Source organism: Cornus florida, unplaced genomic scaffold, assembly GCF_030987335.1.
Source record: "Cornus florida cultivar Cherokee Brave unplaced genomic scaffold, ASM3098733v1 CherokeeBrave_3.0.0_Hap2_Chr06, whole genome shotgun sequence".
Classification (NCBI taxonomy): Eukaryota; Viridiplantae; Streptophyta; class Magnoliopsida; order Cornales; family Cornaceae; genus Cornus; species Cornus florida.
Genome location: NW_026775576.1, coordinates 104,852,664 through 104,996,842, shown reverse-complemented (window position 1 = coordinate 104,996,842; position 144,179 = coordinate 104,852,664). Strand labels below are relative to the sequence as shown.

General features: G+C 34.1%; 12 protein-coding genes, 1 long non-coding RNA gene and 2 other non-coding genes across 30 annotated transcripts in view; 8 read left to right on the top strand and 7 right to left on the bottom strand.

The window, feature by feature from the left end:
• LOC132313615 (uncharacterized) overlaps positions 1 to 9,259 on the top strand; it is a 10,833-nt gene extending 1,574 nt beyond the window's left edge. The window contains exons 5-15 of one of the 2 annotated variants that reach the window (XR_009483447.1): positions 100 to 183; positions 649 to 813; positions 3,440 to 3,627; positions 4,346 to 4,418; positions 4,781 to 4,834; positions 6,611 to 6,868; positions 7,332 to 7,538; positions 7,687 to 7,790; positions 8,022 to 8,053; positions 8,187 to 8,331; positions 8,623 to 8,757. Coding sequence is in view for 1 of the 2 variants with exons in the window: in XM_059812465.1 (XP_059668448.1) it covers positions 100 to 183; positions 649 to 813; positions 3,440 to 3,627; positions 4,346 to 4,418; positions 4,781 to 4,834; positions 6,611 to 6,868; positions 7,332 to 7,538; positions 7,687 to 7,790; positions 8,187 to 8,331; positions 8,623 to 8,757; positions 8,883 to 9,059 (1,590 nt within the window). In the remaining variant the exon portion in view is untranslated. Of the gene's footprint in view, positions 1 to 99; positions 184 to 648; positions 814 to 3,439; positions 3,628 to 4,345; positions 4,419 to 4,780; positions 4,835 to 6,610; positions 6,869 to 7,331; positions 7,539 to 7,686; positions 7,791 to 8,021; positions 8,054 to 8,186; positions 8,332 to 8,622; positions 8,758 to 8,882 lie in introns of those variants that run through there. The other variant, XM_059812465.1, reaches the window with a different exon arrangement.
• An 803-nt stretch (positions 9,260 to 10,062) lies between these two features.
• On the bottom strand, positions 10,063 to 11,283 carry LOC132313616 (dehydration-responsive element-binding protein 2F). The gene has a single exon (XM_059812466.1). It carries the CDS (start codon positions 11,281 to 11,283, stop codon positions 10,447 to 10,449), a length of 837 nt encoding a protein of 278 aa, XP_059668449.1. The 3' UTR covers positions 10,063 to 10,446.
• Positions 11,284 to 14,016: 2,733 nt separating this feature from the next.
• On the bottom strand, positions 14,017 to 21,819 carry LOC132313614 (uncharacterized). 5 transcript variants are annotated; one of them, XM_059812462.1, is made up of 8 exons: positions 21,697 to 21,809; positions 21,248 to 21,299; positions 18,294 to 18,507; positions 17,986 to 18,182; positions 17,737 to 17,844; positions 15,868 to 17,621; positions 15,493 to 15,565; positions 14,017 to 14,825 (listed from the first exon to the last, which is right to left on the bottom strand). In XM_059812462.1, exons 3-8 carry the CDS (start codon positions 18,418 to 18,420, stop codon positions 14,676 to 14,678), a joined length of 2,409 nt encoding a protein of 802 aa, XP_059668445.1. In that variant the 5' UTR covers positions 18,421 to 18,507; positions 21,248 to 21,299; positions 21,697 to 21,809; the 3' UTR covers positions 14,017 to 14,675. The 5 variants fall into 5 exon arrangements, with proteins under 5 accessions (XP_059668445.1, XP_059668443.1, XP_059668442.1 ...); XM_059812460.1 differs by lacking the exon at positions 21,248 to 21,299 and having other exon boundaries at positions 21,697 to 21,819; XM_059812459.1 differs by having other exon boundaries at positions 18,294 to 21,299.
• A 4,532-nt stretch (positions 21,820 to 26,351) lies between these two features.
• LOC132313613 (uncharacterized) lies at positions 26,352 to 26,888 on the bottom strand. The gene has a single exon (XM_059812458.1). It carries the CDS (start codon positions 26,751 to 26,753, stop codon positions 26,553 to 26,555), a length of 201 nt encoding a protein of 66 aa, XP_059668441.1. The 5' UTR covers positions 26,754 to 26,888; the 3' UTR covers positions 26,352 to 26,552.
• Positions 26,889 to 30,975: 4,087 nt separating this feature from the next.
• Positions 30,976 to 33,265, top strand: LOC132313612 (putative pentatricopeptide repeat-containing protein At5g52630). Its single transcript, XM_059812457.1, has one exon. The coding sequence runs from the start codon at positions 31,252 to 31,254 to the stop codon at positions 33,076 to 33,078; it is 1,827 nt and encodes a 608-aa protein (XP_059668440.1). The 5' UTR covers positions 30,976 to 31,251; the 3' UTR covers positions 33,079 to 33,265.
• Positions 33,266 to 41,708: 8,443 nt separating this feature from the next.
• On the bottom strand, positions 41,709 to 45,994 carry LOC132313610 (zinc finger CCCH domain-containing protein 30-like). Its single transcript, XM_059812456.1, has 2 exons — positions 45,828 to 45,994; positions 41,709 to 44,353 (listed from the first exon to the last, which is right to left on the bottom strand). Exon 2 carries the CDS (start codon positions 44,242 to 44,244, stop codon positions 42,127 to 42,129), a length of 2,118 nt encoding a protein of 705 aa, XP_059668439.1. The 5' UTR covers positions 44,245 to 44,353; positions 45,828 to 45,994; the 3' UTR covers positions 41,709 to 42,126.
• A 19,267-nt stretch (positions 45,995 to 65,261) lies between these two features.
• Positions 65,262 to 65,615, top strand: LOC132314753 (cyclin-dependent protein kinase inhibitor SMR9-like). Its single transcript, XM_059813575.1, has one exon. The coding sequence runs from the start codon at positions 65,262 to 65,264 to the stop codon at positions 65,613 to 65,615; it is 354 nt and encodes a 117-aa protein (XP_059669558.1).
• Positions 65,616 to 69,807: 4,192 nt separating this feature from the next.
• On the top strand, positions 69,808 to 77,258 carry LOC132313609 (nuclear transcription factor Y subunit A-1-like). 3 transcript variants are annotated; one of them, XM_059812454.1, is made up of 7 exons: positions 69,808 to 70,074; positions 71,368 to 71,685; positions 72,800 to 72,906; positions 73,143 to 73,214; positions 74,794 to 74,955; positions 76,544 to 76,814; positions 76,906 to 77,258. In XM_059812454.1, exons 2-7 carry the CDS (start codon positions 71,415 to 71,417, stop codon positions 76,929 to 76,931), a joined length of 909 nt encoding a protein of 302 aa, XP_059668437.1. In that variant the 5' UTR covers positions 69,808 to 70,074; positions 71,368 to 71,414; the 3' UTR covers positions 76,932 to 77,258. The 3 variants fall into 3 exon arrangements, with proteins under 3 accessions (XP_059668437.1, XP_059668436.1, XP_059668438.1); XM_059812453.1 differs by having other exon boundaries at positions 69,809 to 70,058; XM_059812455.1 differs by having other exon boundaries at positions 69,809 to 70,058; positions 76,544 to 77,258.
• A 1,441-nt stretch (positions 77,259 to 78,699) lies between these two features.
• LOC132313608 (guanylate kinase 2-like) lies at positions 78,700 to 82,929 on the bottom strand. Of its 9 annotated transcripts, none has more exons than XM_059812444.1 (11): positions 82,437 to 82,929; positions 82,014 to 82,131; positions 81,757 to 81,864; positions 81,567 to 81,643; positions 81,351 to 81,480; positions 80,516 to 80,878; positions 79,694 to 79,815; positions 79,478 to 79,613; positions 79,308 to 79,353; positions 79,109 to 79,214; positions 78,700 to 79,036 (listed from the first exon to the last, which is right to left on the bottom strand). In XM_059812444.1, exons 2-11 carry the CDS (start codon positions 82,014 to 82,016, stop codon positions 78,901 to 78,903), a joined length of 1,227 nt encoding a protein of 408 aa, XP_059668427.1. In that variant the 5' UTR covers positions 82,017 to 82,131; positions 82,437 to 82,929; the 3' UTR covers positions 78,700 to 78,900. The 9 variants fall into 9 exon arrangements, with proteins under 9 accessions (XP_059668427.1, XP_059668426.1, XP_059668428.1 ...); XM_059812443.1 differs by having other exon boundaries at positions 82,014 to 82,125; XM_059812445.1 differs by having other exon boundaries at positions 82,014 to 82,107.
• A 6,459-nt stretch (positions 82,930 to 89,388) lies between these two features.
• LOC132313606 (remorin 4.1-like) lies at positions 89,389 to 91,368 on the bottom strand. Its single transcript, XM_059812442.1, has 2 exons — positions 90,584 to 91,368; positions 89,389 to 89,990 (listed from the first exon to the last, which is right to left on the bottom strand). The coding sequence occupies exons 1-2, from the start codon at positions 91,211 to 91,213 to the stop codon at positions 89,799 to 89,801; spliced, it is 822 nt and encodes a 273-aa protein (XP_059668425.1). The 5' UTR covers positions 91,214 to 91,368; the 3' UTR covers positions 89,389 to 89,798.
• An 8,053-nt stretch (positions 91,369 to 99,421) lies between these two features.
• On the top strand, positions 99,422 to 99,493 carry TRNAC-GCA (transfer RNA cysteine (anticodon GCA)). Its single transcript has one exon. It is a non-coding gene; the product is annotated as a tRNA-Cys (tRNA).
• Positions 99,494 to 102,868: 3,375 nt separating this feature from the next.
• On the top strand, positions 102,869 to 110,099 carry LOC132313605 (calcium-dependent protein kinase 32-like). Its single transcript, XM_059812441.1, has 8 exons — positions 102,869 to 103,946; positions 104,976 to 105,099; positions 105,203 to 105,346; positions 106,153 to 106,305; positions 108,265 to 108,380; positions 108,537 to 108,704; positions 109,048 to 109,278; positions 109,604 to 110,099. Exons 1-8 carry the CDS (start codon positions 103,434 to 103,436, stop codon positions 109,757 to 109,759), a joined length of 1,605 nt encoding a protein of 534 aa, XP_059668424.1. The 5' UTR covers positions 102,869 to 103,433; the 3' UTR covers positions 109,760 to 110,099.
• A 1,136-nt stretch (positions 110,100 to 111,235) lies between these two features.
• TRNAC-GCA (transfer RNA cysteine (anticodon GCA)) lies at positions 111,236 to 111,307 on the bottom strand. The gene has a single exon. It is a non-coding gene; the product is annotated as a tRNA-Cys (tRNA).
• Positions 111,308 to 115,856: 4,549 nt separating this feature from the next.
• LOC132313604 (uncharacterized) lies at positions 115,857 to 116,930 on the top strand. The gene is made up of 2 exons (XR_009483446.1): positions 115,857 to 116,561; positions 116,709 to 116,930. It is a non-coding gene; the product is annotated as an uncharacterized LOC132313604 (long non-coding RNA).
• A 14,159-nt stretch (positions 116,931 to 131,089) lies between these two features.
• On the top strand, positions 131,090 to 137,525 carry LOC132313603 (probable galactinol--sucrose galactosyltransferase 2). Its single transcript, XM_059812440.1, has 14 exons — positions 131,090 to 131,321; positions 132,550 to 132,772; positions 132,871 to 133,115; positions 133,304 to 133,394; positions 133,538 to 133,586; positions 133,690 to 133,781; positions 133,889 to 133,996; positions 134,351 to 134,473; positions 135,095 to 135,647; positions 135,767 to 135,834; positions 135,946 to 136,080; positions 136,183 to 136,400; positions 136,605 to 136,693; positions 136,792 to 137,525. The coding sequence occupies exons 2-14, from the start codon at positions 132,582 to 132,584 to the stop codon at positions 137,143 to 137,145; spliced, it is 2,316 nt and encodes a 771-aa protein (XP_059668423.1). The 5' UTR covers positions 131,090 to 131,321; positions 132,550 to 132,581; the 3' UTR covers positions 137,146 to 137,525.
• Positions 137,526 to 144,179: the final 6,654 nt, after the last annotated feature.

Sequence of the window (144,179 nt, the reverse complement as noted above, 5' to 3'; positions counted from 1 at the left end):
AATTGCATTTATTGATGTTGTCAGTTATTGTTATTCAACATAATCTTCTTTCTTTTGTTTGTTCTCTTGGGATTCTAAGTTGGATTTCGTTTCAAGCAGGACTCCTCAATCACTGTTGCTTTTGATGATGTGCCAGAGGAGGGTTTAAATAGTCCTCTACGCCTTGAGAAACTTGCAAATGAGGTATACCTCTTTTAACATACATATTTATAATATATACACATTTTATTTATTTTTTTTTTCCTAATGGGTCTTATTGTAATTTGGTCCTCTTTGCACATTCTAAGCATTTTTTTATATGCAAATATTTTGAATGGTTTATTTTGTTAGATTATTATACAGCATCTTAATTCCTAATGTTATTTTTCGGTGTATTTCTTCAAGAGTTCAAGGAGTTCGGAAAGATCTATAAGAATTTTCTAGTTCTTGGATTTTATTGTTTGCCCAAGTCATCTTAAACATCTTTGACATTTTCTTGTACATGTATTCTTACTTACTGAAAAGTCGATAAAAGGAATTTCTAGTAAAATCTCAGTAGTCTTCTAATCGGCATGAAAAGAATGACCTATTTAGGCGTCATTCTAAATTATTGTCAAAGAAAATTAGTAAATAACTAAAGAATGTGCACATTTTCAATTGCCTTTGTAGGTGACATACCACCGGATGAAGGATACCTTGGTACAACTGAGTAAAGGCGTGCAGAAGGGACCTGCTGCCGACTTAGTTCCTGTTTTATTTGGAGAAAGGCCACCAACTGTGTCAAAGAAGGATGTTACATTCACCCCATTTAATTCCAACCTTGATCATTCTCAGGTCCTTACACCTAACCTTTTATATTTCCTATTTACAAATGCTTGTCTCTCTCTCTCTCTCTCACACACGCGCGCTATATCTCTATCCTCCCTACCTCTCCATGTTCTTGCTTTTGAAAATGTATACAATTTATTGCCACTTGTGCTTGCTTCAATTATTGTCTGTATCAAGGACCAATCATTGCCAAGTACGCACCAAGAAAGCAGTTACTCATTAGGACTTGGCTTCACAGAAAGGGCTTCCGGAAGACATCTAAACCTTCTTCTCTAGATAATAGACATTTTAACCCTAACCTTTTCAAAGTAGACCTCTAAACTTTCATATCTAGGAGGCAGAATTCTAACCCTTTACTTCTAACTTGAAGACCTCTGCATAAGCGTGAGATCTTCTATCTCCATGATATCTATGTATGATCTCAATATCTTAAGCAGACTTATTAACTATGGCAGGCCTATGAGCTTCAATGGGTCTCGATTGCAAGCTTTTTCAGCAATGCAATCCATTTTACGCAACAGTCAGCCCCTAGTTTTCTCCATATGGGTTTTGCTGCAGATAGACCCTCATATTTTTCTCCGTGTGCACAATATCTACATGGTCCCTCTATTATATCATTTGACATGAGCAATCCTTCGCAGTGGTGAATGGACCTTGTAAATGGCTAGAATAGACGGAGTCTTTCCATATCACATTGATATAGGTGACTGTTATGACAAACGCAACGAACCCAAGATAAAATCAAGAACTGAGGGTGCTCATGGATCATCCATTTGATCCAAATCAACCCCACTGTATGATTTGGTTTGGTGCTGGAGATCAATGGCTTGGTTCCAATTCCAGAAGCAGTGGAACCTTTAGGATTGTTTTGGAGGTTAAAATAAGAAAAAGAACCCGGATGTGATCCTTTTACATATACGGGGGAAAAATCGGAAATTTTGATTTTGGGGGCCGAACTATTACTATGTAATTAAAATATTCAAAAAAATTATAAGTCAATTGTAATATGATTTTTATAGTAGTAGTCTTCGTATATATGTTGAGGATGATACAGTGTGAAAAATGAGAAAAACTCAACCTAAAGATGGAAAAACTGATATGAGAAATATAAGTCAATAGAGAAGAGGGAATGATTACAGATAAAAAAAAAATAATAATAAGTGGTAAATTTGAAGCATTGTTAAAGGGTTACTTTTCTTCAGAAATTGTTTCAAAATTTTTAAAGTTTTAATTTCCGGAAAAAAAATTTGAATTGCGGTGATTCCAAATCTGGGAAAGATTCCACATTGAATTGATAAATTACTATTAGTCTTGATGAAAGATTAACAAAAAAAATGTAGCCTTTTAACTAAATAAAATCTCATTATCAAGAAACTGGGAAGTTTAGTAACTTATACGAGTAGCTGAAATGAAACAACTAAAAATATTAGCTTATATGATATTGTTTAGTAACTTGATGCCAGTTATTAGCGGAAATTCATTATTGTCCATACATGATAACTAGCACATGATCCCTGTCCCAACAGTGTTGGGCAGATTAGGTTGGTTCTGCAATGAACCAGGTCTACTTTTATCACTACGCATACACTTTTTGTGTTGTGTTAATCTAACATGACTATTGAGAATCACCTAAGATAATTAAAACAATATTTTCTTTTATTGGAACTAATCATTGTTTAGTTGCCAATATTTTTGGTTATGATATTTCTCAACCCATTATTGATGTTATGATGCTGTGATATTGTAATTTGGTCTCATCTATTATACCATTGAACCCAGAATGAATACACGTTAGGAAAAATATCCAACACGTCAAGGGAAAGGAGGTTTAACCTTAAGATCTCACAGGCTCCTACCCATTGAGGGAGACTGAACCAACCTGGTAGTTACCTGCATGGCCAAATTGACGTCTGGGCCTGATGGTCTTTGATCTGCTCTTTGACGCATTCTTTTTCAACCTTAATTCCTTGAAGCAAGCATTTCCTCTACTGCTGGGAAATAAAGTAGTTCATTCTGATCCCTTTTGTGGGAACTAAAGTCTCCATTTTATTTCTACAAAACCAAGTTTGCTTGGGTTACACTTTGGACTAAATAATGGATGTATGCATACACTCTTATATCACTTTTTGAAAATTCTGAGGGCATCATTGTGGCTTGTTTTCGGAAATAGGTTTATTTATGTTTATATATTAACAACCAGAGAAATCTGTGATTACGTGAGATTTTGGATTGAATAAAAACTAAGTTGTATTTTCAAAGAATTTCTTTCCGGATATTTTGGGTAGGATTTGGTTTCTTTCACTGGGATATTCGGCCTCTTTTAGGTTGGTCTTAGGTTCTGATCAATGGATGTGTTGTGTCTGCTATATGTTTTAAAAAGGTTATTACCGATATTAGTCCCCATAATCGGAAGGGCTGGGAGGGATGCTTGGATACAGAATTAACCTCTCGCATTGTCTATACAGTACCTGTTATATGCTTGGGGATCATCCTTGCACTTTAATAAATAAGTATGTGCATATATGATCACCTATGCATGTTGTATCCATGTATGCTAATTTTTTTATGTATGCTAAGCTCCCAAGTCAGCTTCATCTTTTACCAACTAAAGCACATTGTTTTATTTTTTAAGAAAGCTGCCATCTCCAAGGCGCTGTCATCCAAGAATGTATTTTTGCTGCATGGGCCACCTGGAACCGGAAAGACCACAACTGTGGTGGAAATAATCTTACAAGAAGTGAAACGTGGATCAAAGATTCTTGCTTGTGCTGCTTCAAATATTGCAGTCGATAACATTGTTGAGCGACTTGTCCCTCACAGGTAAAATTGTCTGCCATTAAGGGAAAAAAACTTTAGTCGGATACCTTGCAGTCTAATATCTACTGAAGTAGTACTATTTAATCAATGGATGTGTAGCTGGAGTGCCACTTTTGTGGTTTTCTTTATTTTCAACTGAATTATACAAGACTGAGTCTGACTAGTTTAGTGTTAAGACAGACTTTTTACCTTAATAGGAAATGTGATAAGATACATGTCAAGTAAAACGTGTGATTAGTTAGACTTCCGAATGTTGCAATTCACTAACTATAGAAGTATTTTACTTATCTATTTGTAAATTTAAGCAATTACGATTCATGTAATCTGAATAGCTAAAAAGAAATTTATGTAATTGAGTGTGGGAAGGTGGGATAAAGTGGAGTTCTTCATTAGCATAATATTCTCTGCATCTGTGCATTCAAACTTATGACCACTTTCTTTGTTACAAAATCCCATGTTTACTCGTAGTTTTAGTGAATTTAGTTGTCATGTGTAATTATAAAAGTAAATCATCACTCCTTTTAACTAATGAATGCCTCTAATTCCACTTCTTCTTTTAATTGGTTGTAACTTAACCAAGTTATTGTCATATTGCAGTTATCAAATCTCATTGCGATGTTTATTAGCTACAAAATTCATTTGAATAACTAAGCATTTTCAGTTACAACCAGTTTGGGAATAAGTTAAATTTCTCACCTTCTGTATCCATGTCTTTAATTAGAGTAAAGTTGGTGAGATTGGGGCATCCGGCACGATTACTGCCTCAGGTACTGGATAGTGCTCTGGATGCACAGGTAAGAAAAACCTTCATGTCTTTAGACAATTTTGGATGATGAAGCTTTCATGTATTCCGTAGTGTTTCTTCTGTACGTCATTATCTCTTATTTGATATCTCAATGTGCATGATCATATGCTTATCGGTCTTATATCTCTAGTTATTTTTGTACAAATTTGCCATGAATGCCTGTAGGAGCTACAAAGATTCATTGTCAGTATTTTTGTCCTAGTCTTTTTAATAGGAACTTAGTTTATTTCATTTATTTATGGCAGTTAGCTTTTGGATGGATTGGATACTTTTCTTATTTGATATTACCTTTTGTATTTCTTTTATCTGAATTACAGAGTTGTTTTTATACATTGAGTTGTTTCCTTATAGGTTCTACGTGGGGATAATAGTGCTCTTGCAAAAGACATTCGCAAGGAAATGAAGGTAAGAGATAGGGAAACGCTCACACTCAAGCTATAGTTCTTTATAACAATCTGCTTCCCCACTTCCCCAGATTTAATTGTGAATTACTTTTTTATAATTGATGCTTTACATTAATGTTAGTTTTTTTTTTTTTATTTCCAGTCATTATACCCTATATGACAGTTAAATTGTTTCATTTGATGCATGAGCTTTGTGTCCTGAAAGGTGAGAACCCCAGAAGCTGAGGTTGTTTTCATTTGGTTTTTGCATGTTATGCAGTTCGCTAATCTCCCTGAGTTCAGAACTCTTAAAGGGTTGCTACCACAAGCGTTCAAACTGATTTTTGCAATTCAATAAGTGACTTTGGCTTTATTGAGGCAGAAAATTTCTGAATTCTGATTGTTTCTCCTGAGTACCACCATTTGGCCCGTGGCACCGGCATGGTGCGAAGACGTGGATGCAGACACGAGCCCAAATTGGGCGTAACGTTAAGGAATCGGTTGCTGCAGTTATATATTTTTTCAACTGTACACATAAGGCCCAAAATGTACAGATACACAACTTTTTGGTACAAAATCCAATAAATATGTATTTTTAATGATTTTTAAAAAAATTTAAAGATCATTTAATACAAGTAATGCCCTCTACGTGAAATTTAAGTTGTTGTCGGTATTAAAGATTTGGTAATTTATGTTTTTTACTAAATTAATGAGTCAAAAGAGACTTAAAACTAATGAAAATTTATGACAGAAAACACATAAATATTCAAAAATCACTTGCATGTTAGAGTTAATTTCAAAAATAAACACTTGCGGACTAATTGAAAGGTTTGACCGAAGATTAGGCTATAATATGATTTTTTTAGCATGATTCACATATTTAGGATTTAGAATGAATTTAGAGGTGAGAGAGGGCTGTTAGAAAAAGAGATAATGAGAAAAATGGACAGGATTGAGCCTGCCAGCTTAAGAGGTTCGACTTGGCCGTTACAGTGCCAACTCGTTTAAGTCCCTTCAAGTCTCGGCTGAGTCTCTCCTACTCGCTCCAAGTCCAGTTGAGTCCCTTGTGATTTTCATTCACAACGATATATGGGGATGAGGCTATAAGCCTATAACGGGATCAATTATGCTGAGGTCGTCCCATAACGGTTTTTGAACCATGGTTCAAAGTGAAATTAGTAAGTGGCATGACTTCCCAAGAGCTCTATCTCAACATCTAGAATGGTCCCTTTGAACATCATTCAGAAAGCAAGTTATCACATTTTTGAAAGACTTGTGGACATATTGCTTGGAATTTTTATAACAATACATTTATTTGGGACTGTTGGTGATTATCATTTGAGACTACAAGTTGCATTGGTATTTATTTTAACCTACCTTCCAGCCTTGACATGAAACAATTTTCTTTTTTTTTCCTAGTTGCTACTCACACACACTTGTCTCTTCTGAGACTTGAACCCCTGACCTTCCTTTGGAAAGTAAGAGGCTGATACCATTAGGCCACTGGCCTGTTGGTAACATGAAACAAATTTCTCAAGGTTGCAAGAGAGTAATTTCCAACATGCTATGATCAGAAATGTTATATTTTCATCAATACTAGTTTTATCAAAACTAGTTTTGTAAGAAGTCCTTGAGATTTTTTCAATTTTCATGACCAATATTCAATTTATTTATTTTTGGCAGTTCTAACAGTTACAAAGTAAAAGAAATATGTTTTAGAAGAAGTTACTCTGACTTCTATGCTTGTGTGATTTAACAATTTTCTCATGTTAGATTCTTTTTCCAATATTTTCTGTAGGCATTAAATGGAAAACTGTTAAAAACCAAAGACAAAGCTACGAGGAGGGACATCAGGAAGGAGCTCAAGGCTCTATCAAAAGAAGAGCGTAAAAGGCAGCAGCTCGCTGTGGCAGATGTAATAAAAAATGCAGACGTGGTGTTGACAACATTGACTGGTGCATTGACCAAAAAGTTGGAGGGTACTTCATTTGATTTGGTGATTATTGATGAAGCTGCTCAGGCACTTGAGATAGCATGTTGGATAGCGCTACTGAAGGTAAAGGTGTAAGAATAGGCTTATACATGCATGGCCTCTTTTAACTCACATGCCCACAGAAATGTGAATGTCAAATGTTTTATGTCTGTAATGACCAAGAAAATTCCTCAAATGGCTAGGTTGGTCTTCGACTTTATGTACACTTCTTTTACCTGCTATTGTTAGAAAATTTGGTCTTCAAAAAATGCATTAATATATTTTTTTCCCCCCTAGTTGGTACTCACAATTGGTGTTCTTTCTGAAGTTGTCTGATTGGAGACAAATTGAAGCCAAGCAAAAATCAATTTGGAAAAAATTCCAGGGTTTTTGTAGCAAAACACTCACCTTACATGGTTACTGTAGATTTTTCCGAAATTTTAAATGTGTTTTAGGCAGGAAAAGAACACCGTAATTAATTCTAACCACTTTTAACACATAACTGTACCTTCATGCAGCGCTGAAAGATTTGAGTTCTGTGCTTTAGGGTTCAAGATGTATGCTTGCGGGGGACCACCTCCAGCTTCCTCCAACCATCCAGAGTGTTGAAGCTGAGAAGAAGGGGTTAGGTAGAACCCTCTTTGAACGCCTTGCCAACTTGTATGGAGATGAAATCACGTCTATGCTCACTGTCCAGTACCGCATGCACGAGCTTATAATGAACTGGTCATCCAAAGAGCTTTATGACAGTAAGGTGCTCAGATATGGTCCGGATGTTTGATCACAGAGTAAAATTATTTTATTGATAAAATGATGTTATTCTGAGATAATAATAATAAATAAATAAAAAGCTTTTTTATCTTGATTTTGTGTGTGATATTATCCTGTTTTATTTTAACTAGGTCAAAGCCCATCCAAGTGTTGCTGCACATATGTTGTCTGACCTTGAGGATGTAAAGAAGTCATCTTCAACAGAACAAACCCTTCTTCTCATAGACACAGCTGGGTATGCAGTTCATTTTTTCTGTTTCAAATAGTATAGGTTTCTTAGAGTAATTGCTTAGAATTTCTCCAAAAGAGGGAGTTTAGAACCACGTTGGCATGAAATCACTAGCATGTTTTATGAAATCGAATGAACAAAATTATCATATACATGAAGTCATAATGTGTGGAATTTAAATAATTTATCATATGGCAATTGAAATTTGAATTTCTAAATTTTAAAAATATTTTTCAGAAGAACTATGAAGATAGGAAGACTTTCAAATGGTACGATATTCTTTCAAATTCCATAAGAAACAAATGGAATGATCTTGTTCCCCTATGTTTTTGAAGGGTCTTTTGTTTCTGAAAAAAATTGTTTATTATTACTGCTTTAATTGGTTTGTGGCAATCTGTTCAGGTGTGACATGGAAGAAAAAAAGGACGAAGAAGATAGCACACTGAACGAGGGCGAAGCTGAAGTTGCTATAACCCATGCAAAAAGACTTGTTTATAGTGGGGTGCGAGCTTCTGATATTGGAATCATTACCCCTTATGCAGCACAGGTATAGATTTAAATGAACACTTCACTGCCAAGAATTTAGCTCAGCATATAAATATTTTATGTCTTCATACCAGTCCTTGAACCCCGACTTTGGACTCATTCAGCATCATCGTCATTACCAGGAAAGTTTGGTTTGCTCAGCAAATACTCAATTCAACTAAACCGAGCCATTCCCAATCTCAATTATTTGGGTTAACTCATCATATATAAGATTGAAAGGCCTAACAGATAATTAAATTCCAGATCTAATTCATATAGTCTTTTCTTGTGTATATTGCAACTGCTATTGTAGGTTGTCATACTGAAAATGATGAAAAGCAATGAAGACAAGCTAAAAGATTTGGAGATTTCAACGGTTGATGGATTCCAAGGTCGAGAGAAGGAAGCCATTATTATTTCAATGGTCCGATCAAACACAAAGAAAGAGGTATTCCTAGCATTTTTGGTACTATTGTCAAGTCATATTTGTTTAAGTAGTTCAAATCTCTATTGGCATCAAGATTATAGCATAGAGAAGGATGTAAGTTAGAAAATCATTGGATTTATTTTCAGGTGGGATTTTTAAGTGATCACAGGCGAATGAATGTTGCTGTGACACGAGCAAGGAGACAGTGTTGTCTTATATGTGACACTGAGACAGTGAATAGTGATGGTTTTTTGAGGCGCTTAGTTGAGTATTTTGAGGAGCATGGAGACTATTTGAGTGCTTCAGAGTATGGCAATGAATAGCCAAAAAAAGCCAAGGAAGAAGGCTCTTTTCTGTTGTCAGGGCATCACTGACCTGTTGGCTGTATGTGATGCTGGAAATGGTTACTGAGATTTTCCATACTTGTTTGGAACAGAAGAAAATTGATATTTTGTTGAAAAAAGATTCTATCATTTGCCAAAATGGACAATGGCCTTATTAATATTTCTTTTTATCTGTGAAATTGTATCTGGAAGTAGGTCATACATATTGCTCATAATTTTTACATGTTATATGAGTATGTATTATCCAAATCGTATCATTTTTGTCATCATAATGATAAAACAGCAACGGTGCACTATTTTACCTGATAATATTACCCAGGAAAAAGGTGTGGGTTGGATTGACTTCATAAATTGAGCCTTTTTCTCATTCTAGGAAAGTACCAGGGGTTATATTATGTATAACTTATACTTGGGTGAGCCAGCTACCTTTGACTATCCAAGAGCTTTACGGTGGCTTTTTTTAATTTTATTTTTTATTTTTTATCAAGGCATGGACTATGGAGGTAAAAAAAAAATGGTCGACCAAAGCAGTCATCGATAATGTGGAAGTTCTTCATCAAAAAGTTCAACATTATCCAAATGTCAGAATATAAACCAATTATAGGTGGATGGTAAGCATTATATTGGAATGTTAAAAATGTAATTTATTCTCGCTATCTCTCCACCAGCGTAATATTGTTTTTGCTCACTGTTTAGTGCTTCTATTTTGTACTTTGCAGATTTTAGTCCTCAACATTGACTGAAAGCTGCAAGAGAAGTTCATGGCTTACTGGTAAATCTAATTATCTGCTAAATTCCCTTTTTTTTTTTTGCCTTCTTGCATTATGCTTGTGATTGTTTATGTAAATTTTTTCAACCAGACAGTTGGAATTGTCTGACCAACACAAATTATTCTTCTCATCATCTAAAAGTTGCCTCACATGGACATCCCACATTAAAAGTGAATTGCTTTTTGTTGGTTTTGTAAAATGATTTTCTGCATATACCACGAGTAAATAAATAAATAACAGGTTTGCAGAAATACAAACTGACCCTGATACTCTGAATACGAACCTAATGGACTTTCTGCTCTAGTCTCTGACTGACCTGAAACATGTTCCATATGCATTTCCGCCACTTTAGCTACAATATATTCTCTCTCTCCTCTTTACTGCCACTAAAATACACTCTCCGCTGTGGTCTGACAACTGAAAATTCTTGTATGGATCTCTACTGCCAAGGGTCCTATTGATTTAGATCTATGGAACTTGCACTAGATTGGAACCAACTTGTCTGTAACCTATTTAAGTGATGGCTAGACATTCTCATTTTTTTCTGAACTTGACTGCATGTGCATATCTTACGCTTCAAAAATTAGCTGATCCTTTCAGAAGTTCCAAATAGAAGTGGGGAAACTAAGCTCCTCATGAATATCATAAACCTGGAAACTATTGGCTTCTGCTCCTTCATTGTCCTCTATTCCTTGCATCTCAATCAGCGTGTCCCAATTGAAACTTGTCTCGGGAAAGGCCACAAGTTCATCATCACCTTTCGATGAACTTTCAGGCACTGGAAAACTTTCATTGGGGTTTCTGCCATCTGAGGAACTCTCTTCTTTTAGTATGCCCATCTGTTCAAGGAACTCGTGTAGATCAATTTGTGGCTTCTCTTCATGATCTCCTGGCATCTTCTCTGATGAAATTTCCGCTACAAAATCTTCTTCTTGGATTTTGTCAGTCATGATCTTATTTTCAGTTCCCGAATTGCAGGATGATGAACTAGAAAATGACTGATTAAAAACTCCATTTTTCTTGAGTTCTTGGAGTCTCTGATGAATGACGTGAACATTGGGTTGAGCATTCAGATTGAGCAATCCACTGGAAGGAAACATTGAAATGAAGTTTTTGGTGGGAAACCATTTGAATTTCTGAGATTTGTTTAGAGGATTGAAATTAGAGCGAAGGTGGGGTAGGTTGAGGTAAGCGTCTGGCCCATATAACCTCCTTGCAGCTTCATCGTAAGCCATAGCTGCTTCTTCGGCAGTGGCAAAAGAACCCAACCAAAGTCTGGTTCGCTTCTTGGGCTCTCTGATTTCTGCCACCCATTTGCCCCAAGTTCTTTGTCGAACTCCTCGATACTCGCATGTGGCGTTCTGAGGCCCACCTTTGCCTCGTGCGGGGCCTTTCTTCCATGGCTTTACCAGAGCTTTTCTTGAATTTTCCATGTTTGCTTTCTTGAGGAAAAAAAGGTAGTTCAGTGAGAAGGGCTAGTGATAGTTGTAGTGCAAAGAATGAGTGAAAGGCGCGGGATATATGTACACTTAAAGTGTGTAGTTTTGGTTTAATTGGTTTCACGTTTTGATGAAGTTCCCAAGCCCATGTGACCGTTGGGATGATTGTGTAGTCTCAGGTACTTTTTAAAAATACTATCCGTTTTTGAATTCTTGTTAAATGATTTTATATTTCTTTTCTGATAGGAAATAATAATAATTATAATACTTACCAGTGAATTCCATGTACATATTCAATATGGATATGATGCATGGTATGCCTGTTCGCATGCAAGTATATGGATCCATAGATACTAATGTATGGAATTGAAGATGTATGATGCATAGATGCGATTAGATTAAGGCATCTACACACTAATATTTGACAAATGCAATTTATTTATTTTTATTTTTTTTAAACAAATGATAAAAAGTGTTTCTAATGTCGATTCTCTTGTTTGGAAGTAGTTTTTTCTTTTATCGAACAGTGGAGGACAACTTCAAAAGCGAAGTGAAACTAATCATTTTTTAATAATGATGTAATACGAGAGTGCTTTTGAAAGGATAATGGTTACTGGTGTGCAATTGCAAGGAAGTGGAGTAATTTTTGAAAAAATAGTAGGAAAGTGGAGTGTGGAATTTATTTTTCATATATTAAAATGGTATATAATGGTGAATTTACTGAATTATGAGATAATGACGAGGTTGGTTCCTCTCCTCCACAATATATTCCTTGATTCATGGCTCAAAAAAGGGCACGTTCTCTTTTATGAAACAATATTATGTTATTTTGAGGAAACTGACTCAACATTTAATCAGCCATATGTTTTGAGAAATCTAATGTGATATGTGACCATGGTATTTTTTGTTAATTTAATTTTCTTTAGTTAGGGGTATAATTGTCTTTTCACACGAGCAGTTTTAAACAAAATATTTTTAAAGTAATTTTTGCGAAAAAAAAATTCCTGTGGGGCTGGTTTGTTATCAAGACTAGAAGGGAGGTTACGAAAATATATATATATATATATATGCCAGATTAGAGGTAATTGTTATTAATTAAAAAACAGAGAAAGTAAGTATAATAAACTCCAACTAATTAACAAAATGGAAAATGATAAGAAAATCAAACCAAACAACCGAATAAAAGGTCGAATTTAACGTGGTTCACCTACGTCAGATTATTTTTTAAAAACATAACTCCTACCTCTTTCATTCTCTCTCCTCTCTTCCTCTAATTCTCAATTTTTCTTTTGTATTCAATTTTATCTTTGATTTTGGTTTTGTCTCTCTTCTTGATTTCGCAAAATTGAAGATAAAAAAAAAAAAAAAAAAAAAAAAATCTTCATGTTTTGTAAATACAGAAGCACAAAACCAAAACAAAAAAGAAAAAGAAAAAGAAAATAAAAGTTGAAACTGTTGTTTCTTTCCTTCAGATTTTGTATCATAAAAATCGAACACAAACTTTGAGAAGATTCATGGTTTCTCTTCTATGTGTTAGTTTTTTTTTTATTTGGTTTTTTTTTTCGTAAGAGATTAATGTGTTTTGTAATGGCAACTCTTGTGTAGATATTTATTTAACCAAAAAAAAAAAAAAAATTCCTCTGCATATTTTTCATTTGGGATTGGAAAGATTTATTTTTGGAAGATTTATGAATAGAGAAAAGTAGGTGATCTTGAAAAAGGAGCGAGAATAAAGAATTTTGAATCTTATCTCTATAATACTTTGGATATGTGTATATCAAGAGAGGGAGGGGATATATAAGAAGCATTGGTGAAAGGAAAATGAAAAATTGGGAGAGAAAAGATCGACAAAGCCATGTAAAATTCAGTGTTTATATGAGTAGAAACCTTTGGTTTCTATATGGTCCAAATCTTACAATATAAAATTAAAATTATTTAGTTAATGAATGCAACGTGGCAAAAAAAGATTGGCTAGTCAGTTGCATTAAATTTTAGGGAGGTGACTAAGATTTGTGCTCTATGGATGGAGTAAAATGATAGTGATTGCCTTGAATGAGCTTTCACACAGTCACAGAGTGGTCAATGAAGTTGAACATTTTAACTTGGGAAGGCCATTAAAGAGACTCACCTCAACATTTTTCATTTTCACGAGCTCCATTTCACATGTTTTTCTGACATTCACCACCAGATTCTCGGGACTCCCCATCACTTTTATCCCATGTCCGCTGCTCTCTCTCTCATGGAGTAAGGATACCATCCCATATTCTAGATGCATGTACCATCTCGCATAATTTAAATGTATGCTAAAAACATAATCTTATTTATTGTACTTGCCATGAGGGTGCGGATGAAACGATATACCCATGATTGCTATGAAGACAATGATACAAATTTCTTATAATTATGAAAATGATTCCACTTATTTGATGTTTACTAATAGGGTAAATTATCCCAATATAAGGGTATAATTGAATATGAAAAATTAATAATGATGCTAATTCTGATGAGTTAACGATAATGATGTAGATCATTACGACCTCCCCATAATATTAAGCCACTGAACATTTGTAAAGTTTTGCTCGAAACATTTATAATAAGTAGTATTTGTTACAAACTTACAAGTTCAATCAAACATTACCTCGTTCCTTTTTGTAAATAAGCTATACATTAACAAAGGCAAAAGCCACAGTACATATTCAGGGGGCATACGCTAGCTAATTACATGTCAAAAAAAAAACCCCAAGACAGCCAAACAAAAGCATTAAAAAAAAAGCCAAAAGCTCTTGAAACAAATTTGACTGTACAAGAGCAACCACCAGGACATTAATAAAATGGGATTCTGATGGTTTACCAACCACCCAGGATGACGAAAATACCCAAAACAGAACATGAAATACAAGAACATTAATCGAATATGGTATCTGGAAGGCTCCGCTCTCCCTCCAACCATCGGTTAGCAATAGAAGCGTGCAAACTTGAAAGTTGGAGTAGTCAGACGATGCATCAAATGAGCACAGAGGTTGTATTCCACAATTGAATCCAAGCTTTGAATTTTGCCCGGTGTCATGCCAATCAGCCCAACCAATCATCCAGACCTCCGGATATGGCATTTGAAGTTCTTTCATCCAAGCTTCAACTACACGTGTTCTCTCCCCCCGACTCACAAATGTCTTCATCGAAAGTTTCTGAACTACCAAACATGTCATCTACCCCTTCCACTTTCTTTCTCTCTTGCTAAAATGATTTCACAACACAGCCCAAAACATCATAATAATTTAGTCCTTTCACTAAGGACATACTCAGCTACAAGCTCCCCTTTACAACCTTGGTTAACAAAAGAAAGAAGAAAAAAGAAAAAGAAAAAGAAAAAAAAGAAAAGAAAAAAATCATTTTGATTTTGGGCTTCTACAAATGTTTCTCCATTTATCCTTTAGGTCCATCGCCGTGCGACCTTTCTGAAACACATGAACTCCAAAGTCCAAAATCTTTTTCCAGGGAATATTTTTGCTATTACTTGAATATCTCCGGAATCCCTCCTGCAACATAGAAGTAATGATCCCTATAGAACATATCTAGGGAAGAAAATTTGACAGAAACAAATCAACAAGACTAATAAACGTAAAGCTAGTGCTATTGCCAAGCTAAAAGTCATATATTTGAAATCCAAATTCTTGATCTTATATCCTACAAATTCTAGGAGATCGTTGAAGGTTTTAAGATTAGTACAGATAGGGTTTGTGTCTCCCAGCTACTTGTCAATGGCATCTTTATAGTAGTCAGGGTGCTTAGATGATTCATTACCTATATTTTCTCTCAAGGTCCTAAGGTCTATTTATTGGTAATATACTAGTCTAATCATCACCAGTGAATTGGAATTCAATTTGTTTGAAATCTCAGTGACAAGGAAATCTTTGAACTCACGTCTTCCTTTTCCCAAATGATGGACGCATTTCCTCCATGGAGGCTAATGCAAGTTGATGGACTCTCCTTCAAAGTGGTGTTTACTTGCATTTTCTTTGCCATGTCCTCAAATCAAGTGAAGAATTTGACCTTTGGAAGTCCCATCCAACCAAAATCAAAGGAAAAAAAGAAAAAAGAAAAAGAGAATCCTAGTTACAGTACTACTGTACCAGAATAGATTTGTGGATTAAGAATATATATCATGTCATCACCATGAAAACAAATGCAAAATGAAACTAGTACCTTTAGTATCTCTTCCTCTATTGGTGTCCATGGAACTTTCTTTCGTCTCAATTGAGGGATTGCTTGGTAAGTGCTACAAATTGAAACAAAAGGTTATTGTCAAAAATGGTGGCTGCACTAAAACACAATATAAGAGCACTCAAACAATAAAGTGACTCATATATCAGAATGATGGGAGAAAACATTACTGTCAAACATTCTAGTAGTTGTAACCATTAATGTATACTAAATGGTCTGTTAAAATTTATAGAAAAGAAATTTCTATGAAATGCACGAGTGACTGGATGATAATTACAAGGAAAACAATATGAATTATATTCAAAATAGACATGCAGCAACAAAATATCCATAGTATCTTCAAGTACAAGAACTTACTACTGCTTAGAACCAATGGACTTATCATCATCAGCTTCAAAACTTTCCTCTGCATTAACATTGGTTGGACAAGCAGCTTCGGGAGGTGAGCCAGAAACATGTTGTTGTAAAGCATCCTGCTGCAGGCCAACTTCAGTATGTGTCACACTCACATGGACTGTCTCTGTGTGTCTGCGGGATGAATTATCACCATCATGCTTATGATCAGATTGTAGTATTATATGTTCTCCTTCTAGCACTCTCACAGGTCGGCACTCCTGCCCCATCTTTTCTCCCTCCCTGTTATCTTTTGCTATGAGAGGCGGTGTTCCACTGATAATGGTTGCTCCTCCTTGTCCACAAGGTAGGTTGTCATTAGAACATGATGTTGAACGTTCTGCATGAGGCTTATCTCCTATATTTTTCCTACATTGGGAATTATAGACTTTATTTGCATTATTCCCATTGTAGTTTGGTTCATTGTTTCCATTCACATCTTCATCTTGTCTTTGTTGGCTTTGCTCCGACCTTGATCTTATAGAAAGCTCCTTCAGTCCATGTTCATTCCTCGAGCCAGTAAAAGCAGCCAGATCTTTCCTTGACAAAGACACATTTTCCTTCACTTTAAGGTACTCCGTAATTGCACGAGAATATGCACAGAAGGGGCAGTAAAAGTTCCCCCCATCATCAAAACTGGCTGTGGAGCCCAAACAGCTCTCATGAACCACTAATGGGCAGGTACTTGCACTACAAGCCAACAACTGACCACTTTTGTTACACTTCATGCAAAAATTCAGTTCCGTGCAGTCAGCTGCAGCCAACGAATCTTGACTGAATGAGCATTGGGAGCTCAAGAAAATATGCTTCTTCTTGGAAATATCAATCTTCTCATCATGAGACTCATCACTATCACAAGACATTTCGTATTCACGATTATGCTCCATGTCATCTTTCGTTTCATCAGCAAAAAATTTCCAGTGGGATCCATCTGGAGGTGCACCATTTGATGTACTCGGTTGAGAACCACGCAGACGGTTCCCTCTGGCTTCATCAATGGAAAGTTTATGATGGGGTGAACTGTTCAATGTTCTAGTTTGAGCACAATGCTCATTGTCATCCTTGTCATCTACAGATATATCTCGAGTCATTTCATTATCACTATGAGAAGTTTGTACATGATTGTTCAGGAAATTATCACTGTGGGTTACATCGGCATCTTTGCTCCGTGAAAGTCTCTTTAATGCAGTATGCTCATCATGGCCATCCTCTGAGAAACAGCTTCTTTCCAAGCTTCCCACTTGAGATCCTTTTGCCAAGTCCCTCCCTTGTCTTCCAGTCTGTTGTCCAACTATCCCAGGCGAACCTTCTAAATCCCTTTTTTCGTGAAGAACTGAGTTATGAACAATGGCTGTACTGGTACAAAAGACATCATGTTTAAGCTTCTTGGCAACATGCAAGTGACCATTTTCCACACTGATTTGTTCTTCATGGAATTGGGCTTCAAAATTTTCCCTCTTAGAGGGTAGCGAATTTTTTTCAGTCAAATCTTCTTGCAAGAGGCCATTCTGATTTTCAAGGGTTGAAGAAATTAAGTTCCCTTGTGCTGGCAGAATTTGGCCATTGGTGCCGCTCCCCTCAAGTCTCCTTGCAACAGCATTTAGTTCGGCATCATCCACAGGCACTCTATTTTCAGATTGATTTCTAACTGCCAAACCATATCTTTCCTTCAAGAATGCAAAAATTGGATTGCTCCCCTCCATAATTGCATCCTTCAGCTGTTATCAAGAAACAACAAAGACAAAAACTACAAACAAGAAATGGGGAGGAAAAAAACAAAAACAAAAACAAAATGAAAGCAGCATTTAGGCTTCCCACTTCTCTTCCTTTTACCTGTTGTAAAGCACATTTCGGTAAGCAAACTCTTTTATGCATAATAAAGGGCTCGATATCCCATTTCAACAGCTCTGGCCCAATTATTTTCGAATTTGATGCAGATATCTGAGAGTTGTATGTGTAAACATAGTTCAGCACAAATCACACATTCACGTCTGAGATTAAATGGGATTCATGAGATATTGGGTTGATTCACATTGCATTTCTTTACAAAATTCAACCAAGTCATCAAACGAAGTATATTACCTCGCAAAGTATGTGCCGAAGGACATCTTCACAGTTGTCTGATGGATCAAACCCAATTGTGGAGTCGAAGGAAGAAGAAACATCACTTGTCACTGTATTTCTTTGAGCAACGAAACTCTCCAAAATTCTCAAAGAGACCATTTCCCTTGCATTTTTCCCTAGATCATTACAGATCTCAGGAGTACTTCTAATCAAATCTGAGACATTGAAACCGTGGACATGGAACACCAATCCTCAATAGCAGAGAAAAGATCAAAACAATAAACTGAAGTAACTGTCCTTAAGTAAAAATTTAACTTCACACATACCAATTAAAACTGATGCATCTACTTGCTTGAAGCTTGCTAGGGTTTCAATGACCCAAATCCATGGAAGGGCTGAAGCAGAAGGCTTGCTGGAGCCAGAAACCACTCTTTCAAAAGCTTCAAAATCCATAGATCTGTCAATCAATCTGTCCTGGTTTTCCAATTTTCAGGGCTTTGATTGACTATATTGATAAAGAAAAGCTCTGTCTGCCAGAAACTGCAACAAGAGTGAAAAAATACAAACTGTAACCCCTCCTACCTGGCTTCTAGTAATAAGAGCCAGCGCACTCTGGTGCTTGAGCAACTGAACTGAAAATAAACTTTATGCCGATATCCGGACATTCAACACAAACAGGATGGTTACTATAAAATCAACATAAATAACAATCAGAACACAAACTGTAATGAGTTCCCTGTGCAATTGCAGTTGGAATCTCCTGATCTTATTGAACCATATGCACAATGAGTGAAAACATACATATCACTTCCGATCTTTAAAACTTAGCTGTCAGGTTTCAATACTATCTACTATCCTTCTGTTATCTGAGTTCCAGCAAATTGCTTGATCATTTTTCCTTATCTATACATTAAAAAAACATTCTACATCACTTTGGAAGGGATTTAAAAAGGTAACAGACAAATCTCCTTATTTCAACTAGATAAAACCTTTGTCCAACTACTTGAAGTCAACTGCATTAATCCTGTTTTATCATTCCACTCCATATCGAGCCTTGCAAATAAATCAAATGCCAACATGTTTTATCTTTGTATCACCCGGATTCCTTTTTATAATTCCCCTGTTCCATGCAACAGCTTTAATTGGATCACGTCACTCCTCACTGATAGTTATCAGTGTCAACACACATGGCTACATCATTTTGATCGTTGTTCCAACAAACTGCTTAATCATTTCTCCTTGTCTGTACATTAGAAAAACATTCTACAGCACTTGAAAGGGATTATTTAAAAAAAATAAAAAAGAGAGAGAGGAGGAGGAGGAGGAGATATTTCAACTCAATAAAACCTCTGTCCAACTACTTTAAGTTAAACTACATGAATCGTGTTTTGCCATTTCACTCCATATTATAGCCTTGAAAATAAATCACATGAAAACATGTATTTTATATGTGCATAACCGAAAATCCTTTTTGTTCTTCCCCTAATCCATGCAACAGCTTCAATTGTAGTGTGTCACTCACTGATAGTCATTAGTTTCAATGCACATGGATACACCATTTTGATATATGTTCTCTAATCTTGCACTTGGTGCTAACCCCATTTTCTTACAAACATATTCATTTCTAATCCTAAAATTTCTTCTTCTTTTTTTCTAATCACTAATCCCAATATATGCATTTCAACCATTCAAGTTTCTTAGTTGACCAACATCAAACTCCCCATAAATTCCAAACATAATATTGAACCCTTGTGAGGCTTCTCAATTTCTACTTGATAAGACATTGCACCTCCCCTTTTGGAAATGGCAGAAAATACCACTCAAGCCAACAACTGCTGATGTTCAGTTTATGAAATTTCATTGTATCCAGGTTTAAGAATTGTCCTACACTCACCTCACATCTAAACCTTTTGTGCAAAACAACCATTCTTTTTTTTTTTTCTTTTTTTTTTGATAAGTGAATTTTTTTCAGTCAAATCTTTTGCAAGAGGCCATTCTGATTTTCAAGGGTTGAAGAAATTAAGTTCCCTTGTGCTGGCAGAATTTGGCCATTGGTGACAAAATAACCATTCATAATCATAAACAACAACAACAACAGTGTGCGTACATAATTAATATCAACAATTACAAAGTAATGAAATAAACTATCTAATACTAAAATTTTAAAATTTTTCTAAAAAAATTTGTTCATTGAGTGTAAACCTTACCTATGTGAACCAATGATTCTTTGGTAACATAATTGAAACACCCATCAAACTCATGGACTTGTGTTCACATAGTACACATGCGTATACTCACACGCGCGCGCGCGCGCACACGAACACATATATAATTAAAGCTCCAAATAATATATCACATTCAAAGAACAGAAAGGAAAAAAATACACAAAAATATTATACAACAATGACCACGATGACAAATTGAAAAGAAAAGAGAAGCAAAAGAGAATTTAAAAGATAAGAGTGGTATAGGTACTCAAGTAAGTCTTTTATTACCAAAACAAGAAAGTTTTAGAGGGTTTTGATGGTCATAGTGGCTATGACTAGATGAAGTGGTTCACTGGTTCTATATTCCACTGCTTTGTAGTTGAGTCCTAACTGCTGAAACTGAATTGTGCTTTTATAAAGATTCACCCAGCAATAAACCTCGACCGAACCTTTTACATTTAAACTAATATAAAAAATAATAATAAAAAAAAAAAGGATAAAAGGAATGTGTATGTGTGTGACTAGAGATATGGATCAAGTTATATACATTAAGGATGTAAGTCAAATGAATTTGGTTAAAGAGAATAACCAATTAGAAAAATGAAAAAATTACTTACAACAATTACTAATTACAGAATATCCTATAGAAAAAAATTATAAGTAGGACATAGGAGATACATGAAATAAATATTAAGGAAGTAGATGGCACACTTATGAATATGGGTAATAATATAACTGTAGTACCTGATAAAATACATACGTAGTAAAGATAGGAATTGAATGGTCAACAAAGTCACTTAACAAAATCCTACAAGAAAATTAGTGCCAATTGAATGGAGGAAAAACACCATGGCACCAATTTATAAAAATAAATAAGATATACAAAAGAAATTATAGAGGAATTAAATTAAAGAGGCATACAATGAAACTCTGAAAAAGAATAATTTTACAAAATTGAAGAAAAGAAACTTCAATATCTGACAGTCAATTCGGATTTTTGTAGTTAAATTCACTATGGTGGCAATCTACTAAATAATACAATTAATAAAAGATTATTAAACTAACGACCTAACCTAATGAAACTTCCTCAGCATCCAAGTAGAAGGTCCAGGGTTCAAGTCCTCACTGGCACAAAATAAGGGTGTGAGTTTCAACTAGGAAAAGGAAAACAAGATTATAGAAGTAAACAAAAAGACAACCATAAATTTAGAGAAATCATATGATGGTATGTCAAGAATCATAATTTCGTGAGATTTACAAAGAAAACATTTCCATATAAAAGTTACAAATGTTATTTAGGGTTTTAGACCAGGACCAAATTTATAATGTATGCAAAGAGACAAGTGGCACTCTCTATAAAGTAACGACCCATTTCTTAATTCAAACTTGGGCAAGTTGGCAATCCAAATCACATACACACACGCAGAAATTAGGGTTACAGTTATGGTTTGTACGTAAACGCAGGAGGGCTGAGATAATGTAGAGAGATGACACACACGGAGAGAGAGAGAGAGAGGGATACCTGAGAGAGTTTCTGAGATGGAGAGGAGAGCGATTATGGTGCCTTCAGTAACAAAGAGCAAGAGTGAGGAAGACGAGGAGGGGGGAGAGTGAGGTTTATTCGCAGAGGCGTTGAGGCACTTAATAATAGCCCAATGCGACGACGTTGTACAGGAAGCCAATGCGACGCATATCACTCTAAAAACCAAAAACCTTATATTAATTGAATTATTCCATGCACCCAAATAATTCTAAAACTAAATGTAAATTTAGAAAATTTATAATTTTTTAAGAATATTAATTCTTCAAATAATATATATAATAGATTAAAATTTAGAGAAAATAAGTTAAAAATAAAACGTTTATTGTGATTTTTAAAAATATTCAAAATTAAATTACAAATATATTGAAAGTAGAGGTATGATTTAGGTTTGAGTTAGGTTGATGCGCAGCTCTAATTAAGTTTGGAATAAAATTTTACTTATTGTTAAAAAAGAGTTAGTCAAACTTATGAAAAAATCAATCTTACCTTGTTTCAAGTAGAACTGCCCAAATTGCACTCCTAAGTTATAAAACATTACCAACTAAACAATGAGAAATATCAAACATAATAACATAATAAGAAGATGTTATTACGTGGACTATATTATCGATTACATGGAATTGGAGCAATAGATTTGGAATCGAAGAAAAATTTAGTTTAAAATTAAAGAAAATTAAACTAATGTTTTTTTCAATTCCATCAATACCATACTTTTAAGACTTCAATTCTATACAATCAAATATAAGTATTTGTTGTTGGTTACTTTTGTTTTATATTGGTTATTTCTAGTGTTACTAAGCAACAAACATGCACCGCGATACCTGATGTGAGCCTCAAACGACTCACTTTCCATTTGGAAATTGATTGAACTCACTTCTCAACAAATGTACCACGGTACCAAATGTGATTTGCTTATTTATGGTTGAGTGAATATATTATTTCCTTAATTTTAATTATATCATTCAATTGTATTATCTATTTTACATATTACATGGAGCATTCATAGCATGTAAGCATAATCCAAACTGACCATGGGCTTACACACTCTGGCAATTGATATAAATTGGTGTGGGCTTCTCCACTTCTGACAAGAATAAATTATTATAGGGTTTTGGAATCAAATTCGCAAAGCTATACGCAAATAAATGTGCCATATGATACTTTCAATTAGTTCTTTGTTTATGAATTTTTTTATGATTGGCTAGAACTAATAGTTCGAGATCATATAATAATTTTTCATTATTAAGGATCTTGCCTATATTTTTCCTTTATATAGCTCTTCAAATAAAGTAATGGCTTTTTAAAAATAATAAAGTATATAGCTCTTCAAATAAAGTAATAACTTTTTTAAAATAATAAAGTATATAGTGAAAGATAAGTCCCGAGAAATCTTCAAATAAAGTTATCTCACTTTTTTAAAAAGTGAATAGCGAATATGCAAAATTTGCACACCAAGTGGGTGTGCACAAATTTTCATCACACTCTCACCTAGAGTTCTGAGAAAGGACAAAAAAAGAAAAAGAAACAAATGTATCCTTCGGACGTGTTGAATCAACACTTTGATCTTAATTTTTTTCAATTTAAAATGATCTTAATTTTTTTCAATTTAAAATTTAAAGCGTTGATTTGATACTCCAATCCAAACATGGCATAAGGGTACTTTTGTTTTAAGAAATTTGGAGGAAATAAATCAAATGAAGAAATAACAGTGACTCACAAAAATAAAAGAACTTAAATAATTCTTGGTTTAAAATGAGAAGGGAAATACGGAAAAATAAGAATGACTTAGGGTCGCTTAGTTTGTAACTTTGAAAACAATTTTTAAAAATTCGAGGATTATAAAAGACAGTTCTTTGAAAACAGGAGTTTTCAAAAAACTGAACCAAATATAATTTTTTGTACAATTAAAATGTTAACTGTACAATTTTTTTTTTTATATCTTTAAAATTTTTAAAGACTATTTTCAAAATTATAAACTAAGCAAATCATTAATATCTTAACTTGTTTTTTTAGTCTTCTAGATAGGAAAAGAAGGAAAGATAACAAGAGACGTGACTGCATTTACTTCCATGGTTATCTGTAAACAAACATAATAATGTTTTGTCACAGGTAATGAGAAAGATAAAACTATTCTTTTATTTACTTTTGTTATTTTTTGTGAACTGTGTGAAGAGCTGGTTACTATTATTTCATTTCTTTTTTCTGTCATAGGTTGCCAAAATTGTGTCATGAAGTGCAAATATCATTACCTGTGGAAAAAGCTTTTATTATTCCCCTTCTTTTATTATTTAGTTTACATAAGATTATATTCCAAAAAGTAAGTAAAAATGGTACGTGGTTACACGTATTGCCTTTAAGTTTCTAATTTTTTTTTTTCCTCTCTTTTGGATTTTTATATAGATTTTATTTGTATTTGACCATATGGAATTAGAATGGATGAAATTGAAAGAAAGAAAAAATTTAGTTTATATTTATGAATTATTTTTCTCTAATTTTACCTATTTTTTTCAATTCCATGTAGCCACCTAGAGAATTTAAAGCCCGTATATCATTTTTTTTTAGCGGAAAAGTCAATGTTAGCATTCAATTTCAGGTTGAAGGTGGCAAAACATCAGCCTCTCTCCGCCTCTTAAAATGGACTCAAAATGAAATTCAACTATGAGTTTGAAAACCTTTCATCTTTCTTAACAAGCACTCTAATGATTATGAATTTATGAGATTGTCGTGTTCATAATTTCACCAATATTATGATAGAATAATTTAGCTTAAAAATAAAAAATTTCTGTATTTGGAGATTAATTTGATAGTACACTTTTAATAAGTTGGAGGTTTGATAAAATATGACACAAGGAAAAAATTATGCCTTTGAAGCCTATTTGCATGAATGTTGATCGGATTGCTTAAATTGTCATGAAAATACCACCAATAACAGGTTTTTATAAAAGTTATGACATAACACATTTTTTATCCTTAGATGTAAATTTGGTCCAAATCTGACATCTGAAAAAGAAACATTATGGTTTAATCTCTAGAAATTAATAAAGACCCACTATGAATATGGAATAAAAATAATACTCTTCTACACTGTGAACAATTATTTATCAGTTAAGAATAATGAAACTCACGTCGAATAATTGTCAAACCTAATACTTTTTAATTAATTTTTTATATCAAATACAACTAAATGAAAAAATCTACTACTTCAATCATTGCATTATTAATCAATTAAAAATAATAATTCTAATAATTCCCTAAAAGATGCAAGAATCAATTCCCATCAGTTAATTATGAGCCCGCATTATTTAGTCGGCCTAAAACTTTCACTTGGTATAACATCGCTCATCTTTATTTTGTCGCAAGCAAATTTTTTTTTGTTTTTTCAGTGATTGTGGGGGTGATCAAACAAATCTTATCACGTGAAATGTATCCGGTGTCAATGAATAATAAATGTTGGGTCATTTCTCTCCACATCAAGCCACATATTCATGTGGCAGACAAAGCACCAAAATACAATGGACCTTGTTTCAATCTTTTTCCTCTCTCCCCATACGCTCCCTTTGCCTCCTCCATCCATAAATGGAGTTTAAAGCTTTCTTACAATGATGACACGTGTCACATAATACCCAGGCCCACGTGTTGTGGATAAACTTTATGTTTCTAATATTAATATGTTTATGGTACAGACAATGGGACCTGTTTGGTGTCGGTAGACAATTTAACCACTACTCCCCATTCAACTCTTTCTTTCCTTCTCTTCCCATCCTTTTCCAAGCTCTCTCCCTCCCACCAAACAAAACATAGAGCTTATGGAGACCACAATACTTGATGCTCTTCAAGTAGCAAATGTATTCCCACCAAACAAAACATAGAGCTTATGGAGACCACAATACTTGATGCTCTTCAAGTAGCAAATGTATTCGATCATGAATAAACTTGTTAATATGACTCCCTATCCCTAACTAGTGTTGGATTAGATTTAAGATCAATCTTTTGTTCCTTGTGGATCCTCGCTCATCAAGCTCATACTTGAGTCGTAAATTGAAACTAATTGATCCAGGTCAAACAATGATATTTGAGTTTAGACTTGGAGCTTGATTGATCTGGAATGAAAGAAAAGTGTAAGTTCCAGTGGATTCAGCTTGATTGTAGCAGCACCACCAATATTAAGGGGGGTGGTTGTGACTGGACATACCCCACCAACCAATGCTTAATACAAATAACTACTACCATTCTACCACCATCTTTTCTCAACTACTCTATGAAATAGAGGGCTATGACCAAAATTTAGTTTTATATATATATATATATATATATATACACGCCATATATAATCAACAATCTATCACGAGTCCATCTACATGATCAAAATCAAAATCAAACAATGACTTCAAACTGAGGAGTTGTCACATACCCAATAACACAAATATCACGATGACACACTCAGAATAACTAATCCATGAAGAAATATAAATGGTAGATTATATATATATAAACTCAATTACCTATTAGTACCAAATAAAAACATTCATTCGATAAACACACACTTACATATATATATATATATAAATGGAAATCCCTAGAAATTGCGGAAAACCTAAATGGTATGCCATATTAATCAATTGAACAAATCAAAATCAATAAAACCTAATTCTCATGCTTAGATCATCTTGAGATTTCTTTGAAAAATACAGTCGATGTACATTTTAGTCCCACAGTCAACTACACATACAAATCATACATAACCAAAATTTTAAAAAGAAAAAAGAAAAAAGTTAATTATACCTATTATTTGAGAATTCTAGGGTGGAAGGGAAGAGATTGATGTGTTGAATCTACTACCTTGGGACGCGAATGACAGAGGCGAATAATCTGGAGAAGGCGAGTCGGAAGCGAGGGAAGGCTCTGACGGTGTACACGGTGGTCTGGCGTAGGAATTGCTCCACGGTCTCGATAAAGAGGTTCAGGCTTCGGATCGGCGGAACGTAGAGTGTGAGAGGCACCGCCGAGAAGGCTACGGCGAAGAAAAGTTGCAGCATTTGATCCACCGCGAATTCTAGAGAGAGAAAGAAGGGGGAAGAGTTCTAGAGAGAGAGAGAGAGAGAGAGAGGGGCGCCTAATTTATCTGGCAAGATGAATTTGTATTGGGTGATGTAATTTATTACAACTCCTTGTATCAGCTACAGACACATATTATGAGCGGTGATATACTCACCCGCTTAAACAGTTGACCCTTCACCGCCCTCAATTTGTCAACTGTATTAAATGAGACAGACCTACACGAGTCCCACTTTATTGAACGTGTAATGGATAGCGATTATCTTATGTATGTGTATGCATAAATGATACTCCGTCCCTAATTAAGTGTTGTTATTGAAACAGTATTAAAATTGATTTTTTTTTTTTTCCTCTGGATAAGAAAACAAAATTCACTGATAAATCTATGTTCATATTTTAATTTTAATTTGAAATAGTTCTTTACATTTCGAAGTAGATGGGGGAGAGCATTCTGAGTGCACATTCTATACTTAAAAAAACAAAGCATAGTGTCACGTCCTCAATTATGTTAATGTAACTTTACACTTATTTTGAAGACTCTAATTTATTAGCGTGAGGTGTACCTTTTATTTTATTTTTTAACTCTATTTTATTATTTTTAAAAATTTATTTATTAAAAGTTAAAATAATTTTAAAATTTTTTTTTTTTTCCCCAATGTCTTTATTCCCAAAACTATTTGAATAATGAAATCTCAAATTAAAGAAATAATATCTAATTATCATTTGACTTATAAATAATATTTAAATTATGTATTACTTTATCTGATTTAGTTGTTCATTTTTAAAACTTTGACTCATTATTTGTGAGTCAAAATTATTCAATTAACAATTATATAAATTTATGAAAAAAAAAAAAAATTGAGTAAAAATAACTTCAAATAAGTCAAAAATAAAAAATAAGTCAAAGTAATAAACAATTAATATGGGAAGAAAGTGGAACAAAATTAACCCCTTCGTCCCCAAACCGCAAAATCTAAAACCCAAACTCCGTTACCACCGCCACCATTGACACCATGCTGAGAACAAAACAACCGCTGTCGAGTCCTCCGGCTTTGCGCCATTATGCCCCACTCCAGCACCCAGCCGCTGAAACCGATCCACAGTTGTTGTAACCGCTGCCTCTGTTTGACTCCCGGCCTTGCCATTCTCATCGTCATCCACCTCGCGGCTGACCGACGTCAACACACCAGATAACGAGGTCAAAAGGGTTCTCGGCATCGCCGAGAAGCCCTTGTAAGAATAATATCTCAGGCGCCGAGGTCTCTCTCCATCTCCACTACCGTTGCCGACGCCTTGTCCGTCCTCAAAGCCTCCGAAGACCCATCATCTTCTCTAGTCGGTCACAAAAGAAATCGTTGGCCACCAAATCACAACTCCCACTTACAAACTTAAAACCGAATCAGTAGCAATCCCAAAAAAGCCATAGCTGTTACCATAGAAAAGTGTGTGATTCGGATCGTTAAGAGCAGAGTCTAATTCAAGTTTAGGCCTTTTCGATATAAGCTTAACCATAGATTTCAATTGCAATTTGGAATTTGAAATTCTGAATCGGGCAAGACTAAACAAGTGTGGGTGAGGAAGATTCAGATGGAGATAAAAGGTGTTGGGGTCTATGTTGATGTCCTTGATTGCCATATGTCGGTGAAGGAAGGGATGACGGCGGCGACTGACTCTTCTAGCCACCAAAGGAGTGCGGTGGGAACAATTGTGGTGATGGTGGAGCGCAATGATGGTGTTGGGTTTGGTTGTGGTGGGTGGTGCTTATGGTGGTGGGTGGTGGTGGTGGTTATTGTGGTGGTGGCTTTGAAGGAATGGATCAGATCAACTGTGTCCATTAAAATGATTTGAGAATGTAAAAAATAAAAATAAAAAAATAAAAAATTTATAATTTAAATAAATAAATTCATAAGTTGCAGAATAATAAATTACTTTTATCTTAATTTTGGATGATAACATTTAATCTATTAAATTTGTGAATGCCATTATTTAAAAAGTGTTTAAGTTACATGCCTCTAATCCAAACCTGAAATCAAGGGTATGAAGATAATTTATTCTTAATTAAATTATGACTCTTTTTAAATTAATTAATTGATACAATCATTGGACATAAAACCTATCAATTTTAAACAAGTACAAACAATAATTATTTTACACACCGTACATAATCAGTTTCAATCACCTTTTCTTTTAAAAGTATAATTGGACATAAAGCCTATCAATTTTAAAAGCTTCATCCACTACTTGGATCCACAAATTTGTAGATAATCTGGTGTGGGTCAATGGAATCTCCATAACCAAATCAATTGCATATCCACGGAATAGACTAGACTAGACTGAAAGTTAAAGAGGATGAGAGTGTGAGTTTACTGTTAAGAAGAAAAAACTATTCATAATAATATCAATTAAATACCTATATCCAAATCCAACTTGAATTCACTAAGGATGCAAAATTATGTCAACATAGACATTTAAATTTGGGGTTAAATGCATAACTTTCTTGTCCCTGTTTTTGAACTAAAGCTAGTATAACTTTTTTATTTTCTTAATTTTTCTCTCTCTATTTCCTAAATTGGATTTAGTCTTCAAATGTGGTAATTGCGGGGAGTATAGTGATTTAATTGCAATAAAATAATAAACAGAGCAATAGTGTTATGAACTGTCACAATCACAATAGTCCAAAGAATCCAATGTAACTGATATGGAAATTGTTATCAACTAATTTGACCATAAACTATTTTAAAAGTGTCAACCATTTGTAGGATCAAAATCAAATGCCTTTTATGAAAGTTATATAATAGTTGTTAATTCGTTGGATCGTTGACCTTCATGCTTTATAAAGTTGTACCATAAAAATCATCGAGCCTAATACAACAAATATGGGATTAAGGTAGGTGATATGAATTATGATATTGAAATTGGCACAAACAAGTATGAAAATATGAAAAGATGAGAGAGAGAGTGCTAAGAAAGTGAGTGGGAGAGATGATAATTTTACTAGTTTTCACATACCACAATTGTATACATTGCAAGCCTATTTATAAGTGTGACTGTCGGGGACAACAAGTAACTTCTTGCATAAGCTGCATTGTCGTGTGCGATTCCTTTGACAACTGGCACATATGTTTATTGTTGACAATCTTCACACACAAAATGATAACATACATACTTATTGCAAGTGGACCCCACACCAAAATATATATATATAACAGTTGGCACATATTTTAAATGGTCAAAAAAGGAACCAGGGTCTTGTAAATGTGCGATTATAAAAAATAAAAAATAAAAAATAGAAAAAAGAAAAAAAAAAATTGTGTCCAAAATCTAGAAACTTGACCAAACTACCTCAATTGTCAAAAATCTTGATCTAAAAGTTGAATCAATTTACATCAATAAGATTAGAAAATTCTGCGAATGTACAGAGAAAGTGCAAGGATAGCCACATTTATGAATGCAGTCATATGGGACCTTTATTTTTATTTCATTAGGTAGATGTAATTTAATAATACTTTCTCACTTTTAAAGGAAAAAGTCAAATACCTACAAAGGCATTGTTCTTTGAAAAAGTCTGACCTTAACATCAAAAGTGATGGATTTTAAGAACCCAACAAGTTAGACATCGAGCTAAGCCAAATTTGGGCCTCATTTTTGGGCAGAAATAAGGGTATTTTTGGGCCTTACACAATTTAAATTAATTATCAACGGATGTAGGTGCCGAAATCAAATTAAGGTGTAAATCCATTCAAAATTTAGCCCAGTTTGAGGTGTAAAACCATTCAAATTAATTGGATGTCTGGCAAAAAAAGAAAAAAATGGATTTTGATACGGAAAAAAAAAAAAAAAAAAAAAAAATCAATGTAACTGGATGTTATGTTTGGAAATACTAAAATTCTACATTGATTTTAAAATTGGAGATAATTTAATATAAAGTTTGAATTAATTTTTTTTTTTTAAATTTTAATTCTAAATACCAAATTGATACTCCCAAATGCAATATGAGTGCAATTTTTTTTTAACATAGGTAAGGTTCATGTTAAATTATTATTATTATTATTGTTATTATTATTATTTTCCTTCATGTTAAATTAATCTCATGTTACTAATATTTCAATAATAATCTACTAATGATATTTAGATTGAAGGGTATGGTTGAAACACTAATCGCTCTGTGTTTCATTCAATCACTTCAACTTATTATTTGAATAACATAGCTCCTGTTAGACTCTTTAACCTACAAAATAAAACCCTGTGAGATTTATGAAGAGCCATTTATGGAAGCAGAATCAAGCTACCATAAAAAAAACATTTGGTGCAAAGGATGCTCTCGGGAACTTGACCTAAACTCAAATTTGAATTAGTTTTGAGATTATTCATTCCAAGTCTTGTGCATACACACATATGCTTACATGCATATATATATATATATTTACCTGTATTTTGTTTCAAACACTAGAATTGCAGACCTAAGAGCTACAAGGTCTAATGCTTCACCAACTTCCCAAAGAACCACCCTCAAATCACCCTCCATCTCTCACCCCACAAAACCCTCTTAACCATCACCAGTCATTCAGCTTTGAACAAAAATACAGAAACACATGTAACCTCCTTCTCTCTCTAACCCACTCAAGGTCTCTATCCAAAGGCCTCCAACTCCATGCCCACATCATCAAATCAGGTATCCAAACAATCCCACTCATCTCCCATCACCTCATCAACTTCTATTCAAAAACCCAACGCCCACTTATTTCCCGCCAAATCTTCCTTGAAGCCCCAACCAAGTCATCCACCACTTGGAGCTCAATCATCTCTTCTTTTGCCCAGAATGAGCTCCCTTCGCTTGCTCTCGACTTCTTTCGCCAGATGCTCCATGCCGGGGTTCGACCTGATGATCACACATTCCCGAGTGCAACCAAAGCGTGTGCGATTCTTTCCAGGTGTGATGTTGGGCAATCGATGCATTGTCTTGCTGTGAAAACTGGGTTTGACGGTGATGTGTTTGTGGGGAGTTCGGTGGTTGATATGTATGCCAAATGTGGTGAGATTAAAAATGCCCGGAATGTGTTCGATGGAATGCCGGATAAAAATGTGGTTTCTTGGAGTGGAATGATATATGGGTATGCTCAAATGGGTGAGGATGAGGAGGCTTTGAGGCTGTTTAAGCAAGCTTTGCAAGAGGGTTTAGATGTTAATGATTTTACTTTTTCAAGTGTTGTTCGGGTTTGTGGCAGTTCTACGCTTCTCGAATTGGGAAAGCAAATACACGGTTTGTGTTTGAAAATGAGTTATAATTCGTCCAGCTTTGTGGGTAGTTCTTTGATTTCTTTGTATTCCAAGTGTGGAGTAATTGAAGGAGCTTGTCGGATATTTGATGAGATATCCATTAGGAATCTAGGCATGTGGAATGCAATGCTGATTGCTTGTGCTCAGCATGCGCAGACGGACAAAGCATTTAATTTGTTTAAACAGATGGAAAGCGATGGCATGAGACCAAATTTCATCACCTTTTTGTGTATGCTATATGCTTGTAGCCATGCCGGGCTTGTTGAAGAGGGTAAGCATTATTTTGAGTTGATGAAGCAGTATGGAATTGAGCCTGGGGAGCAGCATTATGCTTCAGTGGTGGACTTGCTTGGCCGTGCTGGGAAATTGCAGGATGCACTTTCGGTTGTGAAGGAAATGCCAATACAACCAACAGAATCTGTATGGGGAGCTTTATTAACCGGCTGTCGAATTCACGGGGATACGGAATTGGCGGCTTATGCAGCTGATAGGGTTTTTGAGTTGGGTCCTGTGAGCCCAGGCCTGCATGTGCTATTATCTAATGCTTATGCAGCTGCTGAAAGATATGAGGAGGCAGCCAGAGCCAGGAAAATGCTAAGGGACCAAGGAGTGAAAAAGGAAACAGGTTTGAGCTGGGTTGAGGTGGGAAATAAGGTTCATACATTTTCTGCAGGGGATAGGTCTCACTCAAAATCCATTGAGATTTACCAGAAATTAGAGGAATTAGGGGATGAAATGGAACAAGCCGGTTATGTTGCAGACACCAGTTTTGTGCTGCGAAAAGTGGATGGTGAAGAGAAGAATCAAGCAATTAGGTATCACAGTGAAAGACTAGCCATTGCATTTGGACTCATTACCTTCCCACCCGAAAGGCCAATCAGGGTTATGAAGAACTTGCGTGTTTGTGGTGATTGCCATAATGCAATTAAATTCATGTCTAAATGCTCTGGAAGAATAATCATTGTGAGGGATAACAATCGTTTTCATACATTTGAAGATGGGAAATGCTCATGCGGTGACTATTGGTGATTGAATTGTAAGAAATACATTCACCTTGATGAATTTTTGTTTAACCGGTGAATTATAAGAGGTTTTTTTCAATAATTAGTGGTGATTGAATTGTTACAGATTCATTGGTCCCGTTCCAATTTTTTTTTATGATAAATACTTAGAAGAATTCTTTGAAAAGAATATTTGTTTCAGTCCCTCTTTGCTGTCATTTTATCCATGTCATTTTATTGGTTGCTATTTTCCTATCATATGGAATGCTTTGCATTTTGTTGACTTATTCTTAGGAGACATCACCTATTCCAGTTTGAATTTGAACTTCCATATTTTTTTTAGTCTCAACAGACCTTTGGTTTTATAATCCGCATTGATTGTGTTCAAAATTGTTGGATGACATGGTGACATGGGGTTGTGAAAATATTTCCAGTGCTTGGATTAGTGTCTTCCTTTTTTATGCATTAAAAAGGTAATATCTAAAAACGTGTATGTGTGTCAGTGGGAGGAATTAGGGTGTGATTATCTCTCATAAATCATGATTCATGAATATGGCATACCAACTCTTATTCTCTAATCAAATTCGAGGATCTCTCATAAATTAAACAGGTTGCATACCCTTTCAAAAAATTTGCATTTTATGTTGTATTAGTCAAATGATCAAGCTTTTCAATTTTTAAGTTCATGTTCAATACTTCTTCTGTGCCATATTAATGACCGGTACCATCAAATTGTTCTTGTATGTGATAATGTTTCAATATTTTGTTTTTAGAAAGAGTAATATTACCAGTTTTCAGTACACCCACATGGATCGAACTTAGAACTGAGAACTATATATTTTGAATTCTGAAAGGAGAAAAGATGAATTGATTTCATTTTCACAGCATATGATATGAATATGTTATTGATGTTTGAGGTGTAATATTCATCCTATTTGCTGCATAGGATTTCTTTTCCCCAAGTTTTATGCTGATGATATACCAAGTTTTATGCTGGTGACTATTGGTGAGTGGCATCAAAATGCAATGGGAACAGATTGAATTGTTCATTTAGAAACGACCTTCCCTGGGAACAGATTGAATTGTTCATTTAGAAACGACCTTCCCTAACACACATATCCATAAAGAATAGAGCTTGATTCTTTTCTGTATTTGGCAGAGAGCATGATCCATGTCTCTCTTGAAAATGTACTTTGTTTGCCTGAAAGAAGCAAAGCAAGAATTATAATAAAGGTACATTGAAACCTAAAGAAATATATGGGAGAAAAAACTTCTCTGATATTTTTATTATTGTTATCTTTGGAATAAGTGAATTACCAGAATAAATAGGAAAGGAAACCTTCACAATTAGGTTAACCAACTCCTTGATTCTAGGAAGTAAAATAGGAAACTAACTAACAGAAATCTTGGAGATTTGGATACTAATTATCTTCATCTCTTTATTTGAAACTAACAAAATCTGCTAACTAAAGCTGCTAACTAATTATCTTGGAATTTCCACACTCCCCCTCAAGCTGGGCAACATACATCAATCATTCCCAACTTGGAAAGAAGGATTTCAAAGCGATCTCGGTTAAGAGCTTTGTGAGGATGTCTGCGGTTTGAAGACTTGAAGGAATATAGATCATCTTGATGACTCCCTGATCGATCTTTTCTTTGATGAAGTGCCGATCAATCTCAAAATGTTTAGTTCTGTCATGGTGAACTGGATTTTTAGCAATACTGATAGCAGCTTGGTTGTCACACAACATCTTTATTGGACTTTCAGTAGGCATATTCCATGTGCCATAGGCCTAAATTCAGCCTCAACACTGTTTCGAGCAACTACAGACTGCTTCTTGCTTCTCCATGTAACAAGGTTTCCCCACACATAGGAACAATAGCTTGAGGTAGATCTTCGATCAGTTTGGGATCCTGCCCAGTCGGCATCTGAGAAAATTTTCATGCTAAGGTCTGTCCCATTTTTAAAGAATAACCCTTTCCCTAGAGTCTTTTTGAGATATCTGAGAATCCTGTAAACTGCTTCAAGATGTTCATTAGTTGTATTGTTCATAAATTGACTAACCACACTGACAGGAAAACTGATATCCAGTCTTGTGTGAGACAGGTACATGAGTTTTCCCACCAGTCTTTGGTACCTCCCTTTGTCAACTGAAGTAGAACTCTCCTTTATGTCAGGTTTGTTGAAGGGTCCATAGGTGTTTCTGAGGGCTTACAACCGAGCATAGTTGTTTCTTTGAGCAAATCAAGCATATACTTCCGTTGTGAGATAGAAATAACTTTGCTGGATCGAGCCACTTCCATGCGAAGAAAATATCTCAATGTACCATGATCCTTGATTTCAAACTCTTTGGCAAGAGTACTCTTTAATAGACTTATCTCTTCTTCATTATCACCTGTCAAGATAATATCATCCACATATACAATAAGGATGGTAATTTTCCCTTCAGGAGACTTTTTGATAAATAAGGTGTGATCTGACTGGCCTTAAGTGTATCCATGCTTTTTGACCACTATGGTAAATCTCTCAAACCAGGCCCTTGGTGACTTCTTAAGGCCGTAAAGAGATTTCCTAAGTTTGCAAACACGGTTGATATTGCTTAGGTTCTCAAAACCAGGAGGGATCTCCATGTAGACTTCATCTTCCAAGTCTTCATTAAGGAATGCATTCTTGACGTCAAGTTGATGAAGTGGCCAATCCAAATTGACCGCCAAGATAGAAGAACCCGGACTGTGTTTAACTTAGCAACCGGAGCGAATGTTTCTTGATAATCAATCCCATAGATTTGAGTCAATCCCTTGGCTACAAGTCTCGCCTTATATCGGTCAACACTTCCATCTGCTTTGTACTTAACATTGAATATCCACTTGCATCCCACAGGGTGTTTGTCTTAGGGAAGTTATGTGAGTTTCCAAGTACCATTCTTCATAAGAGACATAATTTCTTCACTAACTGGTTCCTTTCATTTAGGGTGCTTTAAAGCCTCTTGTATGCAGCTTGGAATGTCTATGTTGGACAGATTCGAAGTAAAAGCGCGGTAACAGGGAGGTCGTCTCCCATATGTCACAAAGTTTGAGATCGGGTGCCGAGTGCATGACCTAACACCTTTTCTTTGAACAATAGGAATATCAAGATCATTACTAGGATAAGAATCTGTGTTACCTCGAGTAGAAGTGACTGGATTTGAAGCGGACGCTTGGTTCTGTTCAGGAAAAGTGAGTTGATCCACCTCCTTTGGAGCTGTCTACTTTCTTGAGTAAACAATCCTTTTAAATATTTTTGCTTTTTCTTGTTGAGTCAGAATTTGAGGACTGTTTGGAGAGGGATCTGAATGAACAGGACTGTTTGGAGTATGTTCGGAATGAACATGTTTAGATGTTGACTCAAGTAGGATACGCGTTGAGGTAATGGAAAGCACAGAGATATCCACATCTTGCCAAAACTGATATTCTTCTAGCAAGATAGAATTCTCCCCCTAAATGAGTTTTGGAGTAGAAAGACTGATTCTCAAAGAAAGTTACATCCATGGTGTTATAGAACTTCCGAGTAGTGGGAGAGTAGCATTTGTAACATTTTTGGTGAGAGGAATATCCGAGAAATAGGCATTTTATGGCTTTGGGATCTAGTTTGCTCCTTTGATAAGGTGGTATGTGGACAAATGCTGAGCAACCGAAGACTTTTAGTGGCAAGGATGAGATGAGTCTGGATTGTGGGTAGACTTGTGTGAGTACTTGGCATGGAGTTTGGAATTTCAAGACTCTTGAAGGCATTCGATTAATGAGATAGGCAAATAGCGGTAAGGACAACTTCCCCCCAGAAGTGTTTAGGGACATGACTTGTGAACATAATAGAACGAGCAACTTCTAAAAGGTGTCGGTTTTTCCTTTCGGCTATCTCATTTTGTTGTGGGGTGTCTATGTAAGAACTTTGATGAACTATCCCATGATCAAGAAGGTAATTCCCAATAATATAATGAAATTATTCCTTGCCATTGTCAGTTCTAAAAATCTGAACTTTGGCTTGAAATTGTGTTTGGATCATTGAGTGAAATTTTTTAAAAATTGGTCCTGCCTCAGATTTTTCTTTCATGAGAAACATCCAAGTGATTCTAGAATGATCATCAACAAAAGAGATAAACCTTCAGGTTCTTGTGATATTATTGACTCGAAAAGGTCCCCAAATATCGCTATGTATAACTGAAAAGGGATGTGATTCCTTATATGGTTGAATCGGATAAGAATTTCGAGTATGTTTGGACAATTGACAGATTTCACACTGGAAAGACTTTGAATTTTTATTAATGAATAAAGTAGGAAACAACTTTTCAAGGTATATGAAACTTGGGTGACCTAATCGAAAGTGCCACAACATAACTGCACTTTCATTATTAGAAATTGGAACCGAATTGGAATTCCTAACAGATTGACTCTCTACACAATGAACACTTTGAGATTGTTTTTCAAGTTGATTATCGCTCTTGAAGAGGTAGACCCCTTCACTTTCCTTAGCATTGCCAATTGTTCTCCCCAAATCCAAATCCTGAAATTCACAATGAGTGGGAAAGAATTTAGCAACACAATTCATATCTCTAGTAATTTTGCTAATGGATAGCAAGTTAAAGGTCGATTAGGAACCAACAAAACCGAATTTAGAACCAGGGTCTTTGAGATGATAATTGACCCAATACCAGCTATAGTGGATAGAGAACCATCTGCTATTCTCACTTTGTAATTTTCAGAACAAGGGACGTACTTGTAAAATAAGGAAGCATCCCCAGTCATGTGGTCAGATGCTCCAGAGTCAATAATCCAAGATTTTTTATTCTCAGTTTGGACTCCAAGAGCACTTAGAAATGTACCTTTTTGTGCTACTGAACCTGTGCCGATGACTGGTGTTGCAAACTTCACTGAAGTTAGCTTAACATCTTCTGCAACATCTCAATTTGTTCCTTGCTGAAGGGTGAAGTTTCGGTTGTTGGTTGCTCATCTGTGGTGGCTGCAAAGCCACGGCCTTCTCTGTCCTGAAATGGTCTGTTTGGCTTCCAATTGGCTGGCTTCCCATGAATTTTCCAACATGTTTCTTTGGTATGTCCAAGCTTATGGCAGTGGTCACACCAAGGCTTGCCTTTGCGGGTTCGATTGTCATTGGTTGGATTCATTCCACGGGTTGCAAGAGCCAAGCTTTTTGGAACAGTAGGAACGCTTAGGATGTTTTGATTTCCCATCATAATCTTCTTCTTACTTTCTTCTCGACGCACCTCAGAAAACGCTTCACGAATTGAGGGCAAGGACCTCATCCCAAACACTCTCCCCTTGACTTCATCAAGGTTTTAGTTTAGCCCAAGTAAGAGTTTCGAGACTCTCTCCTTCTCGACTATTTTCCTGTATTTGGCAGCATCTCCAGGGCAATCCCAGTTGTGTTCTTTAAAGACTTCCAATTGTTGCCAAAAACAGGTAAGGGTGTTACAGTATTGAGTGACAGTAAGATCACCTTGTCGCAAGTCATGAAGGCTACTTTTAATCTCTAATAATTCTGTTGTATTGTCGTTGTCGGAGTATGTTTCCTTTGTCGCATCCTAAATTTCTTTTGCAGTTCCATAGAACATGAAATTCTACCCAATTTCACTGTCCATGGTATTAATCAACCACGACATCACCATGTTATTCTCTGATCTCTAAGTTCGAAATTTTGAGTCTTCCTTTTGAAGAGGTATGGCAGCGCCGGTGAAATAGTCGTCTTTTCCTTTTCCTGATATGAACATCATCACCGATTGAGCCGTTGAAGGTAATTGTGTCCGTTCGACTTATGCCCAGTTATTGGCAGTGCGAGACTTTCAGATCCGGCATGGCCGCCGCGAGAGATTTGTCCTAGGCTGGAAGAGGCGTCAGATATGCTGCTTTTATCAGTGGTCATTCCGTACTTGATCATCAATAGAAATTTTTGCGGTTCAGAGGCTGCTCTGATACCATAAAGAAATATATGGGAGAAAAAACTTCTTGATATTTTTATTATTGTTATCTTTGGAATAAATAGGAGAGGAAACCTTCACAATTAGGTTAACCAATTTTTTGATTCTAGGAAGTAAAATGGGAAACTAACTAACAAAATCTTGGAGATTTGGATACTATATCTTCATCTCTTTATTTGAAACTAACAAAATCTGCTAAATAAAGTTGCTAACTAATTATCTTGAAATTTCCACAAAACCACTGTACTAGTATTTGTATAAGTTTAGAAAAAAAAAAAAAAGTATACCAAAATATAGATGTAATGCGATGATGAAGGCTGAGCACTAAAAGTTAATGACCTATGACTCATTACCATACCTTTACAACTAATATCTTACCCTTAAAAGCTCATGGCTTGGAAACCACCTGTTACATTACAGGAAGCCCCCTCTTACCAGCTTTGAATTGGCAATTTTATACAATACAAAACAAAACTTAATTTCTATTATAATTTGTGTTTACATTAAATTCTAATTTATAACCCTTCAATTTTTCCATTTCTATATATATTTTTTTAAATCTCGTTTTGAGTAGTGCTAAAGTTTGCCATTCTGAATATTTTATGAGTAACATATGGGTGGGTTAACTGGAACATTGAACCTTTGCCCCCATAAACCAACCTAATTTTCAAGTTAAAGAACAATGCAGATTTTATGTGTACTGTTTGAGTAAATTGATGATGGTGTCTTCCAGTCACAAAAATTAGTGTTTATAAGTCAGCAGACCCTTTAAAAATTAATATTTGTCAGCACTAATCTACTATATATTATCTGAACTCTGATACTATTAGATGAGTCTAACCCAATGCTTATTTAATTTGGTCATGGCAAACCACCACAACAACCTCCTACCCCACCCTTATATCATATTGTAAAAAATTCTGGTTTATTTTAATGATCATACTTTGGTATCATTTGTGAGACCTCTAAATTATTGGGGATAATTCTCAAAATAGTATGATCCAATTTGAATGATCATGGGAAGCAACATCCCTTAAAACAGCAAAAAATGACCAAAAGCAATTTGAATTATACTTCACAATGAAGCCAATTTGACAATCTTCTGATCCAGTATGTGAATTATTTAAATCTGCAGATGAGACCCAAAATTTGATCCACCAATCTAAACCAACCTAACAATTGTTACCATTTTAATTCATGAAGCATAGCCATAGACATCCTCCTCAGCATCCAAGAAACCACTAGTGACCCCAATTTATTGGGAAAAAACCCTCTAGGTGAATGAATGAAGATGTAAATGGTAAAATCCAAAGCTGTAGGATTTTCACAAATATTTTACCAAACTGTAGAAATGTTTTACCAAAATGTCTTCTTTCTTTCTTACTTTTTTATTTTTTATTTTTCCTTTTTTTAACAGAATTAAATTAAATTATACATGATTTTAAAGAAAGAATAAAATGACACCACTAAAATAAATAAATAAATAAAATCAACATCAAAACCTAAGTTTGTTGATATATACAATCCTCATAGATCTTGGTAGGTTACTTTTTACCTTTTCAAGTTAAAAGTGTTGCCATCACTCAAGTAATTAGAGTCATTCTTGCCACGGTTTTCTTCTTGCCCTCTCTGCTAACTTCTTTTCATGTGTCTGGTTAGGTGATTAAACATTAAAAAGGGACAAACAAATCCCTATCAATTAAGGCACCGAAAGGTGAGATGGAGGTGATCCTACTTTCTCCATCTTTCTATTCCTTTATTTACTTATATATATATATATATATTGAAAAGATAAAGACAAATAAACTAGTGTAAAGTAAAAAATTTCCAAAATTTCTGGCGTCTCTCTCTCTCTCTCTCTCCCTTTTTCTGATGATTAGTCATATTCATTTCCAAATTTTTCCAACAATTAAAAAAATTCCACAGCACCCAAAAGAATCGACATCCAAATTTGACTCTTGATGACTCTTGACCCTCCCTTCACTTAAGAACATTTTAAAATTGAAAATAATATAAATAAAAACACTTAAAAATTAGAAATTATGAGAAAAACTAGAGATAAGGTATTGAATTTGAAACCCACATGTAGAAATTAGAATGAATGTGACAGCATCAAATCAAGGGTAACATAATTACACTACCATTGAGCACTTAGTCTATGGTTCACAATTCCTTGGGAATAAAATTTTGAATTAGCATCAGATCTCCTCCTCCTTATTGATGGGTTAGAATTTAAATAAATAGCCTTTTTCTCACATCCACATCCACATCCACATTCCCCACAATCCCCAAATCCACCTTTGGGGATTTGGAATCCACCACAGCACAGCACAGGTTCGCATTTCTTATTGAATGGGAAGATTATGTTTGTAGAATATATAGAAAAACACAGAGAAAGGGAAGAAAGAAAAGATAGATCATGGATGGAATATATGGATAGAATGAATATGAAGATTAGTTTTGTAGAATTCACACACATACACGTGTGTGTGTATATATATAGAGGGAGAGAGAGAGAGGCAGACATCCACTAACTCAGTGTTATATCAATGATCATAACATTTCCATCTTTTTCCTTCCACTTTCTGCCACCCACTGTTATTTACCCCATATAACATGTTCCAACATCAGAAGTAACTTCTTCCTTTCTTCCCCAGGATTGGAATTACAAATGGACCAAACCAAAACATTAAGAAAAGGAAAAAATGTCAAGTCTTCAATACAAGAACTTGATGACTATTTCTTAAACATAATAATAATCAGTTTCATTTCAAAGGTACATTTAGCTCATTGCAGAAGGGAAAAGGACTAGTAAATAGACCTAAAATCTGACAAATATTGGGAGAAATTGGGCTTAATTTTTTTTTTTTGAAGAAACCCAAAGATTTTCTCACCCTTTCTTACTTGAGCTGTAATAATAATAAACAACAAAAAATGACTTTTCTTCTGAATATGTGACCTCCTTTTCTTCCTTGCTTTCCTCTCATGTTACTGTTACCTTCTTCCTCATCAACCACCAACAAACCAAAAATAAAAGAAACATCTGTTATTTACCAAAACCGCTATTTTCGCGATCACAAGGCTCCGTAAAAAAAATGATTAAGGTTCTACTGAGCCATGAGCTGGTCAAGCTGCATTTGCTCAAGCCATGCACCCAAAACTGTTTGATCAACTGGTTCAATCCCGGAATTCAAATTTGAGCCCTCGCTAGAAGAAGATGCAGCAGCAGCCGCTGCAACTGAGACAGGCATTGCCGAGTTTTCCTTTATCTCTTGTGGAGATTCCTTGACAAGTGACTGAACCCATGACAGATCAGGCTCTTCTCCATTGTTCCCAAACTCAAATGATGATGATCTACGAAGCCTACCAAATTCTTCAGTATTATTGGCCCAGTCTGGCTTCCCATTGGAGGAACCCCACTTTGACCAAGGGTCAATGGAGGAGCCAATATTGGCAGCAGAATTGGAGCCAAGATCACGCGAGCTAAGGCTGCGGAACTGTTGCTTCTCACGTTGAGCAAACATGGAAACCCGGGAGCTCATTGGCGAGATAGGTTCAACATTTCGGGGAGACATCCTCCCTGAAGATGGACCACCATAAGAGGCCTGTAGTAGAGGGTGCTCAACACTTTTTGGTGGGAAATTTGTGTTAATTGGAGATAACATTCCCTGCTGCTGCTGAAACTGATTGAGAACTGCTGATTTGGGCGTTGGGGAGAAAACAGCTGAAGCCAAGGCTTGATCAGAATACCATTGAGAAGAGCTCTCGGCAGAGAAAAGATCCTCTAGGTTTGAAGGGGTTACTGTTTTTGAAGAGACGGAGCGGTTCAAGGAATTAGTACTGCTGATGCTTGGTTGAGTAAGGCGGGATAGTTCATTCAGAAGCTGCTGCTGTTGCACATCAAAATCCGGCAACAAATTCACCTCATCTGCTGGAACATCTCTCGCATTAAGAGATGATCGCAAGCGACTGGACTGGAGATTGCTTCCTGGGAGATGCAATGTTGGGACATTTGGTTGCGGCCAACCCATGTTGGAAATGTTGTTGGCTGATGGAGACATGGGTGGAGTGAATGGTGAAGGGGACAATATAGAAACTGATGAGGGAGAGCCCGGCAACAGACTCATGGCTGCAGCAAAATCCACAGCATTCATACCAGATGAACTCGAGCGAGGGGAGGGAACAGCAGAACCAGTGGCGACATACAACGGTCGTAATTCATCAGGTGTGTGGGCAAAGAAGCATACTCTTCTATTGCAATTTGTACCATCTTTGCAAATTCTGGTTCTGTATTGAGCTGGATGGAGCCAGCACTCAAAAACCCCATGTGCATATTCGCACATATCTCCACGTCTACAAGCTCCCTTTCGGAAATCAGGGCAAGGAACACAACTGTAATGGTACTTCCTTGGATCCCTTCTTCGAGCATTTTCTCCAGGATGAACAAAAGGGCACTCGGTCCAATCATGGGAGTATGCACGAGAACAAGGCCGGACCTTGAAAGAAAACATTCGGAACTCATCTGTTGAATAGATGCTGTTCTTGATATCAGGCAATGATGGGTCAACAGGATACTCTTTCTTGTCTGAAGCAGAAGAAAATGGGAGGTCATTGACCTTCAAGCTCTTTGGTGAAGAAGTTGAATCTGTAGCAGATGGTGAGGATCTATGTTCTGGAGATGGTGAAAGTGGTGGAGAATTTGAATTCAAAGTTGCCATGGACACCCTCAGATTACACTCCGTGCTGGGACCATTTGTTTCGAGAAGTTCTTCAAGGGTGTGCTTCAGATCTTTGGACTTTGGAGAGACGACAATAACATCAACAGGCCTACAACCATTGGCATCTACCAAACTTGGATCAGCACCAACTGCTAAAAGCAGTTTCACAACATCGACGACATTCACTGAACCACCAGACGCTGCACAATGCAGGGCAGTGCTTTTATCAAGGCCACATGACCTATTCACATCAGCATCGGATAGAGAAAGAATCAGTTTCAAAACATCAATACTACCATATGTAGCCGCAACCATCAAAGGGGTTCTATGCTCAAGGACCATTTGCTTTGAGCACTTTTGGCGGCCATACCATAATCCGATCTCATGAATACCAGATGGATCACACTCAACCAATCGTTTGAAGCCTTCAATGTCATTATTAGCAGCGAGTTCAAGCAAACTCACAAAAGCATCTTCAGCCTCGATACTCAAGTGATTCATGTCCATCTTAGTAGTTCTACTCTGTCAAAGGCAAAGGAGGAAGGTGGAGTTGGAAACAATCTGGGTTTTAATTGTTCCGGTACACAGCACATGCTTTCATTTGCTAGAAATCCAACTGAAACCAAAATAAAATGAAATGAAAAAAATTAATTAATAAATAAATAAAAGAAAAAAAAAATCCATTATTAGAATCAAATTTCATACAAACCTATCATCTCATATAACAGAATAACAAATATCAATTAAGATACCAGCTGAAAGACGATATCAATCTCCATAAATGAAATCCCAGAACAACAAATTAACCAAGATCGCCAGAAGTAGAAGAACTATACAGAACTAGTCTAACAATAAAATCCTAACAATACTTATAAAATATAAAATAAATAAATAAATCTCAGCAATAAATGAAATGAAGGGAAAAAAATATATATCTTAGTTTATATGCTAGGTCTCTGTGTATTGAAATTGTTGGAAAATTTTGGGCGCAATAATAGAGAATAAAAGGGGAAAGTATAGAATTTGGAATGAATTAACTTTGTTACATATATTTGCACAATTAGCCGTATGAAGACGGTACCTAATTTGGACAACAAAAAATAACCATCTTTAAGTCGAATCTCTGGATAATCAGATATATTAAGACACATAAATAATAGGAGAAAATATAGGATAACGCTAATCATCTCAAATTTTTAATTGCAAGAAATTAAAAAAAGCAGGTGAGAATCACAAGTATATAAAGAACGAAATTTTATTTTCATTTTTTTTATTGATTTGTTTTTACCATTATTTGGAACCATATAAAACAAAGAAACAGAAATAAACTGTACCTAATGCAACTACTTTGATGAGCTTAATTTTAGACAAGTTTTTATAATTTTTGGAAACAAAAACAACAGTAAACTTAGGATTGAAAATTTTCTTTTCTAGAAAAATCAGCTCTTAAGAATGAATGAATGATCAAAGCTTTGTACATGAAAGGCCTAATTTTTATCATAAAGAAATAGCACCAAAAAAAAAATTGCACAAACAAAAAAAAAAAGAAAAAGAAAAAGAAAACAGAATATGAAAGGTTAAGAGAAAATCAAATGAACATAGTTATGAAGAGAAAATCAAATCAACACAACTGAGAAAAAAATAACTAACACTAGCAACAAAATAAAATCAAATAGTCACACAGATTAAAGTTGTCAAATGTGTGTGTGTGTGTGTATATATATAGTCACATAGATTAGAGAAATAGAAGCCCATTAATAAAAATCAGGGTACATAATCACGGGACCATGATCAGATTATAAATAAATAAGTATATGTAGGTAGAGAAAAAGAGATGATTGAAAGAAAACATTACAGATTCATAGCTAAGAACAATAAAGTAACAGGATTAAACCCCAAGAGTAATAGAGAGAGAGAGGAAAAAAAAAAATCAACTTTAAGTGTGAAAGGAAGGGAAAAATACAACAAAAACAAAGATCAGAGAGTACATAAAATTAGAAGAGAATGCTTTTAAAAGAAGAAGATTTTGAGAATAAATCAAAAAAATGGAATGGAAGTAGTAGTTTTTGCTTTAAATGGAAGAGACTTACCGGGTTTATGGGTTTCACAGATCTAGAGAGAGAAAATATACAGAGAGAGAAAGAATTATGAATGGTATGGAACAAGAAAGTTGTGAGCTGAGGAAGAGGAGAGAGCTTCTTCTTCATCCATCGCCATTTCCTATGCTCACTCTCTCACAAAAACGGAATTTGTATTAAAAAATATATTTTTTATTTTTAATGTTCTTTTGTTGGAAAAATCGCCTATCCAATAACGGATCTCGAAATTACAATTTTAAAAAAGAAAAGAAAAATAAGGCTAAAAATGTAATTTTGTTGTTTGGCTGTGAATTATGTACTGCCGTGCACTTTGCTTTCTCTACAATCGCAAATAAAGTTGTGCTGCGTGAGAGAAAAAAGGGTACTTCTGTCAGTTCAAATGTTTATAACTTAAAGGTAGTACGTACATGGTAGAGAAATTATTAGATACATTTATTTGCATTATGATCGGCCAAGATTAAATAATCTAGAACCATGTAGACTATGACTATGATTATGACTTTATTCCGACAGATTATATTTTTTTGTTTTTTTTTTTTTTTGTTGGACAAACACTGAAAATGTGAATTACCTGATTGGTCCCTGCAACTAAGAATGACAAAGTTTGACACGATTCGACAACACAATTCGAACACGACACGAGTTAAATAGGTTTTGATTATTTTAAACGGATTCGGATCTTGAACGGGTCGACGCGGTTAACCCGTTTAGTTAATCGTGCCGTGTTTAGATTGAAGGGATCAACCCGTGTAATCCATTTATACCCGTTTAAGTATACGTGTTATAAGTAAATTTATATTTAAGTTATAAAATAACTATCTAAACTTGTATCTTATAATTTATTCTTTTGTAAATTAGAGATTATTTAGTAATTTGATTGGATTGAAACTTATATTTTTTTAGTATTTAATGTTTAATTGAGTATTATTAATAATTTAAATAATAAAGTATTTCATTTTATTAAACAGGACATTAAACTGGTTACACGTGTAATCCGTTTAATAAAGGATTAGTGTTTAGAATATACAATTATTAAATGGGTCATGTTTGGATTGAGCTGTTTAGTAAAATACCTTTAGATCGACACAACACAAAAGATATTAATTCTAATTTCATTGGTTGACAGTGAGCTAAAAATATTACTTCTTCTGTCCTAAAATAAATGTCTTATCTCAAAATAAATGTCCCAATTCTTCAAGAGATATTTATTTTGAGATAGATGTAGTACAATAGTTACACTGATTGCCTACACTTTTCTACTCCACCAATAGGCTTATATTTTTTAGTGGCAAATTATGAGATATTACATTATTATTGTCAGCAAATAAATAAATAACATAATTATTCTCAAATAAAAGAGCTAGTATTCACACACTATTTTTCTTATTTGCATTTTTAAAAAGAAAATAACATCATTATCCTACATTCATATTGCATAGTTATTGCAAAATATTATCGTTAATTCTGGCATTTTATTTATAAAAAATTGAAGTACTCCGTCCAATAGAAGTGAATAAAAATCAATTATGATAATGCTCTTCAATTTGAATGGGACAAATGTAACGAATCTATAATAATCACACTCTCTTATCTTTTAGGAACTAAATTTGTCATTTTATTTATTAAAAAATTTAAGTAGATCATTAGAGTACAAAATTGTAGGCAAATGTCACATCTCTAAAAAGAATTTGACACTTATTTTATTTTCTTAAAAATAATAATAATTACCATCGTGAATGCAAATGAAGGGAGTTTTAGTATTTTTATAAAAGTACAAGGGTTATTTTGTACATTTACATATGAAGTGGCACAAGGGTTACTTTGTACATTTACATATGAAGTGGCACGAGGGTTATTTTGTACATTTACATATGAAGTTTCACAAGGGTTATTTAGTACATCACGCGCTCAAAGTGAAATTAATAAGGAAAAAAATGAAAAGTGAAATTCAATGGAAATTCGCCCACATTCACTCTAAATGATGAATGAACGTTAAATCTTGGGAAGTCAAGAATCCACTACAGTGATGCTATCAGAAATCATATACAATCTGATGACGTGGGAAAATAATTATGGGCATCGATTGGATGTGTATATTCCTCATTTGTTATATATGTAAGATCCGTTTTGAATCGAGTTACAGACATTTAAGCAAAAAAATTGATTTTTTTTTTTTGGGACTCGAAATACTCATTAAAATTTATATATGAATGATTTTCAAGTAAAAAAATTAACGTTCTTATTTTTTATTTTTTCTAAACTCACTGTTGAAAATTATAAACTCTTGACAAATTAGGAAGAGAAGAGTTTGGACGTTCTATTAACTAAGTTACAAAGTAATATTTCATTTAGGAATCTAATTTTTAAGAAATAGTACAATTAAATTAAATAAAGCAAGATGAAACACCATATTAAATTGTTAAAAATATGCCTCTAATGCGGTAACTCTTTGTGCTTGGAGAAAAGTAAGGCATGCAGCAGGTGTGACACTTCTACTGGTTTAACTACAGATATTATACTCTGTTTGTGCACGTGTATCTTAAAAATGCAACTACCATAGCTACAAAAGCACATATCTACTAATTGTTTACTAAATATGGGTAGAAGTGACAAGTAGAAATTTATTGAGATATGATTTTATTGTGACCCTCAATAAATACTCATTTTTGCCAAATAAATAAATAATAATAATAATAAATACTCATTTTTATTTCGCAATGTTTGGTCTGCTTTCTATTTCAGTTTGAGTAGGTGATTTTGTTGTGATTTACTTGATATCTAAGGCAATTTAGAATTTGAAATAAATTAAAATTTGTATGATTTTTATCCTCATATATAAAAATGTATTGATTAATATAGAAGTAAGAATTTATTTGGTCAATAGGCATAAGCCATTAAGGAGGTCATAGACAATGAAAAAACAATATATAAAAATACATAGTTGTTGTCAATGAAGCTAACAACTACTATATTATAATAGCATTAATCAAGTCTTAATTTCCTGGCTATATATATCTATATTATTATAACAATAGTGTTTTATTATAAAATATTGGAATTTCATAACCATTTTAACAGTATGCAACTGCCAAGTTGCCAATATTGTATTAATTTTGTCATTGTGGACATCGAACTTAGTTTTGCTGCTAGTGCTACATTGCATTCGGTTACTCTTTCAACTTTCTGCCATATACACAAATATCTTTCATTTTCAGGTTTTTAGATGTGGACGTACATGAAAGGAGCATAAGTTCTCTTTTTTATTTTGATATATTGAACAATACACCACTAGTATACAAACGAAGATAAGAGCTGATGTCCCCGTCACATATAATATAATACAACATTACATATATATATATAAAATTTAAAACAATGCCCCCTAAAATTTTTAATTTTTAAAACTTAATTTTATCTGAAACTCTATAAAATTCTTTAAAAAAAGGTAAAATTTTCCTTCTTGTTTTTTCCCCGACTCAAATTGAATATGCAGGGCTCTTATTGAACCCGCTCTTTTCAACCACCTCTAGATTAGTACCAAAGATATGTGTAAGATATTTTCTTATATTTGTGGCCCACATGATTTGGATACATAATTTATTTCTATTATTTTGTGATTAAATAAAATAGATATCAGATTAATATTACATTATTTGGTTAATTTATAAATTATCTTTTTGGCAATTAATTATTAGAGAAGTGTGTTCCTATTTATTTCTTACTTTGATGGAAAGGGAAATTAAAATTACTAAAAGGTAAATTGATCCTCTCTCTACCTTTATAAAAGTGCATATTCTCATCAATTATGTACGCTAATGAAAACAACACGTATAATGTTTATGTGTGTAAAAGGCCAAGAGAGAGAAATCAGTTTCCACAAGGTTTGGCTATTGTTTGTACTTACATTTATCACATTATTCGTTCCGCAAAAAGGATCTCGATGTTTGGTTTGATCTCAACAAGATTTGTAATTATAGATCGAGGTATTTTTATCTAACTATTTTATTTATGCATTATAGCAATATGAAGATAATGAAGTTCTATGATCTTAGAATTCATGTTTATTTGTAATTAATAACTTGACACGAATTATTAAAATTTACATACGGTATCAACGCATATGGTTTAGGATCTCATTATTTTCCAATAATATTGCATAAATAAAAATAAAAATAAATAATTGATTAATATTTTCTTTTGGAATTAGTATGTATAGGCACACAGTGTGCGTTTTTTCCATAGATGAATATATTGTACGATTATGAACCAAAACTACCAATTACTCTACCTTCTATTCATTAAACTGTGGGGTTAATCCGTGGCATGTAGATCAGTTTTTTTTTTTACTCATATTTTACAAACTTTCAACTGATTATACAAAAGCAAAGAAAAAACTAATTGACAATCAAGATATATGAGTTTGTTTCTTGATTTCCGTGCATAATTGGAATAACACATGAAATTGAAAGTTTTAATAGAATTATGTTTGTTATTGTTCTTTACAAACTTATTGTTATATAAGTTGTTGTCCAATAATTCAAAGATTTTATTTTAATTATTTAAAATAAATAAATAAATTATTAAATACATAAAGCATGTGTATTTATTTATTTTATTGAAAATCTGAATTTCTAGAATAATATGTGAGTCTAGAAATTTAATTTGATCTTATTAGACATACAAAGAAATGATTATTTTGTACCCAAACATATATACATGATGGAGAATCAATTTTAGATTGATTTAATTATGATTTCCAAGTCCGAAAATAAGAATAATATGTTTTATTATATATATAAACTAAAAGGATATTTTTATTGAATTTTTGGACTATTAAGTTTTTGGGATCGAACCTTCTTATACTAGGATCGATCAGTATAAGTATGTGTATATAATGTTAATGTTTAAATTAATGATTAATTAGTTACTAGTTAATTTAATATTCATATTATGTAAGGGTTAGTAACTACCCAAGTAGTCTAACCATAATGATTGATGAATGTTAATTTTAGTAGTAAACATAATTAATGATGAACTAGTCACTAGCTAATTATTCATTTATATTATGTAATATGAATATTAAATAGCTTATTGTCTATTTATATTATGTAATATGAATATTAAACTAGTAACTAGCTTATTGTCTATTTATATTATGTAAAGGTTGGTAGCTGTCAAAGTGACCTAACCATAGTGGTTGATGAATATTAATTTTAATAGTAGACATAATTGCAATATTTCATGAATTATTGATACTTATGGTTTCTTATGATATTTATGAACATTGAGTTTATTTAATTATGAGAAATAATTTCCCAAAGGGAATTGATTTTCAAGTGATTAAATAAAAATTAAGAGGTTGTATGTATTCTTAATTAGGTAGATATAAGATATATGTGATATCCCCGGATTTCCGAATGCGGGTTGGCCAGGCCCACGCCCGAATACCCGAGGATATCAAAACAAATTGATAATAAACGAACACAGAGTACAAAAGAATAAAGAAGAATAAATAAAATGCTGACAAGAAACTAAAATGATAATCTAATAATAAACCTCATAATATATTTCCATTAATTAATAAACTCTTCCGATACAACTGATCCTCCAAAATACCACTTGGGAATCCATACTGTGTGGACCCCTAGAAAAACCAAACTAAACAAATGACAGTAATCTAAAACAGGAAACTGAATCATAAAGGAACTCCTATGTAGCATCGGAAGAATGAAGTAGACTGATCCCCACTCAGCACGAACAACCTCTACTCGTGACGAACACCTGAAAAATAATGGTGGGTCAGGCCCACAAACAAGTTATACTCTACTACAGTCCAAGCAGAGATCCGATACACGTATACATCCTAGTCAATCCAACAGTAACTAGTAGTCCGTATATATATATACACACACACTAAAGGAACCTCACTAGACTATAGGGTTGTCTCAACCTGAATAGTAGGCAACATGCAAAACGCATATATAGTGGGCATGAGTACCTAGACCTACCAGCGTACACAACTACACTATATCTAGCTACACATCCCTGGCGATATACGCGCCCTAACCATTGATCCTGAGACTCAAGCTCATATCATGGCACCATACTTATATATATATAATCTAGTAACCATCCTATCCAGTATAAATTAATCCTCCATAAGTCATTCAACTTGTTCAGCTGACCTGACTTGAATATAAGTAGGACTTAACATTTTAGTTAATCCATTCCCTTATATAAAAATTAATCCTCCATAAGTTATTCAACTTGTTCAGCTGACCTGACTTAAATATAAGTAGGACTTAACATTTTTGTTAATCCATTTCCTTATATAAAATAGGTAGGACTTAACTGATAAGTTAATCAATTCCTAGAATGCCACCGTCCCATACCGGTGTATTAAACCACACAATCCAACAATTGATGTAACAATTAAGGAATTACATCAAACATTCCATAAATAACTATGATAAATATGATATCAAGTTATCACATAATAGGAATGACTTATTATTTCTTTAAACTTCCTATATCATATGTCCTACACAAACTGAATCTTATACATGATGATATTTTATTATACCGTTAAATAAGGATTCTCCATATCCAATTCATCCTACACATTTAATCTCAATTGCTAAAATATTTTAAAAGATTAAATCCATTCGTTTGTTTAAAACATTCAAATAGCAAGCATCATTATGATTGAGTCTATTTAAATTTATTAAAACCCAAACCTAATCCCTATTTAATGTTCAGGAATCTTAGGCATGTTTCTACGTTCCTTCATTCCACAGATATGAAAAATACATAATTTAAACATGTAAAAATTCACATAAGAAATCAAATCAAAATCATGCATTTTATCAATTCATAACACAAGAACAGATATGAACCAATTTCATAAAACCTATATTCTAACCCAATTAAATATGCATAATTATTTAATTTTATGTGTTTAATAAATCCTGAAATTTCCTAGGCATGTACAGAAACACGAATCAAAGGGAAAGAGATAGAAGAAGAACTAACCGTTAACAGCATGCAAAGTTGTTAAATTTTACATTGTTCATTCCATTAATATAACGAACAACTTAGGCAATTAGAGGTCTTAATAACATCTAAATTTAACCATTTAAACCCTCTATGAAGTCCCAAAACCCATCGGAACAATCCAAACGCTTAAACAGTATCAAACAGTACCGTCGAAAAAGTTCCAGAACGCACAAAAATGAGAGAGTCTGTTCCATGAACTTGGGAGCAGGCTCCCTAATGCATGGAGCCGGCTCCATGACTCTTGGAGCCGGCTTTAAGGGTGTGGGAGCCGGCTCCCACTTCCATGGAGCCAGCTCTCTCCCTCTCTGAGAGCCTCCAATCTAGTTATGCTCCGTTTCTGACCATCTGCTTCGTCTCCGGCCATTCCAACCCTTCTGTTCCTCGTTAATACTGAACCTAAGAGTTTTATTTAATCCCAGTAGCATCCCAATGGTTTGTTTATAACAATTGGAATTAATTATAGTGATTAAAACCGCTACTGATTTAACATGCATAAAGACCAAACTGAAACGCAGACTTGCAAGAACCATGACAGATAAATTCAACACATTTAGATGATCAATTTTACATATAATAAATATGTAAGATTCAATTAATGTCCAATTAAACTCCTAGAGACTATCTAGGTGCACAGAACACATGTCAACGGGAGAGAGAAAGAAAAGAACTTGCCTGTGATTTTAGTTATGAAATCTCGGCGTCGTCTTTAAGTTTTTGGCAATACTGAATACCATCAAGCCTCCTACTACTCTTGCTCTACTCCACAATCAACCTCATTGGTCCTCTCTGTTTTCCTCTCAAGCTATTCTCTGTTTCTCTCTGCCTCCAGTACATGAATAGGGTTCTTTACAAAACCCTTGGCAAACCTCTATTGTTTTATTTATAGGCTTAAGAAATATATCAACCCTATTTCTACTTTAATTGTAGAGATGGAAAACAATTAGTTCCTTATATCTCTAAGGCGGCTCTTTAAAAACGTGACCTTAAAGAGAACAAAACCCTAACAATTATTGGAACAATTAAAATGAGTTTAATTAAACAAACCAATTAATGTAAATAAACAACTAAAATAGTAAATTCCTAATTTAACCAACCAATTAATTTAAATAAAATAAATAAGACAGTTAAATACATTTTCCACATAAGCATACATTAATAAAAATACAAATACAATTAATTTAATTAAACCACCAATTAAACAAAAAATGTAATTAAATACACAATGAAGCAATCAAATAAAATAAATAACAAAACAATTAAACAATTTAACAAATAATCAATTAATCAAACAAAAATGCAATAAAACCATAGTTAAAATGCCGAGACTATCCTTTTAAAATTAGGGGTATTACACGGTGAGACCCGAAAGTGGCAAATCAACTGGAGAAAGCTTCATTGATCAACAAGATTCAAATTAATTGGATTCCTTGAGTAGGTTGGTCAAAGCCGATTTAATAAGATAACGCCGGCAAGGCTGCATCTGGTAACAATATTTCTCTTCTTCTATTGGTCTATATTATCTACTTTAATCAGTATACTTATGCATGAGATAGCCCGCCTATATTGAAATTATCCTTGTTTTCTAATAATCCTTTATTTTTTACACTTTGCACCCTCTGTGTAAATTATTGCTCAAAATTATAAATCCCAAATTAAAATACAAGATGATAAACTATAATAGGCTAGGAGCTCTAAGATCATCCCTTATTGTGGAAAACCTTAATTTATAACATAGTAAATGAGGGAAAATAAAATCTATTGATGTTTCCGCCAGGAAGTTACTATATTCTTTGGTGAAGTTCTATGTATAGCTCTTTCACCTTCTATCAAGCACTTAAGAATTACAGACGATGTTGATAATCGAGTTTCCAATGTCTTGAAGTTCCAAATGTCTCAACCACTTATATTTTGCATTTGTTAGACTCGGACCCGAAACTAATTCCTTTCCAGCCTAATCCACCATATGTAATTTTACTGTATAAACTATTCAGTGGAATTTGAAAAATAAAATTAAATATGGATCTGTGGCAGTTCATGAAAATTGGAGTTTTTAACAAGTTGTCACTATATTGATCATAACCTTTCTAGGGGTAATGAAATTATTTTTTGAATATCAACTATCAATGTGGGGCCATATCACACAGCCACCTTATTTAGGATTGAAAATAAACTTTTGGAAAAAAATTAAATTTTTATATATTTCTTTCCATATTTATTATTTCTAAGAACCAATCAGTAAATATAAGCATATTCTTGCTTATCTTTATGATCAAGTTTGTTGAACTACAATTCTTCTTTTTGGTGCATAATTAGCTGTTGGGTTAAAGTTCTATATCCAGGTTAATTTCTATTTCTTGTATGTTCAACTGTTTGAATATTGTTTATGACAAAATATATTTTTCAAGGAAAACATGAATACTTATTATAAGTTGATTCCTTTCCTAGTTGTACTTATTGCACCTTTCTAAAAGGAATTAAATAGAATTACATTTGAAAATTCCTTCGGAGTTGGAATGCATCAAAAGGGAGAACTTGACAAGTAATGTCCTTGGTGGTGGATGTTGTAGCACCTTTAACAAACACTAAACACCAAGTGAACGTTGATATCGATCGCAACACCTAAATAGTGTATAATTTCTTGTTAAATAATGTTATTATTTGTGATACCCCTCGGATCCGAGACACGGGTTGATCAGGCCTGGGCCCAAACCCGAGGGAATATCAAACAAGTAAAGTATTTTAAAACGAACACAGATGACAAAAAGAACAATAAAGATAGAATAAAACTGAAAGAAACAGTAATTATAAAATCCTCCATGGACAACTGAAAAATGAAACTCCAATCCAAGGTTACAACTTGGGAATCCACTGATGGACCCCTAACCAAAAGTTCACTGAAACTGAAAACTGAAAATAGATAATGCTAGAAACATCGAGAGAAGTTCTACGTATTCAGATGAAAGTGAGACTGTCCTCGACAAGCACGATCAAGCTCTAAGGCTGGAACCGTCCTGAACCTGAAAAGAATAATAAAGGAGTGGGTCAGACCCACGAGCAAGTTCTAATCTAACTGCAATCCATACAGTGACTCGATACGCAGATACACCGTAGACACCTCACAATATCTATCTAGTCCATACGTATAAATATATCCACACTAAGGGACATTCACTAGTCTATAATAGGGGTCTCAACCTGAATAGAAGACAACATGCGAATACGCACCCAAAGGTGGGCATGAGTACCTAGACTTAACAGGGTACACCTCAACCTATTATAACCAGCTACGCATCCACTGCATATACGCACCCTAACCAACGAGTCTGAGACTCAAGCTCAACTCGTGGTACCATAACCATATATATAAAGTTCGTCCAAATCCAGGGTATGCAGTTCAACTATTTATTAAACTGTCATACAATAAACCAACTAGTTAGTCATTCAACTTATTCAGTTGATATGACTTAACTACCATCCGTTAATCCAGGAAGTCATCCAACTTGTTTACAGCTGATCTGACTTAGTCACAATTAGGATTCGATATCTTTCAATCCATTCCATTAATCCATTAGGTTAGGTTTATGCGTTTTGAGCTAAACCGTCCCTAGTATGTCACCGTCCCATACCGGTACATACCATCCTCCATATCCATGTAAATTACAACATATATAACAGTTCAATAATTTACAGACCAAAAACTACCATCCAAACAATTGCAGAAAACTATTTAAAGCTTCAGCAATTTAAATCCAAGCATTTAACCATATAGTTGCAGGAGACGATTTTAACAAATCAACAACTAACATCCAGAGCATGCATAGACCAAATTTAATATGTCAGGGACTCCATCATGCATGTGAATAGGTTAAATAATCCTATTATTAACCAATAAATTGCTAAAACAACTCAGAAGATTGTTTAAATATTTTAGCAGATTAAATCCAAGCATTAACCATATAGTTGCAGTAAACAATTTAATAATTCAGCAACTAGCCTCCTAAGCATACATAGATCAAAATTAAATAATTAAAGGACCTTATCATGCACTTGAATGCATTCTGAAACAAGTTTTATAAACACATTATGTTCCATCAAATTGCTGAATTTTATTTCAACAATTAATTCAACTTCCATTTGTTAAGTGCCTTAATTTTTACATTGTTTGTCCCGACAACTTAGAATTAAACTTTACTCAATTTAGGGTCTTAATAACACTCAAAATTCATTCCTTGATCCCTCTGTAAAGTTCCAAATTCATTCCAACAGTCTCCATGCTCCAACAGTGAACATAGTATGTAGAAAATTAAAAAAAATCGTAAAAGAAATTAAAAATAACAAGGGAGCCTGCTCCAAAATTTGGAGCAGGCTCTTTTCCAGCCTAGAGCCGGCTCTAGGACTTCCTAGAGCCGGCTCCACTTTGTTGTGGGAGCCGGCTCCCACTTCCATGGAGCCGGCTCTCACCTCCTGTGTGAGCCTTCGTCCCCGGTGCGTGTTTCAGCTCTTGTGCTCCTTCTCCGGCTTATTCCTAACCCTCTGTTAGTTTTTAAAACCAAACTTAGGACTCGTAATTTAGTCTAGAAGCATTCCCCAAGATTGTTGACAATAGTTTTGAAAGCAATTACAGAGTTTAATCAGGCCATTTAAACTAGCGTTGTTGAAGAACGGCACTGAAACTAAATTGCAAGATCAGTTTTATCCCAACCCCTCTGTTCTTTCTCCAATTTAAATTTGAAGTCTTAACTTACGTCTAGTATCCAGTCAGACCTTGGTTGATTTCAGTAAGATTCAAAATAAAAGTTAGAACAGTGGGACGTTATGCCAAAACAGAGTCAAGAAAACATACGCGCTATAATTATTTTGTAAATAAATTTTGCACAGATAAAACGATCAAGCAAATTATATATCAAACATGCATGGTTCAGTTTAAGGCCAATTAATCTCCTAGAGACTGTCTAGGTGCACAGAACACAAGCCAAAGGGAAGGAGAAAGAGAAGAACTTGCCTGTACAGTTTTATAAACAGAACCTTGACGCCGTTGTTCTAAGCTTCCCGGCAACCACTGACTACCTTCTAGCCTCCTCTGGTTCTGATCTAATCCACCAAACACCTCCCTTGGTCCTCTGTGTTAGTCGCCTTGACAGACCGTTACGACGTTCTGTTCTCTCAACTTCTCTCTTTACGGTATACGGGAATATGGTGAATAGGGTTGTAGAAAACCCTCGGCAGACGTATACCCATATATTTATAGAGTTATACCAAAACCCTACATTAATTAGAGCCCTAACTAAATCCTAACCGGCCCATAGAACTTAATTAAATCCTGTGTCGGCTAAAGAAACTAAACTCTCAATTTTGAAAAATCGTTAATTAAAATACTTCCTAAATGACTTCCTAAATTAAAATCTTTAATAATCAATTAAATAAATAGAATGCAATTTAAACAAATAAATAGATATCAATTAAATACACGAATAATCAATTAAAAGGATAATCAATTTAAACAAAGAAATAGATACCAATTAAATACACGTCACACAGGTAAACAATTAAATAAAATATTTAAACCAAATAATCATGCAAAAATACAATAAAAATAATAAATAAACACCGAGACTATCCTTTTAAAATTAGGGGTATTACATTATTGAAGTAAAATGTAAGATGCTATGTCAATACACTTGGATAAAGGGTATATTATTCCACTTTCATTATTGTGATTCTTCATGTAAATCCTTTCTATGAGTTTTACTTTAATATTTGTTTGAATGACTTCATTTTAATTTTCGTACAAAAAATATAAGGTGAAGCAAACTATATGATTTAATATTCCTTGTTGGGACTGAAATCATGTCCATTTCTGGTTTGCATTTATGAAGTCACGATAACATGTTGATAATTTTTGTTGTTTTTTCTTGAAAGTTGTCCTATGATAACTAGTTGTAGGAACTTGCAGAAATTGTCATCTCAAGAATCTTTAAGATTAAAAGCAGATGTAAGTTCTATTGTTATTTTATTGTACCTACTGGTATAATCCTTAACATAGAACCATTCTTCCATACACTCCCTTAAGGAACACTATGTATCAAATATTTATTGTGTAAAAGGAAACAGTGGGAACAAAAAACAATATGCTGCTAAGGAGCAGCTTAAAGATGTTTAAAGATGTGTGACAGACAATTCTTGCCACAACAGATAGGTCTTTGTTAACCATCTGAATTGTTGTAAATTATTCCCTTAAAGGCAAATTTTGAAAACAACAACAAAGATGTCGTCGGTGGTCAATAGCTCAAGATAACCCCTATCAAATGGCGAGCTAAGTAAAGCTCAAAACTACTACGAACCCCTTTAGCAAAGGGGAAGGCTAAGTAAAACTCAAAATTACTCTGAACCCCTTTAATAAAGGGACGAGTTGAGTGAAACTCGTAATTGTTATTCCCATACTAAAAGGGGTAGATATCAAAATGCCCCGTACTATAAGGGCCCGGACTGAATGAATCCCGTAATTCAAATCCCCGTATTTTAAGGGATTGATATCAAAGTACCCCGTACTATAAGGGCTCGGGCTAAATGAATCCCATAATACAAATCCCGGTATTATAAGGGATTGATATCAAAGTGCCCCGTACTATAAGGGGCCGGGCTGAATGAATCCAGTAATACAAATCCCCGTATTATAAGGGATTGATATCAAAGTACCCCGTACTATAAGGGCCCGAGCTGAATGAAGTTCGTAATTATCGTCCTTCGTATTAAAAGGGGTATAAGGGTCCAAGTTGAATAAAGCTCGCAATTGTCATTCCCCGTACTAAAAGGGATCAAGTCAATGTGTCCTATATTAAAAGGCAAGAGGCCGACTATACCTCATTCCTTCATTAAAAGGCGAGAGGCCAACTACACCTCATTCCTTCATTAAAAGGACAAGAGACTGACTACATCTGCTTCCTTTATTAAAGGGACGAGAGGTCGACAACACCTTCTTCTATCATTAAAGGAACGAGAAAATGAATACTCCCTCTACATAGAAGGGTGAGATAATTAAAGCTTTCTTTATTTATTAGAGAGACGAGACGACTACCTCTCGTATTAAAAGGGTCACCTTCATTAAGACTACACCTCTTTCCCTCGTAAAAGAACGAAGGGTCAACTTCAATTTCTTCCTTCATTAAAGAGACGAGGGGTTAATTACTCCCTTATTAAAGAGTGAGCTCACAAAGCTCAAGCAAATCCACTCTCTTATTAAAAGGGGCAAGACAGCAATTATCAAACATGCTTAGCTTGGAAGGACTTGGTATTCCCGACGCTTGACAAGCAAGATTTCGGGGATGAGGGGCTACTGATACGAAATATTCGATTAGATAAGAATTCCAAGTGACATGGAGACTCAAAGGGCATGGATAAACTTAAGAAAATAAGGTGACCATCTCATAAGGTAATTAAATGATAAGATTTGATTAATTCAAATGTTGCACTAAAGATACATTAACTAATCCCTTCTCTCCCGGAAGGAAATGCGGAAACGATAACTTCAAATTTCTATAAAAGTGAGGCCAGTCAACATAAAAAGGTAGGCCATACATCCTATCCTGGAGAAAATCCTTTTTGATATGTTCAATCGTTAAGTACTAACTTGATCGTCGGAGTGCACCCAGTTGGTACCACGCCGGTCATCACTTCTCTTATCTTGCAGGAATAGCATTGGCTCCGGATTGTGCGAATTTTTGCATCAACAGCTACAAACTATAGTTGCGGAATTTATTTCAGGACTTGGAGTTATGGGTACCATTTTCAGATTACTAAAAATTTATACTGCAATTGTTGATCTTCTTGTATGAAAAACGATAAGTATTCTAAAGTTGAAATACTTTATCATTAAAGAAGATATTTAGAAACAACGAATGTCTATTGAACATATAAACACACAACTTATGATTGCAATTCATTAAAGAATAGACTACCACCTAAGACATTTATGGAACATGTTGAAAGAATGGGTCTTAAATGCAGTCAATGATGATTATTTTTTAATTGTGGATTGTTTAACAGTGCTTATATATATTTGACATTTTGCACTGATTAAATGTGTTTATAATATTTCCTATTAATTAATGTACATGTATGTATTGCTTTAATAAATGATAATAGGAATAGTTTTGGAAAAGATATTACTGTTAAATCATTATTAATATTTCTTATTTATAAACTATGTTAAGTAGGTTACTAGTGTTGTAATAAATGGAATGAACTGTGTTATTTAGGGACATATAACCGCCATGACTCACATTGGTAGTTTATTTACCATGGTATTTATAATGACCAACTTAATCAGTCAATCTGATTTATGGTGCAAACTAATGATTATTTTACTAATAACTATTTGGACAAGTGATTTACTTCTATTATTTGGTGGTTAAATAAAATAGATATTAAATTAATATTATATTATTTGGTCAACTTCTAAATTACATTTTTGGTAATTAATTATTGGAGAAGTGTTTTTCTATTTATTCCTTACTTTGATGGAAAGTAGAATTAAAGTTACTAAAAGGAAAACTGATCATCTCTCTACCTTTATAAAAGTGCATATTTCCATCAGTTATGTACGTTAATGAAAACAACACGTATAATGTTTATGTGTGCAAAAGGCCAAAAGAGGATCTTGATGTTTATGTACGCTTTAGCTATCGTTTATACTTGCAGTTTATCACGTTATTCGTTCCGCAAAAAGAATCTTGATGTATGGCTTGATCTCAATAAGATTTGCAATTATAGATCGAAATATTTATATCTAACTATTTTATTTATACATTATAGCAATGTGAAGATAATGAAGTTCTAAGATTTTCAGATTCATGTTTATTTGTGATTAATGGCTTGACACGAATTATTAAAGTTTACAATTTGTAACAAAAAATTTCAAATAAACACTTTTCAGAAACATCAAAAACTTTTATTATGAACATTATATTATCACATGTCACTAAACTCTTCTCTCTCAAAAAGAAAGTGAGGAATTCAAGCTTCACAATGATCATTTACAAGTATTTAAATATTTACGTAGTAAATAAATTACATATTTATACAACATGATTGTATTAATTGAGAATCACATTATTGCATTCGCGTCGCGTCTTAAAGTGCCTCTACAATTGATAATCAAAGACATATAAGGTTTAAAACTCACTTGACGGGACTTTATGAATTTATTTGTTTACATTTAATAGGAATTAATATAAAATCTCATAATGTTTATTTGCTTAAGGAGAATTTATCTAAATTTTTATTTGTTTTTCAAATACACTTAAATTAAATAAATATTGAATTCGCTCAAAATATTCTCTGAATTGAGCTATAAATAAATAAATAAAGCTATATTCTTTGGTGGTAAATGTGGAATTTTAACCTCATTCTTTTTGTTTTGTGAATTTGGCATTTACGTCCACTTCAATTTGCTCTCTTTCATGGGTACCAAAATGGGTCCTACCATCCCATCAAAGGACACTTGTCAAGACCTCAGTGATTGGGTGGCTTCAATCAGTTTCATGTTCTGTTGGTGGAGTCTCAAGAAAATCACTAGTACTAGATTCAGTGGTGTGTATGAAGAAAGCTCTATGTGGCATTTATATTGGGCCCCACTAGATCAGGTACATGTATTTGTCCCATACCAAGTCAGGTACGAGGTCATCACTAAACCCAGATGGAGTAATCTCAGCCGTCCATTCATCATGGTCTCTTTTCAGGATGCATGGGCATGTCATGGATGTATTGGAGGAGTCTCTTGACATCTAATTAAGTATAAATTAAATAAAAGTTTAGAAAATTACTTAATTAGTATTGTTAAGTCTTAAAATTCCAAAATTTTAATTCAGCTTTGGATATAAGTTATATAACTGTTTATATATATATATATATATATATATATATATATATATATATATTAAAAATAACAATAAAACATGCACATAACTGTTGGTCCATTTAATTTACCCGAAAAAAAGAGAGGCTGTTGGTCCATTTTAGATATTTCCAAGTAGAATTGAATATTTATACTGTACATATCTATATATATATAGTTATATACACACACACACAGAGCGATGTGGTGTAATAGATAGATTTTGAAATTATATTTTCACCTGCTGCAAGTACTTTTTCGATCTATTTCCGTACCATATGTATGGGCCTTGATAAATCATAGATACGATCTTTTCTAAAATAGTTTGTTCTGTGATTGATATTTCAGCTATTTAATTTTCGGAGTTTACAAGACAAATAAATAATGACCCCCCAATAGAAAGCAATTTTCTTGGGTCGACATATATATATATATATATATATATATATATATATATATATCAATGGGCTCAATTAGATTTGAAAATCCAGCTTGCTTATGAGACCAAAAATTAGGCTGGGCCATGGCCCATGCGTTAAGTGGTCGTTTATTTAGAATTATGATGCTATACAGATTGAAATACACGGGGACTATTTCTAAACTCACTCACTCACTCACTCAGACAAAATAATAATTCATGTTCTAAGTCATATAGAGTGGGAGCGAGAGTGTGCGTCTGAAAGTTGCAAAATTTAAATTACACAAATTGGGGAGTGAAAGCACGAACAAAGTATGAAAACGACATCCGTTTAAAAGAATTGTGTGACTTAGTTCATGCCACTCGAACATTTAACAATTTTCTTTTACCCATGTTAAACAGAAAATTATACGTTTTTAATAAAATATACAGAGGTTGCAAATTACGTGAGAATCCAAAGCCTATAGCTTGTGAGCTAATTCTACATTATATATAAAAAATAATAATAAATACGTAATACAAAATTACAACAAACTTGGGCTAGATTGTGGGCCACATACTTAATTTTATTCATTTTGGTATTGGAGACAATACACGACCAAAGTTAAACCATTCTTCCATATTACTAGATCATATAAGTAGTTAATAGTTTGACGTTAATCATTGTTTTTCAGAGTTAAATAGTTGGTAATATGATAAGATTGCATATCAAGTTAATTGTGACTAATATAAGATAATTAATTATTTATGGATATCAGCAAATTAATATGATTACAAAGTGAATCACACCTCCAGTTGGGTTAGGTATCCCAATGACATATATATATAACCCAAGCCCAATCCGAACATAGGTCGGTCTAGTTGGGACTTTAATTTCAATTTCTAAAGATTAGTGCTGATTCAGCCCAAAACTATGAATTTTTTGGATTCTCCTACTCCATATTTCATGATCCAAATTGTTTTCTTTTTGACGTGGTGTGCTGTGACTGGTTGCTCAACAAAACCAAGGTCCACACTCAATAAACTAAAGAACAATCTTGTCACAACCAATCCACATGTCATGATATAATTGTAGCATGTTCAACTGGGGTTGAGGAATTTAAGATCAGTTTGATCGAAATAAAAATGAAGGGACAATCTTAGTTCATTTTTTTGAAAATAATTTTTTATTTTTTTGTGAAATTGTTTTTTGAAAGTTCAATTAAAAAAAATAAAAAGCATATTGTAGATAATTGTATTTTATAGTATTTTGGAAATAATTTTTTTTTTTTTGAGTTTTTGAAAATAATTTTTTGAGTAGACAAACTAAACAAGTCCAAATTTTCTCTCTCCCTCTCTTATTTTTATTTTTATTTTATTTTATTTTTTTTTATTTTACAAAAGACACATGTCACATCTAGGAGACGATCCTCTCTCAATATCCTTAGAGGGAAGGGAGAATGTGCTTTACTCCTTGTTGTTGATGGACTCTATGCACGTCATTAATATCCTCCTTCATGCTTGATCCTATATAAATGAGATGGATCACATGAATTCTCTCTTCAGCTTTTTTTAATTGCGTGCGCATTTAACAAACTATAATTCACCTTTAAAAATTCTCGTCCATGTTTGTTTGTTTGTTTTGTTTTTTTTTTTCTTTGTTTGTTTTGTTTTTTTTTAACGGTTGGTTCTCAGTCTAAATTAGATACTATATGTTTTTGTAACATATAAAGGTTTCTAAGACAGGTGTGGAAAAAGGGGTATTGATCTTATCGAGATTTGGTAGTGTCTTGAAAAAGAGTTTTATCTTTTAGTGTAGTGGTTGTCACCCTCTGTGGTCTCGTTGGATCAAAGTATATAATGCAAATGGCATGGGTGGTGGGTGGTCTTAGAATCCTTTACAACTTAAAAAGTAGTAACTAGTTTTTTTTCATGTAGTGTCGGTGCTTACATAAGTACACTTTTTGGAACCTTTCAACTATTTCTTGTTTTGGCTATAAATATATAACATTACTAGCTAGGTAGTAGTAGAACAGAATTAGATTCATACCATATATCTATCTAGCTAGCTACCTCTCAAATGGCACCATATCCTACAAGAAAAACCCTAAGGAAACAGCATTGTATTGGGACTTCCAAATCCAAAGAAATTCAGGAACCTTCAATGGAGTTGTCCAGTACTGGTGTTTGCAATAGCAGTAGTACTTCAAGCGAAGAAGACGAGAATGGTGTGGATATAAGGTCTGCAGGCAGCTGTTGTACACCTAAGGGTAAAAGATACAGAATACCCAACAACTTGTCGTGTCCACCCGCCCCCAAGAAGCCAAGATACGTCATTACTTCAAACTTGTCATTGCCAACATCATCTCCTGTTGCCTTCTATGCTCCTCCGGATATAGACCTTTTCTTCTTATTTGCACTTAATAATATATGAGCTTGCTTAATTGCTTAATTATTCATCTTTCTAATTAATTTCAAGCAACCACCCACTTGGTTTCGTTTGCGCATGGTAACCTTTTTTTTTAGAATTTTATATATATGTTGATCTTGGGAAGTTCATGATTAATTCTGATGTTTGATCCTAGGTTGCCATTTCTGCCTTTTCTTTTTTCAGTTTTGGCCGGGTTATATGTCTGCAGGCCAGTATATTATTAATCTGTGTTAAAGTACAGAAATTGTACTTCTTCTTATTATGTATGGTGGATTTTTAGATGACATTATGCTAATTTTAATCATCCATGTCTCATGAGAATAGCCTAACTGATCTATAGATATATATATATATATATATATAGTTTTATTTAATATTTATTATTATTATTACCTTAACCTTAATTTCTTGATGAATTTGTAATCTGAAACCTGTGTAAATACTGTTGAACAGAATGTATCAATTATGGAATCAATCATGGTTGTAGTTATAGCTGTTTATTTAATTTGTTTGATTAATTGTTGTAATTATATATATATGTGTGTGTGTGTGAGTGTGTGTGTCTTTTAAAATAGCTCAACCCATTCAGGAGCACTAATACCGTACCGGTGGTATCTTCTTTAAAACAGGAAGGTAAAAAAATTCAAATTTCTTGGAGAATATTGTAGGTTTTTTTTTTTTTTAAAAAAAACAAATTATTGAAATATATATATATGAAGCCTCACCCAAACTAGTACATTTTTTAAATCTAAAAAAGTTCCTTTTTCTTGTGCATGCTCTTCGTTGTATCAAATAAACACTTCACAATTCTATCTTGCAAGTGTAACCTTTTCCAACTCCTGCCCTCAAAAACGTACTCACCGAAAAAGTAAAAAAAAAAAAAAGAAAAAAAAAAAAGAAAAAAAAAGAAAAAGAAAGAAACTCCTGCCCTCAATTGAATTGATTATAATTTTTTTTTGGGTAAGGACAATTTTACTGTGCCCATATAATTAACAAGAAGCTTTCTAACTCACATAATTCATTTTGTGCCAAAAAAACAAATAAATAAATAAAAACAAAGTCAAATACTGTATTATAACTATTTTCAATTATTCCTAATTTACTGTGCAGACAAGATAGTACTGTCAGTGAGTAATAAATCTTTTTTATTTTCCCTTAAAATATTGTCAAATAAGTTGGTCCAATTCTTATAGTTTCTTTAGTGCAACATGAGATTGAAACTAACTAATAATATATGTAAATGAATATAATCTCTATTTTTGTGATCAGTTTCTTGATCGCACCTCACAACCCTTCACTGTATTTTATTTATGTGTGTTTTAACTTTTATACATACACGAACAAGATAAGTGCAGTTATTTTTATTTTATTATTATTATTATTTTATGCTATGTATGTTCTATTTTAAGTACTTAGAGAATTTTTGAATAGCTACATAACCGGTCCATACACGTATGCATGAATTGAAGGAGGGAGTACTAATTAAGATTCCAGGTACCAAAGAAATTATAATATATAGTTTGAATGTTGTGGGCGAGATCATTATGGGTGTTTGGTTTGTCAGAAAAATTGCAGCAGAGAAAATTAAAGAGAATCCAATGGAAGACTCGTGCGGCTGGTGATGGTATTATACGGATCGAGTAATTAATTAATTAGGATATATAGCTGTACAATTCTCGTGAATTTTATTTTCCCAATAAAAACAATATTGATGTCGGCGGGTGAAATCACGTTGATCTCCGGTAAAAAGATTTACATGTAGTTTTATCACAAAGTATGCAAATATGACACAATACTGACAATACAACAATGAACAATCCATGCACCACATAAATGAGCATTATTAGTCCATATGAACGGGATAGTATTACGAGCATGTGTGCAAGTATTGTTTGAAGTTTCAGTTAATTTTTTTTTTTTTTTTAATTAAAAATTTGACAGTCCAACCGTTTCAAATAACCTAACTGTACCTCTTTTACAGCACAAGATCTATTTGTATAAATGTAAAGTGCTATTTGATAAAATTAAAAGTTAAGTATTGACAATTTTAAAGACTCAATTTTAAATATTGAAGTTTTTAAGTGGTAATTAAAGAATAAATATTTTTTGATATTTTTTAAAATTTTAAAGGTACATCATTCAGCGATAAGTAATGTCCCAATCACTTAAAATTTTACCTCATTTTAAATGACGTTTAAATTTCGTTATTAAATACACTTAATTGGATAAACACTTAATCCATTCAGATTTAAGCACTGAATTGAATAATCAAACTCCTAAGTGATCTTTATTCCATCTATGAGTGAATAGAAATTATAAATGACAAGTATTAGTAATTAAATAAGATGGTATGAATATATTCAACATACAACATTTATTTTAAGGAGGTATATTAATACATTATTCTTTTAAAAATTACTAACTTATCATTTTTAAGTTTAAATGTTTATATCCTGAAAGATTTTTTAAACTTAAAAGATAATGATGGAAATATAGCATTAATTTTAGTTTAACTTTTATAATTGGACAAAATAATTTGGAACATCTTTAAAAAAGAAAGATGGACTATAAATCCAAACGGGTTGCTCAAGTAGGTAGAAATTTGGCTTGAAGTCCCATGAAGCATTTGGTATAAGGTTCGATTTAGGTGTAAATCATTTCTTAAAGAGAGATATGTGAGTATAACTAGAAATATATATATATACATATACATATATATCAACTAGTAATATGTGACCAAAGGAGTTATTAAAGTTGCATGCTTGAAGCAAAGATTGCTCTACATACTTCAAGCAATAAGTGGTAAATTCTAAACATAATAATATACCTTTTATTCTTAGAATATGTTAAAACACGCCTGACAAAATACAGGAAGGGGCGCATGAAGGACTGATCCATCTTAGAAAAAAATTTAGATACGTTGAGAGTATCAATTATATTATATTTTGAATTAATAAATATTTACTATTTTTCTTAATATTATGATCCTTCTTGTCTATTTATTTTTTAGAATCTAACTTTTTAAGAATGTAATTTTTAATATTTTTTTTTTATTTATTATAATGATAAAAGAATGAATTTCTAAGCATGGATGCCTCACATGTTTTTAGAATTTCAAAATAATTAAAAAATTAATTAAAAAAAAATTAAAAAATCGTACCTGAGACAATTATTTTGAACCACTCTAAAAAGAAATATAAAAAAATGTCACTTTTTATGATGCAATCTCTCAAGTGGAAGGAGCAACACTATCCTCCTGTTGTGTTAGGTTTTTCCAGGAAGGTTATTTCGCATCCACGTGGCAACATCTAAGTGGCCCTTGTGGCGGCTCAGTTGACCAAAATAAGACACGCCTCGAGACACGTGTAATATTGAACGCGATCCGCGGGTTGTCGTGTTGTTACCGGAAGGGAGTTTCCTTTGCCACCTACCCCACGACAAGAGGACTGTTATCTCGCCGTTAAATCACCAAACTATCGTTGCCTTATGCCACGTTGCAGATGATCTAATGTGGGACCCGTAATTGTCCTTGTGGTCGTAGATTTAATTATATAAGGCACTCCATCATCATTAGTAGATTCATTTCAACCTCTTAAATAATCCTTTTGGACAAATTTACCCCTCCATTTGCTTAGATTTGACACCTACATTGGACCAAGTCAATTTTGAAAAACCTAATTAGATGAGAAATTTTATGGGACATGACTCATCACAGCTGGATAAACTCGCGTGATAACTTCGTTTGTTTATATTTTATATAAAAATTTTAGGTTTATAATAATTTGACAATAATATTTTTGAGATTATAAACACATGTAGATAGCATTTTAAAGTGATTATAAATTAAGAATTTATAGTGATTTTAAAGATTAGTTCAATTTTTTAAAAAAAAAAAAACCCTTATCTCTATTATTATTTTTTTTCACAAGAACTTCGTAATTTATAAAAATAATCTACATAATGTACTTAGATCACTTTCCGTAAAATATATTTACTAACTTATCCAAAGCATCTAATTAATACAAAAATATTACCATATATATTTAATTTATGAAATTTATTTTTTAAACTAATAATTTGATCCCTGCCCGTGCAGGGCTATTTCCGTCGTTTTGGAATTATGGGGGACAATGGCGTCATTGGATAGAGAGAGGAGAGAGAGAGAGAGACTAGGACACAAATTTGATTGAGTATTCAGAAACCAGATTTGTTTTGTTTAATTTATTAATCCTGAATTTTCCGTTTCTCTCTCTATCGTCTTCTACTCCTACTACTCTTTCTTTTTTTTTCTTTTTTCTTTTTTTTTTCCTGGCAAACAAACAACAGGTAAGAAACAACATCAAAGAGAGGATAAACTCCTATAGATATCCATATCTGCTAGAAGGAGAATATCCACTAGAGAATTTCATGGTCCTTTCACTCTCCTGATTCTCAACTGCAACTAAAGTAAGTTCTATTCACGGTAAATACCCACTTTAATTTCCGACTAAATTCCACTTATTATATTTTCCATTTTTATATTAGTGATAGTTTGTTAAATTTTTGGAATTTTCCTTCTTTTATCATTTTATGTTTGTTTTGGTTGATTGGAATACATAGTATGAAGGGAAATTTGAATTTTTGAAAAAAGTTTAAAAAAAAAATAATAATAATAATAAGACTCTGCTCTACTGACCTTAACATTACAAGTTAATATGTTACCTCAAGTTTGTTTGTAAAGAAAAACAACGCTAACTTCTTTTTTTCATTTCCTTTCTCGGCAACCAAACAGTCAGTTGAACTTTCTCTTATGCCTAAATTCTCCTGGACATCAAATTAAGACCGTTGTAGGTTGACGTTTAAGAAAATTTTCTTGTGAATAATCATGTGATCATTGGTGGTGATTATAATTATATATGTTTTGGACGATTTCTATGCATGGAAAATGGTAATTATTATTCAAAATCGATTGGATTATATTCTTGATATGTTTATGTTGATTGACAATATTTTATGATGATGTGTTTGGCAACGAGGAAACCATGCTTCGGAATTCAAACTGGTGGACAATTAACTTAAAATTTGAATTATCATGGTCCACAATTCCAAAGTATAGATTTTGTGCTGCCAAATGCAATGTGATAGTATATATAATATTATTGAGAGAGTAGGTACGAGTGTGTTTGGATTTCATTTTTAATTTGAATGGTCTGGTTGCATTTTTAATGGCATTTGAAGTAAAATTTCATCATCTAGTATGGTTCAATTTTGGAAAATAAGGATTTTCACCATAGTTTATTTCATATAATTATTTTAAATTCGTGAGAAGATGAAATTCAAATTTTCTTTTACATGATTTTGAGATGGCTGCCATTTCCTTGAATTGCTCCACTCAAGGTGACATAATTTGCACTGAAATTATATGTAGAATGTTGATAAGGCCATTCAAGATTAAAGGAATGTCCCAACAGGGAAAAGAAAAATCTAATAGATCTCTTAGATAAATTTTATTTTATTTTATTTTAAAAACAATGAATTCATCCTAGTTGGTTTCTAAAACAGATTTTTTCTTAGGAATTTGGTAAAGGGATGCCTTTTGTTTCTATTGTAAGTCTGAGTCTACCAAATATCGAAGATCTTTAAATTTCTTGACATCTCTATTATACTGTTATATTTATCCATGCATGTGCATGTTAAGCCCATTTATTTGATGATGTCATATCATGTAATTTTTGGGTATTGTACAAACTTACATGGAACATATTTGTTTGGATAGCTCGGAAGCAGACCTCGAACGTATATTTTGAAGATAGATCAGGAAGTATGCACCAAAAATCAGAAAGTACAAATCTATTAGACTCCAATACAAACAACAGTCAACAATACACAACCGGTTCTCAAGCTTGGCGGTGCAGTATTAGACGTGATGCTATCTCAGCAAATGTTTTAGGGGAAGGCACATCATATTTATCTTCTCCAAAGCACCCAAATGGTGGTCGACAGAATCCAGCTTGTGCATTACAAGATAATGGTGTAAAGGGAAAGAGATATGACACACATAGAGTGATGCAAACTACTATATTGCCGAATTCAGGTACCTCAATTATATAAAACTTGTCCTGCAGAAATGCTTTCTAGGGCTGGCCGCATCATAAGATTTTTATTAATGTCTGTATTATTGTTTCTTTCCTCATATGCATGATGGCATGGAAGGTGTATTCCTGGATCCACTTACTTTGTGCCATTCTTAATCTTATAATGCTTCTTGTAGGAAAATGAGGTTTAGAAACAACTGATATATGTTACCTTCTAATTGAGCCAATTTCTGTGATTTGACTGTGGTTATGGACTGATATTTATTTATCATAAACAAAGCCTTAGATGATGTCTCTACTCTCTTGTTATCTTGGGACCAATCTAGATTGCAAATCCTCAGAACCCATACCTCAATGACAAGGATACCAACTTCTCGATGCATATATGCCTTAATTGAACCATTCCTACTCCCATTTGGACTATATATATTGATGAAATGGCCGACAGTGAGAGCTTTTTCACTTGGCTAAAAGAAGGCAAAGCTTATCTCAAGTAATTTTTCCCAAACTGAAATTCATCTATTTGTGGTGTAATTTTTACATGATTTGAAGGTGCCAAAGAGAATTAGGTTGCCTAACAAGGCTTGGGTATATAGATATGTTTGAAACGATGTGATAATTATTGCAAAGAGCTTGAGAAGTTAAAATTTGGTCACCGTATCCCTATTTCTACATTGCATTGTAAAAGGTTGAAGTGGCAATACAACTCTATTGTATTCTTGTACACTTAAAGATTACATTACTTTGTGTGCTTCTCTTTCAATTCATGATCTATTCTCTTGTTTGCTTGAACCTGTCATGTTTTTGCTGTTAATCATGACTATTGCTACATCACGTAGACCATTCTCCGATGTCACATGATGGTAAATGCTCGAGCCACATGGTGCGATCCTAGTGGGTAATTTTCCAGCGTTAAGTACTTTGTATTATCCCAAGGACTTCATTTTTTGTTCTCTCTCCCTCCTGTTTAATGTCATGTACCTATTGTGTCACATTAATGGTATTGATGAATTTTTAGCAAAACATAAGTTGGAAATCACGTCCCGGCAAAAATCATGTAAAGATTTGTGTTGGATATACTGATACTGAGAAAGATATTCCTTTCATGGTCAGATGGAAATTGTGGGCAGGAAAGCCAGCATGCAGTAGCCATAATGCCACAGACAATAGGCGAGTATCTCACACCCCCCACACAAATGGAACTTGTTGGCCACTCCATTGTAAGTGCCCTCCCTCCCTCCCTCCCTCCCTCCCTCCCTCCCTCTCTCTCTCAATGATATACCCTCGTGCAGTCAAAACACTGTGCGCGAAGCACGGTCTCCTCCTAATCTAATAGCGGTGTTGCTGTAAATGTGAAGATCTGGTCTTTTTAAAAAATTCTGAAATTAGAGTTATTGTTTTATTTTTGGCTTTATCGAAATAAGGATTGATTTTGAGTGGTTAATTATGGTCACAGGTTTGCGGATCATATCCATCTTCAAATCCATATTGTGGGAGCGTTTTGCCTGCTTTAGGTCCTCAGGCTTTGGTATGCTATCACTATTCTCTTTTGCATATATGAATTGAATTAGTGATGCATCATATATTGTGGAAATACAAGTGCAACTTACAATGACATTACTTTTTTATGTCTGCTTACCACTAGAATAGAGCTACAAGTTAATGAGAAACATGATTGTTAAAGTAACTGATATTTTCCTTGTTCCCAATTAGGACATGGCTGATGCCACATAGGTTGTTCACTATCATGGATTGACTTAGTTAGGAAGGATACGATAGTTGTAGTTTATTTTGAGTTGCATTGAGTAGTAAAATTGTTAGAAAGGATATGATAAGTGTTAATTTTTTTTAGTTGCGTTAATTAGTAGGTTGTTCATTAGTTATTGCATGGCTATTATGGAAGTTTAGTGGCAGTGTCTCCGCCTTCATCAAGGTCTCTTGGGAGGCAGCTTTAAGCTCCTCCATCTTGGTGGATGCCTGTGTAATGTCACATGCATACTTCCACTGAACCAGCCACATCCCATTGCAATATAGGTTATCGCAATGGCTTGAAAGGTCATGGAGTTTGGCTGGAGCAGAGGCTTTCTGCAGTGAAGGTTTCGGAGAGGAATCTTTGTTTCCCATTAATACAGCTATCACCTAACATGTAAGCTGCATTGCAGATTTTTCTGAAATTTAGATCCTTACTCTTGTTGGCTTTTGGGTGGGTCACAGATCCTGCCACCAGGCCCATCAAATTATCCCAAGGATTGGCATTTTTCCTGCACTCAGTCCATGTGTTCATGCCTTTACTTGAAGATCAATGTGGCTTAATTTGGGGATTGAAAAACCCAAGTCCTTGGGTTTTTAGATTAACTCAATAATTTCATGTTGTTGCTTCCTCCTGGCCTATGTTGGTTGCTCCTCACTCCTCTCAACCTCATAGACCTTGGATCCCATCATTGTTTCTAGTACACCTCCTCCAGCTCAAGAAAACTCATATTCTCAGCAAAGGTTTTTAGCAGTTCTCACTCCAATTAATGGGTTGCTATAGAAGCTAAGATCTTGACAAATTGAGATGCTACCTCCACACCACCACCACACCCCCCCCCCCCCCCCCCCCCCCCAAGCACCCAAAACACGCACATGTGGGTTCCGGAAACTTCAGCCATCCAGTATACGAGGTAGACAAAATCCAACTATCTACAGTCCTTGGTAATGCCATTTTACCAAATAAAAGAAGAAATAAGGATATTTTTATGAGAATTTCATGGAAATTAATTTACAATCTGAAATCGATTAGAATTTAGAGTGGACTAGGGTGTAATATATCTGATTTTAGAAATAAAAATAGTATATTGCTGGTACTAGCTACTGATGAGTATTAATATTATGTGAATATTGAGTTGTAGTTTCTTTTTCTGTTTCCATTTTTAAAGTGGAAACGTGTATCACTGTAAATAAAGTTAACTATTACGTGAAAAAGATTTCATATTGTCGGTGGCTGTAAATGTGTTTCATGCAGGGTGGGCTTTAGTGAATCTTGAATTCCTCATTAGCTATATTTACTTGAAGAATGTATTCAGAAATCACTTGAGTTGTCTAACACTAGTCGAATGTTGTGTTAGGTACCTTCTCATCTATCTGGAGAGCATCATTCTAGAATGGCTTTGCCCATTGAATTGACGGAGGAACCTGTGTATGTAAATGCCAAACAGTACCATGGGATTCTGAGGCGTAGACAATCACGTGCCAAGGCTGAGTTGGAACAGAAGCAAGTTGTTCGAAAGGTTAATTGTGTGTCTGCATGCATTATGTCTGTATGACCATGCATGTGTTCGTGTGCTGGCATCTCTTGTTTATCTTTTCATGACACTCAATGACTTACTCACTTATACCTATGTGTTTATTGCGGATTTTTCTTATCAACTATTTATGCAGCATTATGTTATTTGCTGATTATATTGTTTTAGTTGATTAGACTAGAGGAGTTAATGCCAATTGGAGGTTTGGAGAGAAGCTCTAGAACTAAAAGGGCTTAAGATAAGTCGAATTAAAACTGAATATGTGGAGGGTAAATTTATTAAAACTAAAAAGACAAATGATGTAGTGAGGATTGAGAATCAAGAGGTACAAAAAAGTGAAATTTTTTGTTACTTGGGCTCAATTTATTCATAAATTGGAGATGATGTTAACCATAGAATCAAGGCAAGATGGGTTAAATGGCGGAGTACATCTAGTAATTTGTGTGATAGGCGTATCCCCTTACAATCGAAAGGGGAGATCTATTGAATAGCTATTAGACCAGCCATACTTTTATGGCACCTAATGTTGGGTGGCTAGGAAACAACATTTGTATGAAGTGTGAGTGTGGTAGAAATGCAAATGTTGAGATGGATGTGTGGTAAAAAAAAAAAAAAAAAAAAGAGATGATCACATTCGGGACATGGTTGGAGAATCACCAATTGGAGATAAAATGAGAGAAAATCGGTTAAGATGGTTTGGACATGTGCAAAGAAGACCTTTAAGTGCGCCAGTTAGGAAAAGTGACATGGTTCACATTGAGGGTAATATTAGGGAAAGAGGAATACCAAAGTTAATGTGGGTAGAGTTGGTAAAAAAAACGTGGGTAGAGTTAGTAAAGAAAGATATGATAGCATGTGGATTGGCCTTAAATAGAGCGGAATGGAAACATGGGATTCATGTAGCCGATCCCAAAGGAAAAAGGCTTGATGGTGGTGGTATTTGCAAAGCAAAAATCTTTACTGACAACGTTCACTGTGATTCAGTTTTACTCCTAAAACTGGAAATAAATTAGAAAATGTTATCAAAATGTGCATGCTTCAAAATAAAATATTTTAAAATTGAAGGGAGTGGATAATCTGTCTATAAAGTGATGCCGAAAGAAGATTGGCATGCTTCAATTTATCATTTCTATGAACATGGGGTTTTCATATAATACTAGTGCGTGTCTTTATCTGGATTCTGGAGTAAAGAATCTGGAATGTGTTGTTAGAAACTGAAAGTATTTGTTCATTAAATTTGAAAATAATGTTATATTAAATTTGCTGTCAGATGTATTTGTTCAGATAACATTCTGTAGCAATGACATAATCTTTGATTAGCCTTGTGGAAGCACTTACCTTAATTGGGAGTCGAGGTCTAAACAACCTTTGCCCCAAAAGCAACTTCGACTTATAAATGCTATCCAAAGGTCGAATAAATTTAATGTTTTGTTCGGACATATATTGGTCCTTTTTTAGATTGCTAGTTTATATATTTTCTGCAATTCTGGGCATCCTTGTGCTAGTTTGTTCTTTGTTCTTGAATGCTGATTTTATTTTCCCTGTTTGTGGTCTCTGTTGTCATGTTTAATAGCCCTATCGTCATGAATCCCGGCACCTGCATGCCCTTAGAAGAGCCAGAGGTACTGGGGGCCGTTTCCTCAAAACAAATAAGGTTGACAGTGCTTCTGGTATTGCCTCGCGTTCCAGCAGCTCATTCTATTTTGAATCAGCGCCGTCTGCAAATGCTGATTCTTCCACGGCTCAGGAAGAAGTGAATGAACTACCAGTACAAAACATGCATAGAGTATCCACATCCAACTGCAATGTCAATAGTTGCTATTCACACAATCAGGCTTCTAAATGTCAACGTTCTATCTATTTTTAACATGTGTTTTGCAAGCACTACTGTATAAATGGGTTTTTAATTTTTATTTATTTATCTTTGTGTATCAGATTTGAAATTTGAGAAGAAAATTTGAAAAGCCCAAAGTGAAATTCTCTATTTTGCGGAAGACGAATGCTGAGCTCTGTGTTTAAGTGTAGTGTTCTGGGTTGTAAAGTCATCAAGCCTCATGAAGTATACGTTTGTGCATATATAGAATTAATATAGACAAGTGAGTTGTAGAATGAAGCGTTCTCCAAGTATTGTGAATTGAGAGATTGAAAATCGAGTGCTTTGTAATATATTGAAGTTTTGATTAATTAGTAGATAAGTTTTGTGATTATGAAATTTTATGGATTCGTACCGAGGGTACTGTGTTACTTTATTATTTGAACAACAATTGTAAGTAATTATGGATTTGACATGTGAGGATCGATTTTCTTTTTTCATTTTCTCTCCGGGACGGATCAAGTGCTCGAAAATTTTCGTCTTCACTAGAGCACAATCTGACAATTGTGCCAAAAAAAAATGAACTCAAAAGTATGCAAGGACCAGCTAACATCATTGGATAAAACATAAATGTCTCCTTTTTAGTTTTTGGTTTCTCACCATTTTTTTGGCTGACCTGGTGGTTTATGCTGTGAGATTTGGATTTTTATTTATTTCTTACTCTGTGGAAATTGATTTAGGTCCACAATATCTAGTAAATGTGGAAATTTCCTTTGTGTCATTTTGGCAAAATTCATCGAATAAAGTGTTGACTTGACCTACATAAGATGGTTTGATCTGTGTCTGATGATCATACATGGTTGCTTTGTCGTTTGTCACTTCATTATAGGAGCTCCAACGAAAACTCATATGTACTGGTATTATAAAGGTAACTAAATTAGTACTCCAGTAAGATAAATTTTTATGATTATGAAATATTCTTTGTTCAACCTTGAACAAATAGATGAAAATTACTTGTACTTGAAATTAATTTTATGTATTATTTTGTTTCGGTTCTATAAATTTCATCTTACCCACTTCCTCCTATATAAAAATTCAATGTAATAGATGGATGGATTACAGATTGACATATCATATATTATAGGCGGCAATGAAAATTGATTCAATCCACCGAAGCCCATTAACAGTAGATAGAAGAAGACCTCCAGAGCCATCTACACTTCGTGAAGATTTGGCGAGTCCCATTAATGTGGAAGTCTTGGAATGGAGATCTTCCAGGCTTTTTCTGATCCAACAAATTATTCACGGCCGTGTTGAGCAAAGCGTTGAGTGAGAATGGAGAGCAGACAATGTTCTTCTCGAAGCCATCAGTTTTGGCTTCCTCGAGCAGGACTTGATTTGCTGCTGCCTTTTAGCAGAAGTCCATGGGTTTATTATACCGCTACTACCTTTTAGGTTTGGGTTTCTTTTTTCTTTTTCTTTTTTATTTACTTTCCTTTTAATTGACTAGGAAAAGAATTTTAATTGATTCGGGGAAGAGTATTTATGTATCATATGCATTACGTTGGAATGCACCTCAGAAACTATTTTTAAAATATGTACGGAAACTCTTTAATTCATCAACTTTTATGCCGTGGTCAAAATCAACTGGTTCCATCATAAGAAGTAGCCATTTTCAGAAGCTTTGCCAACAGAATGTTCAAAATCTGTAAAGCATAGACTCGAACGAACCAACTCACATGCCACGGCATATCAGTCCCTTCACAAAAAATTGATTCAACCGAAAACTTAAATCAAACCATATCCAACTACCTGTCAATACAGATAATCTGCCAGGTTCCATTGTTTCTTCAGCGACTATGGTAAGTGTAACATACATTAAACTCAAATCTAAATATCTATACTTGCCGCAAAAATGATAAATTCACTCTCATTTCTTGTGTAATGGGAAGAAATTGTTTAAATGCTATATCACCAAATCATCTCTGTTCCTTGAAAAAAAAAAAAAAAAAGAATGCATAACAACTAAAATGAAATGCTTTTGAAGGACCACTTAAAAAAGAGATTCAAAAATGTTAACCAAGTCTGTACTCTGTAGTAAGGAGGCTGAGGAGCCATCACTCGCGACTTAGTTGTTTGATACCGTTTAAGACATCTGCAATCGAGCTTACGGCATACATGTACAGTCCCCGTGTCCGACCTGGTGCACCTCCTTTGAGTGAAGACACATCCAGCACAAACCTGTTTGATTGACTGGAATAACTTGAGAATACAAAATTGTAAACATTTAGCGACTGTTACCAAATGAATCTATAAGGAACTCACATGCTTTTTGATGCTCTCTCTATTGCTGCTGTTCCACAGTTTATGAAGACTTTGTGATCAAGTTTTGAAATTGAATGGTTCAAAGGCAGGATGAACATTTCTGGCACTAAATTTGACATTTGGAAATTCTAGTTATTTTCCATTTCAACAAAGCATGATAAAACATATAGAAGAATAGTCTACTCAAGAAACTGCTTACATGATTTAGGGGTAATGTCGATGCTTTTATCAAGACCCAAAAGTTCCTACATCATAAGGGAGATGTCATGAGATAAGCAAGCATTGAAAGGTTGAATTGTGACTGCAAGGAACATGAAAGAATCTAAAATGATCATAATGGCGGATGCTTTGTGAAGATGCAAGAACAACCTTAAGACTCTTGTAACAGTACTCGAGGTCATCATTCACAAGAATATGATCAAAGAGGCCTGGTGATTGTCCTTGTTCGAGCTCTGCCTTAGCATTTCGAAGTCGTTTTTGGATTTGTTCCTCTGTCTCAGTTCCCCTGTTCACAAAATTGAAGAACTTACCAATGGAAAGGTAATGCAATACTGAGATGGTTTAAGATGTCAATCTTTAGTTAACCTTGCACGAAGGCGCTTCTCAAGCTCCTCAAATGACGGTGGGCAGATGAAGATGAAAATGGCTTCTAGAGGACTAGCCCTCACGGACCTCGCACCTTGAACATCAATGTCAAGGATGCATCTCTACATCAAAATTAAATAAATCATTTCAAGTATGCAGAAATCAAAATCTATCAACTTTTATTGAGAACACTAGGTTCATTTTACTGTCCAGTATATGATACTTCATAGTCCATCCAATACACAATCCAAAAGAAACCACTTCTAATAGGCCAAAACCTATATAGCAACAATTTCAATCTAGCGTTTGTAAGTTTTGATACCACAAACTCGTATTAGAAAGCCCATGATTACATGCTAATTTTGATTCCCTCAACTGTTGGGGGTTCCAAACAATACCCGAGTCTGTTTAGCCTTGTTCCCTTGTGCAAAGGAACACACTTGACAGTACACCAAAATCCAAAAGAGCAATCAATAATCCAGATGCTCCTCCATATTTATTAATCCACATTTTTTTTTTCTCCTGGGGGCTGTGTGGTATTAGTGGGGTGGTACTAGATAGGTCCAAACACCAGTTGGTCCATTCCTGTAATTATCAACTGATTCTAGTCCTCTTCATTTTTTAGATTTTGCATTTTTCAAAAGACACTTATTTTTTAAAATCATTCGATTGTTTACCGAACTTCAAGAATTAGTAGTTGGATTCATCAAATGGGAGATCGACTTGGATAGTGCGAAAAGCTGAACATTGCCTCATTTGGCAGATCTATTTTACTATTCAATTTAAAGCACAAAGAACAGAGACAAAATGCAAGATGCATACCTTTCCTGCATCTGCAACCAACTCAACAGCCTCAAAACTGGTTCCATAAAGATTTCCATGAACAGAAGCAAACTCTAGGAACTTCCCATCTTTTATATCTTTCTCCATAACAGTACGCTGAGTGAAATGGTAATGGACCCCATCCTTCTCCTTGTCCCTTGGAGCACGGGTTGTGTGGCTCACAGAGAATCCAAACATTGATGGAAATTCCTCCATAAGTTTGGAAATTAATGTACCCTTACCCACTCCAGAAGGACCACTGATAACAATGGGCTTCTCAGCATCGCCATTAACTCCCCTACTCCAAGCAACCACCTCTGTTCCAAAATCTGTTCTCTTCTCTCTAACAAATTTAGTGTCCACCTAGACATTGAAAAACAAATCTTCAAAAAAAAAAAAAAAATTTGTGTATAGGCAACTGAAATTCAAATTAGAACTGCAGGATCTAAAGCCACTCAAATACCATATAGAACTCATTGTATTATGCCATTTTAATTTATTAAAACTAAGTTCAAGTTGTTCCTGACCCACTTGAAATGAGTCCCTACCAAGAACTGATATCGTTTCTATATTTAATATAGTAATTATTTTTTAATGACTTCTTAACCTGATTATATGCTAATGTGAGGTCCACCACTTAAAATGCTACCCAAAATATATAAACAAACAAAAATTATGTGACCATAATGATGATATAACACAAAATAATATGCTAAATGTATGGTTTACCACTTAAACTGCTACTCAAAATACATACACAAATAAAAAGTGATGTCACTATAATGATGATGTAATACAAAGTATCTTTAAAACTGTCATTGATCAAAATACAAACCTCAAGAAACCAAACGGAATCATCAGGGGTGGAATCCCCTCGAAGAATCAATATTCGGTCTTCATTTAAAAGCACAGCTGAGTGGCCCTTAGAAGGCTTTGGTCTTTTTCCCAACACAGTGGGAATGACCCTGCAAATTCAGCGAGTAATTAATGAGTCTCTGTTCTAATTTGAAACCCAATTGGTGCTCATGTTGTAGCTATAATTAAAACTCACCATTCACCGGTAGATTTGTTGAAAATTCGAATGCCAATTGTTGATGTTGATTCATCATCAGTCCCACCAATCACATACTGATTCAAGCCACACACTAAACTTTCAACGGGGTGCACAATTTCTTGGTTAATCACTAAGAATCAAAATGAATTGCAACACAATATTAAATCAGCATGTCCCATAAACATACTATTTTATCACCGAAAACTGTTGTCGTCTGTAAACCTTTGGATCTTATATTAAACCCATCAGAAAAATCCCTCTGCAGATTATCCACAAAGAGAGCTGGAGCTTCTCCCTGATAATCACAATCCAAAACAGACTGAATCACAAAAAAGCAAGCATTTGGGTCCACATTTAGTACTTCTCTTTCAAATTTCTTTTCCTTAAAGTTAAAATTTTCTATCTAATTACAATATAAAGTCAAAAATCATAAAATGAACTCACCATAGAAATGAATAATTCTTGAATTCAAGGTTCAAGCTGATCAATACACAGAAATGATGGAAGAGATGAGATCATGAAACCCCAATTTCTGGATCTGGCATTGCATTAAAGGCTATAACTTGAACACATAAAGGGAATGCTTAACATTGGACATTGTAAATTGTAATCCCATAAAAGATTACCAACACATTGATTGCACACATTTGGAATAGCATAACGTTCAAAATCGATTAAAAAAATAAAAAACCAAATCCACATGCCATTTAACATTTCAAATCCAATATACACAAGAAATTTAAAGAACTACAAAACCCAGATATATATATACACACACACACACAAACGTGTAATAGGGTATGTGTATATATACATATGTAGAGCCAATAAAATCAATATAGAATAGAGATTAAAAGAAAAGGGTACCTTAATATGTTGAAATCGAAGGATCAAACAACTGATTTGTACTAGAGAGATGAAAATTGCCAGATATACAGCAATATATCTGTCACAAGAAGCTCTGCAGCTGACGAAAAATAAATAAATGGTCAAATCAAATACCAGAGTTGTTTGCTTCTTCAGCGTCAGATCTCTGATTGAGTGATTTCTAGAGCAGAACAAACTTATGATGGAAAAAGTCACATGGGTCTAGGAAGAAGAAGTTGCAAGGAGATTTGAGAAGCACTCCCATATCTATAGGTTAAAAGAGAGATTTTAGAGAGAGAGAGAAGGGGGGAAGGTGAATTGCTTTTTGGTCGCATTCAATTCAACAAAGCCAGAAGACCAACTTTGTATTTTTCATGTATTCTAGTAATTTTTTATTTTTGATTGGTGCTTGTGATTTGTGAAGCTTCTTACGGGGACCTTCCAACGAAAGCCCACTTTCCTTTTTGGACGTAATAAGGGTCACCTTTGGAAGCCTTCAAATTCAATTTAGGGTTTCATCATGGCTTACCAAAAAATTCTCAAATCCATAAATATATATATACACACACACATATAAAATAATAATAGCTAAGACAAGTACGGTTAGCATGAAAGTAGCCCAGACTTTTTTTTTTTTAACAAAAAATTTGAAACTGACAGATACAATTGGAATTCAAAGTACTGCCTCCATTCTGAAAAAAAATTGGGTAATCTGAGAAGTCTAATTTACAATACGATTATATTTTATTAAAAGTGTAATGAGCACCTTTATTTTTATATTTTTTTATTTTTTTATTTTTTTGTGATCACTTATAAATATTGAATCGCATATCTAATTGTTAAAGAGAAAATTGAATTGTATGAGAATTATACAGTAAAATTTTCGTATCAAAATTTATTTAGGGTATGTTCGGCTGTATGAAATTAGACCATTGAAATTGGAATTTGTGAAATTTAAAAAAAAAAAATTGATTCAAATTTTTCAGTTGTTTTTCTTAAATTCCAAGGCTCCTATTCCACAACCGAACACACCCTCACCGATCAATCAAACTTTTATATTTCCTTTCTTTTTTCTTCTTCCCTTTCTTCGTATACTTCCAAAAATTAAATGAATTACAAAACTTAAGGAGTGTCATGGTATTTCTCTTTGACCAACAGTGTAAGAACGGATGGTGTAAGCCTATCTCATAAAAATTTTATTTTGTGATATTTTGAATTGATTTTTTTTACAGAGAACTTTTAATATTGGTTATATTACGATATAATTTGCGCATTATTATTGTTACTGTATTATTTTTTTTTCTCTAAAATGTGCCCATTTTAAGAATATCTCATAATAGCATTACTTTTTTATGAATTTTTTTTACCTTGATTATTAGTGTGTGTTTTTTCACCATTAAGTATGTTTTGGGGTAAGTTATAATAGAACTCTGTTGCTGATTTGAAAATTACAATGGCAATCCTATTTTGTTTTAAGTACTCCTTTGGGATACATATAATCAGGGGCGGCGAGCAATGTACGCCGAGAGGGGGACACATCGCCCATCGGTCTGGCCCTTTCCGCTACATTATATATGGTTAATTTTTTAATATATATATATATGAAATTTATATAGAATCTCCTCTAAAACGATTTTAGTTATTAAAACTTTCTTTATTTTGCTCTCTCTCTTTAAATTTCTTTAAAAAGTAAAATTTCTCTGCTTTCTTATATTCTTTTTCTTTTCAAAGTTACGCCATTCTCCAATTTTTTTTTTTCTTTTTTCTTTTTCTACTACCTAAAATTTTTGTACTTCTTCTCTTTATTATTATTATTTGTTGCACTCTACCTCTTGAATTGAAATCTCTTGATTTTAGGATTATTTACATATAATCATTTTAAAGCCATGCATATTGACTAAATTCAAAAGAAATTATATATCCTATAGTTACGTGATCATTAAAAAATATTTTTATCATATGATTTAGTTCCATTAAGACTGAATATGCATTAGATTTATAAATATTTTTGGTACTAGAATTAAACAAAATTGAACTCACTTAAACCTAGTGTAGTAATTACACTAAAATAATTAACATAAGAAATTCACACTGCACATAAAATAATCACCGACAAGAAAAGTCACTTTTCGTCACACTTACTACACTTTCCAACTTTGAACCGAAATGACGACGCAAGGAAAAAGGTAGCAGGCGCTCTTGAATAATTACATGTGCATTAAATGTCACGTTAAATGTGACATTAATTGGATACATGTTTTTAAATGTCACATTAAATGTTACTGTAGCATACACCATGATTTACGCAAAGTAAGAAGAAATTTCAGAATAATGTAAAGCAAGTTTGCTTTAGTAAAAAGATGTGACATTTTATTATTGCGATTATATGAATACACATAATATATTAATTATGAAAAAATTGGGTGTTAATCCATGATAATCTTTTAAACTATTGCTATTTACCATGAAACTTTTATAAGTTTCATTAACTTAATCAAAATTAATTATAATTATAATAATATATATGGACCATGATTTTCGAAAACAGTGTTTGAATCCGAAATTAGAGTCATGTACATTTGACACCATCTAAATTCCGCAACAACAAAAACCTCTTACACTGAAAAAGGGACAAAGCCCGAAAACCTGACTGGGCTGGCAAACGCCATCTGGTTAAACCCAGCTCTCTTTGGATTGTTAATCTAGTGGACTTGGCTACGCCCCAAAGTCCGATCAGGCCTGCAATCCTAGCCCAATAGGGTCTGATTAAGTCCATGTTATGGTTTGATTATTTTGTCTTTTTATTTATTTTATTTTTTATTCACCTCCTCCTTTTAGAAGGCAGTGAAAGTATCAGTGGGTTACCTGATTAATTGAAAATAAAAAATAAAAACAAAGACAAAAAATGATGGCAGTGATTGTTGTTCAAAGTAACTGACAATTGAAAAATGCTCTATTCAATTTCCAGCATTGTTCATTTATTTTATCAAGAAGTCTTGATAGTTTAACGGGTTACTGCTTTTGGTGGATTTACTCACTATTAATCTAACTTCTAACTCTTCTTGCTTTGTTAAAAAATATATATATATACAAAAACAAAAATTATTTTATCTAAGCCCAAAAAATAATATAAATTAAAAATCAATTGGTTCATTTCTACTCGAGGCAAATCCACAAGCAAAATGAAAAAAAAAATTAATTTTCAAGTACTCATTGCTTTCAACTTTTTATAATTAAATATACGTTTTTAAATTTTCATCGATATCATTATGATATTGTAATACACGTTATAATTACATACTTAGCGTATCAATCATCCAGTCTTTTATTTATCAGCTCGATTTGGGCTAATTTTGATGGTCAGAATCCAAACCAGCCCACCCGAAAACCACTCAGACAGCTAACCAGGCTTCGGCCTCTGAATTTTTTTTTTGGCCCAGTAAAATCCAATCCAATAACTCGTCAATGCCAGATGGAATTAGCCCTAGGCCTCGAAACTCCAGCATGGCCCGACCCATTAATAATGCCTCGTGATTTATGAGTCATAATCATGGTTCGAAATCACAGTATCGGTGGACTCTGATGAATATCAGTGTAAATCGGTTGAACCGGCTAATTCATAAAGGTGTGTAACGGTATTGGACTCTTGAAAAAAGGTTATGAACCGGCCGATATATCGCGTATCAGTTAATACGACGAACCATGGTCATAATACAACATTCGAAAGTAAGTATGTTTTTATGTGAGTAAGGAATGATGTTACCATGACGATGACCTCATATCTTACTAAAGTAAAATAGTCGAATACATACAATTTTAAATAAATTAAATTTGCTTTTTAATTTTTATTTCAGCATGATTTCAACCCAAATCTAGCATATCACGTCAAGGAGATCATGCTACCTTTCTTCAATTTTAAAACTTTAGAGTAAGAGAAAAGTGGATAATGGGACAGATCCATTTTGATCTTTCAACATTTAACCTTTGATTTGGTGCAAAATGATTTCACAAAGTGCCTGCAGTGGACATGAACTTGTCAATTAAAAAAATATTCTGTTATTACATCTGGTGATGTTTGATAAAACTAAAATATGAAATAGTAATAGCTAATGGTAAATTGAGAAATTTTTTCATGGAATTTGAATTGTTCGATCACAAGTGAAATGTCTCAATCACTAATTATATATTTATTTTATTTTAAGTAAAATTTATTTATTTTTAAATATATTAAAATAATGTTATTAAATATATTTAATTAGATAATTACTCAATTTTTATTCACAATTGAGTATCAAATTAAAATATCAAACATCATCTTAGCCCAAGACACGTATATCGGACTGTCTCCCAACACACCATGAGCCAAGGAAAAGGAAGAATTGGTACATCAACCCCCCCACTGACTACAAAAACATATATGTTGCTTTGTATTACCTAAAAATAATAATAATAAAATAAAATTATAAAATATATATATATATATATATATATATATATAGTCAATATGTTTAAAGTTTTAATATAAAGTTAATTAAGAAGAATAGGTTGGATGATGTTTAAACGCGTACTCGCCATTATCACAGAATTGGTAGTCACTGTTAGTGATTGATTGTGCTTCTAACTTTTCTTTTTATTTATTCTTCTATCTATGTTCTTTCATTTGAGAAAGAGAGGGAGAACATCAATTGATATAAAATTTAATGTTATTTAAAATTGTTATTCAGCCTAGCTTTAAATATTCAGAAGATTCTTCTTGTTATAATCTTTCACTTTATTATATCTGAAACACGATCTTTAATTTAGCCATTAACACTCGTACTTTTTGCATTGAAGTAGCAGGATATACTATTAATAATAATTTTTTTTTGATTCCGAATCCCACTATTGAGAAAAAAGCGAGCAAAAAGGCAAAACTTTTTTAAAAATAATAATAATAACAATAAATATTTTACCCGCACCCCACTTTCATCAAATTTTATAAGGTTTAATCCATTTACACCGATAATTTGTCAATACTTTAAAGAGATTTTTCACATTTGTAAAAATTTAATCAGATTTCTTATCAAACGTTAACAAAATCAAATAAATGAGTGGCGTGACTAATTTACCCTTTTTGTTGTTATCACATATAAGCTTAACCGAACTCCCACCAAAGGTTACCTATCTCTTGAGCCAAACATCCAGTCTCAAGTGTTTTTTACCTAATTCCAATACAGTATCGGAGCGCACCCAGTTGTCGGTTTTCACTCGCCCTTCGCTGTAACTAGTCATCAAATCACCACAACGTTGTGTCTCGCCGTGCGCCGCACCCACCATCGTGTTTCAGTTCCGTTCATTACTCGGTGCGGCCGGATTTTTTGTTGTCCGCCGTTCAGTACTTGCAGTTATGTCCTTGCTTCTCGTCGGCGTCCACAATGTTCCTTGCCGGTAAATATAGCCACACCGATAATCCATTCTCACATTCCAACTGTTGTTCTCTGATTTGTCCGCCCCGCCTCCATGAACGACGCGTCATAATATTTATTTTCTGTTTTGGCTGAGAACACATACTTCATCACACTAGAGAGAGAATTGTGCAGAGAAAGGGAGATAGAAAAATAGAGAGGGTATAGGGGTGGAAGAACTAGGAGCAAATCTTCTGAAACGAACTCACAATCGTCGAATCAGTCTTCACCACCAACTCCTCCTCCGTCGCCGAAATCGTGCTCCCCAACGAAACATCACATCACCGGCTTCGCACTCACCTCTGTACTGTTCAATAAGGCTCCAATCATACTCGCTGCCTGAGATTCTGGTGGGGAAATCTTAATTTTATTGCCGAAAACCCACGTTTCACGTACAACGTATCAAAGTGGGAAATTTGGAGATCGAAATCAGCAATCAAAGTGATCTATGGAAGAACTATGATGGAAAATTTGTGTGTGTATATATATACCCTATTTGATTACAAACATATTGCTATTCCAAATTATGTGCTACTCCGTATCCAAATTAAATGTGATATATACATTATTTACCTTTTTTTATTATGTTAGCAAACAGTGTTGCTGACCAGATTTGATAGTTGACCGAATAGTAAAGTGTGTAAAAAAAAAAAAAAAAGAAGGAATCTGACTGAATTTTTACAAATGTATAAAAACTTCTTTAAAAATTTGATAAATTATAGAAAGTCTAACTGAATTAAACCTAATTTTATAATTAAATTGTAATATCATGGAGGCCATTGTATAGTCACACAATTACTACTAATAAGAATGAAACCTTTATTTTTCAGGGTTTTATTCTCAATTTGTGTAACAATTGAAATCAATGCTACATTCTAATGTTTTGGGATCTTCAAGGCTTAGTTTCAAAAAAGCATTAATTTATATGGAAGTCTTGTTGTACAATGAATTAAGCTACCCATTGATCATATGTTAGTGACCAAAATTTTTAGGCTTTGTACATAATATAATTGCTCAATGATTGGATGCATTGATCGGCCAATCTAACATGAATTAATTGCTCTTATAAGATCGATACCTTCCCTCTTGTGGTCTCATGAGGATTGGTATTGAAATTTTGAACGAGGAGAGTTAGGATTAAATTAATTAAAAAGGTATTAGGTAGAAGGTGAAAGAAAAGAAAGTTGTGCAGCTTATGTATACATGTAAATTATACCTTGTATTTCACAGAAATTCACAATGTTGATGATACTGTGCATTCCCGCGTGGTACAGTAATGATCAAACTACTCGAGGCTATCAAAAATGATAATCTCATGAGTTCAAATTTTGAGAGTAGTCATTCAATTAACTTGTTAATACTGACTCAAGTATGATTGATTTAATATTATTAAATCAAGGTAATTTAAAATGCATGATATTGAGGTGAAATTTGATTCAATCTTATACATGTTACTAGCTATATTGATATTGCTTCGACGCTGTCGAACAATTTTCCCTGGCTGATAATTGCTGTAAAATTATTCTTTATATTTATCATAAGATCTTCTTACATGATGTTACATAAGTACAAGGGGCGCAGAAAAATTGAAAATCTTAATTCACTAAGCTTAGACAAGCATAACTAATAGCAAAAAGCTGTACATTCAAAGCAAGAAGAGATCGAATTGTTCCAAAACCATCACCAAAACAAACCTTCTAAAAAATTCTCACACGACCTTAAAAGCACTCAACTGATCATATAAAAGCGAGGGTACCCTACTGTTCAAAAGGTGAAGGGACCGGCCTATAATATATATTGTGGGCTGCATGCTGTGTATATGCCCAAATATATATATCAAATTGTACTGAAATTAATGTTTTTGAAAATATAGGGTATATATATATATATATGGGGTAGGTGGAGGTAGGACATTGAATTAAAAAAAGGATCTCTTGACAGGAGGTCTTCCAACAGCTCTCATCAAGTTGGAAATTTCAAGAACCCTAGCCACTTTTGTTCCCCTCTTGGCCTCTGCTGATGCCCTTCTTTCCTCTGCTTTCCTGTGTGCTTTTGCTACCTCATTCTGCATCTTTTCCATGGCTCTTGCTCTTTTCTCCTCCAGCTTCCTCTACACATACCATGCACAATTAAAATTCTCCATCTTAATTTTTTATTCTTTTCATTCATTAACATACCAATCACATCTATTCAACATAATCAATAACAAATTTAATATAGAAATTTTGAATTACTAATTAAACTATGCTTTGTCCTTAATTATTTTAATTTCATCCCCGGCCATATATTATATACATTTCCATTCTTGTTATTTTTGGGTATGTGGTGCAATGGGCATTTTGGTCATTTCAGGCACTCGGTAGGTAAAATAGAGACTTGCAAGTACTTTCAAAAAAATGTTAAATTAGTTATTCAGAAAAGCAATACTCAGTTGAGTTGCATCATTATCGATTGTGTTGAGGCCCTGTTTGGGAAGGGAGTCATAAAGGTTCAATAAATGCTAATTTTGATCACTCTACTAGTATTATACTATACTACCCAACTTGAGCAAGATATCTAAACCAATTTCTGAGGTAAGTTGAAAATTTGTAACAAGTATACATATATATATATATATATATATATATATATGCGTGTGTGTGTGTGTGCGTGTGTGCATGGGGTTGAAATTGATATCAATTCATATGATATATACGTAGGTACCTCAACTTTCTTCATCCAAGAAGTGGACTTTTGAACCTGCTCACTCTCCCAACCATTGATTATGGCGTCCTCACGCTTGAACCGGTTGTTAATCTTAGCAATCTTCGCCGTCTGCCAAGCTGATATCTTCGACTCCACCTCCTCTTTCTTCACTCTATGCGCCGACACCTCCGTCCCATATCCACCACCGACCATGGAGGAAAAGCCACCTGCAGTAGTAGTAGTAGTAGTGGCACGTCTAGGTGACCCTACAGGGTCCAAAGGGTTATTATCCCGTACAATTGCCAACGGATTGGTTTCCTCCACCATTAATTCATCCTCTCCAATCATAGCCAAGTTGCCGGTGCCCTCATAGACGTCGTCGTTATTGTTGTTGATGTTGTTGCTACCTATATTGTTTGATCCTGCAACGACAAGGGCATTGAATTCTCTACTCATGCTTGTAAAATTCTCGCTGCCTTCACTACCCATGGACAAGGAAGATGATCTCTCCCAACTCTCCCTTTGACGACCGGTACTAATATTGACCGGTTGAGGTGGGGTCAGTGCATGGATGTCTCTGATGTGTACATCAACATGATCACGTTCATGATCTTCTCTACTTGTGATAGCCCTTTGATCATTAAACATGATTGGGCTTTAGAAGAAGAAGAAGAAGAAGAAGAAGAAAGAGTAAAGGATAGAAGCATATAGTTTCAACAAGTGCAGTAAAATGGTTTATGATTAGGGGGTGAAGCACTATGCGCCACACATGCTTGTAGTAGTAATTAGGAGAGTTCAATTAAGTGATGCTCTAAAACATATAGATGTTGATGTGCATATATTGAGACAATGAAAGTAGCTTGTGAGTTTTTAATTATTCTTTTAGTTTTGTTAAATCTAATTGAGCACTTATTTTTTTATAAGTTTCTTATTACTAACCCATCTAATTAGAATTCTTTTCATTTATACCCTTCCCCATTTTGATACTAGTATTAGGATAGGAAGGGAAAATAAAATAAAGAATAAAGCTACTTAATTTAGGGGTTGAATGAGAAATAAATTAGCAAGGGGAGTGTTTGCAAAAGATTATAGTTAGGGGTGGCAATTCGTATTCGTGGATCATAATCGTGTCAGGGTTTTAAACTCAATGATGGCGCGCAACTAAACACGAGGGTTGTACTCGTTGCGAGACTTAACTCAACACCTTATGGCACGAGCTGACGACAGCCATGCACCACCTGTGTCCGCGTTCCCGAAGGCACGCCTCTCTTTCAAGAGGATTTGCGACATGTCAAGCCCTAGTAAGGTTCTTCGTTTTGCATTGAATTAAATCACATGTTCCACCGCTTGTGTCTAGGTGCACTATTCTGTGGGGGGGATTGTAACTTTTCATGAATTTCCCATTTGTCACTCAACGACGAAACTTTGCTTATTTCTTTTTTTGAGGATCGACGAATCAAATGATATTTCTGTTTCAATTTTTGCCTCTTCTTCTCCCTCTGAATCAAACTTTTCATTGCCATAATGGTTCAGTTCTTATTAGTATCTATGACACAAGTCGGATCCTAGATCTAGAAATATAAGAAGGTGGACCCCCTCTCCGTCGAAAGAAATGAGATTATCGCCCCAATGTAAACATATTTTATTGTTTAGGAGGAATTTCGCTTACTTGTTTTTTAGTACAAGTAGCTACAGGGTTTGCTATGACTTTAAGCAATCGTTTCTTTCGAATATCTGTTTCCAATTTCTAATCATGTCAATGTAAGGGTATTATATTAAATAAGTAAACCCAAACCCAAAACTAAACTTAACCCATTTAATAATTGTGTCAAGAACTCTCAACACTAATCAACCTGTTTATTAAATAGGTAAGTGTGTTAACCCCTTTAATAACCTGTTTTTCAAAACGAAACATTTCATATTTAATCAAATACTAAATAATAGAAAAAATTTGTTATATTTAATATTTAATCATACAAGGTTTAGGTTGAAATGATTTAATTATCCATAATAATTGGGTTTAAACATGTAACATATTATATAAGTCATATTTATGATTATAACATGTTGACTTAAATGAGTTATAAACGGGTTATACGGGTTGTATTTCTCAACCCTAACTCGATACGGTTAAGTAAACGAGTTAATCGTATCGATTTTTTTATGACTCAAACCCGTTTATGCTAAACTCAAACATTTTTAACTTGTATGGTGTCGTAATTTATCATTCCCAGTTATAGCTACTAAGTGGGTGAACTATAGAAATACAAAAATTAAAGGACTGTTGACATATTAAGTTAATTGGGAAGGACCACTTTTGCAAAAAGTGCCTTTCAGTTCTCATCTTTTTCGTGTCGGCCAAAAGATTTTGGAAAATCGAAGGAGCCCACCACAATTAGGTAAGTGTGTGTACCAATCACACAGTACAAACACGTCATATCAATACTCTGTTGATAACAACGCGTGGCAAAAGATGATTCGTCCCGGTAAATCCCATCCCATTCAACAGCTGACGCAACACCCGTTGATTGAGGACACATGTACGGTCAAACAGATAATGGTTTCTTAGCTTTTCAAGATGCCCACGTCTCACGTGATTAATTAATACAATCCCATCAGATAATCTACTATTAACTTTTTATCATGACATCTGACAAAAATTAAAGTTCTCTCACTCATCCAATCAAAAGGATACACTTGTCCCCCCTCCCTCACCCTCTATCTGTTTCTGTGTGTGTGTGTGTTTGTGTGTGTGAAAAGATGTAGTGGAAGTGTGAAGGTGGAATGTGACATGTCCACAATTAACTAATTAAGGAGTATAGATACAGGTGGTTGCAATTGTATTGGAACTCAGGCATATGAAAATGATGTTGTAATAAATTTATGATTGGATTTGGTGATGGGTATACACCATACTCCAATCAGTGAGTTGTTATATATATCTGTGTGTGTTTATATATATATATATATATATATATATATATATATATATATATCATAGGCCAAAGGGCAATGAGTAGAATTATTGTTTTTTCTTCTTTGTAATGAATGACCTCTTTGGAAGGGCATGGTACATCACATGCGACCCTGGAAGCTTCACAGCAGCTGCATTAATTCAAGGTATTGTTTAGAAATATTCCGAGTTCATTTAAGAATATATATATATATATATTTCGAGTTAAGTTTCATTTCATTTTCTTTCTTAGTAGCTTATGAGAAAGTGACATGGATTTCATATGTTCATTTTTGCACATAATTGGACGTGAGCAAAATAGTTATAATAGGTTCAATTATAGTAGTTATAATAGGTTCAATTATACTTACTATAACATCTGCCATAAAGTTCACGTTACATATTTTACTTTTGTCTCGTTATTTTCTCATCCAATAATATATTAATATTTGTGATCGCAATTCTTTATATGGGTTGGACAAGTAGCTATGCGATAATTTAATTTTATATACATATATATATATCTAGAGAGAGAAAATCCTCTTGAGAGGTGAATATCCTACTTACAGAAGAAATGATACAAAGTCAAATAGTTCGGAAGGTTTTTTTTCCTCATCAAGTAAAAAATCAAAATGGCCGACCAGCCGGCTCTTCTAAAGAGCAGGTCAATGCATATAAAGAACTGATCGAGCTTTCCTCTTGTTCTCTACACAAAATTGGTATGTGAATATCGGCACTGACCAATGAAGATGGATTATATACAAGAATTTCATTCAATAGGTGACCACTGTACTTCAGAAATTTGAGATTGGTCGCATCAATCTTGATCTCACAACCATTTAGTTCATCTGATGACCCAAAGTAGGGCAAATCATCTATTGTCAAGCTCGTAAGCGTGGGAATAGAAACTGTGATACTCTTCAAATTCATCCATTCACAGTCCAACATAGCCAACTCTTGAAGAACTGGGCAGCTAGAGAATAATTTTTGGGTTGAGTAATCGTCTGGGAATGTAACAAGACACAGGTGCAATCCCATCCCATTCAACAGCTGACGCAACACCCGTTGATTGAGGACACATGTACGGTCAAACAGATAATGTGTCTTAGCTTTTCAAGATGCCCACGTCTCACGTGATTAATTAATACAATCCCATCAGATAATCTACTATTAACTTTTTATCATGACATCTGACAAAAATTAAAGTTCTCTCACTCATCCAATCAAAAGGATACACTTGTCCCCCCTCCCTCACCCTCTATCTGTTTCTCTCTGTGTGTGTGTGTGTGTGTGTGAAAAGATGTAGTGGAAGTGTGAAGGTGGAATGTGACATGTCCACAATTAACTAATTAAGGAGTATAGATACAGGTGGTTGCAATTGTATTGGAACTCAGGCATATGAAAATGATGTTGTAATAAATTTATGATTGGATTTGGTGATGGGTATACACCATACTCCAATCAGTGAGTTGTTATATATATCTGTGTGTGTTTATATATATATATATATATATATATATATATATATATCATAGGCCAAAGGGCAATGAGTAGAATTATTGTTTTTTCTTCTTTGTAATGAATGACCTCTTTGGAAGGGCATGGTACATCACATGCGACCCTGGAAGCTTCACAGCAGCTGCATTAATTCAAGGTATTGTTTAGAAATATTCCGAGTTCATTTAAGAATATATATATATATATTTCGAGTTAAGTTTCATTTCATTTTCTTTCTTAGTAGCTTATGAGAAAGTGACATGGATTTCATATGTTCATTTTTGCACATAATTGGACGTGAGCAAAATAGTTATAATAGGTTCAATTATAGTAGTTATAATAGGTTCAATTATACTTACTATAACATCTGCCATAAAGTTCACGTTACATATTTTACTTTTGTCTCGTTATTTTCTCATCCAATAATATATTAATATTTGTGATCGCAATTCTTTATATGGGTTGGACAAGTAGCTATGCGATAATTTAATTTTATATATATATATATATATATATATATATATATATATATACATACATATTGCAATGATTATAAGTTGTTCTTACGAATTTTTGTCCCCTTAGAAGATCGAGATGTGAAATTGATCGTTATGTATGAAAAATGCACGGTGAACAAGTGTGGGTTGCGGTAGATTAGTTGTCAATGACAAGCTTATATATGTCTTAAGGCTCTGAATCTAGTATCCAAGTTGGATGGGGAGACTGGAGAGGGTTGATTTTGACAAAATCCAAAGCTAACAAGTCAATAGAAGTGGTCTCACAAATAATTATTTTAGACAACACTTGGAATTGGTCTCATCAATACATGAATGCAATAATATTCTATAAATCCCTAGACCTTTTCCCCATCTTCATTTTTGTTCTTCATCTTCTAGGTGCAATGGTATGCATCGCATTTACTTCTCATCAAAATTCTATACTCTACAATATATATATATATTAGGGGCATACCTGAGGAAAAATAAAAAATAAAAACTATAAAAACATAGCCAAACAGCCCACACAAGAAAAAGAACAGCCATATTGGAGCCCAAAACTAAAGCCCAAACTAATCGAGGCAAAAATCCAACTCAACCCAATCCAATCCAGGACCATTAACAAGTAACGTTTTTGTGGTAGGAACAATATTTTTGCTAACAAGTAACCATAATAACCACCAATCTCGGATCAGCCCGTTGGAATTTATTATTATTATTATTATTATTATTATAATATTGTAATTTGATCTAATTTTTTGTTCGAGTGACCGTTAGCGAAATTTCATTACACCCATTACATTGTGTAACGGGCACATTCAATCGTATGATACATGCACGGACATACGTGTTACACAAACGGTTCGAATAAGCATGTTGGAAGGTACGATGGGGACATCATTTTAATGTTAAATATGTTTATATAAGAGAACTCGTAGTTCTAGTAATTGTTGGACTTGGACTCCTCAAGGTATCAAACGAGGCTGGTGTGATGATTGATATGATTCCTGACAAATAATTTTATACCACACCAACCCTTAACAAACTAATGGGCAATTAAAAATCCAATGATAAGACTCTTTCCTTTTTGGTAAAAGTACACTATGGTAGTAGATTAAAGTGTTTGTTCTAGAAAATATATATATATATATATATATTATCAGTTCTAGAAAAAGTGAAAAATCTCAAATTCTGGAAGTATAAGCCCACGGTAATGCCGTGTAAAAGGCGAATGTAGAAGAAATTTCAACACAGTGACATACATAGCCCAAAAGGCGGCTTACGGAAGCTAAATAAATTAAGAAAGTTCAATACTCTTTAAAGAAATTTAATATATAAAGAAAAATATATATATTCTAGAAGCACTTTGAAACATCCAAAAAGAAAAATATTTTAGAAAAAAATATATATATCCTAGAAGCACTTTGTAAAAATAGATTTATATGTGTTTGGGAGTCTATATTTGATCCTTGTACCCTCTTTCTCCCCTTTAACAAGTAACCATTAATTCTTAACATTCTTGTTTTAAAAAAATTAAAAATAATTAAAATAATTTCTTCTCATTTCTTTTTTGAAACATGATTACTATCATTTTTATTTTATTTTATTAATCCATCAAACAATAAGATATTATCTTCGTTTTTTTTTTTCTTTTTCTGGTGACTAATGTTATCATTTTATTTCTTTCTTTTTGTAGTGTACCAAATATAACTTGACAAAAAGTCAGAATAATTTTTGAAATAATAAAAAGGGTTAAATGCTCTAACACCCCCTCAAGTTTACATTTATTACTCATATATTCAACTAGTGAAAAAAGAGAGTCTAAATCTCCTTTTAGGTTTGGTTAACTTTGTCTTGACACCTCCTTTCGTTAATTAATCACCATAAATGAGTTTGAAACCAACTAGGGCATAAATGACGTGGACCTTTTGTTTCATTTTTTATTGAGTTTTGGATGTTTAATTTAGGCATATGATTGGTAAAGCTAATTATATGTTTCACGCTCATTAATGTTTTAGTGTTTTCAATCAATTCAATTCATAAAATGAAGCGAGGCAAATGAAAAAAAAAATAAAAGAAAATAAAAGAAAAGAATAAATAAATAGAGAAAAAAATATGAACATTATATAAAATATATTAATTAATCCTTGATTTGTATTATTGGCTTAATAAGTTAAATTGTATATCATAATTCAAAATCAATTTCATAATAATTTCATTTGATTTATATATATATTCATAATATTATTGAATTTCATAATAATTTCATTGCATTGATTTAAATTAAAAATTATGAACGAAATCATGTTAGAAACCCTAGATGTTTTTTGGATTTTACGTGACATGACCAATTATGGGTGTATTCCATATTCTTACACATATGGTACATGCACTTCTTTAATTTATGGTTTATGCCTAAATTAAAATGATATATCTAAGTTAATTTAGGTTGATACTTGTGTCCCGATTAAAATGATTTAAATTGGAAAATAGTAGTTTAGGCATTATATTTTTTACATTAATTGATTATTAACTTTTCTAACAATCAACTAACTGAAAGAGGGTGTTAGGGCAAAGTTAACTAAACTTGATGACAGATTTAAGTTTTATTTCATTAGTTCAATCTGTGAGTAATAAAGACAAATAAAAAAAAAAATTTGTTAGACTATTTAACCTTAATTAAAAATAAAAAATTTTTGTAACTTCAATAAACGTAAGCGGAGCTCGTCAATCTAATTTAATCATAACAAATTAATGGAATCAAAACAATGTCCATTACTCAATACAAAATCAATGATCAAACGAAACTTAAAATTTGACTAATGGTCAGAATTTAATTTTATTTATTTTTAGGTGAGAGAAAACTTTGTTAACAATATTAGATGGAAATGACTTTTGGACGGCAAGGAATTTGGTGAGAAGAAACTTGCTGCTTCCACGTGGAAACATTGTGGGAGTGGACATATTATTACAACAATGTGGCCAACGAGTGTATATTTTTTATATATTATATTCGATTCGTTCAAATTGTCAAGTTTGACTGGCCAATTGGAAATCAGACCTGCTTTCAGAAGAAGCAAAGACGAAATTACTTTTAAAGCCTTAGATATATTGATATATACGGACAAAAAACAGCTCTTGACTTTGTTTTCTGCCATTGCTCTCGCCAATTTTTAACATAAAAACCCTTGAAAAAGTAACCAATAATAATGTTAAAATGTCAACGCAACACTACTCCGTATTATGTTTAAAACGTGATTATATAGTAATTTATATTTTGACAAGAAAAAGAACAAAGAAAAAGATTTTCATTTACTATTATTAAATTTTATAATTGTGATGTAATAGATATAGGCGTGGCCATGGATCCATTATCACACGGATTCGGTCAGTGGAATGACGATTAAATTCGCAAATTGAGTTTTATTTAAATTATTTATTATTATTATTTTTAATTAATATTATTTATTATTTATTTGTCTTTAACCTAATAGATAAAATTTTATTTATTAATATTAATTTATATATTTAAATAATTATTAACTAATACAATACATTCTTAGAGTCCATTAAATTATCATTAACTAATTAAATTGACTAACATATTATTTGAAAATATATATATAAATTTCACGAATCGGACTCACGTATCAGATCGGATTTTTAACGGTCTAATTCGTGATCCGATCTATGAGTTACGGATTTATGAATAATGTTGTGGGTGTAACAATGCAATCTGATCGGACCGAATAGGATCGAATTCGCGGATACATGAATTATTTACCCACCCCTAAATAGATAGGACATACATTTGAACCTATTCGTTAAATCGATCAAAACAAAGAAAACTCATTTTTGACTAAACAAATAGGTCTAAATAACATTACTCATAAATTATAAATCACAATTGGGTCCTTAGCTCAGTGGTAGAGCATTTGACTGCAGATCAAGAGGTCACCAGTTCGAACCCGGTAGGGCCCTCAAGTTCTTTTCCATTTACCTTCTTGAAAAAAAAATATTTTAATCACTTAATCCTACTACTTTTATTATCTTCCTAAATTACAAGGAAGTTTATATCAAAACTTGATATGCATTATTATTATTATTTAATATTTTGTTTAACTAGTCTATGACCATGACACTATGTATAATGTTTGGTGTTTTTAATAAGAATGATTAGTCCATTTGATAAATTTTATAGTTAAATAATTATACAATTTTTCTAAAAAAAAAAACACCATCAAATATGTTGATCTCTAATATATACGTGGATCATCAATTTTAATTATTCTTCTTATAAAAATTTCAAAATACATATAATATATCCTTAATAATTAAAATTAAAATTATTATTTTAACTTAAGGGCATTTTAAGTAGTTGAGTATTCAAATGTTTTCTAAATAACTTTTTTGTTTTGTTTTGTTTTTGGCACAGTTCCTATAAGCTTCGATCAACGACAACCGGTGTTCGTTGACGGGGGCTGTATTAATGTCGAATTCTCAGGGGTATTTGTGTAAATGACTGTTCCTCACCAAAGTCCCTCTGATTGGCTTCTAGAAGGTCAATAACGTGGCAATGGGTGAACCGATAAGACCATGCCACTTCTACAATCAGATCTAACTGCGACCCTTATTCGAATCTATAATTACGATGCTGACCTAATTTATTTTTCTTTTCGTTATTGGGGATAAAAATCAATATGGTGGTCTTAAATTACCAAAAAAGCCTCACTCTTTTTCCTTTTCCCCTTTTTGGTTTCACATGTCCGTGGGTCGAAACATACGGAGTAATAGATATTAGATAGATGGAGTAATTTTTTTGGTATTTCGGGATAATAACAAAGTAGCATTTTCCCTTCAATAAATATTGAGTCTATTTAGCCCGATAAATAAAAACCTACTATTTTATCGAGTCTACGTGACTATTTATGTGTCAAATATAATTGGACACATATTAAAATATAAGGTAATTAACTATTTAAAAAGTTATAGACATTTTTTTTTAGGTTTTATCTTAATCTAGTTTCCTCGTTAACAATTAAAGTTTCAACTTTCAATCATCATGTATATCAATCACATTGTATATTGATAAGAACTCTTGAGATACTTCAGACATCTCCATATATAATTAGATTTTGTATCTCCTGTTATATATAAAACATCTGTCTTTGATCATTAATATATATCAATTACTTTGATAGGCATTTGTTAATTGTTATAATGATCAAAACTGATGATATATATGACTCCCAGAAACAAAAATAAAGAGTGTAATTTTAATTTTTTAAGGAAACAAATAAGATGCATATTTAAGTTTCAAATCTAAGGATAGGGTGTTTTATGGAAACAAATAAGAGTATTAATAATGCATATTTAAGATGAAATTTTAGAATAATCACGTCATATTTTATTGCTGTCGGTTTTAAGTCGGGATATTAAAGTAGTCAATAATATCATTTTCCATAAATATTTATCATTTTACATTTACCTTAATTACATAAAAGAGTCTTGCTATTTAGCCCGGCAAATAAAAGCATACTAGTTCACCCAATCTATGTGGCTATTTATGTGTCAAATATAATAGGACCTATATTAAAATATAAGGTAATTAACTATTTAGAAAGTTGTAATCTTTTTTTTAGGTTTCATCTTAATCTAGTATTTTTGTTAGGCGATTAAAGTGTCAATTACCATGTATATCAAATTGTGTATTTGTTATATATATACATGACATTGTATTTCTGTAAGAACTCTTGAGATATTTCAGACATCTCCTATATATAATTATATTGTGTATCCCTTGTTATATTTAAACATTGTATCTTTGATCATTAATATACACCAATTATTTTGATATGCATTTGTGAATTGTTATAATGATCAAAACTAATAATTTATCTGATTCCAAATACATTGTAATTTTTGTTGTAGATTTTATATAAATCAAATTCTTATATTTGATTACCATGAAACTTGTTGTAAAAAAAAAAGAAAAAAGATGATGATGATGATGATGATGATACAACCATAAATGGAAAAAAAAGAAAAAAGAAAAAGGAAATAGGTTATGAAAAACTGAAAAATAAGAAAGGAAAAAGAGACGTATTTTATGGAAATAAATAATAGTAATAACGATACATATTTAAGTTGAAATTCTAGAATAACCACGTCATATTTTATCTATATTGGTTTTAAGTAAAATATGACGGTTTTAAGTCCGGGTATTAAAACTGTCAATAATATCATTTTTCTAAATAAAATAATCACTTACCATCTATTTACTATAAATAAATATTTATAGTTGGCACATTCAAATAAATCTTGTAGTTACATATTCTCCTTTAGTAATTCAAATAGCAACAAATGACCATGAAATCCACATGTTTCTTATCACAAGTTATAAGACACCCGCATTCTTCATGCATTTTCACCTTTGCCCGACTTTATGCTCCATATTTTCTTCTAGCTTGCTATGATTATTCCAACTGTGAAATTTTAGTTGAGGTAATCCCTTAAAATGTTAACTCCTCGAAGAAGAAAAAAGAAGCTAAAAGAAGCTAACTTAGACAACTCAAACATAATAACACCAAAAACAAATCAAGAGAATAAAAAGATGAAATGGTTCATTTTCTTCAATTTTATTGGATAATTTTGCATCCTAAATTCGGTTAAGTTCTTTCATGACCTTATATGATACTAGATAGAGGATGGGGGGAAATTAAAGACTGATTTTTAGATGCATCTAGGGCAAGAGTTTGGGAGTTCATAAGATAACACAAGCTAATAGGCAAAAAAAACATATATAAGAAATAATTTTATAAATTACTATTTTAGGAGCATTATATAAAAAAAAATTCATATATATAAGAGGACCTAAATATAGTAGCCAGTGGGCCGATTGTTACAATAAACATAGACACAAGACATATTATGACTTAAATCGTGATATAGTCGCATGATTTTAGTCATTCCAAACTAGCAAGTTGGTAACAAAGTTTCAGAGATAGAACACTTGTACGTGTGTGATCCAACACCATGACTAGTGAATCAATGAAAATTAACTCACTAAACTCCACTTTTCCAAATGAGAGGTTTGAGTGTTGGAGTTCTGTTACTTTTGTTTGAGCTAGTGGGAAAAAAAAAAAAAATTATCCATGCATGAGAGGGAGGGTATATTGGTAAACAAGTCCAAATGGCATAATAAAAATTTTATTTAAAGATAAAGGGCACTTTACCTACCCTTATATTCCATTTAAAATACTTGTGAACTTTTTGAGTTTGGTTTTGGATATTTTGGGAAACAAAAAAGATACAAATAAATTACAGAGATGGATATTTGCCCCCCAAAAAAAAAAAATAATAATAATAATAGAAAGAGAAGGTGGGTAGGAGGGAAGCCTCTATGAAAGTGGTTCGATCTTCTCTCATCTTTCGTCAATGGTGGTGTTCACACGCTAAATTCTTGTTCTCTTCGCGTTGTCCTTTTCAATCCCTTCTATTGTTTCTTTAAATCACCTATCAATCCTCCAACAATTCTGGTTATAACCAATTTCCTCTCAACTCTCACGTGTACCTTGCATAGGTTTGTTTCTCTTTTTTCTCGATAATTTTAACCTCAATCGGCTTCTGAAATCCGAGTCTCCCAGGCTGGTCATCAAGCTTTTCAATTTTTGTAAAGAAACCCAATTTTTTTTTTTTTTTTTTCTCTTCTTTTCTCTCTCTGTGTTTTGGATCAACGGGATCAAATTTTGTTTGATATTTTGCTCAAATTTGGAGATCCATTTCGTCCTCAGATCGAGAAATCCGCAGAATTGAAGCTTAGATACGTAAGAATCGAGGCTTTGTGATATCTCTCTTCTTTTTGTGGTTTTGTTCACAAACCCATTTGATTGAAAAGGTTGAGAATTGGAGATTTGATTTGATGGGAAATTGTTGTGTGACACCATCTGTTGTTGATTCTGATAACAAGCAAAAGGGAAAGCACAAAACTAACCCATTTGCTATTGACTATGGTGCGAACCATACATCTGGGAATGGTAAATCCAAGTCCTATGTATTGGCCACCCCAACTGGTCATGAAATTGAGCAGACCTACGTCCTGGGTCGTGAGCTCGGTCGTGGCGAATTCGGGGTTACGTATTTGTGTACTGATAAATCTTCAGGGGAAGTGTTTGCTTGTAAGTCAATATCAAAGAAGAAGCTAAGGACTCAAGTGGATGTAGAGGATGTGAGGAGGGAGGTTGAGATCATGAAGCATTTGCCTAAGCATCCCAATATAGTGAGCTTGAAGGACACTTACGAGGACGAAAACGCGGTCCACTTGGTGATGGAGCTGTGTGAGGGTGGTGAATTGTTTGATCGGATTGTTGCAAGGGGGCATTATACAGAGCGTGCAGCCGCTGCCGTGACTAAAACAATTGTTGAAGTTATTGAGGTGAAGATTCTCTTTCTTTTGTTATGATGTTAAATAATTGCTTCCATTTGCATTTAGTTTTCCTTTTTCCAATTTTAAGTTTATTGGCTATTTGTTAGATTTTTACTATGTAGAGTACTAGAATTTCACTTGATACTATGAATAGTAGCATAACTATAATGTGTATACAATTATATAACTGTGCAGCGAAGGACAATTTTTCCATTTGGATTAGTGAATGGATTTGAGTTTAAATAAAGATTGTTTATGAAGTGGATATTAGATCAGAGTTAAGAAGACATGTTGTATTGCAATCCTTGTAGAGTTGGAATCCGACATAGATTTCAAATAAATCCGACATAGTTGATATTGAATACTAAATGGAACCTTATATTGCTAGTTTTTCTGGGAATTGTTTTGCTTGCGGAGTTGAAACAGTATTGATTCAATCGACTTTTGAATGTTTTATGGTTAGCTTTTATGGTTTATAGATGGTATATTTTATTAGCTTGCTTTTGTGGCTTGGTTGTTGGAGTTGAGGGAATTCAAGTCCTGTTGAAGGCAAATCCTATTCCCTTTATGGTTTTCTATTTATAAAATTTTTTTTCTGCCAATATTTAGCTTTTATGGGTAATAGATGCTGTATTTTACTAGCTTGCTTTTGTGGCTTTGTGGTTGGAGTTGATGGAATTTAAGTCCTGTTGAAGGCAAATCCTGATTCCCTTTATCATTTTGTCTTTGTAAAACTTTTTTCTGCCAATACTTTTTGTTTCTTAAATAGCATACCTTGGTTCTGTTACAATATTCCAGATCCCTTTCTTTCATGGTAAATTGTTGAGAAGTCTGTTGTATGTGCCATTGTTGTGTATCTTTTAATCTTATCCAACTTTAACATGGTAACTGCAATTTTGGGTCACTTTGATGGTTGTGTCCTGGTAAGCACTGTCTGTGCTCAAATTCAGTGGCATCGATTTTCATCTTTTTTGCTGAAAAAAATAACTTTTCAACATGCTACGGAGTATAGATTTACTGTTCTCTGCTGTGTTGCAGATGTGTCACAAGCATGGGGTTATGCATCGGGATCTCAAGCCGGAGAACTTTTTGTTTGCAGACAAGAAGGAAACAGCACCCTTGAAAGCAATTGATTTTGGGTTGTCGGTGTTCTTTAAGCCTGGTAATGCCTTCTGCTAGCTATTGTATTTGAATGATTTGTTTTTCTGGCATCATCAATAGTGATCCCTTCGTTTACATTGGCTGAGGTTTTTACAATTTTGCAGGTGAGAGATTTAATGAGATTGTAGGAAGTCCTTACTACATGGCTCCTGAGGTGCTAAAACGAAACTATGGTCAAGAAATAGATATCTGGAGCGCTGGAGTAATCCTCTACATCTTACTTTGTGGTGCCCCCCCATTTTGGGCAGGTCAGTTTCTGTGTAATAAATGCGGGAACTTAGCAATATTGTTTTTGTGGTGCAAATAAGAGTGAATGTGCTAATGTCTGCACATTTATGGGTCATAATTACAGAAATGCTCTTGTAGTTTGTAGCGTTTAATGAGAACATTCCATATATATTTTTGGGTTTTGTGGATGGTTGGAAAACAGTCCATTTGGAGAAGTAAGATGGGGAGGATAGAGAAAGAATAACCAGTAACTTAAATGTGTGTGTGTGTGTGTGTGAGAGAGAGAGAGAGAGTTCATTGCTAAAAGCTCCAGGATGACACTATAAGGTATACGTTGTGCTTAGAGCTAGCTGTCATGCGAGGAAATACCACTCAGCGCAAAGGTTATTTTTTTGGGTTGGGGTGAGGGACAGATGCAGGATTTTTTGCTGGGGAGGCAAAAAGGTGCAGGATTGTTCTGAGAGACTTATTTAGAGAAGGGTAATATATATTTTCCATGACATTTGTTTGTTTCTTTTTGTTCCCTTAAAAACAAACTAAAGGGGATTCTCTGCCAAGTATTTAGGACATTTCTAAAATTTACTTCAATAAGTTTGGATGAGAAGTAGAATTATGTGATAGCATAATTATGAGCCTATTAGTAAAAAAAAATAAGGTTACATGTTTAAACCATTCTGTGTCATTGATTATGAGTTAAAACAAATCGGTATGATTGTAAATTGGAGGTTTTCCTTTTCAGGACTTTGCAATACTGGAGTCATGTATTTTCCATGTTTTTTATTGTGAGTTTCCATCTTATCTCAATATCTATTTTATTACTATGCAGAAACTGAACAAGGAGTTGCCCGAGCAATCATTCGGTCTGTTGTAGACTTTAAGAAAGATCCTTGGCCCATAGTTTCTGAAAATGCAAAAGACCTTGTAAAGAAGATGCTCAACCCTGACCCTAAGCAACGGCCTACTGCTCAGGAAGTGCTCGGTAATGTTTAATTCTGTTAAAATGGCAATATTTTGTAATTATGAATTATTTGTTGCACAGTAAATTGAGTGAGCATAATGCAACAAAGTCCAAAGTATTTGAGGTCAGCTTTGTTAATATGATTTCAATTAAACAGCATGTTGTTATACCTTTCCACACAGTTCTTTGCTACACATAGTCAAATGATTCTCTTATTCTCTCTCCAATTGGTGCTACTTCCACTCTCACAAATGTATGCATTTTAATTTTGTTCTTTCTTGTCTTACCACACACCCGTCTCAGTATCAGTCTTTTGGTCATGCTAAATTTTTATTGTTTACTAACTGTTCAACATTCTGTCTTATATGGTATAGATGTTCTAATTGACTTTTCTTTAGAATATATCTTTAAACTTTAAGATGTACACGTTGATCGCATAATATGCTAAAAGCACTACCTGTCCTTTAATTCTGTAAGTAACATCATCTCATTTGTCTCCAATCTTTATAACTAATCGAGTCTAGGTAATGAAACTGTTCGCTTTTTAATATCTCAGACTCTCAATCTTCACTACATTCCCGATTATGTTCTTATTTTTGCTAAAATGTCATTCTGAGGTATTCAGTTATGGTTATAATTATATTACACCCTTGTTGTTCTAAAGCTTTTCACTAGATCTCTAATCAAAATTCACATGTTATTTTCACAATCAAAATAATATCACCAGTAAATAGCATAAATTATGAAACCTCATTCGGAATATGTTTTATCTGTTCCTCTCTATTCTATAATTAAAGGCAAAAGATAAGATTATGATGTTTACCTCTTCTGTAACTTTACTAAAGTTCAGAATTTATATATATGACCTTTTTTTTTTTTTTTTTTTTTTTTTTTTTAAGAATCTCTTACTACTTTTTTTACTTCAATTTTTTACAAATTTTTATTTTGGAAATATTTTTACATTTTTAGTCTTGTTTCAAATTTTATTCACTTATTTCTTGTTGAGCAATGTCATCTGTCTCGAAGTTCCCTTTAATTATGATCTTTTTTCCCTCTAATCTTCTTAGAATTTCTTCTCTTTTTTTTTGGGCAAGGATTCTTAGAATTCTTTTGATATTATTTTGATACATAAGATGGATTTCCTATTTCACGTTGCTTTAGTTTCATTTCAATGTTACTTCTTTTAGCATCTTATTTTTCAATAATTGTACTTTCTTTCCTTTAGAGTTCCACCACCCAGTTTTTAAGTTTGTGATCTATATAAATATAAAACCTTAAACTATATTGTAATGTCCAGATCTCTTCTGGAATATACTTAAAATCTTTGCAATGAACTCTTCTAGTTGAAAGACAAATCAATTATACTTATCGAAAAAAAAAAAGAAAAAGAAAAAGACAATCAATTTGATTTGGTCTTTTCATATTTCTATTTAAAAATTGTATTTTCTATCATAAGATTATATGCCACTGGCTCATTGCAAAGTTTAGGATAACCTCCCCAGTATCATTCATATCTCCAAGTCCGTGTCTTCCATGCACCATTTCACATACCTTCCACAATCCACAACTATTTCCTTTATTAAAGTATCAACCTATAAACTTAATAAAAAAGAAAAAGAAAAAATGAGTGTCTCAAACCTATATATAAATTTATCTCCTTAGGGTTTATTTGAATTGATTCATTCACATGTTAATAAAATTGTATTTTAATTTGTGTGTGTAATATGGAGAGTGCATGTGTTCATTTTATTAGTTATATATCCTCCAATATAATGTTTTTTATTGTTATCCTTTACAGATACAACTTTTCTTTTTAAACTCCTATAACTATTAGATCCATTACATTTTCAAGTCTCTATGTCAGTGTAATAGAGATCGTACTATTTCTTTCACTCAGAAAAAAATGTTCACTACCATCAAAATCCTAGAAAGGAAATATGAAAAAAAATCTAAACCACGATTGCTACTCATTAATTGCAGATCATCCTTGGTTGCAAAATGCCAAGGCAGCTCCGAATGTCTCTTTAGGTGAAACTGTGAGAGCAAGGCTCAAGCAATTCTCAGTAATGAACAAGCTCAAGAAAAGAGCTCTAAAGGTATTGTCTCAAAGCTCTATTAAATAAACAAATACATTAATGTTGTTTGCTTTTCTGCTTGAGAAGATTTTGTCAGGCTGGTTGATCTTTGTTGGATCTGGTCATGTACAGTTTTATACGCATACTAGGTTACTAAATTGGTTTCTGAATCAACAGGTGATTGCTGAGCATTTGTCGGTGGAGGAAGTGGCTGGCATAAAGGAGGGATTCCAATTGATGGATACCGACAACAAGGGGAAGATAAATATTGATGAGCTAAGAGTAGGGTTGCACAAGCTTGGCCATCATATCCCTGATGCAGATATTCAGATTCTTATGGAAGCTGTGAGTACTATCCTCTAATTTATACATCGTTTTTTTAGCCTCGTTCTCGTTTAGAGGTTTGAATACATGATCTTAACGAACTTGATTTGGGTTTGGATATATGCCCTCTGATCAATATATACTATGGTTTAAGATAATGTTTGGTCAGTTTGCCTTGTATATATTATGTTTGTTTTCACATTGAACACATTTCCAATTAATGGATATCAGCAACAAGGGGAAGATAAATATGACGGAGTCTTGCCAAATTAACTACATTACACCTAAGATCTTTAGTACTTCAAATTTTTTATTTTTTTTACCAGATATTTGTTTGGAAGATAATTAGAGGCTGTTTTTACAGGGTGATGTAAATAACGATGGATATCTAGACTGTGGAGAGTTTGTAGCAATTTCTGTTCACCTAAGAAAGTTGGGTAGTGATGATCACCTTCTTAAAGCATTTGAATTCTTTGATCAAAATCAAAGTGGGTATATAGAGGTCGAAGAGCTAAGGGGTGCCTTAGCTGATGAAGTTGACACCCACAACGATGAGGTCATCAACGCCATTATGCAAGATGTGGACACAGACAAGGTCAGCTATACCTTTTTTTTTTTTTTTTCTCTCTCTCTCATAATTTTTGTTTCTGTTCTTCAATAACTTCAGATTTTTTTGGGTTCAATTAAGTATAAATTAATTGACACTAGACGTGGGGTGTGACTGTGTGTTGATTATGAATATGAATTGACCTTGTAATTATACAATATCAAAGAGTGTGTTTAAAAGTCTCAACTTTGTTGTTAAAAATATTGGAAGGAAAATGGGAATGGTGTAGCAGATAGTTGGAAATCATTCTGAATTAGCAATTATATACACTTTGTGCCTGGAAGCCTTCTTGAGTTGTTTCGTACGCTTGCAGGATGGACGTATTAGTTATGAGGAGTTTGCTGCAATGATGAAGTCTGGCACAGATTGGAGAAAGGCTTCAAGACAATATTCACGAGAACGGTACAATAGTCTCAGCCAGAATTTGATGAAGGATGGATCATTGCAGTTAAACAGCGAGAGTAGCTAACTCAAGGAAAGAAAATTGCTTGTTGATAAGTGAAAATTAAATAAAGAAAAAAATGTAAGTTTTCTTTTATTTTGGCCATCAAAATTTTTTTTTCCTTCAATAGGGCCTGGGTGTAAAATATGTCCTTTTAAATTTTATGTATGTTTCATTTGTTTGGATAGAGTTGCAGAAGTTTAGTGATGGTCGAGAGAGGTGGTTATTTGGGGGTGTATATATGTAAGCATATCTATATTTTTTATAGTAAATTCATGATGAGGCTTTTGTAAGCTGACCGACTCTTGTCAACATACTTTGTTTATATATGGGAATGTATATAAGGCATCTCCATCAAGTTTGAGAACATTTGATTCAAAAGCTATGGGAATGCATATTCCATGTTGTTGCCTTCAAAACTAGCACCAAACCATCCAATCGCTTCAAAATCTATATTTTAGCAGCATTAATTAGCAATGCCAAATGAGAAATGCTTTGGACAGTCAACAATACCAGTGTGTTTTACTTATGGACTAGGATCATCAAAGTTTAAACTTCTCTACATTATTCTAAGCTGAATTTTAGAAACTTTCTCTACATTATCCTAAGTGAATTTTAGAAACTTTGACATGTGGCCTTTATCAGATATTTATGACTCATAATGTAACACATTAGCAAATAAAAAATAAAAAAGTAGTCTCTTATGCTTGAAAACTAGTAGGTTCTTCATGGATTGGTATAGAATTGGTGGTGAAGTTTGCAAATTTGTTGTGATCATTGGTGGGTGTAAACCCTTATTTTCAGTTTAGATTGAAAAACTTGTACTCAAACGGAATCAAATGCATTTACCAACTTGCTGTAATCAACAAATCATATATTTAAAAGAACACAATTATCTCATTGATTTAGATAATGAAGAAATAAAAAAAGAAAAATTGAACAACCTAGCTTTATGTCCGGTGGGAGGAAATCGGAAGGAGGAGAGTTTAGGTTTAAATATAAAAAAAGAATTAGAATAGAGGAAAGACAATGAAAGGTGAAAAAATCGGATAATCTAGTTGCATGATATGAAACGAAAAAAATTCAAATCAAGAATACTGGTAGAGAGAGGCGGGTGGTTGGAAACCAAAAGCTATTTTTCTTTCTCAAAACAAAGCCCTTTTTATCACTAAATTATGTGGAGCATTGTTAACCCTAGATTTAGGTGAAATGATACATATTAAAACTATAACAATTCAACTAAAGATAATTAATGTAGAGAGATAGAGAATCATAATCCTTTATTTAAAGAGGATGGACAGTCCATTGCAAAACCCATGTCAAATTTAGGTTTTGTGAGCGTTTAAATCTAACATATGGATTTGGAAGCGTGTGCTTAAAAATTGAAGCAGGTAACGATTCCGAACAAAAATGAGGACTAAGAAAGAGAAAAATAAAAATTAACTAGGGCATTACAGGGTTCAGAAAAATGAGGACTAGGAAACAGAAATATAAAAACTAACTAGGGCCCTACCGGGTTCGAACCGGTGACCTCTTGATCTGCAGTCAAATGCTCTACCACTGAGCTAAGGACCCATTTGTTTCTTGATGCCAAACTTATTAAATTTATTTCAAGCCACAGACATGTCTAAAGTCTTTTGGTGACCCAACTTAAGTTGGACTGAATTTCAGTTCTAACCAGCCCAAGCCCAATAATTGAGATTGATTGATAATCATAATGTTAACAAAAATTGGGCTAACATCCAAAATACAAGTCAAAACGGTTTGATAATATCCACATATGGATTGTTTGAGATGTTAAATCAATACTTATCCATCCATCCACTCTCAACAATCCATATAAACGGTTTGATAATATCCACATATAATTCGTTTATGGACACGTACATTTTCCATGAATACATTCTTTTAATCGAATATTACAATGTTTTTCGTCACACAACATAATATATCTGAACTTTGTTCAAATTTTTTCATCAAAATATTTGGACTTGTGCTAGGTTTTTGATATTAATCAATTTATAATAATAATTATGAAGAGAGAGATTATAATTTAAAATTATGGTAACAACATTATTTCTCTTCCTTCCTCTATTTGAGAAGATAAAATTTTAAATCATCAAAAATAATTCATTCATCATCATCATCTTTCTCTCTTCCTATGTTTTTCAGCACCCACCTGTCAACTTACGCATTATTGATTTGGTGGACCCACCAAACTAAATATTAAGGGTCCGTTTGGTTAGAGGAAATTTATGATGGAAAGTGAAAGAGAAAGAAAGGGAACTGAAAGAAAGAAAAATCAAGTTTCCTGCATACATTTGGTTAAAAAGAAAAAATTTCAAGAAAGTTGTGGGAAAATATTATTTTATTAGTTTGGATAGGATGAAAGAGAAAAGAAAATAATTTACTTACCAAAACTACCCTCATGATTTCAAATATTAAAAAATAAATTAATTTTGTGTTGGATGAATCATTTTTATACCCAATTATTTATATTAATTTTTAGCAATTAAATAGTAAAATAATGGATTAATAATAATAATAATTATTATTTATATTCATATTTAAATTAGACAAACTAAGGTGGACTGCATTTTAGTTGTCAGATTCCTTTTATTTTCTGTTTTCAATAATAATTATTTATATTTATATGTAGAATATAATTGTAACATACTCATGTTTTATCATAAAATAATGGATTAATAATAATAATTATTATTATTATTTATATTCATATTTAAATTAGAAAAACTAAGGAGGACTGCATTTTAGTTGCCAGATTTTTTTATTTTGTGTTTTCAATAATAATTATTTATATTTATACGTAGAATATAGTTCATTTATGATGACATACTTATATTTTATTGAATTATTAAATATATCTTTTTTAAGCCCCCTCAAAGAAACATTAAATGGTAACTCTAGGATAAAAATTGTCATTCAAAAGTAACATATTTTATAATGCATGCATAATAATTTTATGATTCATGCATAATTTATCAGTCCCCTTTCATATTTTTTACGAGTATGAACCACTTCTATGTAAATTTTTCTTTGCAAAAATGACACAATATAAAACTCTATTTAGTTCAAAGCTGTATAGATAGTTAAAAATAAATATTATATTGATTTTCATGTGAAATTGTTATGTCATATCAATAATATAATGACTCAAATTAATCTCTTCTCATATTTCTATTGAGATATTGATAAAAATTAAAAATTATATTATTTTTTATTCTACCATTCAACTCTTAATTTATTTCCAAAAATTTTAAGTAACGACCTATTGGATATAATCAATGTCCCAATATGTAATAGTTGTTGAAATATTTTCTAAGTCTGAATTTAATAACAAAAAAAAAAAAAATGAGAAACAACTTGGCATAATTGGAAATTTGAAAATAAAATAATAGTTTTGTGCAAAAAAGTAAATTTTCTTGTGTTTTATACCGGAAAATATTTTGGAAAAATTTATCGATGCGAAAATCCTACTTTCCCAAATATTTTCTCTTTTCAGGTAACCAAATTCCCAAAAATTAATTTTCTTTTTTGTTTTTTTTTCTTTCTACTAACTTTACCCTAACCAAACGGACCCTGAGGATATTACGCATACCTAGCTGACGTGTCCTAATGTTGTAGGATATTTAGATTTTTAACAGGAAGTAGTCTTGTGTGTGCATGTGCGAAAGAGCCATCGTCGTGTTAAATGGAACTACCATTTTTAGCTGCACTTACGACAATTCCGTTTGTCTGTAAGTGAACATGAACAAGATCCATAAGTGGAACATCACCACGATTCACACTCACATGCATCATTAATCTATGGAATGGTACAACAATAATACACATGGACTCCAATGAAGGGATGTCACTCACATTCAACCAGGTCCACCCAAAATGCAATAAAATTGACCAATTAGCTCCCCCAATCACACACCTTTTTTTTTTTCTTTTTTTTATTTTATTTTATTTTTAACAAGAACCTGAATCATTTGGCCACAACCATCAACACCCTATCAATTGGGCTATCACACCACACCCAATCACTCTGTTTTTTCTTTTCTTTTTTACTGCATTTCTCAGCAATTAACATTTATGATTTATTTATATATTATTATTTCTCTTCTTTTAATGTTTGTTATACAAGTATGATTTTTCATCTATGTCAATTTCTCTCTGATAATACGTTAATTATTTATTCTATCTATCTCAACCTACAATTTTTGCAATATGGATGCATTTTTCCTTTTCTTTTTTTTTTTTATAAAAAAAAATCCCAATATTCTGTTCACTGGGATTGATAGAAATTTGATACCTCACAAGGTCACAAGTCAAAAAAAAAAAAAAAAAAAAAAAAAAAAAAAAAAGGTCACCTTGTTTTTCATGTATTTAAAACTTCAAAACAAAAGTAATTTTAAATGAGTAAATAAATTTAATATTATTTCTTTTGCGTCTATTTAATATACCATGCCAATATTTTGTATCGGGCTACCCAAAAAAAAAAAAAAAAAAAAACCAATTACAGTGCAACAAGAAATAAGCTTAGCAAAACCATCACTCAATCTAAGCATGATATTCTAATAAATAAATTACGACAATGTTTAATTATCTCACGAGCACAAGCATACTTTATTTTAAGACAACAAAAATTGTACAAAGCCAGTAATGATCTTGTCAATTACATCAGTGATTTTGACACACCAATAATTGATTCATGACGTGTAAACAGAGAGCATGGAAGTCCATATCCTAATTCTGTTCTGTTTCGAAAGCACGTGTATAGTACTAAAACCATCTCATCTAAGGATGGACGGACACGACGCTTGTGGGCCCACCATATGCCGCACATGGTGAGCCCCACAATTTGTGTCTAGTCTGGTTGTTCGTATTGGGTCGCAATATCAATCAGCACTAGTTTACTCACACAATTTAGAAGTTTCAATCCGTGACCGACCACTGTTGAGCTAATTTGGCAGTGAAATGATAAAATTGTCATTGTTTTTTAATATTAAATTAAAATGTTGATAATAATTTTTTCATTTAAAATTAAATAATAATTTTTTCATTTAAAATAATTTTGCAATTTAACATTATTTAATGGTCCTTTAGTATTTTTATAATTTTAAAATAATAGTTTTTAGCAGTTTAATTTAACAATAAATAATAAGTTCAATTTTATCATTTTACTACTAAGTTAACGGGTCACAAATATGGAACAACTTGATAAATTTTTTTAATTCAAGGGACTTTTTAATTCTACTAGGGATAATTTTTAAAGCAGAGGAAATTTTGTGATTTTAACCCTATAAAAAATTTTAGTTGAATTTGACAATTGATATTTTAGACAACAAAGAAAATATAAATGTAGGAAATATCACACATTTCATAAAATGCATGGGATCACAGAGGAGGTATATTCACTTGCAACCTCAAAAAGAGGTGTATGTTTAGAAAAGCCCTTTTTTTTTATTATTATTATTATTTCAATAAACACACTCATTGACAATTGATATATTAGAGCATTTCTAATAGTTTTTTAAACTCAAAATATAACAAGTGAATGAAAATAAGGCATTTCAATGTCCTCTCAAAAGACCTCTCATATTTTGAGATTGTTAAAAGTATTGCCAATTATAGCAGCTCTCAAATGGTCTCTTAAACTTAAAATATAGCAAGTGGATGAAAATAAGACACTCTAATGGGCTCTCAAAAGACCTCTCATATATTGAAATTGCTAAAAAGTTGCTAAAATGAAAATAAGGCATTTCAATGAGCTCTCAAAATATGGAATGGTTGTCGTGTCAAAAAATAGGATTTTGGATGAAATGCACCATTGGAGCATAATTGCAAAAACATAGCAATTTGACACTGTATCTCCTCTTAAAATATAAATTTGACATGAAAGTATAACATTTTGCATTGGAGATGCTCTTAGACAACAACAAAAATATAAAGGGATAATTTCACTTACCTCCTTCGAGGTTAGGCTTAATTACAGGTACTGCCGCTAACGTTTTAATAATTACATCAACCTCCCTCAAAGTTAGCTCCCCGGTAACACTTTGCCCCTTCTGGTGACTGTCAACGCCGGTCAATAACGGTTTTTGATGATGTCAGCCATTTTTTAGCATGAAATACCACATTTGCCCTTATTATAATTACAAAGACATTTCCACCCTTACTTTTGAATTGAAAATTACTCATATACACTCAAAACAATATACACATCTGACATCTCACTCTAAAAACCAATTTACACGCACGTCTCTCTGTACATAATATATATATTGGTCTCTCTATATATATATATATACGTATATAACCTGGTCCATCATATATATAAGCATCTTACCGTCGGAATCAATGGAGCATCTCGCCGCCGGAATTTATGGAAACCCCTCACCGCCGACAGAGCAATTCTTCTCCTCAGCTCCATCGTCCACGGCTGCATCCTAATCCAAAACCCCCCATAGATCAAGACCTATTTCTTCATCGATCTGAACTCCGCAATCAGCCCAATCGACAACAACATTGTCTTATGCGGAAACATTATCCCTGGGAGGACGACCGAGACGAACTGAACGAGTACTAGAAAAGCGACTACTTCACCGTCGTCAAATCACCGTCGTTTCACAAGTCTCGCAGCTCTCAGTTGATCTACGACTCGAACCGCTTCACCGGTCAAGCTCGCTATAGTTTCTGAATTCGAATTCACATCCGAGCAGGAGTTTCGCCGGTGAATATTACGACGATCATGTCCATGTCGGCGAAGTCGAGGCGACGGATGTTCATGTTTGGACTGATGAACTTTAAGCCGGAGATGGTAGCTCTGCTTTGCCCTATCTACACACGTATATATCTATATATAGATATATTGTATATACACAATTTTGACCCAGTTGAAACACTTTCTCTCTCAAAATTTCTTGGATCCACTAAGTTTTATTCTTCCTCGGTCTCCTTATTTTAGGTTGTCCGTTGGCTTTACTTGTGGATGGTAGTGTCCTGTTGATCGTTAGAGAGGAAGAGTCCGTCAGTGGTGATGATTATGATGGTGGTGGTTATGGCCGCGGTGCCACCACCTGTGGTAGTTGTTTGTGTATGTATACATGGTGGGAGGCGGTGGTGTGTATATGTAGTTGTGTATATTAATATAACTTTATTTTTGGACAATATTGTCCTTTCATATAAAGATTCGATATTATGTTATATTAATATAATATTAGAGGGTATTTTAGTTATTTAACATTAATTTCTACTGGAAACCAACGCCGACCACGTTGAAGGGAGGTGAGTGATATTTTTAAAACGTTAGAGATAATGTCTATAATTAGGCCTAACCTCACCTCAAGAGAGGTAAGTAAAATTATTTCAAATATAAATATAGAAAATACCACCCATTTCATAAAATGCACGGGATCATTGAGGTATATATTCACCTTGCACACCTCAAAAAGATGTGTATGTGTTGGAAAAAAAAAATTATTATTTCGGCAATAAACACACTCATAGACCAACTTTTACTCCTAGAAAAACTTTAAGCCTCCTTCTATTTTAAAATGTTTGAAAGAACCGTCAGAGTACAATTCCGAGTGGTGTTGCATAAATATTAAGACACGTCAAAATACAAACTAGAATGTACTATTAATATAATTAAATTGAGCAAATGTGTTGCAAGTTTACTGGGTTGGATTCAACTCACTATAGATTACATCGTAATAGCATGTGGTTCATCAAAATTTAATAAAATATCAAAACCAATTTTAATACAATTGAAATATCAAGGATAATTTTTGGCTAAAATAATTGATTCAAATAATATATTCAGGAGAAGAAAATCGATTCAAATAAAATAGCAAATGTTAAAATGCATTTGGAGATAACTCATGAAATGTTAAAACAACGTTTGGAGATAACTCTAAAATGTTAAAATAAAGTTTGGCAATAATTTGAAATGTTAAAATGTATTTGGAGATAACTCTGAAACGTTAAAACAAATAACTCTAAAATGTTAAAATAATGCTGTAAACGTCCTTCCACCCATTCGAAAACTAATTAAAATAATACAGTATCGACAATTAAAAAAAAAAAAAAATGGAGTAATTAAAAAATAAGAGATAAGTCTGTGGACGCAACAATACCACCGCTTGGAGTCCTGGAACGTGGCAATAATTATAGATCATGCTGACGCAAAAAAAATAATAATAAACAATCTAATATTCATTCTATTTAGTCTGCTTTTACTTTTATTGTGTTCGGCCCTTCGAAGGTTGTGTTATTTTTTAATTTTTTTTTTTTTGTTTCTTTCTCATTATTTACTCGAAGAATCAATTGATCTGAAAATGAAAACTACACGTATGTACATAACGCGTGAAGTCCAAACGGTAAAAAAAAAAAAAAAAACTTGGTGCAAGTGTAAGTCAGATACCAAATTAGTTTTGTAAGCTAGCTAGCTAGTTAGAGTCTAATTAGTTTAGTTAAGCTTACTAGCTAGTTGAAGGGAAGGTGAACTAGCAAACAAACAAGATATATAATAGAAGAAAAACTGGGCAAAAAGTTTGAAACAAAACAGAGAATAGAAGAAAAACTGCCCAAAACGTTTGAGTGAATAGAAAGATTTGTATTGTGGTACTAAAGAATCAATGTTTACAACACTTCACATGTTTAACTTGAGGACAATTGAACTTTCACCAATTTATAGGGCCAGAAATACTTGTAATGAATGACTAATCTTTATACACATTACATCTTGTTGATCAACTGCGGGAGACTTTTAGAATAGGGATCTAAAATTTTCGGAAAGAATATTTATACCATACGAAGTTACTCTCAAGAGTTCTATACAACTCTACAAACTTGTGAAGAGGTTCTATAATGTGTTGTCATGTAAACTATCTATATCATTATTAATCATATATTTGTGCGATATAATTTTTTTATACTTTGGCGTACATTTAACTCGTTATGTCACGAAAATACATGGGTTAAAAGAGAAAGAAATTTTACATATTTAAGCAAATAGTGCAATATATTATTTTAAATCTTTGCTGTCCACGCTCAAACTCTATAAATATTTAAAACGATGAAAGTACAAAGAATTTCTCCCAATTACAGAGAGAGAAATTTTTCACTCCCAATATTTCTAACTTCTTTTCCCTCTCGATTTCCCTTATTTATAAACGGTTACAACCTCCTCTGGTCTGGGTCTTATCTGCTCCCTTTTATCTGGACTCAACTTTTCTCATTTTAATATGGGCTTCTGCAATAACTTTATGGATCTGGGCCCATCCAGCGTGAACTTGCTCCTTCCTGTCTATCCATACCCGACCTGTCCTTTGCAATACGAATCATACCAAGCCCGGGTCATTTTGGTGTCCTCATCTACCCCCAATAATCTCTCCCCTCATTAATGAGGGTGAGATTATTGAAAAGACACGATCTTGGTCTGACGGCTCGGAGCAATGACACGAGGAATCAAACGGCTGGCATAAAAACCCAAGCTTCGAGATCTGAAGCGTCACTTTTTGCCTTGACCTTTTGAGTTCCATGTCGCATTTACTTTTCCTCTTTAAAAATTCCAGTCTCTCAACCTTCACCCTTCTTCTTATATCTCGCTTCTACTCTCCGCTGCCTTCCTGCACATTCCGGCGATCATTTTTTAATTTCTCCTGCGAGTTTCTCCTTTTCGATTTTTAGCTACTGTACCGTCGCTGCGTTCATCACAAACTTTCAAGGTCAGTTTTTTTTTTTTTAAATCTTTCTTTAAAAAAAAACCTTTACTGCCTAGGACTCCTCCCATTCTCTATGGCTTTCCCTAATCTGAACGTCATTCGATCCAAGAATTGCATTCTTCGCGATGTTTCTCTCAGAGTTTATCCAATAAACTTAGACGGGAGATCTGGTGAGGGTCTCCTTCCTGGGAAAGTTTTATTCTCCGCCGTTCACTTGAACGTTATTAGGTTCCCCCTACACCTATTCTTTTGTTATGTTTTCAACAAATTGGGGCTTTGCCCCCTGCAAGTTAACCCCAATTTTCTTAGGGTAATTACAGTCTTCCTGTTCTTGAATCATGACAGAGGTCTCAATCTTGACCTTATTGACCTCCTCCTCTGTTATCGGATTAATAAGATTTTGCAAAATGATTTGTACTATCATTTCTTCCCTATTGACAAACGGTCGATCTGCACTAATAAGAACTCATTTGAAAAAGGTTGGAGACGAAATTTAATTGTGGTTAGTGGGAATTGGCAGACTCCGCTCGGCCAATCCTTCTCTATCCCTTCTTCCTTTGGAACATGCTCTGTCTCTGGCTGCAAAAAGCTGAAAACACATCCTACTAAATGCCACTGTGAAAGTTGTCTTCCTCGTTTTTGCACTTTTCTTTGTAGATGCCTTCAAATTCCCCATGATGAACTGGTTTATAGCGTCTGTAGGGTTAGGCTAGACACCTTGCAAAAAAGTGTGCTGAACAATGTCCCTTTAGCTACTGATTTGCTTACATCTGACAATCTCTCTGACATCTCTCTTTTAGGGTCCACAATGGAGAACATTCAGATCCCATCTTTCAGCAGGAGGAGGCGTCCTGCTCCCACCCCTTCTAACGTTCCTGCTATCACATCATCATCTACACCTACTTCCACATCGTCTTCCCTTGCTGTCTCTGCCCCAGAGCAAGTTGTGATTATTCCAACTGTGACTCAAGTCACTAACCGTTCTGCTGATGAGCCTTTTGAGCTCACTCATGCTGAGAACCCTATTGTGGACCATAATGCTGAGATCCGTCCTGCTGCTCTCATCATTATGCCTTCCAACATCTCGTCTGATAATTCCTCAGAGAGCACTCAGGATGCTGGAAATTCTCAAGACAATGGAGGGCCAGCTAATGCTGGTCTGTCAGAAAAAAGTTTAGGAAAAAGGCCAATGCCTGAGGGCGGTCATGACCAGAGCGATATCCCACCAGCCCGGAGGATCAGGATGGCTTCCTTTAGGGTTACTGAACCATTACCCTTTACCCGGTTCTTCATTTCTAGAAGGCGAATCGGCCAGAACCTCTGGTCCGACTCCATCCGTTCTTCCATGGCGACCTTTGCTCAGCCGTAAAAATGGATCGACCATTGGCCCCACTGACTCAATATACAAGGATCCTCTCACCTCCTTTGTTTTCTACAAGGGTTTCTGGACCCCCAAGGACCTTGAGATTCAGAACAAGCTATCCTTTGGTGAGATGTTCCAGCGGTTCCCAGCTGTTGCTATGGAGGTGACTTTTCTTTTTATTGAAATGCGTTTCTTTTCTGCTATAACTCTTTAGTGGTTATCAGATTCTATTCGGGATGTTCACTTTCCAAAAAACCATTGAAACTTTGAACAAAAAGCTTAAATCCTTCTCTATGGGCCTTAAAAGGTCTGTTGAAGCAGAGAATCTCCTTGAGGCCAAAGTTGCTGAGCTGGAGTTTAAGTTGAGCGAGTCAGAGAAAGGGGTTGCTGACTTAAAGGCAGAGAATGACAGTCTGGCAAATGAGAGGGATTCCCTCAGAGCTGAACGGGATACCCTGAAGACCGAACGGGATTTTCTTCAGGATGAAGTTGATGTCTTGAAAACTGAGAAGAGTGTTGCTCTGACAGAAATGGACTCTCTCAAAGCTGAGAAGGGAGACCTTCAGCGCTCATTCATTGCTGAACGGTTGTCTCATACGAACTCACAGGAGAAGCTCTTAAACGAACGGTCTTCCTTGCTGAACATGATCGGCAAAGTCGAAGGGGGTATGAAAGCTCTCCTTGCTCGCTTCACTAGAACCAGTGCCATCTGGTATGCTGAAGGGTACAGAGACGGTTTTATTGACCGTTCTCCCCCTGAAGAGGAATTAAGCTCTTGTGCTGGTCCAGATGAATTAGATGCTTATCTAGATATCCACCCCCCAAATAATTATCAAAACCCACCCTGCGCCTGGCTGAGAATATTTTCATCGAGTGCATGGAGGTTGCATCCTCAGGAATTGTCCCACCCTTTCATCCCCTGAATATTCTTCCCCTTTCTACCATTGTGCCCTCTTCCTCAGTTGTTGCTGACAGACCTATGCCTGCTGAGGGAGTGATTCATCTTGACTCCCCTTCTAAGGATGATAGGGTAGCTGGGAATGGAGAAGACCTCAATGGTTCAGAGGATGATGGTGGGGAGAACGATAGGTTACAGCCTGGAGAAGATCATCAGAACTGACATCCTGTAGCAGTTTTTTTTTTTTTTAATCTTCATGTATCGAGCTATGTACCTCAGGACCTTTTTGTAATGAATGACAATGCTTTTGCTCAGCATGACTTCCATCCTTCAAGTTTTCCATTTTCAGCTTTGCTGTGTATTTTCACAAGTGTTTGGTGTTCGGCTTTGTCACCGTTCTGGCTTTTTTTTTTTTTTATTTTGAGCTGCTATACTTTATTTTGAGCAAGTGTTTGGCGTTCGGTTCGCAGTGCCAGCTTCCACTATCTTTGCTGAGTGCCTGGCGCTCTGCTTGAACGCCTATTGCCACTTGGCTTTATTTTTATTTTTTGAGCAAGTGTTCGGCGTTCGACTCGCAGTGCCAGCTTCTACTATCTTTGCTGAGTGCCTGGCGCTCGGCTTGAACACCTATTGCCACTTGGCTTTATTTTTGTTTTTTGAGCAAGTATTTGGCATTCGGCTTAAAGTGTCAGCTGCCACTAACTTTGCTGAATGCCTGGCACTCGGCTTGAACGCCACTTGCCACTTGGCTTTATTTTTGTTTTTGAGCAAGTGTTTGGCGTTCGGCTTAAAGTGCCAACTGCCACTAACTTTGCTGAATGCCTGGCGCTCGGCTTAAACACCACTTGCCACTTGGCTTTATTTTTGTTTTTTGATCAAGTGTTTGGTGTTCGGCTTAAAGCGCCAGCTGCCACTAACTTTGCTGAATTCCTGGCGTTCTGCTTGAACGCCACTTGCCACTTGGCTTTATTTTTGTTTTTGAGCAAGTGTTTGGCATTCGGCTTAAAGTGCCAGCTGCCACTAACTTTGCTGAATGCCTGGCGCTCGGCTTGAACGCCACTTGCCAATTGGCTTTATTTTTGTTTTTGAGCAAGTGTTTGGCGTTCGGCTTAAAGTGCCAGCTGTCACTAACTTTGCTGAATGGGAAGGATGTCAATTAATTCTTGAGCAAAGAAAAGACTTCTTATAAAGCTTGGGAAATTTCGTACACTTGCAAGTATGCAATTTAAAGCGCGCATATTGTTTGAAATTAAACTTTACTTTTATTGGTAGTACCTTTTCGGGGATGTAGCATCCATGGCTTATTGACTATCCTTCCTGCCATAATTTCTAGGACGTATGCCCCCTTCCCTATGACCTCTGCTATTCTGTATGGACCTTCCCATGGGGTAAACATCTTTTTGACTATCCCCACCTTCCTTTTCAGAACCAGATTGCCAAGAGCGAAGTCACCGTGCCTTACCTTCTTGTTATGGCTATTCATAAGCGTCTGTTGATAAGAGGCAAGCTTTGTTGCAGCCGTATCCCTTTTTTCCTCCAGTAAATCGAGGTTAAACCTCAATATTCTATCATTCTGCTCTTGATCCCACGCCAAGCTCCTTACAGTTGGAACCAAGTGCTTAACTGGTATCACCGCCTCGGTGCCGTATGCCATAGCGAATGGGCTCTCTTTGGTCGGCCGTCTTGGGGTTGTTCTGTAAGCCCACAAGACGTTCGGAAGCTCATCTAACCATTTTCCTTTTTCATTTTCTAACTTTTTTTTAATGCAGGCAAATATTGTCCTGTTTGTGATTTCGGCTTGACCATTAGCCTGGGGATGACTGACTGCTACTAACTTCTGGTTGATTCCATATTCTTCCAGCAGCTCTTTCACTTGCTTGTTATCGAGGTTGGTCCCATTGTCCATCACGATTGACCTTGGTACGCCAAAACGATAGATAATATTATTCCAGATGAAGCGTCTTACTTGAGTTTGGGTGACACTGGGGTACGGCTCTGCTTCTACCCATTTGGTGAAGTAATCAGTTGCTAGCAGAACGTACTTATTCTGTGATCTTGCAGTCGGCAAAGGGCCAACCACATCCATCCCCCACTGCACGAAAGGCCATGGGGTGGCCATTACGTGCAGGTCTTCAGGTGGTTGATGTATCAATGACCCGAACCTCTGGCATTTATCGCATCTTCTAGAGAATTCTTCTGCATCTCGTGTTATGTTTGGCCAGAAGTATCCTTGTGTCATTGCTTTATGTGCTAAAGATCTTCCTCCTGAATGATTTCCGCATACTCCCTCATGAATGGTTCGCATAATCTGTTTAGCTTCTGTTGGGGTAACACACTTCAAATATGGACCCGAGAAGGAGCGTTTATACAACTGATCACGCACAATGGCATACTTTGCCGCGTTGGACCTAATTTTTCTTGCCTCGTCCTTCTGCTCGGGGAGTGCACTATTACGTATGAAAGCCATGATCGGATCAATCCAGCTTGGCTCATATGGTATAACATTAACATGTTGAGCTCTCGGATTAAGCAGCTCATCAAAAATGGAAGGTTGGACTAGCACGTCAACCGGGATGACCATAGCCAAAGTCTTTACAGAACTGGATGCACTACAAGCTAAGCGGTCAGCATCTTCGTTATACTCTCTCGGCAATTAGATGAACTTGATCTGATCAAAACCTTTCGCCTCACGCAGAACCGCAGTTCGGTATGCGGCCCCATATTCCCCAGTGACTTGCCGAATGACTAATTGTAAATCACTATAAGCAATCAGATTCCTAATCTTCAGTTCTTTAGCCAACTTCAGGCCAGCTATTAACGCCTCGTATTCTACCTCATTGTTGGTTGCGTTGAACTCAAGTCTTATCGCCTGGCTCAGCGTAGTTCCTTCTGGTGTTCGCAATTGGATTCCAATCCCTTCCCCCATTTGATTCGAAGAGCCATCCACGAAGAGCTTCCATAAGGAACAATTATAATCCTCCACCAAATCTTCTGCATCACATTTAAGTAGGAAATCCGCCACCGCTTGACCTTTAATTGCCGTCCTGGGCTCGTACGCAATATCAAATGAACTCAATTCAATGGCTCACTTGGTCATTCTCCCCGATAGGTCCGGTTTGTGCAGGATCATTCTCAAAGGGAAAGTTGTTAAAACGACGATCGGATGAGATTCGAAATAATGTCTAAGCTTCCTTTTTGCGTTGACCAGCGACAAGATCATTCGTTCGGCCCTTGAGTACCTTCTTTCCAGCTCAGACATTGTTTTGCTAACATAAAACACCGGGAATTGCTTTCCTTCTTTGCAACGGATCAGAACGGCACTAGTCGTTATACTGGATACCCCAAGATACAGAAAGAGCTTCTCATTCGGCTCGGGAGTAGACAGAACCGAAGGGTTGCGCATGTATTCTTTCAGGCTGGTTAGCGCCTGTCGTTGTTCATCCCCCCAGCTTTGCCTTCAGTGCCCTCAAATTGTATCAAAGAAAGGTTTACAGCGGTCCGAAAGCTTAGAAATAAATCGGCTCAATGAAGCTATTCGACCTGTGAGTGCTTGCACCTCCTTAATTGTCTTTGCCTCTGCATTTCTGATCAGGGCTTCTGCCTGCGCTGGGCTGGCCTTAATTCCTTTATGATTGACCACGTGTCTCAGAAATTGACCGGAGCTTACGCCGAATGAACATTTGGCCGGCTTAAGCTTCATCTCATACTGGCATAACACATCGAACACATCCTGCAGGTGCGCTAAATGATCGCTCTTCTTCTTACTCTTAACCACCATATCATCAATATAAGCCTCGACAGTGCTTCCCATTTGGCCCTTAAAAATCTTGCTGATTAACCTCTGATAAGTAGCTCCAGCGTTTTTTAATCCGAATGGCATGACTTTGTAGCAATAAGTCCCTCGTTCAGTAACAAATAAAGTTTTCTCTTCGTCAACTAGGTCTATGGGAATTTGATTATAACTGGAATAAGCATCCAGGAAGGTTAATCGTTCTATCATGTGGTGGAATCTACCATTTGATCAATCCATGGCAATGGGAAACTATCCTTTGGGTAAGCTTTATTCAGATTAGTGAAATCGATACACACTCGCCAATTCCCATTCTTTTTCTGCACTACAACAACATTGGAGAGCCAGGCCGGGTACTGAACTTCTCGGATGAATCCGGCTTCAAGCAGCCGATCAATCTCCTCAGCTATAATCTGATTTCGTTCTGGAGCAAATTTTCTCTGTTTCTGCTTTACTGGCTTTGCATTCGGGTCTACATTGAGGGAATGGCAGGATACAGAAGGATTTATCCCTAGCATATCTGAATGGCTTCATGCGAATACATCTGCATTCCGAGTCAAGAAATCAGTCAACTTTAGTTTTTCCTCTTCAGTAAGGCTGGTTCCTACTCTTGTTGTTCGGTCCGGCTTCTCATGGTCAATCTTCACTTCATGAAGGGGTTCTGTGGTCAGAACTGGTGGATCCTCCTCCCCCTCTTTGCTGGGAGGAGGTTTCTGTAATTGCTATTTTGGACTGGCAGAACGGATGGGATTTTTCCCTTTTCCAGCAAATTTCAAAATCACTAAATAACATTCTTTAGCTGCAACCTGGTCCCCATGTATGTCTATCGCCTTGGTCCCATCTGGACCTAAGCATCACATCACTTGATGCAAGGTTGATGGAACGCCCTAAACCCGGTGAATCCATCCTCTGCCCATCAAGAGGTTGTAGAATGGATGAATTTCCATGACCACAAAACTTTCAGTCAAAACTCGCTCAGCAGTTTGTACTGTCAATTCCACTATTCCAATTGGTTCCATTCGCTTCCCATCAAATCCGAGCAACGGATTTCCTGTGGGTTTGAGTTTTTCGGGTTCGATCTCAAGTCGGTCGAACGTCACCTTGGGCATGACATTCGCACTACTGCCTGGATCAATCAGAACTCTTCGCACAAGGCATTCTGCAAACATTAGACTGACTACTAATGGATCTTCATGAGGAATCTGAACACGTAGCAAGTCCGTTCTATCAAACTTTATCGGTGTGGACGCGCTCTGCTGGTGCAAATCATGCACACTACCAACCCTCCTTTTCAACTGGGCCTGGCGTAACTGCGTTCTGAGCAATTCTTCTGATTCTGTCGTTTGTTCAGGGCGGCCATGAATTGCATTTATAATCCGAACAGGCTGGGAGTTGTGTGGGTTCGGCCTCTGGTTCCGCTTGATCTGCTTAGTGGGAGGTTTCGCTCTTGCGCCGGACCTTGAACATAGCTTGCAAATTCCCCCTTTGCGATTATCATCTCTACCTGCCTCCTTAGGTTCCTGCATTCGTTAGTCTGATGTCCAAAATCACTATGGAAAGGACAATGTTTAGTTTGATCCCTCTGTTCAAGAGGTTGCCTGATTGGCAAAGAGGACGAAACTTATCTTTGTTCTCTTGGTATAGCCTTGCTAAGGTGACTCTGAGTGGAGTTACTGATTCCTCCTCCCTGGGCCTTTTCTCAGCCTTCCATGAGGTGTGACGTTGCGGCTAAGCTTGTTTTTGCCGGATCTTGACTTTGGACTTTTCTTCCGTCAAAATAATTGACGTCTTCCTCGAATTAGCTGCCTCTTCCTCCTCAAGACGAACAAAACCGTCAGCTCTCTCGTTCAGCTCGTCCATGGTCTTTGCTGTATTAACCACCAAACTGGTGTGGAACGGCGTCCCCTGATTCATTGCGAGTTTAAATGCTTAGACTGCTGTGGACGGATGACATTCCATTACCATACTTTTAACGAGGTTGAACCGGGTGAGAAAAGCCTGGAGCCGTTCATCGTCATGCTGCTTCATTGTGAAAAAGCTTGATACATCCTTAGCCAGACGTTTATTCCCGTAGTACTGGCTTATGAACTTATCGCATAAGTCCTGGAAACTGGTGATTGAGCCCTGAGCCAGATTCTTGAACCAATTAAGAGTTGGTCCAGCCAAGCTCGTAGGGAAGCATTTGCACATCAAAGGATCATTGTTAGTATTCAGAGCCATTTTCAACTGAATATGGTAGATGTGATCGACCGGATCGGTTGTTCTGTCAAACAGAATAAAAACTAGCATGGAGAACTTCTTCGGATTCGGCGCGTTCAAAATTTCATCAGTGAACGGAGATGCAACCGTTTTTGCTGATGAGCGCAACGCTTCGTTTTCCCTTGAAAACCGTGACAGAAACCCCCGATCAGCAAACCTCCTTTCTGAACTGTGGTAATCAAATGTTGCTAATGAAGGTTGGTAAGGCGGATCGAACGACTTGTCCTCCGCAAACTCACTTCGCCATGGTGATGCAACCCTATATTCATATGCCGTGCTTCCTCCTTCATAATCCGTTCGCGATGTGGCTCCAGATGAACAGATCCTTCTCGATCCTCTACTCGATGGGCATTCAGAGGCAAATCACCGATTATAACTTCATCACGACGTGAATCAACACGATTGACACCTTCTGGATCACCTTGACGATCAGCTTGGGACGGTAAAGCTCCTTCTCCCTCAGGAGGTGGCCTCGGAATTGCAGGAGCCTCACGACGCTCCAGTCCAGCTCGTAGCTCTGCATTTTCTTTCCTCAAAGCGTCGATCATGTTCATCAGCTCATCGAGCTTCGTCTGCTGACTGTTCTCTAAAGGATTTGAGTTCGCCTCTCCGATCATCATTCCAGATCGGAGCAAAGTTATCAACTGTAGATTTCTTGACCAGATCGGAGTTCCGCTAACGCACACACACCAGATCCGAACTCACACTTGCTGAATTCAGTCCGCTACTAGCCGGATTCAGTAATCACAACAGATCGCAATTGTGCAGTTCGCCGGATCAAGTACAGATTTGATCTGCTTGGATCAGACACCAACTTCGCGAAATCAAACGGAGCCTGGACTCATCGAGACAAATCGTATTATTGCCAATGTTGATTTAGCTTTCGCAGATTAAGCGTCTTCCTCGCAGAGTGCTTTGAATCGAATCAATCTGGAACAACATCAATGAATCCTCCCTGTTCTTCCCACAGACGGCGCCAATTGAAAGTACAAAGAATTTCCCCCAATTACAGAGAGAGAAAATTTTCACTCCCAATCTTTCTAACTTCTTTTCCCTCTCGATTTCCCTTATTTATAGACGGTTACAACCTCCTCTGTCCTGGGCCTTATCTGCTCCATTTTATCTAGACTCAACTTTTCTCATTTTAATATGGGCTTCTGCAATAACTTTATGGATCTAGGCCTATCCAGCGTGAACTTGCTCCCTTCTGTCTATCCATACCCGACCTGTCCTTTGCAATACGAATCATACCAAGCCCGGGTCATTTTGGTGTCCTCAAACGATCATCAATTTGAGTTGATACTTGATAATTATTAGATTCAATATTCATTTTAAGTATCTGTTTAACACTGTTGTGATTTTTATTCAGCCTTTTCATAGAGGACTACATGTGGATTATCAAATACTTTTGGTGAAATAGTTTATGTATAAACAATCTATCAACCCCAAAATACTTGTTTCATTTGATAAGTATAAAAATATCTTTTCATAAATACCTTTTAAAATTTTATAATATATATAACTTTCAAAGAATAATTTATAAATATTAAATAGGATAAATACACACAATTTTTTTTAGAACAGGTGTATTGGTCCCACAACACCCGCATTATTAAAATTAGAAGTACTGTTTAAAAGCGAGATTTTAAAACTTACCTCTTGAATCCCTATCAATACTGTTAATACCACTATACTTTTTAGAATAAATGCGCACGGATATTAATCACCATTTAAATAATATAGAGTACTTTTTATAAAATAATCTCCATATATTATTAGACTCATTCCATGAAATTTGTGTCGTTTTGCTCAATGGTCCTAATAATAATTAGGCCGATAAAAGAGTGGTTGATTACATGTGCCAGCGAATATCCCATAGATTTTGTTTAGTTTAGTACTTCTCACATCCCCCTAATTCGCGTTTCGCGAGTGGGTGAACTAAACACAAACACTCTTTCAATGATACACACATATATAATCACGACATGTGGGTCCCTTCCACGTCCGTTCCTTGTCCATTTATTGAGTTCCCACGCTCAAGGGGGCTGCCTGTGGCCCACAAGCTTGACTTGTGGATATGCAGCTGACGTGTCAGCGAGGTGCACGGGACTATCTTCCTGGCAATGTCTGACGTGTACTTTACACATGTCGAGCTGTGTTTACTCGGATGAATGCAACCTTTCATTGAATCCAAGGGATGCAAATGTATCACAACTCATAAGATATGGCTCATACAACCGAATAAGTTGTTGACTGCTCTGTTTCTTGATCTTTATATATTTGCCTCTTTCGGGAAGGATAAAAAAAAGAAAAGAAAAAGTTGTTTGCACTCCAACCATTTAGTATAAAAAAATTAATAATAATAAAAAAAATCATTTAATTTTTGATCATCTTTTGATTTTTTTTTTAAAATAATTAACTTTCTAAAAAATTCTCAACATTTTGAAAATTTATTCCAACTAACACTATTTTAAATAATTTTTTTTTTAATTTTAAAAATTATGATTAAAAAGGGTTTGTACAAAACATTATTTCCCCTTCCATTAGATTTTGACACCATTTGTTAAGTAATGCGGTTACTATTCACTTTACACTTTGTGACTGTATATTACGTTGTAATTGATAAAAGATATATAAATAAATCTCTTCAATTTTAGATCAAACATTAATATTATTAAATATATATATATATATATTTAATAATATTAATGTTTGATCTAAAATTGAAGCTTTAATTTGTAAATAAACTTAATGTTGAATAACAAGTAGATTGTTTCCTTTACAGAAGAATATAACCATTCGATGCTTTAGATTAAAGTAGTGTAACCATCAAATAATCATCTCTTTGTATTACTTTCTTATATATATATATATTTAATAATATTAATGTTTGATCTAAAATTGAAGCTTTAATTTGTAAATAAACTTAATGTTGAATAACAAGTAGATTGTTTCCTCTACAGAAGAATATAACCATTCGATGCTTTAGATTAAAGTAGTGTAACCATCAAATAATCATCTCTTTGTATTACTTTCTGTTTCTAATCAAGCTTTCTTGGTACAAAGAAGATAAACAGTCAGACAATGCTTCGTCACGACATTAACGTTTCTTTGGAATTTACTTAGACTCTCTGCACATGTTTTTTACTATATATTAATCAAAATATCTATCTTCCAGAGTGTGGAAAATTCACGTACGCAAGATTACTACAATTTCCACGTGTCAAAATATCAACATGATCCTTCATCAAAATCAGTTCGAACTTTAACGCCAAACAGACTATATAAACCCAGGTGATTTCATTTCTCACTTCTACCATTCATCCTTGTGTTTGATCATTGTCTTTCATTAGTACTATTTGCCTTCGTTGCGTTTCTATTCTCTCTTAGAAGTTTGCATTCCTTTTCTGGATTGCACTTCTTCTCACTAATTTCTAGCTGTTTCTCTCTCTATACATTTAGCTTATATAAATATATCCGAGTTTTGTTTCATCAGAGCTTCCACGAGAGATTTTGTCTTTGAGTCGGCTACATATACAGAGGTGAGTTTTATGGTGAAATTTTGAGTTGTTCGATTTTGTTGTTGTACTGATCGAACTATATATATAGAGAGAGGTTTTGAAATTCAGGCATTCTCCCAGATGTTTTTGTTGATCTTGAGGTGTGTTTACAGGGATATGTGTTCATGAGGAGGAGGAATTTGGAAGAAATTTCTTTAAATTTCAAATTGATTTGGTGTAAATTTTACAATTTTTATTTTATTTAATCATGATAGTAAGTAAGATCAGCTCCTCTTTTACATGCCTATAGTTATTAAGCTACTGTTGTCTTTCTTTGAAACCATTCGAAGCGTTCAAGAGGTGATTGAAAGAGTTCTGATCTCAGTTTTCGTTTGGATAGATTTTAAAGTTATATATGATTGTTTCACCAATATGCCCTTGGATTCTCTCGACTTTATGTTGTGCTCGGTTTTTCTCTCTGCGATAGCCACTCTCCTCGCCGACTCAATCTGGAATTAAAAGTCAAGTTTGAGAGTCGACTTTTCTTTCGTGATCTTCATCTTAAGGGCTATTAGGCGATTCAAAACAGAAATGATTACATCAGAGCGAATTCAGCTTTCACGCTTAAATTTGTCCTTCTCTGTCTAAATTTCTCTCTTTATGTTCATGTGATTCTATTGGTTTAATTCAAAAGTTAATCGTCTTTTTGCAGTCTTAATAGTGATTATTAATTTTTTTTTTCCCCATGAAAAATGGCAATTTTTGAACTTTTTGCTCCCCTTTTTCTTTTTTTTTTTTATATCTTTCACGACGAAAACGATCCTTTTTCCGATAAATCGATTTCACATAGTCTTTTCTCTCTTCTCTTTTTGTTTTGTTTTGTTTTAGTTCTCTGTTCCTATTTTCCACAAAGCCTGTTGCTAAAGTTAAAAGAAAACTTTGGTCCACAGTATACTGCTGCCTGTTGAAAGTCCAAATCATTTTCTTGCTTTTTGAAGTGTAATTTCTTTGTTGTAGTTTGGTAGTTTGTACTCTTTTGAAAATTTCTTAGAGCTGCCTTAAGTTTTAATTATTGCCAAACTAGACTATAGATGACACAACACGTCCCTCACCCTCAATGGTGGTTTTCTATGTGTTTTTATTTTCAAGATTTTATGTTTACTAAATTCAAAGGTTGACACTTATTTTATTACATTTTACGTACTTAATTAGCGTGTGTGATATTTAGTTTCTATGTATGTCATGCTTATTGCTTTCTTTGTTGATGTAGCTTATTGTAAGCCCATAGTAAGGTGTGCAAAGATGACGGTTACACCGATAATCTCCGTCAATGATGGGAACCTTGTGGCTCATGGGAAAACCATACTAACGGGAGTTCCTGACAACATTGTTTTGACTCCGGGATCTGGTGGTGGACTTGCTGCCGGTTCATTTATCGGTGCCACGGCGTCAGATAGCAAAAGCCTTCATGTCTTCCCTGTGGGAGTGTTAGAGTAAGCAATTAGGAGTAACTTATTTATAAAATTACTGTTGTAAAATTTAAGTCTATCAAGTTAACAGTATTAATTATGTTCATCTCATTCTGTTACAGGGGTCTCCGATTCGTGTGTTGTTTCCGTTTTAAGCTATGGTGGATGACTCAAAGAATGGGGACATGTGGGAAAGATATTCCTTTGGAGACCCAATTCATGCTCGTTGAGAGCAAAGACGTCTCTGAAGGGGAACAAGATGATGCCCCAACCATCTACACAGTCTTCCTCCCTCTCCTTGAGGGCCAGTTCCGAGCTGTTCTCCAAGGCAACGAGAGGAATGAACTTGAGATTTGCCTCGAGAGTGGTGAGTAAATCATGTCCATTATGTTGTGTAGGCTACACCAACATGCTCTGGAAATGTTCTTTTACATAGGGGGGCATATGTTCGGTTAAACCACCACCATCCCATTTGATGAATAGAAAATAGAAATGATCTGTGAGTTCAAAGAAATCGAAATGACTTTGTTTTTTGTGGTGTGACTTGTTTTGTAGGAGATGATGCTGTCAAAACCAACCAAGGGCTTTACCTTGTGTACATGCATGCTGGGACCAATCCCTTTGAAGTCATCAACCAGGCTGTTAAGTAAGTCCTCTCCCTTTACATAGAAATAAATAAATGTTCTTGTGTAAAGAGTGTCTGATTTCATTTTGGATTTGCCCTGTTGGTTCATGGTTCATCTTAAAATGTTTTTTTTTTTTTTTTTTTTTTTTTTTTTTGTGAAACAGAGAGGCAGAGAAACACATGCAAACTTTTGTTCACCGAGAGAAGAAAAAGGTAAGTCCCTTGATTTGTTTTCTTGTATAAAATGGTTCACTTGTTTTGATGGAAAAAGTGGGTTTTCTGAGTGAATCTTGTGATTCTTTTGGTGGATGTGTAGTTGCCCTCTTTCCTTGACTGGTTTGGCTGGTGTACATGGGATGCTTTTTACACTGATGTTACAGCCGAGGGCGTTGAACAGGGCCTTAAAAGGTAAATTTAAATGGAGTACAAAAATTAATTAGATTCTAACTACAAATGGAAGAAAATTCTAAGAATCTATTGAAATTATTAAAGTTGTGCTGTGATATTTACTGCAGCTTGTCAGAGGGAGGGACTCCTCCTCGGTTCCTAATTATAGATGATGGCTGGCAACAGATTGGTAGCGAAGCCAAGGACTCAAATTGTGTTGTACAAGAAGGAGCACAGTAAGACACCTTTCTCTTTCTTCATCTGTTTAAATCAAGCAATATTAGCATCAATATGGTACCAATTGTGTGAAAGATTTAGTAGTCCAATTGCTTAAAATAAGCATAACAAATAGGTTCCAAAACTAGAAATTAAAAAAAGGTAGAAGAGAGAATTAGTTCTTGAATATGTTTAATATGGTACCATGTATATGAGGAGAACGTAATAATGTTGTTAATATAGGATTGCTATTGGGCTGTCAAGAAGACTTGATCTTCGACTGGATCTTCTTATGCATGCACATACTCATCCTCTTTTATTTTGTTTCTATCCAAGTGATAAGTTCTTAATTTATTTAGAATTTGATCTTGCAGATTTGCTAACAGACTGACAGGAATAAAGGAGAATGCCAAATTTCAAAAGAATGGAGAGAACAATGACAAGGCACCAGGCCTCAAGCACGTTGTAGATGAAGCCAAGCAGCACCACAACGTTAAGTAAGTTGTCTAACTTTGTTTTTGCTACTTTGTCTGTGTTTGTTTTTCATATTGAGTTTCACAAACAACTAAGAAGGGCTGCCAACCTTTCTTTCATTTTTTCCTGTCCCTTGAATATCAAAGATTTTAAATAGTTGTTGGTTACCCGCCCTTCTTCTAGAACTTCCACCACCATGAAGCCCAGTTAGATTCAGGCATGATAGTCGTTTTGGTACTTGGGAGGACCCAAAGTACTCTCCTTTGGATCCAGGGAAGTGCTGCAAACCCTTCATTTTTCCCTATCCCTTGAATAGCAAAGATTTGAAATAATTTTTGTTTACGCTGCCCTCGATTAAAATGATGAATTAAATGTCATTTATCATTTTTATGTTAATGTCAAATTTACCGCACATGATGATATTCTTTTTACAGACTGTTGGTACATATGTTACATACAACCAAATGTTGCATGCTGTTCAATTTTAAGAATAATGCAATCTCAATGGTTTCTTGCCCTGATTAGAGAAATTGATTTAACTTGTTGGAATAGTATAATGTTTGATTACAAAGAGGAAAAAATTTACCATACAACATTGCACACTTTACTGATAAGTTTCCTCGACTCTTTTTCGATTTGTACAGGAATGTGTATGTATGGCATGCTCTAGCAGGGTACTGGGGCGGAGTAAAACCAGCAGCTACTGGCATGGAACACTATGACACTGCTTTGGCATACCCAGTTCAGTCTCCAGGTGTACTGGGCAACCAACCGGACATTGTCATGGACAGTCTTGCCGTTCATGGCCTGGGCCTGGTGCATCCAAAGAAGGTATTCAACTTCTACGACGAGCTTCATGCCTACCTAGCTTCCTGTGGAGTAGATGGAGTCAAAGTTGATGTGCAAAACATTATTGAGACCCTTGGTGCCGGCCACGGTGGCAGAGTTTCTCTCACTCGTGCCTACCATCAGGCCCTGGAAGCTTCCATTGCGCGGAACTTTCCTGACAATGGATGCATTGCTTGCATGTGCCACAATACCGACGGGATCTATAGTGCCAAGCAGACTTCTGTAGTGAGGGCTTCTGATGATTTTTACCCTCATGATCCTGCTTCTCACACTATCCATATCTCATCAGTGGCTTACAACACTCTGTTCCTGGGAGAATTCATGCAACCTGATTGGGATATGTTTCATGTAAGTATGTTAGATGTAATGTTCACAGGTTTTGTCGACTTCAATTAAGTTGAACATCATTAAAGCAAGAAATTTTGAGCAATATAAGAGACATTGATGAACAAAACTTCACTTTGCAGAGTTTACATCCTGCTGCAGAGTATCATGCTGCTGCTCGAACAGTTGGAGGATGTGCAATTTACGTCAGGTATTGTAATATTTGATACATTCCCCCCTCCAAACAAAAACTAAAGCCCTAAATTAAACCTGAAGTAATTGTGAACTAATTACAATTCTTTTATGTTTGATGTCTGGATAGTGACAAGCCTGGCAACCACAACTTTGAGCTTTTGAAGAAGCTGGTCCTCCCTGATGGATCGGTGCTCCGTGCAGAATTACCTGGCAGGCCAACTCGTGATTGTCTTTTCGCTGATCCAGCAAGAGATGGGACCAGGTCTGTGACTTAATATCTACTTTCTATTTTAAAACCAACATTTATCTCTTGGAACATTTTGGTTTTATCAAAAAATTGAACTCAAATGATATATTCTTGCAGCTTGCTTAAAATATGGAATGCCAATAAATGCACTGGTGTGGTTGGTGTTTTCAACTGTCAAGGTGCTGGTTGGTGCAAGATCGAGAAGAAAACTAAAATCCATGATGCATCTCCCAGCACCCTCAGTGGCTCTGTGCAGGCCACCGACGTTGATGTTCTGCCCCAGGTTGCTGGCCCAGATTGGAATGGTGAAAGTGTAGTTTTTTGCCACAGATCAGGTAACTTAACTCATTAAATTGTGTATATCATAGTAGTAAATATGTTTAAGGATTCATCTTCCTCACTTTGCCTGCCTTAAGAAGTTCTTTTGGGTGCTTGAACATTTGGGGACTTAAGAAATTATATCCATTTAAAATTAGGAAGAATGTCTTTGCAAAATTTTGTGACTACTTCATACTTAATGTCATCTGTTCAAATTTCAGGGGAAGTAATTAGATTACCAAAAGATGCCTCACTGCCTGTGACACTTAAAGTTCTAGAGTATGAACTCTACCATTTCTGTCCCCTGAAGGTGAGTTTCTTCTAAGAGTAATTTTTCTTTACTACCAAGATGCTCTATTATTCATGGACTATACCTTTTACTCATTAATCTGATACTTCTTTATGCAGGAAATTACAAAGAACATCTCCTTTGCACCAATTGGTTTGCTCGACATGCTCAACACCAGTGGTGCTGTGGAGCAGTTTGAAGTGCATTTGGCTCCAGACAAAAAACCCGAGTCGTTTGATGGAGACGTTATTTCTGAGCCATCCAGTGAAGGCCTATCTCCGTCGGCAACTATTGCACTCAAAGTCAGGGGATGTGGCCGGTTTGGCGCTTACTCTTCTCAGTGTCCCCTGAAATGCACTGTGGATAATGCTAGCACCGACTTCACTTACGACACTGCTACCGGATTACTGACCCTGAGCATTCCTGTAACGGAGGAGGAGTTCTACAGATGGACCGTTGAAATCGAAGTTTAATTAGTTTGAAGAGTAGAAAAATCGAAGTTTAATTAGTCTGCAGAGTAGAAAAATTAGTGTAGCAGCAAAATGTTGTCACCACTGTTTAGGTGCTTAGAGTATGTAGGAGTCTATTATAGCTTAAAGTGATGGGTGGTTGTGAAATCGAAGTTTAATTAGTTTGCAGAGTAGCAAAATTATTGTAGTAGCAAAATGTTGTCACCATTGTGAAGGTGGTTAAGAGTATGTAGGAGTCGATTAGCTTAAAGTGAGGGGTGGTTGTGATTTCAGATGATCTTTTTGTATTGCAGAGAGGAAGTGATGGAGACTTTCCATTGTGGTTCTGTATTGGTTTCCATTTCTCTGTAATAAAGCTCTACCTGTTTGTTCTCTTTTGATCACTCTCAGTTTCTTTTGCTCTGTGGACTTACGGTACCAAGTCACTTGCTCATGAATGCTCTTTGCGACTATTTGTTTGAATAAGCACAATTCAAACAATACTAAACGATGCTCATAAAATAACAATGTAACACTAAAGCATTACATTGAAGATGCGTTTTTATTAAATTTGTTCAAGGCATTGGTGGCATCTCTCTCTTTAATTAAAATTCGTTTGTGGCATGGTATTTGGCAAACAATTTTTTTATTTTTTTTTGTTGTTATCTGATTATTAAAATGTAAAGTCTATCTCAAGTCTTCTCTCCTCGGGTTTTAATTATAGAACAGGGTAAATGTGCTCCTGTGCTCTTAATAGAGTAAAATCAAGCCTGGGCCTAAGTTTTTCATTGGACCCAATTAATCCTTTTTGTTCCTTGCCCTTCGCTGTGTGATCCCACTGGCGAAGCCAATCAAGAGCGTCTCCTTGTAGGGTTGCTGCAATGTAATCGAGAAAACGATATTTTCCCCATGTAGCTTTCTGGTTATTTGACCAAGATGGTTAGCAATTGTGCCCATTCGTCAATGGCTTTAAGATGATCTTTATAAGGGACATTAGTAAGATCAAGATAAGTACCATTTTGTGAAATAGGATACTTATTGAGGTCATCCTTTTGGGTAAAGGTGGGAAAAGTCATATAATCATAATTATATGAAGAAGCAGATGGAATTCTTGGATTTATTTATTTTTTGAAAAGTGATGAAATTCTTGGATTTGTTCACAAATATTTAAGTTTTATGTTCTCACTCGTATTATATATGTTATGATTTGTAGCGAAATTAAACAAAAAACATAATAAATGGATCAAACACGCACACACAATAAGAACACACATATTTACTTGGCTTCCTAAAATTTTAGGGTTATGTCAAAGGGGTTGCAGAAATTTCATTATGATGATCAAAACAACGGATATAGAGTGTTCAGAATGAATAAATACCGTCGCAACAACATAACAAGTGCAAAAATTACCAAAATTTCCCCCTCCAAAAAAAAAAAAAAAAAAAAAATAGTTCTGGGTAAGCCCCCGAATCTCCACCTTCCTCTAATTAGATCCGCAAAATTGAATCTTGGTGTACAGTATATTTCAGGCTCCACATTAACCATCACAAGATTCACAACTAACTCAGCTCAGTTTAGGAATATGTGCATGAGCTCAAGTTTTGCCATCAATGTTCAAAGCTACTGTGTTACATACGCAGTCAATAACAAAAGTTTTATAAGGACTTCATAGAATGAAAAAAAAAAAAAAAAAGACAAAAAGAAAAAATCTACAAAACAAATATTGGGATTATTTGTTTTAAGTTGACTTAACTTACCCAAAAGAAAAATAATAAAAAATTTAAGGAATAAGAAGTTAGACCTGGTCAGTTGGTTTATATACACGTACCATTTGAGGTCCAGTTTAACCATGTCATCAAAATATATACGTACCATTTTGATTACTCACCACTAACTTTTTATATAAGGCCCAAATAAAATTTTACAACTACTCGTCACAAGGGCTATTAGTAAAAAATATATGGTTGGGCTTCCCATTCAAATTAATGAAAAGGTATTTGCGAATGGATTGTTGAAAGGTTCAGTAATATATATATATATATATATATATATATATATATATATATATATATATTTGTATTTTTTGGTGTTTGATTGTGTATTTTTTGGTCTTTGATTGTGTTTGATTGTCATAAAATATTTTCAATTTTTTGGTGTTTGATTGTGTTTGATTGTCATAAAATATTTTCAATATATATATATATATATATATATATATATATATATATATTAAAACTTAACAAAAATAATTTATTCATCAATTTTAGTAAGTTATTTTGCACTTCCCATCCGATAGACTTGATATCAACCTCAATTTAGACCTTTGTCAAATATTGAAAAAATATATATATTTACCTAAAAAGAAAAAAAATTACGTGAAAATTCTCATATTTTACGGTTGCATGAGCTCAAGTTGGTGCCATCAAAGTTGGAAGCTACTCATATATATTTCAACATATATAATTTAATTTCAAACCTATAAATTATTATCAAATAAAAAAAAATTATTTACCCTATGTTACTTTGAAATTAATCTAATTAACTAACAAATATTTTTGACTCTTTTATCTCAAATGGCATAAACCTCCTCGTGTGAGAAGGATTTTTCCGCTAAGGCGTTTATGGTTCATCAAAACAAGCACAAAGACCTTAAAATCATTTGCAGAGGCTGCCCTAGGAGATTTCTCGACAAAATTGAATTATCTGCCCACTGCAAGAATATGAGTCACTCATTGAAGATGCATTAGGGTTTCATTCTTGATCTTTTTGGAGATAGTGAGTTTCCCGAATTGACCATAAACTCTCATAAATTTTTTTTGCTAAAATACCCTATAATATTAAGATCATGGTTTTCGACCAGTTGTGTATATATAATGTTTGTAAAAATTGATTTTTTTGGACTTTAGAATTCACTACACGTCTTTAGAGCATTTTCTCTCTAAAATGACATTTTGTCAATCATTTTTCACATCATCATACCTCTACAAACCAAAGATTTCTCCCTTGTTCAACTTCTCAAACCAAAGATTTCTCCCTTGTTCAACTTCTCAAACCTTGGGACAAAGCTCTTACAATGAACGATTAAGATTTGTACAAGTTAGAGGTTCTAGAATGTTCCAAAGAATAATCTATACATGACTTAGATACATCTAGACAGTTTTGTACAAATTAGTATAACCTTGTAGAACATTATTAAAACTCTATACACCTCTAAAGAATTACAAACCGGACCATATTTGTATAGAGAAGTCTAAAATGTAATTCCCCGATATTTTAAAGGATTTATTAATTAGAATTAATTACTTTTATTTTATTTTTAAATGATATATTTGATTTAATTTGAATTAATTGCGTTTATTTTAATTTTTAATTGATTTGTTTTATTGAGTGCTTAGATTAATTGTTTTATTTTATTTATATTTCGTGAATTATTGATATGATGATTGTTGTGTGTGTGCTTAATTATTGATTGAAGTGTTGGCGTGTTAATTTTATTAGTATGGTGTAACTTGGTTGTAATTTATTATTTTGTTTATGTGCTTAGTGTAATTAGTTTTTAGTTTTTATTATTTAAGTGTCTATTTAATTATTTGATTTATTTAAATTAATTGGATTTGGGATTAAGGGAAGTTGGACCAAAAGATGTGGTATTGGGCTTGTATGAAGCTTTATTGGGTTAATTAATAAAGGCCCATGATTATTTAATTATTTAAATGATCATTTTTGTATTAATTATAAATATAATTAATTAATAATTGTTATGGAAAGATATATATAAAGATATATATTTATGGATATATATAGGTCTATATGATTTAATTAACCAATGAATTAATTATGGAAGGTATATATATATATTTGTAATATAATATGTGTTTATAGATATATATTATTTAAGAATTATTATTTTATTTGAAAGTCCTAGTAAGAATAGGATTTGGATTCTAATGTGTATAAATATACGCATAAGACTTTAGGGTTAAAAGTTTACACGTTAAAAAAAATAAGAGAGAGAGAAAAGGAGAAGGCCGACAAAGAGGAGGCCAGATTATAGAAAGAGGACATCGGATTTGGAAGAGGCAATCAAGGCTTGAAGCTTCGGTTTTGTTTTGAAACCTTCAGGCGAGTTTTCTCTATCTTTCCTCTTAGAACCCATAAGGATTTCACCTTGAGTATCAAGGCTTTAATTTAATTAAATTGTTAATTTAAATCATGGTTAGAAGGGAGTTAATAACAAAAATATTAAGTTAATTTTATTTGGTTAAATCATGATTAAATTGGAGTATTAAAAGCATGATTGATTATTATTTTTATTTTTTTGGAATTATAGGATTTTAATTATGTATATAGGTTGTATATATTTAATATCAACTGTTTATGCTTGATCTTTAACCCATGAGAATTATTTAGGGTTTATAGAATTTTTTGAGAATTTTCTGTAATTTTTTAAAAAAAAATTTAGAGTTGTTTTATATTTTTCTGGAATTATTTAGAATTATTTATATATATTCTGGGCATATATATATATATACATATATATATATGAGGTTCTGTTGCGGCGGCATAAAAAGAATAGGTTAGTAATCCGGTGTGATGCGGCGCATGCTATCACGGTGCACATGGAATCTGGGCCTCTGATGGGTCTTGATTAATGGGTAGTTGATCTGGTGTGGATGGGTACATATGTGCTCATGTGAGATAATCTGGTGTGGGTGTATACATGTGAGCTTCGGTGAGATAATTAGGTGTGGATGCATTCATGTGAGCTCAAGTGAGCTAATCTGGTGTGGTGCATTTGTGTGAGCTCAATGATATAATCTGGTGTGGGCGCGCTCACAGTAACCATTGAGCACAACCTATTATTATTCTTGTTTTGTTACTCAAAATTTAAAAGGTCATAACTTAATTATTTTAAATCGAAATTGGGTCATTCTTGAGCTCAAATTCAAGGATTTTTCGTCCTCTTTCCAATGGTATCAATTTCATTATCAGATTCTCATCATAGTAGGATATATTTATGTTTTAGTGAGACGATGTAAGAAAATTATTTACCGAGATGGAGTATTTATGGGAAACTTTATCTGACGATAATTCGTGGCATTTAAATTGAATAAATATAATTCAATTAATATATATATCAATTAAGATGATTATTATTATTATTCTTATTTGATATATCTAGATTTGATGGTTAGTATTCGTGATATACTTATAATCTGCATGAGAAGTTTATGTATGAATTAGCTATTATTGAGTCTAAAGTTGGTACATGTTTGAATTGTAGGCATGAATGAGTTGCCTTAGGTGTAAATATAATGCCTAAATATTCGTATAAATAAAATACATACATAGAAAATATGGATGAGTTGCTAATTTAAAAATATAAATATATATGTTTGTGGAGGCATGGTTGAATTCCAAAATCTAAACTTTGACAAATCATCCATGTCTTCACCAGTATTATTTTATTCGTATGTATAAAATAATACACTAACTTGTAAGCAGTAGACTATTCTAATTTAAGACTATTTAATCTTAATCCAATCTATACATACAATAACCATAGATGATATTTTGATCATTTAACACATAACAATTTAATTATGCGTTAGCAAATCAACCATGCCATTATAAATACTTTCATTCATATATTGGCAACTCAACCATGCCTCCTTAAGTATATTTATTTATACTTTAACAATTCAACCATGCCTCCATAAGTATAGTTATTTATATATTGGCAATTCAACCATGCCTCCATATATGTATATTTATAGATTAGCAATTCAACCATGCCTTCACAAACATATATATTTATATTTTTAAATTAGCAACTCATCCATATTTTCTATGTATGTATTTTATTCATACGAATATTTAGGCATTATATTTACACCTATGGCAACTCATTCATACCTACAATTCAAACATGTACCAACTTTAGACTCAATAATAGCTAATTCATACATAAACTTCTCATGCAGATTATAAGTATATCACGAATACTAACCATCAAATCTAGATATATCAAATAAGAATAATAATAATAATCATCTTAATTGATATATATATACATACAAATATATTATATAATATATAAATATATATAATACCATCCATAATAATCATTGATTATTTTATATATATATATATATATATATATGTATATACATATACTTCCTTCCATAACAATATATTAATTGAATTATATTTATGCAATTTAAATGCCACAAAATATCGTCAGATAAAGTTTCCCATAAATACTCCATCTCGGTAAATAATTTTCTTACATCGTCTCACTAAAACATAAATATCTCCTACTATGATGAGAATCTGATAATGAAATTGATACCATTGGAAAGAGGACGAAAAATTCTTGAATTTGAGCTCAAGAATGACCCAATTTCGATTTAAAATAATTAAGTTATGACCTTTTAAATTTTGAGTAACAAAACAAGAATAATAATAGGTTGAGCTCAATGGTTACTGTGAGCCCGCCCACACCGGATTATATCATTGAGCTCACACAAATGCACCACACCAGATTAGCTCACTTGAGCTCACATGTATGCATCCACACCTAATTATCTCACCGAAGCTCACATGTATACACTCACACCAGATTATCTCACATGAGCTCATATGTACCCATCCACACCAGATCAACTACCCATTAATCAAAACCCATCAGAGGCCCAGATTCCATGTGCACCGTGATAGCATGCGCCGCATCACACCGGATTACTAACCTTTTTATGCCGCCGCAACAGAACTTAATATTTGTATAAATATATATATATATATATATATATATATATATACATATATATATATGCCCAGAATATATATAAATAATTCTAAATAATTCCAGAAAAATATAAAACAACTCTAAATTTTTTTTTAAAAATTACAGAAAATTCGCAAAAAATTCTATAAACCCTAAATAATTCTCTTGGGTTAAAGATCAAGCATAAACAGTTGATATTAAATATATACAACCTATATACATAATTAAAATCCTACAATTCCAAAAAAATAAAAATAATAATCAATCATG

Bases quoted from the DNA above. Each gene is read 5' to 3' on its own strand.
- LOC132313616 (XM_059812466.1), bottom strand. From the start codon at position 11,283: ATGGAAAATTCAAGAAAAGCTCTGGTAAAGCCATGGAAGAAAGGCCCC.
- LOC132313614 (XM_059812460.1), bottom strand. From the start codon at position 18,420: ATGGATTTTGAAGCTTTTGAAAGAGTGGTTTCTGGCTCCAGCAAGCCT. The intron at 17,622-17,736 runs GTAAAAGGAAGA...TCTTGATAACAG, and splicing joins CGAAATGTGCTTTACAACAG to CTGAAGGATGCAATTATGGA. The intron at 14,826-15,492 runs GTACTAGTTTCA...TCTATGTTGCAG, and splicing joins TAGAGGAAGAGATACTAAAG to GAGGGATTCCGGAGATATTC.
- LOC132313613 (XM_059812458.1), bottom strand. From the start codon at position 26,753: ATGCTGCAACTTTTCTTCGCCGTAGCCTTCTCGGCGGTGCCTCTCACA.
- LOC132313612 (XM_059812457.1), top strand. From the start codon at position 31,252: ATGCTTCACCAACTTCCCAAAGAACCACCCTCAAATCACCCTCCATCT.
- LOC132313610 (XM_059812456.1), bottom strand. From the start codon at position 44,244: ATGGACATGAATCACTTGAGTATCGAGGCTGAAGATGCTTTTGTGAGT.
- LOC132314753 (XM_059813575.1), top strand. From the start codon at position 65,262: ATGGCACCATATCCTACAAGAAAAACCCTAAGGAAACAGCATTGTATT.
- LOC132313609 (XM_059812454.1), top strand. From the start codon at position 71,415: ATGCACCAAAAATCAGAAAGTACAAATCTATTAGACTCCAATACAAAC. The intron at 73,215-74,793 runs GTATGCTATCAC...ATGTTGTGTTAG, and splicing joins CTTTAGGTCCTCAGGCTTTG to GTACCTTCTCATCTATCTGG. The intron at 76,815-76,905 runs GTCAACGTTCTA...TTTGTGTATCAG, and splicing joins ACACAATCAGGCTTCTAAAT to ATTTGAAATTTGAGAAGAAA.
- LOC132313608 (XM_059812444.1), bottom strand. The intron at 81,481-81,566 runs GTGAGTTTTAAT...CTGAATTTGCAG, and splicing joins AACAAATCTACCGGTGAATG to GGTCATTCCCACTGTGTTGG. The intron at 79,816-80,515 runs GTATGCATCTTG...ATTTTGATGTAG, and splicing joins TGGTTGCAGATGCAGGAAAG to AGATGCATCCTTGACATTGA.
- LOC132313606 (XM_059812442.1), bottom strand. From the start codon at position 91,213: ATGTTTAATGATCAAAGGGCTATCACAAGTAGAGAAGATCATGAACGT. The intron at 89,991-90,583 runs GTACCTACGTAT...TGGTATGTGTAG, and splicing joins CTTGGATGAAGAAAGTTGAG to AGGAAGCTGGAGGAGAAAAG.
- LOC132313605 (XM_059812441.1), top strand. From the start codon at position 103,434: ATGGGAAATTGTTGTGTGACACCATCTGTTGTTGATTCTGATAACAAG. The intron at 105,100-105,202 runs GTAATGCCTTCT...ACAATTTTGCAG, and splicing joins GTCGGTGTTCTTTAAGCCTG to GTGAGAGATTTAATGAGATT. The intron at 108,705-109,047 runs GTGAGTACTATC...CTGTTTTTACAG, and splicing joins TTCAGATTCTTATGGAAGCT to GGTGATGTAAATAACGATGG.
- LOC132313603 (XM_059812440.1), top strand. From the start codon at position 132,582: ATGACGGTTACACCGATAATCTCCGTCAATGATGGGAACCTTGTGGCT. The intron at 133,587-133,689 runs GTAAGTCCCTTG...GTGGATGTGTAG, and splicing joins TTCACCGAGAGAAGAAAAAG to TTGCCCTCTTTCCTTGACTG. The intron at 135,835-135,945 runs GTATTGTAATAT...ATGTCTGGATAG, and splicing joins GGATGTGCAATTTACGTCAG to TGACAAGCCTGGCAACCACA.